Genomic DNA, 144,179 nt, shown 5'->3' with positions numbered 1-144,179 from the left:
TGTCCCCTTGGCAGAAAAACAGCCCCATAGCATGATGTTTCCACCCCCATGCTTCACAGTAGGTATGGTGTTCTTGGGATGCAACTCAGTATGCTTCTTCCTCCAAACACGTCGAGCTGAGTTTATACCAAAAAGTTCTACTTTGGTTTCATCTGACCACATGACATTCTCCCAATCCTCTGCTGTATCATCCATGTGCTCTCTGGCAAACTTCAGACGGGCCTGGACATGCACTGGCTTCAGCAGCGGAACACGTCTGGCACTGCGGGATTTGATTCCCTGCCGTTGTAGTGTGTTACTGATGGTGACCTTTGTTACTTTGGTCCCAGCTCTCTGCAGGTCATTCACCAGGTCCCCCCGTGTGCTTCTGGGATCTTTGCTCACCGTTCTCATGATCATTTTGACCCCACGGGATGAGATCTTGCGTGGAGCCCCAGATCGAGGGAGATTATCAGTGGTCTTGTATGTCTTCCATTTTCTGATGATTGCTCCCACAGTTGATTTTTTCACACCAAGCTGCTTGCCTATTGTAGATTCACTCTTCCCAGTCTGGTGCAGGTCTACAATACTTTTCCTGGTGTCCTTCGAAAGCTCTTTGGTCTTGGCCATGGCGGAGTTTGGAGTCTGACTGTTTGAGGCTGTGGACAGGTGTCTTTTATACAGATGATGAGTTCAAACAGGTGCCATTCATACAGGTAACGAGTGGGGGACAGAAAAGCTTCTTACAGAAGACGTTACAGGTCTGTGAGAGCCAGAGATTTTCCTTGTTTGAGGTGACCAAATACTTATTTTCCACCCTAATTTACGAATAAATTCTTTACAAATCCTACCATGTGGATTCATGGATATTTTTTTTCCACATTCTGTCTCTCACAGTTGAAGTGTACCTCTGGTGCAAATTACTGACCTCTGTCATCATTTTAAGTGGGGGAACTTGCACAATCGGTGGCTGACTAAATACTTTTTTGCCCCACTGTATACTTTGGATACATTAGTGACACTAGCTGTAATTTTTTACAATAAATGCCTATTAAGAAATTAATTGTTTTTATCCCTTAAATAAGCTACTGTCGTCACCACACCATGCAGGCAGGCAGCACAGATACCCAACGTCTTGAACACAATAACTCAAGAACAAGGTGTTGTAAGGTTTTTAAACTGATACCGTGGTTCAGGGAGTTGGGAAGCTCATCTTGGAACCACAACGTTGCTGGTTCAATCCCCAGCTCTGTCTGTCTTGGTCGTTGTGTCCTTGGGCAAGACACTTCACCTACTGGTGTTGGCCAGAGGGGCCGATGGTGTGATATGGCAGCCTTGCTTTTGTCAGTCTGCCCCAGGGCAGCTGTGGCTACAACTGTAGCTTGCCTCCACCAGTGTGTGAATGAATAGTGAAATTGTAAAGCACTTTGAGGGTCTCGATGAGCGCTATATAAATGCAATCCATTATTATTATTATAGGTGCTATTAGAAATCTCAGATGAGGTCAAATCTCAGTGACCATGAGGTCAATGTCAGAGGACAAGTTTTTCTGAAAATCTTGTGAATGATAACTGAAGAAGAAAATCACTTTGGATGTTCAAACTTAAACCATAGGTGCTTCTACTAGGGAGGCTGAGGGGTAGCACTGGTGGCCACCAGTAACAAGGCAGGAAGCTCGTATCTGATGCCAAAAACAATGAGTTTAATTAGCTTAAATGTAGTTGGAACTAATCATTTGTACCAAATACTTTTATACTTATCAAAAATAATTAATTAGAAAATGCCAATTATCTTCAATACTTGAGGAAAGTAAAGGCAAGTCACCATAAGCTGAAATAAAGCGGTGCAGGCGCTGGTTCTGAGGAGGGATATAATTATTTTACTCCCTGGTGTGGTGCTACAGGCCACATTAAGAGTACATGAAGTCTGAATGAATATGTCACGTGAGGAAGCATACAGCAAATGATGGTTAAAAGGGTCCATGCCCACACAGTGTTAATTTTCCCTTTTTACAAGCTTATTAGTGTGGCCCCCTACCTCACTGTCAGATTCTCAAGTGGCCCTTTTAATGTTTGGTCCACTGTTGGTTGTTGCTGTCACCATCCTTTGCAGCTGTTCATCTCTCCACATCTTCACCTCAGCTGCTCTGCCTTCCAGCATCACTGCACTGCTCAAGTGTGATGGAATACACAGTTCCTGTTACCTGTCAGTCTGAAAAATTAGGCTCCCCTCTGTCAGAGTCCAGTTACAGCGCCTCTCGCTTGTATCTGTCATTCATTTGCCCTCTGTGTTCTCCCCTCATGTTCCTCATGCTTCTCACACTTTGTTTTCCCCATTTTTTCTTTGCTTTTCTTTACTTTTTTGGATTTTTGGTTTCTTGTTTTGTGAATGCAACAGCCAAATCAATGTTCACTTCATGTTCACTGTGCCTACCTCTGTGTCTTTTCTCTTCTTTAACTCTAGATACATAGGTAGATGTTAAGATGCCGCGGCCACGTCCAGATGCCTTCCTGACCTCTCCGCACAGACTATGCACCTTTTTAGTTGTTTACTTATTTATTGCTTTGTCAGACACTCCAAAATCTTTTAGTTTTATTTAATTTAATTTATATAATGTATATAATATTACTGCTCATAATGTCCTCTTTGTATATATTGACTCACTGAATATAATGTTCTCTCTCTTTATGCACAGTTGAGGAGCATATCAGGTCACATTTCACTGCGTGTTGTACTTGTATAACTATGCACGTGACAAATAAACAATCTTGAATCTTGAATCTTGAATCTTGCTGCCAGTGACCCGTTCAACAACAAAACTTTGAAAGTCATCTTTAACCGGCTTTACAAAGGATTTAATGAAATTCCTCCTATCACCCCCAAATACCCTTGTGGAAAAAATGTAATGATACAAATCGACAGTATTTCCATTATTTAATGATTCTGTAATTTTCATGAAATGCTGGTACTCTTTAAAATAGTTCAGCTCAAGGGCAAAATGCTGACTTTGTAGTAGAAAAGGGTAGGGAAAAACATAACACTCATCACCTCACTTATCATTTCCAGCCAGAGGAGAGGATCTTTGCCAAACTGAGAAGTTCTTAATGCTGTCCTGAATGCAGGACACAACAGATGCAGACTGGCCAGGAGTAAATCCAAGCGAGTGTAACAAACACACAGAAGTTGCATTAAGGACTTTGTTGTAATTTAAAGACCTTACAATAATGCAGAGAAAACCTGAATAATCAGATGACCCCCTATGAGCAAATATTTGGCGACAGTGGGAAGGAAAAACTCACTTTTAACAGGAAGAAACCAGGCTCAGAGAGGAGTTGCTGCAACCAACTGGGGGTGATACGAAAAGAAGAGAGTAGAGGGAGACTGAGAAAAAAAATGTTACCAATGTCTTAGCTTCAGATAACTCTAAAGTACTTTGATGCTAAATATAATAACAGATAAAACTGTTACGAAGAAAGGTGGAAGGCACAACAACAATTTTGCTCTGGCTCATTACTGAGCCTCCTTTTGGTTTGAGTGTTCAGTAATGTGCAAATGAGCAACTGATTAATGACACAGGCCAGGACAGGAAGGCAGAATCAGATGGGAACACAGGTAAAAAAGGCAGCAAGAAATGACTAACCACAGTCATAGCACACAGTCTGGCACAGCAGTGAGCGTCCCTCTGTAGTAGAATACTGATTGCTGATGACAGCAGCTGGGTCAGCAGGTCATTGGGTCAGCTGTAGTTAATGGGAACATCTCAGTTCTCATAACAGCACCTACTTTCCCTCTCTTTTGTCTTTTTGTTTTAGTCTTAACCCCAATTTGCATGAGATTTATTTCTCTAGAGGGTATTTTAACATGACCTTTTCATGTCAGTGGTTATAATCCAGTCTGGAGTGCATGTTATTTTTCACCTTCTCTCCAGTAATTACTAAAGTGGGGATTTTCAGCAAACTTGCTGGTCCTGCAATTTAAATTGATCCCTCAGAGCCACGTCCTCCAGCCAGCATACAGAAAAGACCTTTTTAGGAATCGTCACTCAGCATCATGAGCTCATGTCCTGTTATGTCAGCATTACATTGGTACTGTTGTCTCTGTGGTCTGTTTTTGTCCTCGTGTGATTTTTTTTTCCAGCCATGTTAGCTTGATTATCTTCATGGTAAAAATGTGGTCACAAAACAGTACAGCATCCACGAATGCCTTGAAACATTTCATCAGCCAATGTGGCTCCACTCACTTGAGAAAGGAGCTTAGAAAGTGCTCCCAAATTGTTGAAGGCGGTGTGAGCATTGCATAGCAGGGCTGAGGGTGACAGTCGTAGGGTACAGGCCTGGTGTGAGTACACCAACAGAAAAACAACTGGTGTGATAAATCTTTATATGTTGGGTGGTGGTTGTCTTATTTTGTGTTGTAAACTAGTGCTGGTATGCACAAATGCACCAAGCTTGAACTTTTATTAACACTGGCAGTCATTACAGCAAAATCTTGGGCAGTGCCTAGCTTTCCCTGAGACATATCCCATAGTGCACCAGGGTGAGATCATCAGGACCAATCCGACTTTCCTTAAAGCAATGAGCTGCGTTCAGGAACAACATGTTAAATATATTATAGTTGTGTCCAGCCCTGAAGACATATCCAGGTTCTTTGGAATAGTTCAAAAACTATTATAAAGGAATTACTGTAAGACACAAAGCTTCATTTGGAGACATAAACAATTAAAAAGAAAATGAAATTTGTGACTTCTTTGTTGATATAAAAAAACATATTACTGCGGCGTTTTTTTATCTTACACAATATCGCAGATATTTTATATAGAAAAAGAGACTGGGTCTAAAAATAAGACCACTTTCAACGGTACTTAATTTAATAACTTCAATAACTAATTACTAATCACCATGTTTTGTTTTTCATCTTATTATAATGATTGTAGCATACTTGTGTTTCCTGTCTCCTCCTAGATGTGGTAATTAATCAAACTGCTTAGGGTACCAGGATTATCAACATTTACACTCAAAAAATATGCATGCCCGAATTAATATGATTCTATTTATATTTTTCACGTAATGTTTTTTTTTTATACACAAGTACAATTTGAAACGTTAAGTATAACGTAATGTACTCAGATTAAATTTACTGGAGTGGTAAACCTTTGGATCCTATATTTCAGTTGCATTTTACTCATAATTGCTGCTATATGTTTATGAAGTCAAAGAATCATTATTTAGGCACATTAGTTTTGGGGAATTATTTTTATAATACTCAAATCCTTAATAGTTATATATATTATGTGTAGTAGTTAACCTCAAAATGAATGGTAACATGTGCATTCCTGCGTTTCTGTGAATTGTCCTATTATAAATATTATGTAACCTAGGTTACATGTAGGTTCATATTATGTGTACATGTTTCTTGTTTATAAGTACATTTGACTAAACAGTCTATTGATAGTTTTCACTTGTGGTCAGAATACTGGGACACCTGGTGGAAAAACATTACTGCAGTTTTTTGCCCTGCATCCATCTTTTCAACGTCTTCGAGTTTAACATGGACGCATTAATCAGCATTTATTCGATACTAATGCAACCCAGGCTGTCAACAGTGGCTCATTTAAATTGTAGGAATTATTTACCTGACACTGGAAAAATACTCAGCTTCACTGTTATGGTGAGACATTAATGTGACAAACTAATACTACAGGAACTTTTCTGGCTCTACACTGTCAAAGTCCAAGTCAGAAAAATTTAAGATTTACATGTTTGTAATTAGTTTGCGCTAGCTATGTAGCACTAACCTTTAAGGATGAACAATTTCTTGTTCTTCACCACATTCAGAGATTTAAATAAAGCTGCTGAGGTAGAATATGGATCAGAATTCCCCCAAATCCATACTTTCTCTTTATATCTTTGTTTTTCCACCATGACAGATGATCCAAGTACTGTATTTCCCGGACTACAAAGCTTTAATCTACAATCCGGCAACAAATAAATTGCACTGCGAACAAAGTCTATCAACAAAGAAAACATTTTTGTTTCATACTTTTCCGTTATATTCCCTTACAAAGCTAGCTTTAACGCTTGGAGGGTTCCTTTGTTCTTGCCGTCGCCTCGACGCTTGACCCAGACTTTCGCTCTGTAGTTGCTTTTTAGCATAGTACTACAAAAAATTGTAAATATGATTGATAAACGTAAAGGTAACTGTATAAATGTGTTCAATGACTTTGTTACTTTTAATGATTGGAGCACCCGCTTCGATTTGCACTCAATTCAAACTTTACGTTGCACGCTCACCTAACTTTACGTTGCACGCTCACCTACCTTGCGTTTGCACCTTTTGTCCACAGGTAAACTGCGTTTTTGTTAACTGAAAACTGAGATTATTAAAGACGCCTGCCAGGGCGGATATTTTCGAAAACTCCGTTTTAGTATTTACGTGTGGACGAGGAAGACAGAGAAAACGCAGCGTCAAAGGTGTGCGCCTATTTTGACGCCACACTGTGCGCCAAGTTTTTGTCTTGGTGCCATGAATTCCTACAATGGCAGACTTAGACAAAATACAGTTAATTTTATTATCTTCAGTGTTTAAATGCTTACATATACACACGCAGTTGTATGTAAAAAAAAAAAAAAAAAAAAAGAGTATGTTTTATCGGGTTTGCTTGTAATTGTTGCCTATATACATTTTAAGCTATTATTTATTATTTAGTTCAATCAATAGATCAAGTTTTGTAGTGACTATAAAATATATTGTAATTATCTGTTTCCTGTTTATCCTAGACAGGGCAAAAAAAGGACTCCAAATTTAAAAAAAAGATAAAAATGAAAGACTGGTGCATTGTGCAGTTTAACACTGGTGGTACAGAAATAGTCCCTAGTTCATGGATAAATGGGGAGAAATTGTCATGGCCTCCATATCCTCCATGAGACACATTCAGGATCCACGCCGCAGTAAAGAGGAGAGTTCATCCTGGTGCAACATGGCTCACCTATGCACCAGTCCGACTTCTAATAAGCCATGGTGGGTATCATCTGGATTGGTGTTGTATAAATGTAACAATAACAAGTTTTTCGTGTCCTAATTTATGTCTGGCCATACATTGTGTTTGTACTTCCAGACACATTTCACGAAGCAGAACGCAGTCTTCAGAAATATCTAAGTGAACACTGTGATACGTTTGACCTTCAGTCCGAAGCTGAAACTCAGACCAGTCATAAAAGAAAGCACAAGTAAAACTTTTTTTATTTCACAAACATATCTTTGATTGCTAAGAATTTATGATCTTGTCTTTTATACATATCTGTGGTGCTTGCATACTGCAATATCACCACATAATATAGTCCAAAAAGTGGAAGCTTGTAAACTTTTTTATAAATGCAAAGCCGTGTACACTTGTGCACTTCAAAAATTCCTTGTATACTGTACCTTCTTGCACATCTCCGTTTCCTGTGTGTGTTGTTATAAATCAAACTGTAACTTTAGGAAATAATATTCCAAAAGCACATTTGTAATTACTTATGACCATTTTCAACTTTTTTTCTTTAGACCAAATCCCCTGTACACATATAGTGACTCAGAGGATTAACAGCCCACCAAAAAACGGTTTCCCCAGGCCCCTCGAGTGAAAATACCAGGTAATAAAATACTGTCTAGTGTCTTTGTACATATCTGTGTGTGACACAAGGAAACTTTTGACAAGTTGTCTGTATTCTTAAATACTTAAAAAAAATTATCTTTTTCTGTCAGACCTGACGAGAGCTGTTAACGAACTCCGTGAGGAGGTCAGAGCCATCCGCAATACCGGCTGCAATGAATAGGTAGATGCTGGGGTACTGCCTCTGGATTTGCCCTTGCACAACATTGAGGAGCTAAACAATGCAGAGGCAGCTCTTCAATCACAAGAGGCAAATAAGGCAATGGTAAGTATATAAAGGTTATGTACACTTTGTAACTATAAAGTGTAATAGCTGTCAGATGTGATTTAAATGTGTAAATGCCATTACAAACGAGCTGGCCTCGGTACTTGGGCAGGGAAAAAAACCAAGGACCAGACAAAGCAAAAAAGAGCATAAAGCTACAGCGCTCTGCAAATACATATTTGGTAAGTTTTACTGTTTTTTTGCTATATTACTTTGTCTTTCTTAATAACAAGACTTTCATGTCCGGTTAATCTGGAGATGGAGTCTTTGGTCTTTGGCTTGTTTAGTCCTCGGGCTGTAGTTTGTACAGCCCGAGGACCCCATGTTTATTTTGTTTTAAAGGATACATGGCACACCATGCTAAGACTTATCACTTTTTCCGCTCATAGCTCTTTGGGAATCAAATGCGGCAGTTTGCAGATTTACGCCTCTTGACTTTCATGTTTATCAGCCTAGGAGTTTACATACTTTCTCCCCGCTGAAGACAGTTAACAAGAGCTTATTCATGTGCTCTAATTCACTTTTTTTGTTTGTGTGTGTGTGTGTGTGTGTGTATTTTTGTCCTAGATGGCCTGCAGCAGTTAGGGGCAAACTCTATGTCTGAGTTAGTCTTTGCACAAGCAGTGCAGAAATGGCTCCGATACGCCCCAGATCGTTTGGGTGGTGCAGGACACACATCATGCATCCCCATCCCAGAGTAAAAAATTACAAACTTCTGTGAAACATATAAATGTAAATAGGAAACTGTCTTTTAATAAAGTATTTAGCAAACGAAACATGCCTATTGACCTTTTTTTTCTCTGTTACATCACATGCAATGCTTTCTTATTTTAGGATATTAATATCGACATGATACATTGTGAGACATTTGTTTTGTGTTTGTTTTTATAAAGGGTTTCCAATTTGAGGAATAAGTACAATTATGTGTTTAGGTGGTTTAAGTATTGATGGAAACATGCAGTAGTTTAGTATTGGTTAAAATACCTATAAAGAAAGGTAGATTTCCAGTCATGATTTAACTGTTTTAATAAAAAGCAACTGTGCGAAAGAGGTGGAAAATCAACACCATAGCTCAACAGTGTTTCAATATCAGAATCTGACATTGTTTCAATGTCAACAGTATTAGAAAATATAACGTTGAAGCAATGTCAGGTTTCAACATTGATTCAACATCAAAACCTGACGTTGTTTCAATGTTAAAAAAGGGTGCAAGAGTGACGTTAGGTCAACGTCACACTTCAACGTTGATTCAATGACATCGCCTGATATTGACTCAACATTGTTTCAATGTTTCCTTGCTATCTGGGAATCGTCTTACGATATGACAAAAATCATGGACAATCCATAGAAAAGCCGCACCTGACTAAAAGCCGCAGGGTTCAAAGCTTGTGCAAAAAGTAGCGGCTTATAGCCCGACAATTACGGTAGTCTTGGTTTGAAACAGGTGAAAACAACAACAAATTCAAATTCAACAACAAATTCAAATTTTATTTGTCACGTACACAGTCATACACAGTACGATATGTAGTGAAATGCTTGGACAACTGCTCGTGACCTAAAGAAAACAAAAAAGGAAAAGGCTATGAATAAGATAGGAAATAAATGTGAAAAATTAAAAAGGGTAAATTTAACTAGGAAGGAATAAAATATAAATTAAGGTTAAAAATGAAATAACTGTACAACACAAATTAGACAACAACACTGTTTTCCTGTACTACTAACCGTACACTATTGGCTATTTGTAAAACTGTACTACTGTTTTGTACATTTTATAAGAAGCATTTGTAATGGTGAAACTTATTTGTCTTATTTGTATTTTCTATAGATATGATGATATATTGTAACCTTTTATAGGACAACAATAAAGCGATGAAGCCATGATATAGTGATAGCTACAGTTCCTAGCATTGGAAATGTCCATGTAAACATTTCTAAAATGTTGGAGTAAGTCACTTCAAAAGTAATTACAGTATCTATGGCCACTGGGTCAGTTGGTAAAGGTTCAGGGAAGAAATTGAAAGAAATAACAAAGAAAAGATCATAGTTAGGGTTAATAGAAACTTTATACAATGTACATGCTATAAAAAAACATTTTCTTATTTATCAGGGTGTAGAATAAATCTCAGTCTAAAGGTGGTGTCACCAGCGTGCCACCATTTAAATTGAAAGTGGCTCACTACAGCACACAAGTATGTTCGTTAAACCAAATCATTTATACGAGCACCCAGCCCTCATTTTTCCACCACTTTTTGACCTGTTTGTATGCGTGTCTGCTCTAAATTCTCACCTGATTCATTGTTTTGATTCCCTTTTATTTATGATCCAATTATCTCTGCATCTCCAAGCAGCACACTGAGATACTGAACAAAGAGTCACCATGGCAACCTCTCTCTCTCTTCTATGAGAGTATGACATCAGCATTTACATATACAAAGTTTATATTATTTCAGTATTAAGATTTTGCTTAATGGTTTTCCTGCTTTTTGAGTTGTTTGTCATCTGATTGAACTTTTCTTTCATTCTTTGTATATCGAAAATTACAGCACATTGTGTCTGTGAGCGTGAGACATTGTTACGCTTTGTCAGTCAGCATGGGGGCCTGTTGGATTCTGCAGGGCGGTATTCACGTGGACAGTGCTGAAAAGGCACGGGGATGCAGTAATGCTATGAATTGTGGGTAAATAGGGAGTAATGATGGTTGGATTAATGTAATCGGTGGTAAGTCACAGCAGGGGCTCGGCAGGCAAGAAAGAAAGAGACTCAGTATGCCTCCGGACAGTGAAGTGAAAACCCAGCAGGAATCTAAAGAGACTGAAGGCCATTTAAATCAGGAGCTGCATTTTTTACTAAACAGAGGCCGATGATGGTGAAGGAGGCAGCTTGGTTGTTTGGTCAACAATTTGTCATCAATAGGAACTTTAAAAGTAACAATATTAAAATAACCAGATTTTATCAGTGGCTGTTTTCACGTGTAAATGTACTTGCAGTGACACACCAACTGTTCCTTTAATATTAGTGGCTGAAGATGAACTATGTCAGTCCACCAAAGTGAGACTAGCACTGATCAAAACAGTCTGGACTAAGGAGTCCAGAAATTGGCAGGCTTTGACACTGAATCTGCATTATGTGTTAGCTATGTGGGTAAAAGGGGGAGAAAAGCATGCAAAACAAAGACAGAAGTACTGACCGCACCTCCTCATCTTTGAATTTGGGTTTTTTCCACTCCTATTACCACAGGAGTGGTAATCAAACCAAATATATACATACACTCACTTAAACCTTTTAAAGTCAAATGCTTCAAAATGCTTTTGAATGCGTAATATGACAGTGGTATGGCTTATTACCTTGTTGTTAATGACGATGCCTGACTACAACTGGTAGTGTCTCTTTGTCAGCAGGTTATTTTGACACACTGACCAATACTCAGAACAGTGGAAAAGTTCAAGGAATTCAGTCAAGATCTAAGGAGAATTGAAGATTTACACAAGTTGGGAAGGTCTCTTGGAGCCATTTCACAACAACTGCAGATTCCAAGATCATCAGTTTGATCAACTGTACATAAGTACAAGTTAATTGGATGTGTCATTGCTTTACTGAGACCTGAAAGAAGACCCAGACTGTCACTGTCAGATTAGAAGAACCTGGTTAGGATGTTCAAGAACAACCCAGGAACCACCAAGGCCCAATCCTGTCATGTACTGGAAACTGGAATCTGTGTCACTGCCCACAGTGAAGCGAGTTTTACATGGACTGAGTGGGTCCATGAAAGAGTGCTGACCAAGAAAGAATCCCCAACACCTTCAAGCGTGACTGAAATTTGCAGTTGTTCTCATAGACAAGAGGGGTATAGGGCAGTCCATGGCTTGGAGGGTCAGGACTGTTTTGACAGCAAAAGGGGGACCAGCACAATATTAGGCAGGCAGTCATAATGTTATGCCTCATTGGTTTTTCTACTTATGCACACACGTACCTGATACATGAAAGTCAGGTTTGGTCAAATTAGTACTAATTTGTTTTCTGCTACTGAAATGAAAACTGTCATAGAAGATACTTGAGCAGGTGAGCTATTATGTTGATTCAGGGACTAAATCAGTCTCTGAATGTTTAATGTTGTAAAGCTTAAACATAAATGACGTTATAATTACATCCATAAAGTCTAAAGCCTATACATTGTGGATCAAAAATCTTTACCAGCTGTGGCAATAAAGAAACAGAAATGTTCTTGCACTGCTGGGTAGAGCTGAAATCAAAGTCAGCTAAAAGAAAATGACTAAAATGTCCTTATTTTTAGGGACACAGACACACATACACACACATACAGAGTTTGTGTTTGCCTGTGGGTTTGTGGATGTGGGCGTGAGAGATTCAGTTTAGCGAAGCAAGTTCTTTCTTTTTTCTTCTCGTGTTTATGAGTTGTTTTATTAAAGCACATGTCAGTCTGTCCTTCTCCTCCTCCTTCTCCTCCCACCTCGTCCTGCTCGGCGTTCTCTCTCCTCGGATAATAAAAAGTTGGGCTGTGTGAAGAGGAGGTCTCTCCGGGGAAGCGTGTTCAAATGAAGAGATGTTCTGATATAAAAATGTGATAATCAACACTTTAAAATGTCCTTGGGCTCCTTCCATCACAGTTCATGGTACACCATGTTTCAATTTTGATTCTGATATTAAAAATTTTAAATGAGTGTGTGTTGAAATAATGGAATTTCTAACAATAGTCTGGAGGCTCCACATGTACCTCAGATGCTAATGATTTTTATTTAACAGGTCGTTTAAAAGCAGGACAGGAATGATCAGAAAAACAGGTGTCATAGCCTCCAAAAACAGATTGAAGCTCAAAACCTTTTTTAGTTTGCTGAGAACCACTTTAGCTGAAGAACTTGTGGGAAAACAGTGGTGATGCCTGAACCATCAATTGATGTGTGGCCATGGAAGAAGGGAGCAGTGTGCACTGCGTGGCTGCAGTAGCCATGAGCAGATTATTGTGATTAATGAGCTGACTGATATAACTCATTAATCAGTACAGCAGACTGTTTGCAAGATAAGACAGGATGAACACAAAATGCTAAATATTAGTCTGCACTAAGAAACATTCAGACAAGGAAAAAACTGGCACCTACAAGTAGGAGAGTTTTACATGCGATGATTAGTTTCGACTTGTGCAATGCCAAATGTCTACAAAAATGTCTAAATTAACAATGCAGTTATAAAATTTGTTACATTTTGTTAAATTTTTGTGTCATAATATGCTGCATGTTTTCAGTAGGTAACAGAACTAATCTGCAGGCTGGTCAGTTGAGCACCTGAGCCCTAACTGCAGAGCTGTTCTGTTGGAATATATGTTGAATTTGTTTTAGCATGGTCTTGCTGAAATAAGAGCCTCTAACCTGGATAGCATCTAATGTTACTTAATAGTACATTGTGGCCAGAGGTTTGGATACACTCAGCATGTGTGCATGAATGTCATGGTAATTATTAGCTTTTAATCATTTCTTTGAATGAATGTTTTTCAAGGCTGGAATGATTGTACAACATGCATCTTAAAGTGTACATGAAATACCACATGTGGAAAATATTACTTATATATTACACAATGGAGCCCTACTCTAAAACCTGTCATAGATTTAACATTGTGAAGCTGAATTTAAGAAATAAGTGCTTATGGTTAAAATTCTAAGAGCATGTGTTGTGATATCTTGTACCAGTGCACATTGTGACATCACTGCTAATAAACAGGACCAATAACAAAATGGAAAACAAAGACTCTAAAACTGAAAAGCCAAGGGGGTGACTTTTTTGCTGCCCCTGGCTATAATAATGAGTTTAATGCTATAAAACCAAAGATTTACTCTTTACTTTTGCCGTTTCCAATGGTTCCCCATTGTTTGGCTAGCTGCACTACAACTGGAAAATCCATTTGTTAGCGGTAATTTTCAGGTTTGTAGACTAAGCGATGCAATCAGCTGGCAGAGCGGGTGTTCACAAGATGCGATCAGCACTACTTTATGGAACCCCCAGTGATCTTGGGGTTAAGTATTTCTTTTCAGAATCACACCCAAACAGTTTACAATATGCTGCATATAGTTTAAAACTTGCAACAGGTTGCTATCTGCACATCACAGCACAAAAATACTGACATTTCTTCCCAAAGCATGAAAGGGAATCCTACCATCCATCAGCATCTCTGCAGGTAAACACAAATTGGCACATTAAAGCAGTGGTCCTAGCCTGTTTTGGCGCACTAACATAAAAATGTTGTCGGAACCATACTGAATTTCGCCAGAGAAACACACACACACACACACACACACACACACACACACACACACACACACACACACACACACACACACACACACACACACACACACACACACACACACACATACAGTGGGGCAAAAAAGTATTTAGTCAGCCACCGATTGTGCAAGTTCCCCCACTTAAAATGATGACAGAGGTCAGTAATTTGCACCAGAGGTACACTTCAACTGTGAGAGACAGAATGTGAAAAAAAATCCATGAATCCACATGGTAGGATTTGTAAAGAATTTATTCGTAAATTAGGGTGGAAAATAAGTATTTGGTCACCTCAAACATGGAAAATCTCTGGCTCTCACAGACCTGTAACGTCTTCTGTGAGACGCTTTTCTGTCCCCCACTCGTCACCTGTATGAATGGCACCTGTTTGAACTCATCACCTGTATAAAAGACACCTGTCCACAGCCTCAAACAGTCAGACTCCAAACTCCGCCATGGCCAAGACCACAGAGCTTTCAAAGGACACCAGGAAAAGTATTGTAGACCTGCACCAGACTGGGAAGAGTGAATCTACAATAGGCAAGCAGCTTGGTGTGAAAAAATCAACTGTGGGAGCAATCATCAGAAAATGGAAGACATACAAGACCACTGATAATCTCCCTCCACGCAAGATCTCATCCCATGGGGTCAAAATGATCATGAGAACGGTGAGCAAAGATCGCAGAACCACACGGGGGGACCTGGTGAATGACCTGCAGAGAGCTGGGACCAAAGTAACAAAGGTCACCATCAGTAACACACTACAACGGCAGGGAATCAAATCCCGCAGTGCCAGACGTGTTCCGCTGCTGAAGCCAGTGCATGTCCAGGCCCGTCTGAAGTTTGCCAGAGAGCACATGGATGATACAGCAGAGGATTGGGAGAATGTCATGTGGTCAGATGAAACCAAAGTAGAACTTTTTGGTATAAACTCAACTCGTCGTGTTTGGAGGAAGAAGAATACTGAGTTGCATCCCAAGAACACCATACCTACTGTGAAGCATGGGGGTGGAAACATCATGCTATGGGGCTGTTTTTCTGCCAAGGGGACAGGACGACTGATCCGTGTTAAGGACAGAATGAATGGGGCCATGTATCGTGAGATTTTGAGCCAAAACCTCCTTCCATCAGTGAGAACTTTGAAGATGAAACGAGGCTGGGTCTTCCAACATGACAATGATCCAAAACACACCGCCCGGGCAACAAAGGAGTGGCTCCGTAAGAAGCATTTGAAAGTCCTGGAGTGGCCTAGCCAGTCTCCAGACCTCAACCCCATAGAAAATCTGTGGCGGGAGTTGAAAGTCCGTGTTGCTCGGCGACAGCCCCAAAACATCACTGCTCTCGAGAAGATCTGCATGGAGGAATGGGCCAAAATACCAGCTACTGTGTGTGCAAACCTGGTAAAGACCTATAGTAAACGTTTGACCTCTGTTATTGCCAACAAAGGTTATGTTACACAGTATTGAGTTGTATTTTTGTTATTGACCAAATACTTATTTTCCACCCTGATTTACGAATAAATTCTTTACAAATCCTACCATGTGGATTCATGGATTTTTTTTCACATTCTGTCTCTCACAGTTGAAGTGTACCTCTGGTGCAAATTACTGACCTCTGTCATCATTTTAAGTGGGGGAACTTGCACAATCGGTGACTGACTAAATACTTTTTTGCCCCACTGTATGGAGAGAGAGTATGCATTGTATGCAAACGGATAACTAATATTAAAATCTGTAACATAATGTATTGTTTGGAGTTTAGTCTGTTACTGTTACTACTTTTACCATTTCTTCTTGGAGCAACTGTAACGCACATAATTTCCTTAGGGAATAAAGTATTCTGATTCTGACTCTGATTGTTTCAGGATGACCTGCCATCTGCTTACCTGTATCTTTTGCTCGTTTCTCTTCCTCTTCTTTTCTATTTTTTCTAAACTGAGGACCTGATGGCTTTGAACTTTTCTTGTCCATCTTACATTGGTTTTAATTTTGCACTCCAGTATGAACACAAATCCCCCAACCCGAGGATCACCACAACATAACCTAATAGACCTACACCATAGTTCAAAGATTCACTTTGTCTAGGGTTTATTTCTGGGATTTCACACAACCCAGGATTCAAATCATGAATACATAATGGACTTGGATTTACATCATTATGAATGAAATGTGCTCTATTTGGAAGCAGCCGGCCCCCCTCCCCTTTCGACGGCTTGTGTGTGAGACTTTAAATCATCAAACTGTAAATTATAAATTTTAAATTGTTATTGATCCCTTTATCCCTGGTCCTAAAGTGTATATTTATTTTCTTACTCTTCTTATATTTATTGTTTGTTTTCTTGCACTGCTGTAACTGGAGCCTCGTCGTCTCGTCTCTCTATATACTGGACTGTATGTAGCGGAGATGACAATAAAGTTTACTTTGACTTCAGCATGTCCCCTTTTCGGGCTGTGCCCGGCCGTTCCCGGCCGGGCCCCATGGGCTAAGGCCCAGCCACCAGACGCTTGGTGCAGGGCCCCGGTAACCCTATCCCGGGCATAGTAAACTGTTCCCTCAATGTTTTCCTCATAAGGGTCTTCTGAATCGCTCTTTGTCTGGTCCCTCACCCCGGACCAATTTACCAGGGGGCAAAAGCCCCCGGACAACAAACCCCTCCACCACGATAAGGTAACGATTCACGGAAAAGTCTATGCCAGGGTGCTGGAAAGGAAAGGAAAATTTGTCCACTAGTTGAACCTCGGATACAGGAGGAACAATGTGGTTTTTGTCCTGGTCACGGAACACTGGACCAGCTCTTTATCCTCTCCAGGATACTTGAGGGCGCATGGGAGTTTGCCCAACCAGTCTACATGTGTTTTGTGGACTTGGAGAAGGCATTCGACCTTGGGGTGTCCTGTGGGAGGTGCTACAGGAGTATGGGGTGTCTGGCCCATTGCTACGGGCCATTCAATCCCTATACAACCGTTGCAAGAGCTTGGTTCGCATTGCCGGCAATAAGTTGGACTTGTTCCCGGTGGGTGATGGGCTCGGCCAGGGCTGCCCTTTGTCACAGGTTCTGTTCATAATTTTTATGGACAGGATTTCTAGGCGCAGCCAAGTGGCGGAGGGCTTTCACTTCGGTGGCCTCAGAATCTCATCTCTGCTTTTCGCAGATGATGTGGTTCTGTTGGCTTCATCGGGTGATGGCCTCCAGCTTGCACTGGAACGGTTCCACACTTGGCTGTGTGAAGCAGTGGGAATGAGGATCAGCACCTCCGAATCTGAGGCCATGGTTATCAGCCGGAAAAGGTTGGAGTGCATACTCCGGGTCGGGGATGAGTTCCTGCCCCAAGCATTTCACTACATATCGTACTGTGTATGACTGTGTACGTGACAAATAAAATTTGAATTTGAATTTGAAGTGGAGGAGTTCAAGTTTCTCGGCAGATCGACAGACGGATTGGTGCTGCGGCCGCAGTGATGTGGCGGCTGCACCGGTCCGTCATGATGAAGAGAGAGCTGAGCATAAAAGCGAAGCTCTCAATTTACCGGTCGATCTACGTCCCTATCCTCACCCATGGCCACGAGCTGTGGGCAGTGACCGAAAGAGCGAGATCACGGATACAAGCAGCGGAAACGAGCTCCCTCCGAAGGGTGGCTGGCCTCTCTCTTAGAGATAAGGTGAGAAGTTCAGCCATCCGGGAGGGGCTCAGACATCAAAAGGAACCAGCTGAGGTGGTTTGGGTATCTGACAAGGATGCCTCCTGGGTGCCTCCTGGGTGAGGTGTCCCACCGGGAGGAGGCCCCGGGGCAGACCCAGGACACGCTGGAGAGATTATATCTCTCGGCTGGCCTGGGAACGCCTTGGTGTTCCCCCGGATAAGATGGAGGAGGTGGCTGGGGAGAGGGAGGTCTGGGCTTCTCTGCTTAGGCTGCTGCCCCGACCCGGCCCCGGATAAAGCGGAAGAAGATGGATGGATGGAAAAGAAAGTCTTAACTATGATATAACTGGGGGTTAAACCAAGACACTGATGTCACATACTGTATTCAAAAGGTGGTTGCTACATATGGCCTAAAAAAAAAATAGCCAGCTTTACAATAATGTTAAATCTGTGACATTTTTAGATTTTTTAAAGGCTCCATGGTGTAAATTAGCCATCATATATTTATTGTTTCATGCCCACTTCAGTGACTTCAGTGACTGCACTGGGAATTCAAAGATGAACTAGTGTTCCTGAGCCATGTTGCATTTCTAACTACAGAATGTATTTAATGCATTGGTGCTGGAGTGTTCAGCAATCACAGCTGTTCAGTGTTGGTTATCACCCTTTTGCCCTCTACATACAGAGATTTCTTAGGACTCTATGAATTCTTTAAAGTTATTTACTGTGGATGACCAAATTGCAAAATTCATTGCAATTTTATATTGAGAAATATTAAGTTCAACTATTTGATTTAAGTGATTGCTCACAAACAAAACTCTACATACATTCAAAAACTCTCTAACAAGCTCTTTTTGTATCCAGTCATCTTCATTAACTTGTCCATGTGTCCAAGGATTTTTTAAGTATTATACAGATTTCTGAGTCTTCTATTTACTACACTATAGGCTACATTCTGACTTACATATTTTACATATTTTATTAGACACACACAGCCTTTTTTCCATTTACCTGAAAATGTTGACCTTGTCACTTTTGATCTTACAAGTCTGACCAAACCTTTAATTTTTTACTTTTGTATTAATTTTTTTACTAATTTTGAGCCTTTAACATTTTGATTATAATTTTGACACCAAAGTTTTTTGTTTTTTTTAAACATTTTATTCAACTTTGACTTGAAATCTGACTGAACTGGAAATATTTTGTTCACTCATACCTAACTTCTCTTTTTGTTTCCTTTTCAGTTCAAAGTACGACCATCAGTGAATGAATTAATGACAGTCAGGGATCAATCTGCCTTCCTTTGTGAGCAATGAAGGAGCTCAATCTGTCAGCCAGATGATGAACAACCACTCAGGAAAAATACTTTAAATTGAATAAGAAAACTGCAGAGGAAAGTGGCTGCAGCATCTAAACACTGTGAAGAATTGAAGGAAACCACACATGCAGATGATGATGATCAATAAACCTGCAGGGCCTGAAGGCTGAGGCAGAGATAAACTATAATCCCTGTTAGATCTCCTTGGGGAAATGGCAGTGATGGAAGGATCAGGAGGCGGTAAATGAGTGAAATGTTTGGGATCAATTTTGTGGTATCTTCTCCTGCCAACATTCCCTCTGGTTTATTTTGATATCTGCTGCTCTTGTTATATTGTTTACTCTGAAATCGCGGCCTCGGGGGAATCTTTGAAAGTACGCGAAAGATCCTCAAAGTCAATATTTAATCTAAAAAAAAAGCTAGATAAAGTTATAATCCTAGGTACAATACTGACTTGTGTGTGTTCAGTGAAGTCAAATTCATGAATTTTATTTGACACCTGGGATTGAAATGGAAACAAAAGAGCAATAAGTGGTTCAAACTAATGTCATTGGTGCAAAAGCTGTTAAAGTGCTGTTTGATTTGTTTAGCAGGCTCTTTTGAGCTAAGAAAAGAGCTAAGACGAAGTTGCCTGAAATAAAGAAAACAAGATGTAAAATAGTGTGAGGGGAGGAAAAAAAAAGTAAATCGAAAGACTGTAATTATACACATTTGATTACCAACTGTGTGGTTTCAGGATGTAATAGAGGCCTGTCACAGAGCGTAAGGAGAGGGGTAATCAGTGGACACAAAGTGCCACTGTGCCAGCGTTGGAAGAGTGACAGCAAAACTATGGATTTTAATGGGAGGGCCTCTAAACGTTGAAAGAATCAGGCCTTCCTAATGCATATTTTGTGTTTTACAGTTTCATTTGACATGTTTTTGCTGAAAACTACGATTTTCAGATAAAACAAGACGTCTGTCACTCCTTGAGTCATCAATCAGAAGTTTGTTATGAAATGTATCAAACCCCTCCTGGTTCCAACTTTTTGCCAATCCAAGTCCAGTTCTTTTCAAGTGTGACATCTTTTTAAAAACATGTCACACTTGTCTTTGGAACTTGTGTGCAGCATCTGCAAAGACTGATTGTCCTCATATGCTACAGGTGGAAGGGGAAAATAAAATTGAAGGTATAGTGTTGTTTGTTCTGTGTAGTCTTGTCATATTCTAATCATATTTCCTCATGGATAACGGTCTTCAACAGCTCAGTGAAGACCGCTTGGTGGGTGGCTTGGATGATAGACGGAGGAATGAAGGCCAATTTCAGTGTGGACTGAAGAGATTTATGCCAAGCGTTACACAGCCCCATTGCTGTCAAATGTTGTGAGTGAGATGAAACACATGCTAATATTAGTTCCCAAACACAGATTTTCATTGCCACTTGGACCGAATAAATCCTTGTGAATGTAGAACTAAGAGGGAAGTACACAGATGTGTGGATGTATGGTATGATCTTCTACCAACCTGATTTTTGACAGTCTGGGAGTAGACTCAAAGGGACTGACTATTCTCTTTGGACTTCACTTACATTCGCATAACCTCCTTGATTGAAAGTTTCAGTGAACTATTTTACAATAACCAGGAAAATTTGTTTTGTAATTTGTTGGATTAAGCAAAAAGACCTTATGAACTTTTAACAGTTCCCTTTTTGCTCTGTTCTGCTGGGTGCACTGACATCTATTCACTGGACTGCTTGGATACTCACAATGAAGTTCACATTGAGTTGATGAACAAAGGGAATCTTACCTAAGAGTCTTCTGATTGTTAAGATATTGTGTACAAATGTGTGGCATGGCGGTAGTGATTAGCTCTATCTGAGATTGAACCTTCGCTAGGCCTGTCTGTGTGGAGTTGGCATGTGACTTCCTGTTGAGCTCTCCCCTGACTATTCTCTTTTGCTTCCAGTTTTACATATATATGAATGTGTTACAAATTTTATATATTGTTGTTGTTATTAAGCAATTGGAAGCACCTGCTTAAAACGTATCAATGGACATTCAGACTTATCATCGTATAACTGAAGAAAACCTAAAAGTTCTGAAGTACTTCTTTCTTTCATTCATACTTCCTCTTTATTTGTCACGCAGAATGTCTATTACAGACCATATGCTATTATTTAACAGGCACCACAGTGAATATTTTATCTGATATGTAATCCTGTCTGACTGGGACTGAAAATATCTTTATTGTTACTATTATTATTTTTTATTAACTAAGATTTTGTTAAGAGACTAAAAAGCAAATGTTGAGAAATCATTTTCATCAGTCTCCTGCAGGGAAAGAATATTTACAGAAATGTTAACAGAAAAACAAACAAACAGAAAAAGCAAAAAACAGCTTGTTTGTGTCTCATCTCTGTCACAGTCTGTTCATCATGTGGGAGTGAGGAGGGATGGAAGGACACGAGCATGAACGGGGGAAAAACGAGAAGATCGATTTGGTAAAAATGGAAAGAGGCAAAGCAACCCTCACTCCAAAATTTGTCTAATATTAACACAGTGTTGTTCTTTCCCACATCTCTTTCTTTCTGTCTTTGTTTGACTTTTTTCCTGTGCTCTCTTAATCATCTTTGCTTCTTTTTCTCACCTCCTACTACTTTGATTTTGTTCTGTCTCCTTTCCTCCTCTTCTGTTTGTTTTTTTATGGGTGAAGTTTGCCTTTTTCCGAAACCTCTCTAGTTTCATCCATGCCTCATCTCTCTTCCTCCCTGCTCTGATTTGTAATTAATCCCCTCTTCTGCCTACGCCTATCTCCGGAGGGATTTGCGAGGAATCCTTTAATTACCCTGTGCTTACTAAAACCACTTAAAAACTAAACTTCTACAACCAATAACAACCTCTCCAATGGTGAACCTCAGAGGAAACGCCTAGAAGGACATTTAGATTTCTGCACTTTGGACACCAACTAGTACTTCTTCATCTCGATTAGCAGTCATTACTGTAGTTAATATTTGTAGGCTTCAAAGTTTGCCCAGGAAGTAAGGTATTACTTATGCTCTTAAAAATTCTTCTCTGTGGCTGACTCTGCCTCATCTCAGTGTTTTTGTAAGCCAGGGAGTGTTTGAATAATTTATGGCTCAACTGGAACAAGCCTAAAAAGAGGCTATAAGTATGTATTTAAAGGGTAATGATGTGTGTGCAGAACAGCAGGTGCACCAATCAGAGCAGTCATGCTGACTGACATTTCACGACTACTACTTGCACAAACAGAAGGGTGATAGATTGTGACCCTCCCAGAGGATTATGATATCACACCCTTTACAATCTCCTCAGCACTGATACACAACATCATTATCTGAGACTTCAGGGAAGCATGGCCTCGTGAGTGGGTGTTGGGGTGGAGATTGTGGGTAGCATATTAAAAAAAAATTGCCGTTGTAATTATTTCGTATAATTCATGTTGACTTTTGTGGATTTAAAAAAATCAATGATACGGACTTAATGGGATATCACTTTATTTTCTTTTTTCTATTCAGAGTTTGACCTCGCAGATGAGGTTCATTATTTTAGTGAGATGCCCACGACAGGGATTGAAGGTTCAAACAATCAATACATACAATTTCATAAATAAAATTATAATTGACTGATTATTTACACATGGCACGAAGATGAATCTGAAGATTTTTAAATAATCAAACAGCAAACAAGGAGATGTAATAAACTAAAAGCTTCACTTCATGGAGTGACTTCTGTGGTGCTTCCACCATCACCTACAGCCAAAGAAAATTTCAGCCCAAAAATCCTGACTTAAATCAGTGGTTGCGCCTCTAATTTCAGGCTTTTGCGTTTGTCTGTTAATTATTTAAAATGATTAAAAAAACAAAACAAAACCCTACAATACAGCTGATGTGAAGCAGACAACAATAAATAATGAATTTAAGGTCACACAAGTTAAAACATTCAGTATGATCTCATGGCTGTTTCTAATATCACCAATATTTCAAAATTGATCAATTTTAATATGATATTCGAAAAGTGCACAATTGGATGCATAAGAAGTACAATTTGAAAACATTTTAGTCTTTGGGCCCGTCAAAGTGAGATTTTTTTTCCCCCGTTGAATATTCTTTGTATGAAATAGCAGAAGACGTTAGTCCATATTGTCCATGTTTGATATATCAAAAAACAAAAAACAAACCAAAATCAGAACAAAAATAAAAAAGTGTGTTTGTGCATTTTCTACAAACTAAGTGACAATGTTGTCACAGTCCTGGGTCTCCTGACCCAGCGTTTTTAGTTCTTTGTGATTTTTGTATTATTGTACTTGTGTGTGATTTATTCTATGGCTTCTAGTTTTGATCCCTTGCCCTTCATGTCTCTCTGTGTCCCCTCTGTTCTGTGTAATTGTGTCTTTGCATGTTTGAGTTTCTTGTTTTCTGTCACTCTGCATTGTGCATTATGTTCTCATGGTTGGTTTTTTGTTACTCTCTCTAGTCTAGTCTCTTGTGTTCCCAGCTGAGTATTTCCCTGTGTATTTTGGTTCTTAGACCTCTGCCTTATGGTTTATGTCTCTGTATTTCTTAGTTGCTGTCTCCACTGTGTCAAGTTCGCGTCTCTGTGTGATACTTCCTGTTTTACTTTGATGGTCCGTGTCTCATGTGAATGCGTCCTGCTTTGCTTGTCTCGTCAGTCCTGATTTCTCCCAGCTGTGCCCTCCTTCTGTGTCTCATTCCCCTCGTTACTTCCCAGTGTATTTAAACCCTGTGTGTCTCTCTGAGTCAGTGTCGCGTCGTCCCTCTTGCTGTGTGGATCTCCCTGTGTGTCTCTCTGTGAGTTTTCCAAGTTCCCAGTTTAGATTAGTTTGTATGTTTTTTCCCTGCCAGCAAATAAAGCTGAGTTTTGAGTTCACCTCCCTGAGTCTGTGAGTCCTGCACTTTGGGTCCAACTCCTGCCTGCCGCACAGCGATTCATGACAAATGTAGCACAATTACACACATCTTGAGGCATTACTAATGTAACCATACTTTACATAATGTAATAATGTATCCTCTGAACTGAGAATCTGGGTCAATTATAGAGATCATCTTTCAGTAAATGATTACTACTGTGGACCTTTGCAACAACCTAAAGTGAAAAGTTAAAATTCAAACAAACACAGTTACTGTTTTCACGATACTTGAATTGTTTTAATGAAACAACACAAAGTTTCCACTTTCAAACCTCCTGTTTTTCTGTATGGGGTTTATGGTTTGTCTTTGTTCCCGGGTGGGATTCCTCCAGGTGCTTACGTTTCCTCCCACAGTCTAAAGACATGGTCATGGCTTAAGTGTTGAGTCTAAATTGTATTTTTTGTCTCGCCTTGTGTCAGACTGGTGACCTGTACAGGTTGTATCCTGTCTCTCGACTCAGGACATCTGGGACTGTTTGTTAGAAACTGAAAGTTTTAATTCCATTTTTCATGTGATTCATTTTGATTGATGTTGCAAACTGGGGAGAAAAAAGGAAAGCATTACAAAGAGCAGATTGTGTCATTCATGCTCGGATAGAAACACTTTTTAAAATTAGACGTACTTTGCCTGCATGTGTGTTTGAACTGCTCCTGGCTTGTACTATTTTAAACAGCAGAAGACAGATGGGGCAGAGATAAATTCTTCACAAAGACAAATTGGATGGTTGAACCGTACTTGCTGTGGGCGAATCAGATTAATACAATATGAGACACTCTCTCTCTCTCTCTCTCTCTCTCGCTCTCTCTCCGTTTGCAAATCAGAAGTTCCACCTTGCGCTCCAGTAGTGCTCCACATTTATTTCACTCTGAAATTGAATCATTAGTACTGAATCAAATGGAAGAGTAGCTTATTTTAGTAAAAGCATTGAAATTGAAGGAGTGGTGGAGCTCCCTCTGTGATCTCTGATTTGCCTGGCAGTAAAATGCTAAATTGGAAATGATCCTTTAATTTGAATAATGACTGCAGCTGTCTTAATTATAGTTGCAGCTGTTTGTACCATTTAAAAATTTATATGAAATCCAGAAAACAACAAATATAGAATTGATTCTTCATGTGTTTGGACAGTAATCAGCAACCAAGAAACTCCTATTGGCTCAAAAAGCACTGACTACAATTACAAAAGGCACATTTATGTGTAAACATGTGCTTTTATTTCTGAGCTGTAATGCCATCAGACAAAACCCCTTTTAAAACTATATATATATATATATATATATATATATATATATATATATATATATATATATATATATATATATATATATACCTATATAAATGGGATCTGTAGAATCAGACATGCAAGAAGAGGACAAAATAATAATATGGCTGCAATACTTTATTTGGACAGGGTGTTACACAGCAGTGATCCCAAGCACAGAGAAACACTCAGAGGCAGATGAAAAGTTGAACAAAGTCTGTACAGCTGGCGAGGAAACCTGCTTGTCTCTGAGAGAGACAAGCAGAGTTTAGAGGCTGTTGAGTATGCTGGCTTGACAGAGGTATGCAGGTTTAGCTGACAGGTTGCAGAGGACTGAGGATCAGAAGCAGCGCCAACAAAGCTGCACAGGAGTTGGAGAAGACGTCTACTGGTGGGTAAGGAATGAGCAGAGTTACCCAAAGCTGCACAGAAATACTAAAATGCTAGAAACATTGCAGCAGTGAGCTTTTGTGGAGTGTAGATTACAGCGGCATGGTTGGGGCAGAACTGTGTGTTTGCAGAGAGTGTTGTTATTGAAATGTGGTGCAGTTGGCAGGCTAAGCCCAAGATCTGACACCACTGCTGTAGTCAGATAGACAATGAGACACACACATACACAGAGGAGGAGGAAACCACGGTTGAAAAGTCCATTTTGTTAAGAAAGTCTTTAACTGAGTGAAGTTACCTTGAAATATCTGGCAGCCATAATAAGACATTCAAATCCTCTAAACACTACGGAAAGGTGCTTCAGTGCTTCCTGTATCACATCCTTCTGCACAGAAAGCACTGAAGCAATGTTCATTAAAGTAAAGGAGATACTGCAAAAACAAACAGTTAATGCAAATAACAAATAATCAACAAAACTGATAATTAATCATTGTGTAACCTAGTGCTCAACAATATTTTATTTCTTCAACAAAAAAAACATTAAAAAATGTTTTTATAGCTCAGGATTGTCAAACATATGTCCCAGGGGCCAGAATGTGTCCAGCAAAGACTCCAGTCCGGCCCACTGGACGGCCATTCATACATAATAATGGATTGGATTTATATAGCGCTTTTCAAGGCACCCAAAGCGCTTTACAATGCCACTATTCATTCACTCTCACACACTGGTGGAGGCAGCTACGGTTGTAGCCACAGCTGCCCTGGGGCAGACTGGCAGAAGCGAGGCTGCCATATCGCGCCATCGGCCCCTCTGGCCAACACCAGTAGGCGGTAGGGTAAAGTGTCTTGCCCAAGGACACAACGACCAGGACAGAGAGCCCAGGGATCAAACCGGTGACCTTCCGGTTACAGATACGCTTCCCAACCCCCTTAGCCATGGTCGCCCATACATTCACACACATTCGTTTAAACACCAAAGCAATTAGACAAAAAATAAACGTAAAAACAGTCCCTGTTTGTCCACTATCTACTATTAAAAGAGTTTAGAGGAGCGGTTCCCAACCCCTGGGCCACAGACCGGTACCAGTCTGTCAGTCGTTTGGTAGCGGGCCACGAGAGTTAAGGCTCGAGTGTGAAATTTATGTTTTTTTCAGGGTTTTTATAATTTAAAAAAAAAATCTTTTTTATCGTTAACTCGTTTCCCTGGGTCTTTTCCTGTGTATTATGAATACATTTTCTTTTTTTGATACCGGTACTGGTTTTATTTTGTTGTATTTATCTGCATCTGTGCTGCAAAAAAGGTTGGGGACCGCTGGTTTAGAGAATTTAGAGCAGTTTCAGTGTTCTGGTCCGAGCCACTTAAGTTCAAAGTGGGCTGCTTGTGGACGATGATGTAAAATGACTTTCACGTCTCTGCTCTAGCTCAAACCATGGCAACTAACATACTTTAAAAAAAGAATTCACAAGAAGAGAAACCTGTGTGTTTTGAAATTTAGAAGACAAGTTCTTTTTTTATTTTGTTTTTTGTTAAGTTTTTTCGTGTGAGCATCTCTCTGAGCTCTTACTCAAATATTTTTATGGTTCTGCCAGACTCAGTGAAAGTGTTTTTGTAGCCTCTGGTATTTTTTTATTAAAACAGTTTACCTTGGCAGGAGTTATATATGTTCAGATTAACCAACAAAAGTCTGTTAAACTGAGGAGGGTATACAGTAGTTTGAACTCCAGATCTGCTGGCTCCAATCCTCTAATGGGATCTCAGTTTCCAAATCTTCTTTCCATGTATTTGGCTTATGATGGGAAATGTCTGGTTGAGTACAAACTGTAAAAATCTGATATGATGCTCCTTTTAAACCAATCCCTTGAGAAGATTATTTTGGTAAGTATTTGTCTGTCCATTCATTCTCTTCCATATATCCTTATCAGGGTCGCAGGGGGAGCCTGTCCCAGCTACCACTGGGTGGGATCCTGGCGGAAACCTGGACAGGTTGTCAATCTGACGCAGGGTGGTGTTTTGACTATAAATATTTTTATTTGAGGTTCTGCCAGCCTTTCAGCACTCTTTCCCATTCTTAATGTTGTATTTAGTGGTGAGTCAGACTAAGTTTCGTCCCAGATCCAAAATTTGGAGACAAAGCGATTACGTACGATTATGTACGATGAACATGACACGTGAAACAAGCACAAATGTAGAACATAATGTCCCATTTGGAGGGAAAAGATGAAAAAGACAGGTCTTTTTCAAAAAGATATGGCTGTGAATAAGTGCGGTATGCATGATGCAAAGTTTCGTTCAGACAACTGAGGAAGCTTCGCCCCAGAAAGGCAGCAGGCCCAGACAAGGTGTGTCCGAGGATGCTAAAGGCGTGTGCTGCTGAACTTGGGGAGCCGCTACAACGAGTCTTCAACCTCAGTCTGCGACTGGGGAGAGTGCCCGCCCTATGGAAGACATCCTGCATCGTCCCGGTCCCCAAAAAGAACCGGCCCAATGAGCTGAATGACTTCCGACCGGTGGCACTGACGTCACATCTTATGAAGACTCTAGAGCGGCTCTTCCTCAACCTCCTCCGACCACAGGTACAACATGCCCAGGACCCGCTACAGTTCGCCTACAAGGCAGGTGTCGGAGTGGAGGATGCCATCCTGTACCTCCTACACAGAGCCCACTCACACCTGGATGGGGGAAAAGGCACGGTCAGGATCCTGTTTCTTGACTTTTCCAGTGCCTTTAATACCATCCGGCCCTGTATGCTTCAGGAAAAACTGAACAGGATGGAGGTGGACCCCTGCCTGGTGGCTTGGATCTCCGACTACCTCACCGACAGACCACAGTACGTCAGGCTGAAGGACATCACGTCTGACACAGTGGTCAGCAGCACAGGAGCACCACAGGGAACTGTGCTGTCCCCTCTTCTCTTCACCCTGTACACCTCTGACTTCTGCTACAACTCTGAATTATGCCACATTCAGAAGTTTGCAGACGACACGGCCATCATGGGGTGTATCTGGGATGATCAGGAAGAGGAGTACAGAAGTCTGGTGAGGAACTTTGTCGCATGGAGTCACACAAACCACCTGCAACTCAACACCTCAAAGACTAAGGAACTGGTTGTGGACTTCGGGAGGTCTAGAGCAGGTCCACTGCCGGTTCAGATAGAGGGGGAGGAGGTGGAGGTGGTCAACAAGTACAAGTACCTCGGGCTGTGGGTGGACAATAAACTGGACTGGTCATGCAACACAGAGCACCTGTATAAAAAAGCACAAAGCCGACTGTACTTCCTCAGGAGGCTGAGGTCTTTTAACATCTGCAGGAAGCTCCTGAGGATGTTTTGCCAGTCGGTGGTTGCTGGAATACTTTTCTATGCTGTGGTGTGCTGGGGGAGCAGCACAGCAAAGAAGGACTCATCCAGACTGGAGAAACTAATCAGGAAGGCTAGCTCTGTGGTCGGCATGAAGCTGGACACTCTGGTGACAGTGGCAGAGAAAAGGACATTAAAGAAACTGATGGACATTATGGACAATGCCAGGCATCCTCTGCACACGGCCATTAACAACCAGAAGAGTCTGTTCAGTGACAGGTTGCTTCTCCCCAAGACAAGAACTAACAGACTTAAAAACTCCTTTGTCCCACACGCCATCAGACTGTTTAACTCCTCTCTGGAGGGGAGAGGGAGGGGAAACAGGAAACAGGAGGACAAAGGAGGGGGGAACAACTAAGCTGTAGTGCCTCTTCACCTCACTGTGCAATACCTTTTGTGCAATACTTTTGTAAATAGTCAACAGTGCAATAGACAATACTTGAAATGTGAAATTCACTTGTATTTTTATTTTTTATTCCTATTTATTCTATTTATCCCCTTCGTATATTTTATTTATTGTCATGGTCTGGGTCTGATGACCCAGAGCTCATGTATTTCTTGTATATGTTTTTCCATATGTTATGGTGGTTTTCTCTCCCTTTTTGTCCTTTCTCCCTGGGTGCTCCCGGATGTTTTGGGGTCGCTGAGGGGACTGCGACCCGGAAGTGTTCCCGCACTGGGGACTGCCGCACCTGCCACCCATTAGTCCTCACCAGCTGCAGCTGATGGCTTCATGAGGGGCGCCTTATTTATAGATTAGTGTGTTGTGATCGGCTTCGCTACTAAAGGCTGCCTGCTGAGCTGTGTGTGTTTTTGTGTCACCAGGAGTCGGGAGTCAGGAACGTCGTCATGAGGGGAAATCACAGAGTGGAATCGGGTTTTTGGAGTTGTCACCTTTTCACTGCTATGGACACGTGCACTGTGTGGGATTCTTGGAGGAATCGCCACAGGAGTCACAGTGCTTGAATTGTATATAGTTGTCGTTTCTGTCCACTCGCCATAAATAAATCCACTGTCCTTCACTTGAGTCTCGCGTTTGGGCCCTACTTTCTCTACAACTCCACAGTCTGCCGTCGCAGCCCGTGACATTTATATTGTCTCTGTATTTATATATATGTGTGTGTGTGTGTGTGTGTGTGTGTATATATATATAATATTCTGTAACTCTGTAACTTCTGTCGGTGCTGTGCTTTTTTGGAAATCGAATTTCCCAGAGGAACCCACCCGAGGGATTAATAAAGTTCTATCTTATCTTATCTTATCTTAGATTGCCCCACTCATTACGCAGAAAATAGGGTACATACAGACATCTATACATAAGATAAGAGATAACTCTTTATTGTCATTGCACAGTCATACATGGTACAGTAGTACAATGAAATTGGAAAACTGTCCTACGTCGGCACTACATATAACACAACACGACACGATATGACACATCACAACGCAACACAGTATATTAACTTAGTATAAAAAAAGAAGAATAAGTGTATGTGTATTGCACACTAATTATTATTGCACCTTGTTATAAATATAAATATTATTATTGTTATTGTTTTAAACATTGTTACCTCCCCCCTAAAAAAGTCCAGGTAGGTAGCCAGTCAGGTCAGCTATTTACATTGATCAGGGCTATTGCCCTGTTGTAAAAGCTGTCCTTGAGTCTATTTGTTCGGGACCTCAGCAGCCTGAACCTCCTGCCAGACGGCAGCAGCTTAAACACCTGGTGTCCTGGGTGTGTGCAGTCCCGTAGGATGCCCTCTTGAGACAGCGAGTGCTGTACAGGTCCTTCAGGGAGGGAAGAGGATGTCCAATGATTTTTTGGGCCATATTGATGACCCTCTGGAGTGCCTTTCTCTGTGCTGTGGTGCAGCTGGAGAACCACACACCGATGCAATATGTCAGCACACTTTCAATGGAGCAGCGGTAGAAGACGGTCAGCAGCTCCTTCTTCAGGTCCATTTTTCTGAGGATTCTCAGAAAGTGGAGACGCTGTTGGGCCTTCTTTAAGACCGCAGAGGTGTTAGAGCTCCATTGGAGGTCTGTGTCTATGTGCACACCCAGAAACTTGAAACTGGAGACCCTTTCCACGCACTCCCCGTTGATGCTGACAGGCTGCAGCTCGGACTTCCTCCTTCTGAAGTCAACTACCAGTTCTTTTGTCTTGGTGGTATTGAGGTCCAGGTTGTTATCTACACACCAATCTGACAGCCTCTGAACTTCAGCTCTGTACGCAGTCTCATCTCCCCCAGAGATGAGCCCCACCACAGTGGTATCATCTGCAAACTTGATGACTGTGTTGTCTGGGTGGGAACTAACACAGTCATGTGTGTACAGAGTGTACAGTAGGGGACTCAGTACACAGCCTTGTGGAGAGCCGGTGTTGAGGCTGAGGGCTGAGGAAAGATGAGGCCCCACTCTAACTCTCTGTACACGGTCTGAGAGGAAGTCTCTGATCCAGCGGCAGGTGGTAGAAGGAAGTCCGATTTCCAGCAGTTTAACTATTAGTCTGTCCGGGAGTATCGTATTGAAAGCAGAGCTAAAGTCAACAAAGAGCAGCCTGGCGTAACGGCCCTGCACTTCCAGGTGAGAGATGGTGGTGTGGAGCGTTGTAGCGATGGCATCTTCAGTTGATCTCTTAGCTCTGTATGCGAACTGGAGCGGGTCGAGTGTGGGTGGCAAGCAGGACATGATGTGACGTCGGACCAGTTTCTCAAAGCACTTCATTATAACAGGTGTTAGAGCAACTGGTCGGTAGTCGTTGAGGCTGCTAATGTTAGTACGCTTTGGCAGTGGGACAATTGTGGCTGACTTTAGGCACGGCGGGATGCAGGACTGGGACAGTGAAGTGTTGAAGATCTTAGTGAAGACCCCAGCCAGCTGGTCTGCACACTCTTTTAGGACCTTTGTGGTTACCCCATCTGGTCCGGCGGCCTTCCTGGGGTTCACTGCCCTCAGTGTGCGCCTCACCTCATTTTCCTGCACTATGAGGCTTGGGCTGCTGCTGCTGTCCGATGTTTTTGCTGCTGCTGCCTCTGGTCCCTTCACCTCAAAGCGTGCGAAGAAGTGGTTCAGCTCCTCCGCAAGCTCAGTCAACGTGGTATTGCAAGGTTTGTAGTTAGTTAAGTGCTGAACTCCCTACCATACCTGTCGTGAGTTGTTGGTGCTGAAGTGGTCTTCGATCCTTCTCTTGTACGCTGCCTTGGCCTCTCTGATGCCTCTTTTCAACTCAGATCTGGCTGCACTGTACTGCATACTTTCACCGGATCTAAAAGTGGCGTCACGTTGCTTCAGCAGGACCTGGACCTCTTTAGTCATCCAGGGTTTCTGGTTGGAATACACCCGGAGACGTTTGTCCACAGTGACACTGTTGACACAGAAGTTAATATAGGAGAGCACTGATGTTGTGTGCTCTTCAAGGTCCTGATGTTCGAACACGCTCCAGCTGATGTGATGCACCTTCTGGCCAGGTTTTCACAGTTTTTGTGACTGGGGGGGCTCTTCTCCTAATGGGAGTGTATGCAGGGATCAGCAGCATGGACATGTGGTCTGACAAACCTAGATGTGGTAGAGGGGTTGCTCTGTAGCCTTTTTGGATGTTGCTGTAGGCTTTATCCAATGTGTTTTTCCCCCTCGTTGCACATTTAATATGCTGTTCAAATCTGGGGAATACTGACCTTAAATCAGCATGGTTGAAGTCCCCAGCTATAATGTGCACTGCGTTTGGATGGGAGTTCTGCTGGTTGCTTATTGTCTTGTGCAGCTCCTCCATGGCCGAGTTAGCATTAGCATCGGGTGGTACATACACGGCCGTTACCATGACAACAGTAAACTCGCGAGGTATGTAGATGGGTCTGCACTTCACAGTCAAATCCACACAATTCACATCCATACACTGTGATCATTATAATTAGGTGCTGAATTATATTATAATGAAGTCAAGGCAAGTGGATCTATTCAGAAGAAGCGATGTTCCAGCAGTGCAGATGACGGGTATTTGGTAAAATGAAACATCCTTGCTTTGCAGCCTTCATTTTGTTAGGAAGTCATTTAAATATGTGACACGGTTGCATTGTCTGGTCATTGTTATGTTACAGCCTGTTGCTTTATTTTATGATCTGAGATGCCATCAGACACAAATAGTGAAGACCAAAAAGTTTAATCACACAGATGATCAACTTAAATTACTAACAAAACCTGTTAATGCTAAGGAAGGATTATTTGTAGACTTTTGCTCAGGCCTGGTTTGTAAATTGGCAGTGTGCCCTAGCTCTTCTTGTAGGTCCAGGAGTCGCTAGTATCTGCTTGATTATAACTCCTCATCAAGCCTCCTCTGTCATCAATCTTCTTTCTTTTACAAGGGTTTTAGGAATTGAGGCTTAAAGGACACAGGAGACGAGGTGGCACCACAGAGAGAAATAAGGAAAACTATGATGTGAAGATACTGCTTTATTAGCGACCACACAATCCCAAAGACCTACATCGCACAAAAAGTGGCTTCCTACATGCCTTTAATTGTGGGAGTCACACTGAACACACTGCAGCATTTTAAATAGCCGCAGCTGCTTGGTTAACAGAAGAAGGACAGCAAAGAGCAGCGCTCTAAGGCTGCTACCGTACACAAGCAGCAGGACTCTGCTTACACTCAGCAAATATGAAAAGATTTCCTGGACAGATAGCTTAGCCTCAGCGGGAATACTGTTTACTGTTAACTAGAGGGATCAAGTCACTGCTAAAGTTTGAGAATTGTTTTATGTAAAACCAGAGCTTGACTTTTTTGTGGTAAGATTGGGGTAACCATGGTTACAGCTGTTACAGGTCCTTCAATGAGAAATATTTCTGACTTTGTTTTGTTAGATCTCTAACTGATCTAATTTATCTTCTCCAACGAAGCTGAAATTTCTGAAGCTGTTTTCTAATTTTGACTTTTTTCGGTTCAGTCGCCCTCTGAAGATAGATGGGAGACCCATAATTAAGAGAAAATTCAATATTTTGTGCTATTAACTCATGCGGATCCCCCTAGGCTGTCCCTGCTACTAATAAAAACTGACATTGGAAAAAAAACGAAAAAGTTAGTTCTACTTCCTGTGAAATGGTAAAAATGGCCTGCATTTGTATAGTGCTTTACTCAGTCCCTAAGGACCCCAAAGCGCTTTACACTACATTCACACATTGGCAATGGCAAGCTACGTTGTAGCCACAGCTGACCTGGGGCGCACTGACAGAGGCGAGGCTGTCGGACACTGGCGCCACCGGGCCCTCTGACCACCACCAGTAGGCAAACATGGGGTTAGTATCTTGCCCAAGGATATTTGGCATGCAGCCTGGGATCGAACCACCGACCTTCTGATTAGTGGCTGACCTGCTCTGCCACCTGAGCTACAGCCAATGAAATGATTTTTTTGATCAATTACTCAGCTGTTGATTATGAATATGGCTATTCATATATTTCTGTTGCTCGTACAGCCACCAAATAACTGAGTTCCTTCCCCAACAGGAAGCTTTTTTCTGCTGGTCTTGTTCTTGCGGTCACCACCCACAGTTAGACCCACAATAGGCTGGTATGGATGCACATCACTGCAGAAGGCCCTCCCCTCTCACTTGGTCATGTATTGGTAAAGTCAGTTATTTCAAATTTGAACCATAAAAACAAAACCAAAAGTTTTTGTTTTTGTTTTTTTTAATGTTTGAATAACATTAAAGTTTTTCTCTCACCAAGCTGTCGATCCATCCAAGATATATAAAAAACAAACAAGAGAGATGAAAGAAAAATGGCTGATTTATGGCTGATGCATCATACATTATTAATAACCCGCAAATATACTAGTTTTAGTTTAAAAAAAGAAGTGAAGCATGGAGGTTTGCAGAGTATTCCCTTTCCTGGGTTTTTATAGTAATCATGTTCCAGCATCACATGTAAACATGTTTTTTTTTTTTTTTTACCTTAGCCCCATTTCTTTCCTGACCCAGTTTATTCTGTGAATGTAAATGTGGAGCGTCTTTGGCTGTTGGTATGTGATGCTGTATCATATCGCAGCGAGCTGTGTCGGGGAGATGTGCTGTGAGGGTTTTTGGATTCAGAGTACAGGCAGCAAATGTTCAGAGGCACCAGGCTGTAGACCAGAACCAGGCCTCAGGACACCTGCTGCTTAAAGAAATAATCTTTATTAACTATTTCTGTGGTATTTATATGAAATACTTTTGTATTACTTCCTGTCAATGGCCACTGAGCCCGGGTGGGTCAAGCATAGGTAACAGATAGATGGATGGACTTGTTCCCACTTTATCTCACCCACTGAAGTCTTAAAGAAAAAAAATGACTCTCTGACATTATCTCCAATTATTCTCTTTACTTTGAATTAAAAACAAGAGCAAACAAACAAAATAGATCCATACAGTTGACATATTAAAGAAATGTGATTGTTACCGTCAAACATCGAATTCCAAAACTGACACTAGTTTATAAAACATAAAAACGTCTCAAAATCAGAGTTACATCTGGATCCAGGTTTGTCTGCATAAGTTTGTCGATGGTCTTTACATCACTGCAACAGTAACAGAATTACACAGACAGCAGCTACTTTAGTGACTCCAGATTTGAAAAAAGTCAAAACCAGGAGTGCTACCACAATGTGTAACACAACAGGCAAACAATATGGTCAAACCACAGAGTCCTTTACACACCATGGCTGCACTTACAAAAAATACAAAGACAGTTGATTCTGAAAACTTTGGCATTTTAGGAAAATTCTCTTTATATATATCCTGGCTTTTATTTTTGATACTTTTGTCCAAAATTCCTAAAACTTTATGAGGATTTTTGCAAAGTGAATGATCACAACATAGTCCAACAGCAGCCTGATCAATCTGACCAAATAAGTACGCAGAGAAAACTTTAATAACTATTATCACAAAATTAAATCCATTTTTTTTAATTTGGCCTGATAAAATAAATGACTGTTATATTCCACCTAGCCATCAACTCTGTGTATAGAGAGAGATGGACGATACGTGTTGCATGTATAAAACAATGAAATACAACAGAATACAAAATTATTCCTTCACATGAAATTAAAATGGAACAAAGAGAAAAGTTACTTAGTCAGTGGCTCTAGCCTTACTACACCTCTGCTTCGTTTCTTGTGCCTAAATCATCAACCAAACCTGCTAAACATAACCTAGTTAGAGATACTGTAGGAGGGACATAATTTTGTAAAATACTACCAAGTCTTTCCAAATTAAAATTACATTAAATCTTGTTAAAACAGGTTTTCACCAAAACAAAAGAAAAGAAAAGAAAATATTGAAATTATTACCCAACCTTTCTTTTTTAAACCATAATTAACATCTGAGTACCTACAGTTGATTTTGCACTCTAACCTTAGCAAATAAAAAGAAAACATAATTTCACAATGATTGGGATAGAATCCACAAAACAATTTAAATTAAGACCTGGGTTTAAAACAAACTGAATTTAGTCAGGAATTCATTGTTTCTGTATTATTGTTGGCTTAATTAGCCACTTAGCTATTCTCTCCCACGGGGCCCAAAACTGACAGTTCCAGAGCTCATACTTCTCTTATTTCATTACTGTTGTTTACAAGCAGCCTCGCTACTCTGATCCTAAATCTTTTATCGGTTCTCTTACATCTGCTGTTGGAAAAACAGGTGAGGCAAACAGTAACTAACCCGGCTACATCCTTTAGTAGAAAAATCATTTCCCTCTTTCAAACAGCAGACCTGACAGTCACTCTGTGTGATATGTAGAGCAACAGCTATCACATCTTTAACCTTTTTTTCTTTCTCTGAGCTCCCTTTAACTTTCTTGGTGGATGTGAAGAATTCTACATCAGTATGATATTGCCAGTTCTTCAGAATGGAATGACTTAGAGAAGAAAATTTAAATGAACCAACCAACAAACAAAACGTATTAGCTTGTAAAATTACAAGCCAATACCATTTTGTAACTTTCTATTACAGTCCACTTACAAAAGCCAAGCTAATATTTGGAGGAACTATTAATATTAAACTTTAATAAGTTCAGATACATTCAGCTTTTACTCCCACCTCTGCTTCGGGTTGCCTTTGCTTTCCAGCACTCTTGTTAACCCTGTTCTGCAGCATCTCCTGTTATTTGATTGGTCTCAACAATTTGTCTACAAGGAAAAAAGTTGTTGCTTATGAATGCTGATAACATCAATGTCTCATACAGGTCCCACAACGCTGAGCATGTTTAGCCTAATAACAAATTTATTGTTTCACTGTGGCTTTGTACCACAGAAAAACATCATCCAACACCATATTTCATTTTATTACAACGAAGTGAATTGTACATCTGTGCAGGGGCTTCTAAAAAAATTCAATATCCTCTGTCTTTATAGAGATTTAGTAATCTTTAAAATTAAATTTCAACCACTGAGTATAATGATGCTGTTTTCATATGAGCAGGTATTGATGGTTTTCTAACACTTTAAAAATCACTGGCTGTTTAGTCACAATGCAGAGCAGAACCAGAGAAGCTGTCTGATGCAGAAGATCTGCTCCACAAAGGGGTTAAAATAATGCTTTTCATATGAGGCATAGATAGGTGTCCACAAAACACCTGACATGTTAAACTGCAACTGATTCATTACTTTGATGATGACTTCTCAACTCCAAGGACTTAATTTTTGTTAAACAGCTGTTTTTTCAACATCCTCTCAGTGTATAAAACCACTGAAACAGCAATGTGTTAAAAAAGGTGCATTCTTTTTGCTCTCATTATTCATTGAATCTTTGCCATGACGATGCCATCTGTTTCATCTAGTCTAATTTAAATTGTTGAGTAGGTGTGTGTTTTAACTGCATAACATATGCAACACCATTTATTTAGTCAATGGAGCTTGCAAAGAAAAGCGTCTGGACTTCTTTAAGTTGCTTGAAGACGTTTCACTTCACATCCGAGAAGCTTCTTCAGTTCTAAGGTCAAATGGTGGAGAGTCCCAGATTTAAACCTAGTGGGAGTTTCCCCCCGCAGAGGGACAAAAGGACCCCCTGATGATCCTCTAATCGCCTGAGCCAAGGTGTGAAACTGGGTGTGGGTCCTAATCAGTCAGGGTTTCGGGTGAGCTCATAGTGAAACCTGGCCCCACCTTATCATGCGAATTCCATTTATTTACTTTCCTTTTGTCCTTTCCTTACACTTGGTTAGTGACTTTTGGTGGGATGTTGGGTGCAGTATTAAAAGACAGTGACTTACTTAAAGGTACCCTGCAAAGATTTTGGCTCATGGTAAAGTAATACATAACTATGTAATACGACACTGATGGTCGTGCTATCAGTGGGAGTTCCCATATTCTAGGTTTTTAACCAGTAGGTGAAATTATTTAGCTCTCACAGTGACTGCTGCTGAGGCTCATTGGGACCTGCACTAACTGAAAAGTTGGGTTCTGCTAATACTGTGTCATTCTGGCCTCTTTGAAACAAGCTCATAAACAGAGTGGGTTTGGTAAGAACTGCTGAACATAACTGGTGTTTGTTTTAAACACAACTCCACAGGGCACCTTAAACTGATTCCTTACTCCTTACATAGTGATGCTTGGTCAGAAACTTCTTCTACTCTAATTCTAATAGTGGGTGCACCATCTTATCTTCATTTTCAGTTGGATTTAAATGGACTAAACACCACAGGATTACTTTTACCTTCAGGCTCATTATTGCCTGATCCATACATTGATGGACTCCGGGTAAACCGTACCAGGTGGCACTTTGCAAAAGCAACATTAAAGGGATATCCAGGGTGTCAAAATCGGAATCCATGTGGTCCAGACCAAACATCACTATGTGATGAGTTAAGGGTGAGACAAGGTTGGTGTGTGCATTCATAGTGCAGACAGTGATTTTTTACAATTTTAGACCAAGCCCATGCAAGTGTCAGGCACTGAGACTGAGTCTGAAACGCCGCTCCAAATATTTCCTGGCAATAAATCCATGGTGCAAGCTCACCTTCATGCACTGTTCCAGCTACTTTCCTCCTTTCACATCCTTCTCCTCATATTAGCAAAAACAGTAAAAAACAAAAAACAAAACACACTAGATAGTATATAAGCATTTTTTTTTTTTTGGAAATGTCATCATAAAAATGCCAGTGTGCACGGATAGTTTGGCTTGAACATAATATAAACTATGACCTTTACAGTGGATACAACTGCACTTAAATACACTTTTTCCTGCCAATCAAATGTCTCCTACTCTGCTGTACTCATCCTGCACCATGTCAGCTTCAGTAATCATCCTCTCATTTGCATATAAAATCTATTTAACCTCAACAGTCATATACATTTATTCACAAATGTGCACAAAATACAAATATAGATTCATTTATGGATTCTCTCTAATTACTGAATGTCTGCCTCAGACATGTTCTTCCTTTTGTTGTTTTCAACATAAAATACAGAAGCAGCAGAAGTTTTTTTTTCATCCCCTTTTGACAGCTTCATCTGACCTCTGCAAGTGTCTGGAGTTCTGGTGTATTTAGGCTCGTCCTGGTTCTTCCTCCTCCCAACACTATCATCTGATAAGGTGGCAGGAAATCCAGTCTAATCCCCACTGATCCACCCAAAGGTATGATAGAAGGTAGACACCACATGACTGATGCCAGGGAGCTGGCAAAATGAAGGGGCAGCTGAGGTTAGAGCAGCTGAGCATCCATGGAAAATGTAGTTATGTGAACAATGTCTGACTTTTTCACCCTTGTTGTCCAAAGTGTTGTAACAAAATAGAACTGTTTTGTTGGGATGTGCCCAACTGTGTTTCACATCATCCACACGGACGGTACCGTCTTTTCATCTCTCTGATTTGGCTCTCAGACTGGAAGATAACGTTCAAAGATTGTTTGGTGAAAAAAAATTAATTGATATGTTTGTCAAGAGTAATTTTGTCTTTTGCGGCAGTGTACAAAAGATTCTGAAAGAGCAGCGAGCCTGAAGATGGGGATGATGATCTGTGATGCACATGCTTGTTTACAACATTTTTGAGGAGCAATCACAGACCTTGTTCACCTGATCTGTTGATGAAGCTGTGTGAATCTGAGGAAACTGTTGTGGAAATGTTGAGCATTTAAAGGCTTCTTCTGCTTTTTCAGTGACCTCTGTATTTCTGAACCCCTGACTTTGAGGCACATTGTCTTTGGCACTTAAAATCTCAGACCCTACACTGTAACCACAGAGGGGGGAAACTGAAATTGCTTGCACTGGATTGGCCTTTAACCAGGATTTTGTTTCAGTTTCTTACACACAGCTCTCGTCTTTGTCTCCCTGGCTTTTGTTCTGCCTGGATTTTTCCATCTCCTGCCCAGGAGAAGAGAACTCTTTTGCTCCACTGCTACAATGCGCCACTCCATTTCCTAACTTCCCGATGTCTCCCAAAGGTAGCTGGGTGGAGCTGTAAGCCAGTGGGGGGATGGTGTTCACCAGTATAAGCTGAAGAGGTTTCTTCTCTGGCTGGTACTGGCAGCGAACGTATCGCAGAAACGCGGCGCGGTACGTCTTATTGAATAACGTGTAGACCAGTGGGTTGACTGCAGAGGACAAGTAGCCTACCCAGACGAAAACATTCAGCAGACCTCCCATGACTCCCGGGTCACAAACGTCAGGTTCACACACCACCACCAGCACATTGGTGATGAAAAACGGGCACCACATAACCACAAAGAGAAAAAACACCACCCCAAGGACCTTTGAAGCCTTCTGCTCGTTGCTGATCGACTGCATGGTGCGGCGCCCAAAGAGAGAGCCAGATATGCTCCCGCGGGCACCACCCAGCCCGCCGGTGCTCCCTCTGCCTGTGGCGTCACGGCTTATCGATCGCCTGAGGAGTTTCTCGGAGGACAAAGATGTTTGTGGAAAGAAGCTCAAGGTGAAGGTAGTGCTCCATTTGGGCCGTGGGACCAGCTGGTCCAAGCAGAGGGTGGCTTCGTTCTGCAGGGCGTTGATGGTCAGGAAATAGGTGACGACCATGATGGTGAGGGGGATAAAGAAGGCCACGAAGGAGCCGACCAGCACGAAATTGTTATCTGTCAGCAGACAGCTGCCATCTTTGAAGACCTTGGAGTGGTCTCTGAGACCCAGCACAGGAATCGGCATTGAGATCCCTACAGAGAAAGACAACAGCAGAGACATGAGGAGAATATTACAATTAGATAACAACCTCTATGATTCATGTAGATATTAGTGTTTGTGTCTGTACCAGAGGAGATTAGGGTCGGCTGGTGAGAGGAAACCTGGCTTTGTGCAGCAGTGGATGGATTTTCACATGAGTTTAAGTTTTATAGTCATAAATCAAAACTATTATCGGAGCACACTGATTTGCAGGCTTTATCTGTGTAAACAAGCAAAACTTTTTTGGCATAGAGACGCTGAAAAAAGTTCACGTCCCACAGCCCACGGTTTCTATCACTCATTAACAATAAAACAAAGATCCAAGTTACTTAACCTCCTAAGACCCGAACTCTTTCATGGCATGCATTTTAATTTTTTCTTTGCTATTTGGGTTGATTGGGACCTGATGAATGTAAAAACAAAGAATTACCAGATTTTTTGTTTTATTACCTAATTTTTATTTCTGAGACAAATGAGATCCACATATGAGGACATTGGTTTTAAATCTTGATAGAACAGTGGCAGTATAATGTCCTGGTAAGTGGATATCAGGCCCTTGTAGAGAAAAATTAAGTATTTTCATCCAGACATCCAAAAATGTGATGTCCACATATGTGGACGCCAGGTCCTAGGAGGTTAAAGCTCAGCTTTTTTTTCCTTAAGAAAATGACATCCAACTTCACGTCATAGAACTACACCTGTGGTGGCTCCTTGTCTCACTCCAGGACCCTGCCCCACAGTTTGAAACCACTGATTTAGCAGAAGTACTGTATACACACAAACAGTGTGTACATATATTTCACATATATTAAATCAAAGGTTTATGTAGTCAAATAATTGTTTGTTAAGTAAAATATAGACTGAATGTATACCAATCAAACACACTTATTTGACCAGATTCCATTAACTTTAACATTTCACGTTGCAATTATGTAACAAAATTACATGGATTACATTTAAATGTAATCAAATTACTTTAAGTCAGATCTTTGAGCTTAAATATTTCTTTTGAGTGGAGCTCACCAGTCTGCTCTATTTCACCGCACGGACACAACAGTTGGACCGTATCTGTTCCCAAATAAAGGCGTCAAATTTTCCATTAAGTTTGCAGCTAAAACAATTTTTTCCATTTTTCTGTCTGTCACAGTGTGGGAGGAAAGTGCAGGTTTGCCTCCACCTTACTCCTGTGGGCTGAATCTGAGGTTTGACAGTGTTTCCTTCTCCCTCTGTGGCTGACAGTAGCAGTTCACCTTGCATACTTGCCCATTTTATTACCCGATATACATCGGCTTTAAAACGTTTAACGGTGAACTTCCTTTATTGTTTTGGGTTATTTGTTCTTTTTAATTGTCTGCAGGGGCTTTGGCAGTCACACGTTGTGATAAATGTAATAAGAAAATGTCTAAAAAAGGTTTTGGATGATACTAGCAGGAACTGGGTAGAAGGAGATATACTGAGCAATCTCCCACACGCCATGTTCTCATTACCGGCTCATAACAAATAGAAGGAAAGTGACAGAAAGAGACAGAGATAGAGCGGGGAGAGGAGGAGGGCGAGATGGTTGGAGATGGACGGGCGCAGCGAAGGTAGACTGAAATTGTTGCTGCACATTAGGAGCAGGAGGGTCAAAGATGGATAATTCTCATTAAGTTTGGCTGGTTTGACAGAAAACTGGTTTCGGTGCTTCACTGTGAAGCTTTGCAGCCCTCATAAAAGAGATATTTACTCCCATCCCAGTCGGCCTTCGTCTTGCTTTATTCTCAAGAGAAAGATGGTGCAGAAATGATCAGCCAGTTAATCAGTTTATTGACAACAGTCATGAATGTATAATTTTGAAACGTGAAACAGAAACACCATGACAACAGTGTTTCTGGAACATAGAGGAACATACAGCTGCCTGCTTCAGGGAGCGTGGGTGGGTGGACTGTCATCCTTCTACTTTAAAAGTATCGATGGTATTGTATTTAAAGCTGCAAATGCTGTAGTACAGTTTCAGAAGGTGCTCTGCATTACAAAACACAACAATGACAACAGCAAAATCAGTAAGATACATCATCTGGGAATTGTATTAAAGCAGTTGTAGTAACTTTGAGCTGTTGCTGGCTCTGTTGGTCCTCTAGAAAGCACAAAGGACTGTAAAAGATTTGGTGACAGTCCAAAGAGCTGTACATATTTCATGAGTGTTTATGTTTTATTTGTGTAAAATCTGAAATGAAAAAAAAAATCTGTTTTTACAGCTGCTTCAGATACTAAAGTTTGTTTGTTTTTTGACTGAACAGCTTTGAAGATCTTTGAAGAGTGTGCAGTCTAATAGGCAGCTTTAGAGGTTGTGATAACCTGAGCGTGATTATGATGATAATACAACAGGACGTTGTGCCTTTTTGCAGCCTTTTTGTCTCTTTCCACCTGGACTTTACTATGATGCTTTTGATTCCTTGTTTTGAACTTTTGAACTTGTTACAATGTAATGTTGAAATTCTTGCAACGTCACTAAAACAACACTAAAACACTAAAAACAAAAGCTGACCAGTTATTTGGAAATATACTGTGGTGTAGTATTATCATCAGTGACAACGATGAGGCCGCCTACAGGGAGGAGGTGGATCGTCTGGCTGAGTGGTGTGACAGAAACAACCTGCTGCTTAACACCGAGAAGACCAAGGAGCTCATCGTGGACTACAGGAGGAATGCTGACCCACATCCACCCATCCACATTAAGGGGACGGCTGTGGAACGTGTGAGCAGCTTCAAGTTCCTGGGAGTCCACATCTCCGAGGATCTCACCTGGACGACCAACTGCTCCAAGCTGGTCAAGAAGGCTCACCAGCGCCTCTTCTTCTTGAGGACTCTGAGGAAGAACCACCTGTCCTCAGACATCCTGGTGAACTTCTATCGTTGCCATAGTGAGAGAGCATCCTGACCAACTGTATAACAGTCTGGTACGGGAACTGCTCTGCCTCGGACCGGAAGGCGTTGCAGAGGGTCGTGAAAACTGCCCAGCGCATCGCCGGAGCACCACTTCCTGCCATAAAAGACATCTACAGGAAGCGGTGTCTGAAAAGGGCTGGGAAAATCATCAGAGACCCCAGTCACCCATCACATGGACTCTTCACCCTCCTGCCCTCTGGGAGGCGCTACAGGAGCCTCCGGACTAAGACCACCAGGTACCGGAACAGCTTCTTCCCCACAGCTGTCAGACTCCTGAACTCTGCCTCCTGACATCTGACCCACGTTAACACATGGACTGAACATACACACACCCACAATGGACAACTGTACCCTCAAACACACAATAATAACATGGACTGAACCACCACTCACAACCACTAGAACTTTATATAGCCTCTGTAGAAATTATCTACACCCTCACTTATCTTAACTGCACTACTGTATAGCTCTGTATAAATAATCATTCTGTACATATGATAATTTTTAACCCTACAACTGTTTACAACTTGCACAGTTCCCATTTCTGTATAACAGTATATCTCAGATTCTGTAAAGTTATTTATTTCATATTCTGTATAGTTTTTCATATTTATATCCTGTTCATAGCCTGTACATACCTATAGTTATAGAATATTCACAACATACTTCATACCGTGTACATTATAACATACCATAATAGACCCATTTCTGTAATATATTTACATATCTATATTATTGCTAATATATATTGTAATATACCTATATCACTAAAGCACTTCTGGATGGATGCAAACTGCATTTCGTTGCCCTGTACCTGTGCATGTGCAATGACAATAAAGTTGAATTCTATTCTATTCTATTCTATATAATCAAATAAAGTTACTCATGTCCAGGTATTAACAAATTAATACCCATTATCCGTTGCCTACTCCCATAAAAGTTTGGTTAATGAAAGTAAAGTAAGTAAGTAAATCTTGCTTCCATTATCTCACTTTTACTTCTCTACAAACATCTTAAAGTACGTTTAAAAAGAATGAAGACTATCTATATAAAATATGATATTGTTCTCTTAAAAGGAGTTTTGGACTCTCGTCATGTCTTATTGTGGTTGATTTTGATCTCTTTGCCATTTAATCTCTTCATATAATTTTTATGTAGTTTAGGTTGAGTTTGTCAGAGTCTTTAACTTTTGGTCATTTCTGGCATGTCTTATTGCTTGATTAACCTTCTAATGAGAAACATTAAAGATGGATTTTACCCAGAGCCGCCCTGACACTTTGGGCCCAAGACTCTTACGTAGCAGGCCTGACCCTCCGTGACAAATGCAAACTCAGACACGCTCACAATGTTTGATTGAGAGCTGAAGAGTGCTTTTAGACTCGAGGCTCACAGACAAGCATGATATGGCATCTGCTGTGCCGTTATTAAACTCCATGGTGATAACATTCGGGCTAAATGTCGATGTGCTATCAAGCTCCTCATTACAAAATTACGTTTTGTAGGTGAGTAGAGGCTGTCTGCTGTGGATATGTGGCTTTGTATGTTTTTAAAAAGCAGGTGATTAGGCACAGACGTATTTTTCATCATTACTGTGGAGCGGTTAGGCAGCTGACGGACTGAAGGTGTCAAAGAAAAAGAAACACTCAAAAACAGAGCTGGATTCAAAGAGAAAGGAAATATCATTAGTAACTTTAAATTGCTGTCTGCTTCATATCCAGCCGATCAAACGTTATTTGTCGAGGTGATGGTGATACAAGTCCCTGGATTAATTTTGTTCTTCAGATAAGTCCCTCAAGCATCCATCACACAGAATCACAGAAATCAAAAGCTAGTTGTTGTTTTTTGTGTTTTTTGGCCTCCTTCTCTTGTCCCTGATGGCAAACTCAACACTGAGGACATGAAACAAATCGGTCAGGAAATAATATATCAGAGGTGGAAAAGAAGATGAAAGACGATCAAGTGGGAGAAAACAGAGGGGAGGGAGACACAAAGGAGATGAAGAAGAAGAGAGAGATGATGGAGAATGCTTCAGTCTGGAAGTATAAATCAAGACATTTAGGAGAATCAGTGCAGCCTGAAATCTGATTGGAAAATGCTTCAAATAGCTGGTTTGTGCTTAGAACTCTGAAAGCAAAAAAACGATGACTATAAGCTTTTTATTGTACTGCATTCATCTGATAAAAGCAGTGATTTCTTTTAGTTCTCTGTACCTGCTTTAACTGCGAGGTGTGGAGGTGGAATGAGCTGTTAGATTAAGGAACAGGGGACTATTTTTCCTGCCAAGAAACAACTTTGCTTAGATGTGCATTAGAATTTATATGGGCCTACATAACTGATAAAAAGATTTTATAAGAAATTTGTCACTGGGGATTAGGAAACTGAGATCTGTAGAAATAGAAAGACACAAAGAAGCTTACAGGAAACTTGCTTGGGGCACTTTCTTACGTGTTGTTATATTGTATAATATCTGTTTGGTGCAAATACACACAAAAAAGGAAAAATCATCAATTTACCAACGAAGAAGAGGGATTTAGGAAGCAGCGTGAACAGACTGCAAATACAGAAAAGACAAAATAGCACAAAATTTAAAAAAAAAAAAAAATCAGTTTTTTCATTGCTTGAATTATTCCCATTAATAGCTGCTTACATAATATGAACATCATTATATGAATTAACAGATGCAGCCGCTTAAAATGGCTCATCCCTGACAGGACAATGATGGATGCCTGATGTAGTCCTGACCGATTACCGACTGATAGATGAGCGTAATATCAATTTAAAAACCACCACTAAATAACAGGAAGGAAAACCTTAATATTTATGGAAGTCACATAGTAGTAGACTGCATTTATTGTAAACAACAATTTAGGCTCAATAAAAAATGAAGTTCTACCAGTCTCAGAAATAAACTCCACATCTGGTTTGGGATCTATGAGGAGGCTTGTGTGCAAGAATATTATTTTTCTGTATTTAATTTACTTTTAAATTGTATCTATGAATGAGGAACTGTTTACTGGAAATAGTTTTGGTGATTTGCAGAGTAAAATGGTAAATGGCCTGTATTTGTATAGCACTTTTCTAATCCCTAAGGACCCCGAAGCGCTTTACACAACCAGTCATCCACCCATTCACACACTGGTGATGGCAAGCTACATTGTAGCCACAGCCACCCTGGGGCGCACTGACAGAGGCGAGTAAATGTCTGAATGGTCAAACTAACTGTAAAGTTTTATCCATTTGATTTAAGGGTTTTTTAAAAAAAAATATTTTAATGGGTGTAGAGGTTCACAATGAAAGCTATTGCAGAATGTGAAATTCATTTCAGTTTTATTTATATAGCATCAAATCAAAACTGTGGCCTCAATGCTTTATGTTATTAGGCAAAGACACCGTACAATAATACAGAGAAAATCATCTATAGCTGACAATCCAAGTCAAAGGTTTTTTGAAGAATGCGGCATTTCTTGGTTACACTCTGCAGTTGAGTGAAAGGGGTGTGTTTATAGTGGAAAGCAGATACGCCCCAAGGAATGAAGGGGAGAATCCCTGTTGGCTGACTGTTGGCTAACCTCTGGTTAAAGCCGGCAACTTTGAATGGCAGTATCTATTGTTGATGAGACGTCAAAAGGACCACAGATGAAACTACAGGAATACTACAATCAGAACTGAAAGAGCTGAAGAAATGTAGCAGATTTACAACCATTTAATAACTTGCATGCGTTTTATCTCTATTATTTGATACCAGATGTTCCACAAACTTGTGTTGTAGGATAATATATTTTGAATTATGATAGCATATTTATCTTCACTCAATGCTTGGGTAAATTTACAAGGATAAGCTCTAACTCCAGTCAACATGCAGCTGTTTTTGAAACACCTGCTTGTTCATCTAAGTAGGGAATCATAAGATAAGATAAGACTTTATTGATCCTACGATGTAGAAATTTTTGCATTGAAAAACAAATTAAGTGCAGTGCATACAATCCTGCAGATGCAGGTCAGGAGCTGCAGTCTATGTTCATATCATGAGAATGTAGAGAATGTGATCTGAGTGAACTCGGTGAATTTTCTACTGTTTTTGAGTGTTTACAAAGCAGTCCATAGAGCTGCAGTTCTACAGATGGAAAAAACTTTTGTTAGTTTTCTGTCTGGAGCTGAAAGAAAGGCTACTGTAGCACACATTCAGCCTCGAGGCAAATGGGCTACTAAGGAAGATATTGGGTTTCTCTTCTCTTGTGAAAATGATCAACCTTCAGAGAGCTGAATTCAAAGACACTCACACAACCTTTTTACTGCTGGTTTCTTTGATCTGTGAGTCTTGATTTGTTTGCCATAGAGGTTTGCAGATGTGTCGTCCGTTTGAGCTGTTTGTGTCTGTTTTTGGCTAAAGTGCTGCTATGAGATGATTCAAATGGAGAAAATCCAGTGCTCTGCTCTATCAGAGCCACTGAGGATATAGTGATGAATATGAAATCAGTGATTCATCACTGGTGATAGTCAAAGCCATGAGTAGTATCAGTAGTCATTACCACATGAGTACTCATGGGCCAGACCTCACCCATCTTTATACTTGACCTTAATTTTGGTCTGAAATACACAGTTAAAATAGATTTTGATCACACTATCCACAATAGAGTCAAAAGTACTTTAATGTGTAGTTTTACTGTAGGCATCTCATGAACATACACTCACACATTCAAATCAAAAGCACATGACATTTCTTTCCTTTGTTATTTTGGACTTCTTACGAAATTTTCTTCAGTTTGAGAAATTTCAAGAAAGTTGTGATCCTGAAGTTAACCCAGAACCAACTAGTTCAATAAATGCTGTTTCTGGGCCAAAGAAGAAGATCAGGTTCTCAATCATATAAAAGAGGAGTAGATAAAGTACAGTGGGGCAAAAAAGTATTTAGCCAGCCACCGATTGTGCAAGTTCCCCCACTTAAAATGATGACAGAGGTCAGTAATTTGCACCAGAGGTACACTTCAACTGTGAGAGACAGAATGTGAAAAAAAAAATCCATGAATTCACATGGTAGGATTTGTAAAGAATTTATTCGTAAATCAGGGTGGAAAATAAGTATTTGGTCAATAACAAAAAAACAACTCAATACTTTGTAACATAACCTTTGTTGGCAATAACAGAGGTCAAACGTTTACTATAGGTCTTTACCAGGTTTGCACACACAGTAGCTGGTATTTTGGCCCATTTCTCCATGCAGATCTTCTCGAGAGCAGTGATGTTTTGGGGCTGTCGCCGAGCAACACGGACTTTCAACTCCCGCCACAGATTTTCTATGGGGTTGAGGTCTGGAGACTGGCTAGGCCACTCCAGGACTTTCAAATGCTTCTTACGGAGCCACTCCTTTGTTGCCCGGGCGGTGTGTTTTGGATCATTGTCATGTTGGAAGACCCAGCCTCGTTTCATCTTCAAAGTTCTCACTGATGGAAGGAGGTTTTGGCTCAAAATCTCACGATACATGGCCCCATTCATTCTGTCCTTAACACGGATCAGTCGTCCTGTCCCCTTGGCAGAAAAACAGCCCCATAGCATGATGTTTCCACCCCCATGCTTCACAGTAGGTATGGTGTTCTTGGGATGCAACTCAGTATTCTTCTTCCTCCAAACACGACGAGTTGAGTTTAGACCAAAAAGTTCTACTTTGGTTTCATCTGACCACATGACATTCTCCCAATCCTCTGCTGTATCATCCATGTGCTCTGTGGCAAACTTCAGACGGGCCTGGACATGCACTGGCTTCAGCAGCGGAACACGTCTGGCACTGCGGGATTTGATTCCCTGCCGTTGTAGTGTGTTACTGATGGTGACCTTTGTTACTTTGGTCCCAGCTCTCTGCAGGTCATTCACCAGGTCCCCCCGTGTGGTTCTGGGATCTTTGCTCACCGTTCTCATGATCATTTTGACCCCACGGGATGAGATCTTGCGTGGAGCCCCAGATGGAGGGAGATTATCAGTGGTCTTGTATGTCTTCCATTTTCTGATGATTGCTCCCACAGTTGATTTTTTCACACCAAGCTGCTTGCCTATTGTAGATTCACTCTTCCCAATCTGGTGCAGGTCTACAATACTTTTCCTGGTGTCCTTCGAAAGCTCTTTGGTCTTGGCCATGGCGGAGTTTGGAGTCTGACTGTTTGAGGCTGTGGACAGGTGTCTTTTATACAAATGATGAGTTTAAACAGGTGCCATTCATACAGGTAACGAGTGGGGGACAGAAAAGCTTCTTACAGAAGACGTTACAGGTCTGTGAGAGCCAGAGATTTTCCTTGTTTGAGGTGACCAAATACTTATTTTCCACCCTAATTTACGAATAAATTCTTTACAAATCCTACCATGTGGATTCATGGATTTTTTTTTCACATTTTGTGTCTCACAGTTGAAGTGTACCTCTGGTGCAAATTACTGACCTCTGTCATCATTTTAAGTGGGGGAACTTGCACAATCGGTGGCTGACTAAATACTTTTTTGCCCCACTGTAGATTGTAAACCTATACAAATATAGATATTATCTTGAGACTGAAAAATAATGCAACCACAACCACATGAGGGTTTTTTTCTTCCTGCCAGCCGTCAGCTCTGTGTTGTAGCCAGCAGACTCTGTTAGTTAGATGAGGGTTTGTTCACATCACAGCAGCAGCTCTAGATGGATTAGAGTCTTATTTCCTGCTGTAAATATGTTGACATTCAGTACTGGAAGACACCAGGATGACAAGTGGCTACAAAATTGGCAAACATGTCGTGGTGACAAAGACTCTGGTCTTTGCTGTTGGCTTTAATTAGTCAATTTTTCACAAAGAGCTGGCAGCATCCAAGTCATGTTATTCTTCTGTTAAATCCATTTTAATTCTGACCTTTGAATGGGCCTGTTTTCTATCTTCATGCACGGGACTGTGCCATTCATGTCTCCAGACGTGAATGTTTATTTTGGATCTTTCTGCAGCGCCCTGGATCATAATCTCTTTTTAATGAAATTAATTTTACTATTGGTACAGTAAGCTGCAATATGACAAAGACAACAGTAAACTGTACTTAAAGGAAAAGTTGAAGGGTATGGAGGAAGTATACTGAGGCTTTTCCCTTTCAAACTGAGAATGAGATAAATGTCACTTATTTGAGCTTAGTGTAAGTCTAAGTTCTTGGGTAATGTTCTCATGAATGTTACAAAAACGAAAATTTGAAAATTCTATTGTTTTCTATTTAACAGATGAAAGGTTTTCAGGTTCTCCACAGTTCAGTGATTGCTTTGTCCCAGTTCTTTTGCAGCAGGTTTTGAAATTTGACAAAATTAACATGAGTAAAGCTCACTGATTAAACAAAGATGCATATGTCCTGTTTTGGTGAAATTATGCAAACTGTAGGCTCAGTTTTTTGTTCTTAGATAAAAAGAGAAGGACCCGGTGTGGTCTTCTGCTGTTGTGCATTGAGAGATGCTCTTCCAAACAACAAGTGGTTATTTGAATTACTTTTGCCTTCCTGTCAGCCCAAATTCTCCTCTGAGCTCTGGTAACAATAGGGCGTTTGTGCCAAGACAACTGCCTCTCACAGGATATTTTCTTTATTAGGCCAGTCTGTGTAAACCCTACGGATAATTGTGCAGGAAACTTTCAGTAGCTCAACAGTTTCTGAAACAATTTATGACATTCTTAAGTAACTCTGAATTCCACAATCAGAGTCACCTAAATCCCCTCCGTTCCCCTATTCTGATGCTCTGCCTGATCTTAACCATCTATATGCAATTAGTTTGTGCCAAGTTGCTGAGCACTTGGACACTAGCAACTGTTTATAAGTGATGTAAATGTTTTGCATTTAACTGTATGTTGTTTACTTGAAATGCAGTCTCTTCCGCTCACTCTGAAGCTTTCTGCCTCGTGATCATTTATTCACATAATATCAGGTAAGAGCCCCAGCAGGAGGTAAAGCAGCAAAAACAAAAGAAGACTTCAGTACTGAGTGACGCAGATGTCTTCTCTCTGACTTCACTGAGCGGAAAAGGGAAAACAAGCCTCTCAGGAAATGGTCTGTAATAAATGTGGTTTGTGTCAAAATATGTTTCCACCCCAGTGAATCAATATTTGTGGTGTTCATGCTTAACAGGCAATGCTAGAAATTCACGAGTCTTTAAAGTTGTTTGTCCCACACAAGCAGATGGAGTCTCACTTTTACGAATGTCTCACACATCAACTGCTGTTACAAGGAGATACATCTGGCCTGTTTCCAACATCCCTGTCTCACTTCTCATTTCTGTTTTGTCACCTAACACTTTTTTCTATACATTTCTCCTCTTTGATATAATCTCCACTTTCATTATAATAGCCATGTTACAGACTGTGGCACCTAAATTGTTTGTTATTGCACAAATCTTTTTGTAATTGCATTTTGTTAACTTTTGACTGTTTTTGTTTTATACCTTGTAAAGCACTTTGTGATCTTTTATCTAGAAATGTGCTATATAAATAAAATTTTACTTTTTACTTACTTACAAACAATGTGCTGATTGTTATGCAGTAGCTCATCTGCATAAGGTAACCTGCTTATACATCATATCAATACTCTTTCTATCCAGTTTTCAGGTGCATTTTGAGTTCAAACCCTGATGCTGAGATTCTGAAAGTATTTTCATTTCAAATTCTAATAATCTTTCAGGCTTGGTTAAATACAGTGTTTTGACAAAGTACAATGAAATCAGACTGAGTGAATATATTATGCTCGTGAACCATGTAAGTGACACATAAAGGGAAGCTTCCCCTTCTCCCTGGCAAGCTTAGCAGCTGACCTACATAGCCCATATTGCTTGGGTAGCCATTCACAGACAGAAAATGAAATGTTAGACAAACATAAATTAGAACACTAGGCACTTTGTTCTAAAAGGTTCTGATTCCACTTCAAGATACTCTCTGGTATAAATAGATAACTATGCACTCATAAAATAGAGCTTGAATAATTTTACCTTATATAAGGAATTTCCCAAGCAAAATATATGTAGCGCTGTACAAATGTTTTAAACCACCCCTGATTTAGGCCATGACTGAGTGTCCCACTGTGTGTTTTTCTAACCAGGTGATGCTTTTATTGGATTGGCAGCGCGTTTGGGATTATTGTCATGGTGAAAAATGAAGCCGATTCCAATCAGACACTTTGCAGACAGTATTGCATGGTGGATCTGGCAGTACTTCTCTGCACTTGTAATTCTATCAATTTTAACAAGATGTCCAACACCACTGGCTGAAAGTCAGTCCCAAATTATGACAGAGCTTCGAGGTGTTTTACAGATGGCTGTAGATGCTCAGTGTTGTACCTCTCTCCTCCCAGTGTTGGGAAGGTTACTTTTAAAATGTATTCCATTACAGATTACAGAATACATGCCCCAAAATGTATTCTGTAACGTATTCCGTTACGTTACTCGATGAAAGTAACGTAACGGAATACTTTGGATTACTTAATATGTTATCATGCTTTTTACAACAACGTGAATGTACTATTGCTGTGTGATTTATTACTATTACTGAAGGTCCGCGGCTCCGAACTGTAGTAAAGGGACCTCTGACTAATACGGCGGGGTCCCTATCGGCTCGTAGCCGAAAACTAGCTTTACTTTGTTGTGTGGGTCAACTTTACTTGCGAGAGACAGAGAGAGGCGTTGAAAGGCTGCTCCAACGGAACTTATTGTTTTTGGAGGAAAACACGAACACAGCCTACAGTCGAGTCTTAATAGCTTACTTACAACTGGGCTCATCAGGCACTCTTCTTGGCTGCAGTGGTTATTATTATATTTACATGCTTCCAGCTCCCGTTTCTGCTCGATGACAACTCGTACTTTTCCACTCGCCTTTTTCTCCCTTTTCGCGCTCACAGACACATAACATGTATGGCAGTCCATTCTCCCTGCAGCACGGACTATACTGCACATGATGCTACATTCTTTAGAGCTATGCTTGTAGCATTCTGCCTGTTAGCTTAGCACAACAACAACAAGAAAAAGGCGCTCTCTCACCCAGGAAACACGCAGAGAGAGAGCGTCACCCAGTAACCATGGCAACCGTAACGCTGCCGCCTGGAACAAAAGAACGTAGCTGTCAAACAAAACCCAAACAGTCCTGACCCGCGACAAAATGAAACAGGAAAGTACCGCAGTGTAATCCATTTATTTCAACAAAGTAACTGTATTCTAAATACCACCTTTTTAAACGGTAACTGTAACGGAATACAGTTACTCATATTTTGTATTTTAAATACGTAACGGCTCTACATGTATTCCGTTACTCCCCAACACTGTCTCCTCCTCTCTCCTCTGTACATAATACTGATGCATTTATTATTAAGGTTTTTTACATCAAGGAGGAACGATTATGTGGTGATTCAGTTTTAACATTAACTCTTCAAAAAAACTGTTCATGCCCAATTCAATGGCTGCTCTCAGGATTAAGTCAGCACAGCGACTTCACCACATGCAGAGGTCTGCGTCAAAATAACACATCTAAAAAATTTAAAAATTCAGGTCCTCATTTTTATAACAATGGCAACATTTATCTACAAGTTCTTATGATTTTTTCAGAGAACACTTGAAGGATGTTTATAATTTTTAGTTTATCATTTGCCGCATTCTAAAATCCTTTTCAGGGTGCTTTTGAGGCCTGTGTGTGTGTGGTTTGTGAGTGCAGCGTAACGCATCTGTAAAGAAATACATGAACATTTCAGTTATGTAACTCTAGAGATGTTCTCACTATCTCACACACTCGCACATCATCAGCATGCATTCATGCATGTCAGTGTGAGCATCTACACCCTCCTATCCTCCTCTGTGCAGGAATCTGTAAGTCCTGATGCTAGGTCCAATCAGATCAGACTATAACCTCAGCTCACTGCAGTAGCTTGAGCAGGTGTGAGTTAACAACAACCACAACACTCTGACAAGGAAGCCACCGGGCTCCGCTCTCCTCCTTTCTCAGACAAACTCAATCCCTAGGAGGCGCCGAGGCGGGGTAGTGTGCCACTGAGGCGTGTTCGGGGTGCTCCAATGTGCCTGAAGGCAGGACTGGCTGCCTGCCCCACTGACATCGCATTATTCAACTCATCGTGATGTTGACTCTGTGGATCCTCCGCTTAGTTGGTAGGTTTTAGCCCTGAGGTTTTTGCATGCATAGTGTATTACACATAAAAGTTCTAAGCACTTACAGGAGGCTTTCAAATATACTGCAGGGAACAGTTTCTATTTATCAAATAATACTTAAATGCTGTAATCTCTTTCCTCACATTTCCTCACATATGTTGGATTGCTGGCTGCACTTGTGTAATTAAACCGACTTGTTTAAACAATTTATAGAAATATTTTTAGTGCATTTCACATTTTGTCTTGCATACTGCCTGCTAGTCACGTGTCTGTGGCTTTTAGAGCAAACTTAATGCAAAGGCCGATTGTTTCCCTGCATCTCGACATTTTCACATACTGACCGATTCATCAGCAAGCAGCTTCGTTTTAGTTAACAAACTGAAAAGTTCATTGAAGATCAGGGAGTTGAGTTCTTAACCCAGTGTCAGTGCAGTTTAAAATGTTAATTAGAAAAACCATGTTGAAGAAAGAGTCAGTGCAATGTCAATGCAATGTAGTAAAGTTTTGAAAGAAAGACGAGAGTAACGAAGGAAGAAAATAAAACGAAAATGTCAGGTAGACTTGGGTCGGTCTCTTAAAAGGAACCAAGAACATCGAAACTGAGCGCTATTAAAGAGCACTGTGACGGAGTGACCCGTCTCAAGGCAGAGTCCGCTGAGTATGGCACCGCCACCATTAGATCGCCACCATTAGTTCGATTTGGCACCCGGGGCGGCGTATCTTTCTGACGACCGAGTAGAGGAATAAAAGGGGTGAGGAGCAAGTTGTGAGCCGCATCGGGGGTGGCTAGATTTTGGTTCCCACTTACTTGTTAAGGGCGTCGGTCGGGGAGACGTGCGGGGGGGATCGCCAATCGTGCAGGGTGACGCAAGCCGATGGTATGGGGGTGTGGGGTTTAAATAATGAGTTCACGTGTGTCTGGACCGTCATGAGAATGGCCTCATTACGTGGGCCGTTAATGTGTATATGAAGTCGGGTAGACTTCCGGGAAATAGTTGAGAGCCTGTATCAATGTATATGTTTTGTGAGTGTATAATGAAAAAGAAATTCTGGGGGAGGGAGACGGGGATTAAAGTTAGAATAAAGAATTGGTGGTGACGCCAAGGGGGAGGGGTTACGGGATATAAGAGACGGCGAGCCGGATATGAAGGGGAGTGTGTTGTAACATACAGGCTGTGTAGCGCGGATCTCAGTTTTATGTCTTTGTAACCATCTTTTTATGCACTGGGGAGGCCGTTTCAAATAAAGTATCCACACTAATACCTTACCGACTACGCCTGTGTTTGTCCGGGAGAGGTCTGGAAGGGGACCCCGTGACATATGGTGTCAGGAGTGGGATGGCTAGTCGGAAGAGGAAAACGCGCCTCCCAGCGAAGCGCACAGGGCTGCGGTCCCAGCAGCATGAGCTTCCGGGGGAGAAGACAGCAGAGGAGCTGGCGTGGGACACAGTGCCGGCGTCATCTTCTTCAGCAGAGGAGGAGGAGATTTCCGGCAGGATTGGTCCGGAGTTGCCTACAACCTCGACCGCAGCACGTGATGGAGAACTGATTGCGATGATGAGGGACTTCCTGGCGGGACAGCAAAGGAGAGAGACGGTGTTATTGGCAGAACTCAGGGGGCTGAGGACCGTTCCCTCTCCTAATGCGCTGTTGCCGGCGGATTCAGCTAGTCAGCAGAGCTCAGGGCAAGTGTTAGCGGGAGCTAGCACTACGGCCGCTACGGCTACACCGAGCACGGTAACAGCGAGTAGCCCCAGGATGGTGCTGCCTACCCCGGCCCGGCAGCGAGAATACCGGCCGTCGTTACTGGAGGAACCGGCTCGCCAGTCCCTGGCAACGACAAGCAGCCTCGACCAGACGGGCGGAGAGTGGAGGCGATCGGAGGGGCCAAAGATTCCACCGTACCAGATGGGGGAAGATATTGAGAACTATTTGTTGCGCTTTGAGCGAGTGGCCAGAACCTGGAGATGGCCGGAGAATGAATGGGCCTGTCGGCTAGTTCCGTTGCTAGCGGGGAAGGCGTTGGAGGCCTATACCGCAATGGATGAAGAAAGAGCCCACTGTTATGAGGATTTAAAAGCTGCCTTGTTAGTTAAATTTGACATTTCCCCGGAGACGTATCGGCAGCGGTTTCGCTCTAATATTATTCCACCTGGGGAGAGCCCCACCGAGACGTACTACCGGCTGAAAGGACTGTACCGGCGCTGGCTTCGACCAGAGCAGCATACGAAGGACGAGATGGGAGAAGCGATTATTTTGGAGCAGCTAATTCGAGTTCTTCCAGGGGAGGTGAGGACCTGGGTGAGGGAGCATGAGCCCGCGGACGGACTGGCCGCAGCCAAGTTGGTGACGCAGTATTTCAATGCGCGGAGAGGAGCGGCCCCGGTCCGCTCAGCTGGGACGCCACAGCGATCGTCCCCGCAATCCGCGGGTCTGCCGAAGCGGGAGAGTAACCCCGAGCCATCCGGGGCCCCCAAGGTATCCACTCTACGAGGAGCGGGTAAGGACTTTCTTTGTTATTACTGCCAGCAGCCAGGCCATAAAGCCTCGGTGTGCCCCATCCGGAAGGCCAAAGTCACTGGGGCCTGCTATGCACCTCGGCTGGAGGCGGAACCAACAAAGGTCCAGCCAGCTGAGGGGCAACGCTATAAAACTGTAAGGGTAAATGGGCAGCAGGTTACTGCTTTGCTGGACACTGGTAGTTTTATGTCATTAATTAAGCAAAGCTTGGTACCAGTGAACTGTGTGGACTATAGTCGACAAGAAGAAGTGTTATGTGTGCATGGTGACAAACATCCCTACCCAAAGGTGGAAATAACAGTGACTATTAATGACCAGCCATATTTATTGTCTGTTGGGGTGGTACAGAATTTGCCGGTAGAGGTTATTCTGGGGATGGATGTGCCTGTGCTTATGGATTTGTTGCAAGAAAAAGAAGAGCGGGACACAGAGACAAAAGGGAGGGAAACGGGGAATGTTCAAATGAAGGTGTTAGGCCCAGTGGTCACTAGGGCCCAGGCGAAGGCGGGATGCCAACCCCTGCCAGACTTGGACAGTAGTCTGTGCGAGGGTGGCACGAAAGGGCCGAGAAAATCTCGTCGCCAACGCCGCTTTGAGAAGCAGCTATGGTCCCAGGGACCGGGCAATAAGAACATGAAATGGGATGTACCTGAAAATATTTCTGTGTTGCAAAGGGAGGATGAGACGTTGGAAGTGTTGTTTGCTAATGTGCCTGAAGGGGGAACAGGGAAATGGGGAGGAAAAGAGAAGTTTGTGGTTGAGAAAAATGTGTTGTATGCAGTTGATGGGGACCACCAGCGGCTTGTGATCCCTGCTAGTTGTAGACCTCTCATTCTGCATTTAGCTCATACCCTCCCCTGGGCAGGCCATTTGGGTCGCCAAAAAACCTATTTACGGGTTAGTACGCGTTTCTTTTGGCCGTCAATGTATACGGATGTACAGAAGTACTGTCGTGCATGCCCTGTGTGTCAGAAAACTTGCCCAGCGCGCAAATCGGATCGGGCTCTGCTACAACCCTTGCCGGTCATCTCTATCCCCTTCCGTAGGGTAGCTATGGACATTGTGGGTCCGTTAGTAAAAAGTGGTCGGGGTTATCAGTACATATTGGTGGTGTGTGATTACGCGACCCGTTTCCCAGAGGCGTTTCCGTTGCGAGCGATCACAGCCCCTAATGTTCTGCGCGCACTGATACAGTTGTTTTCTCGGGTGGGGATACCTGATGAGATTTTGACCGACCAAGGGACTAACTTTACGTCGAAGTTAATGCAGCTCTTCCACACTCAGTTAGGCGTTTCGGCCATCAAGACGTCACCGTACCATCCACAGACAGATGGGTTGGTGGAGAGGTTTAATCAGACTCTCAAACGGATGTTACAGAAGTTTGTGTCAGACACGGGAAAAGATTGGGACCAGTGGTTACCCTTTCTTTTGTTCGCGTATAGAGAGGTTCCACAGGCGTCCACGGGGTTCTCCCCCTTTGAGTTACTGTATGGGTGGGAGGTACAGGGGCCGCTTGATCTCGTTCGAAAGGGGTGGGAGTCTTCGACCGTGGCTCCAAATGAGAAAGGGGTGGTGCAGTTTGTGCTGGAGATGAGAGAGCGGTTGGAGCGGTACCAGGCCGAGGCCGAAGCCAATCTGCGGGATGCTCAACGAAGCCAGAAGATCTGGTATGACCAACAGGCCCGGCAACGTGAGTTTCAGCCCGGACAAAAGGTGCTGTTACTTCTCCCTTCTTCCAACAGTAAACTGCTGGCGAAATGGCAAGGGCCCTATATCGTGCTTCGCCGAATGGGACCAGTGACGTATGAGATCCATCATCCGGGAAAAAAGAAACCGAAACAAACCTACCATGTGAACCTCCTGAAGGAATGGGTGGAGCAGCCCCGTCCGGCTCCGAGGGAGGCACTGATGGCCAGGGTGGTGCACGGAGGAGGACAGAGTGAACCTGAGCAGGCTACGGATTCAAGGTCTCCGGTATTGACTCATCTGACCTCACAGCAGGCTGCGGAGCTACTGAAAATTCTGCAGGAGACGCCTTCGCTGTGTTCCGTTAACCCAGGTCGGACTACCTTGGTTGAACACGTGATCCGGCTAAAAGAGGGACAGCCCATCCGGCAACGGCCCTATCGGGTTCCGCAACACTTGGTGGAGAAGCTGCGACAGGAGGTGGAGAAGATGCTGGAGCTTGGAGTGATCGAGCCGTCCTGCTCCGAATGGTGCAGCCCGGTGGTCATTATCTTCAAAAAGGATGGCTCTTTACGCATCTGCATCGACTTTCGAAAGCTAAATGCCATCTCCGAGTTTGATGCGTACCCCATGCCGCGAATTGAGGATTTACTGGAGAAGATTGGGGCTGCCCAGTATATCACCACTTTGGACTTGTGCAAAGGCTACTGGCAGGTGCCACTGGAGGAGACGTCGAGGCCGTACACTGCTTTCAGGACCCCTGCCGGGCTCTTCCAGTTTACCGTGATGCCCTTTGGCCTACATGGGGCACCGGCTACCTTCCAAAGGCTGATGGACAAGTTGTTACAGGGCTGTGACGGTTATAGCGCCGCCTACCTGGATGATGTCGTCATCTTCAGCCACACGTGGGAGGAGCATATGCAGCATTTGTCGGAGGTCTTGGGAAGAATTCATAAGGCCGGGCTGACTCTGAACCCCTCGAAGTGTGAATGGGCGCGGCAGGAGACTCGCTACTTGGGTTACCAGGTGGGACGAGGAGAGGTGCGACCGCAGCTGGATAAGGTGGAAGCTATCCAGAATTGTCCTCGGCCTCGCACCAAGAAGGAGGTGCGGGCTTTCCTGGGACTGGTTGGTTGGTACCGAAGGTTTGTGCCCCAGTTTGCAACAATGGCGGCGCCGCTGACGACATTACTGGGGAAGAACCAACGAAATCCGGTCATATGGACCGCAGCATGTGAACAGGCGTTCCAGGGACTGAAAACATGCCTGTGTTCGACCCCCGTGCTCTGGAGTCCGGACTTTAAGAAGCAGTTTTTGGTCCAGGTGGATGCCTCCAAGAGCGGCCTGGGAGCCGTGTTGGTTCAAGGGGACCCGGGCGAGGAGCACCCGATCCTATATCTGAGCCGCAAGCTGCTGCCGCGGGAGACCAATTACTCGACGGTGGAGAAGGAGGCTCTGGCGATTAAGTGGGCGCTGGAGAAACTCCGGTATTACTTACTGGGAAGAGAGTTTGTGTTGGAGACTGATCATCGGGCGCTTACCTGGATCCAGTCCATGAAGGATCATAATAGCCGACTTACACGCTGGTACCTCTCACTGCAACCTTTCAGGTTCGCCATCCGGCACAGACCAGGTACACTCAATGTGGTGGCGGATTACCTCTCTAGGTTGCCGCACATCGCCAACCTCCGGGGGGAAGGGGATGATGTGACGGAGTGACCCGTCTCAAGGCAGAGTCCGCTGAGTATGGCACCGCCACCATTAGATCGCCACCATTAGTTCGATTTGGCACCCGGGGCGGCGTATCTTTCTGACGACCGAGTAGAGGAATAAAAGGGGTGAGGAGCAAGTTGTGAGCCGCATCGGGGGTGGCTAGATTTTGGTTCCCACTTACTTGTTAAGGGCGTCGGTCGGGGAGACGTGCGGGGGGATCGCCAATCGTGCAGGGTGACGCAAGCCGATGGTATGGGGGTGTGGGGTTTAAATAATGAGTTCACGTGTGTCTGGACCGTCATGAGAATGGCCTCATTACGTGGGCCGTTAATGTGTATATGAAGTCGGGTAGACTTCCGGGAAATAGTTGAGAGCCTGTATCAATGTATATGTTTTGTGAGTGTATAATGAAAAAGAAATTCTGGGGGAGGGAGACGGGGATTAAAGTTAGAATAAAGAATTGGTGGTGACGCCAAGGGGGAGGGGTTACGGGATATAAGAGACGGCGAGCCGGATATGAAGGGGAGTGTGTTGTAACATACAGGCTGTGTAGCGCGGATCTCAGTTTTATGTCTTTGTAACCATCTTTTTATGCACTGGGGAGGCCGTTTCAAATAAAGTATCCACACTAATACCTTACCGACTACGCCTGTGTTTGTCCGGGAGAGGTCTGGAAGGGGACCCCGTGACAAGCACACTGCTGGTTTTATCCATTATATGCAGCGGTGCACTTTACCAGCACGTCACCACTCAGCAATTTAAAAAAATACCTTTAGCTTTTAGACTGATGTCGAACCTTCCAGTCAGCCAAATTTTTCAATATTTTTTCCCCTTTGTTTTACATTTTACAGTGTGGAAGAATAATGAAGACCAAAATAAGAAAAAAAAAAGAAATAACTCCAACACATCTGGAAAGTTTTTAACAACTTTGAAAGTTTAAAGTGCAGTTGCAAAGACCATCAAACACTGTGATGAAACTCTCACATGAGGATGGCCCCAAGAAAGAGCAAGAGTTCCCTCTGCTGCAGGGGATTAATGCTTCCCAGAGTCCCAGGAGCAGATTATATTAACTATTTAGAGACATTAACCTGTTAACATCCACGTTCTATGGACTTTCCAGGAACGTGTTCTAGCTCCTGTAATGATTCTTGATTAGCATGTGCTGAAAATGCAGCTTTGGCATAATTCCTCTTAGAGTCCTGTAGGTAACCTGATGGGTGTCCATTAATACTCTCAATTGCTTTGTCAACAAGGAGCGAAGGAGAGAGCCCTCCAACCACAGGGCAAACAAAGAGACGTAGAGCCACAAACTCTCCCATCTACACCCTTCAGGCTTGCTTTTGGACTGTTGGACTGTTGAGATAAACTTTGAATATACTATATTTATTGGAGATAATGTATTGGAATTTCAGGAGCAGGACCACGCCTCCAAACACGCTCCTTCGGGTTGTCATCTAAATAGGTTCCCCCACCCTCCCTCCCTCCTTGTTCTCTATTCTTTAACTTCTTCACTTCTATTTAGTACACGGGGATCTGCCAGGCCCAGGAACCATCACCAGTCTCCTTCGATGCCTTCCCCAAACCGCAGCTCAATTCATGTCAAAGCATTCACTTTTACCTACTAAAACGCTGTCAAACCTAAAATAAGGACGTGGGCCCAGCTAGTGAAATTACACTCTGGTGCTACCAACACAATGGGTAGTTATTCCTGTTATACTTTGAGGTCTGCTGCCTGGGGTGCATGGCATATTGTAAGTCTTGTTTTGAGTCTGTGCATTCACAAAAAACAGGAAGGCACTCAAACGTTGGCGTGGACTCTTGCGCTCATGGTCTGATGATGAACTTTATGTTAGTTGGACCGAAGCAGACCTTAGCATGTGGACAAAAGTATAATTAAAGCTTTAGCCAGTGCACCTGGGGGGCACCAACACGGGAAAAGGAGAAAAGTCCACACAAAAAGACCCCGGGTGACCAGTAAATTTAACCCATGCAACAGTGCTAACCACCATCATGCTCACTGGTGGATGTTAAGATATTAAGTAAGAGGTAAACTGTTTTAGCCAGGAAATACAACTAATGGAAATAACCAGCGGCCTGAAGAGATGTGAGGTGATAGTTTAAATGAGGATGTTTGGAAAGACAAGTTTGTTCTCCAGCTAAAACTAATCACGGGCAGAACTGTTCCTGCATGCGTGAAATAACCGAGAGTAATGAAGAAAAGTTCTCAGCCGAACGTTAACCAGTGCAGGTTGCATCACCAAAACAAACTTTAATGTCTGTGAGTCATGTAGCCCCTCAAGGCTGGAGGACAGAAAACATGTCTCCTGTCAGAAACCAAGCACAAGAGACGCTTTCGGGAAACAGTGTGGAAATGAAACTGAGCAGGACAGGTGAAATGATCAAAATCAGAAAAAAGCTCCTGGGCACAGATGTGAAAAAGCCCTCCCACTCTCCCCTCATAGACACGAGACACTGAGATGTGTTGTGAATCTCTTTGTGGCTGATTTGTCACTCATTCTTTCATTTTGATTGATCTCTCTGGTCATTTTGCACATATTTGTTTTCATTCTTTTCCCCTTTTCCTGGTCGTGTCGAGTCTCTCAGTCATGTCTTTTTGTGGTTACTTTACATCTGTGTGTATTATCCTTTTAGCTTTCAGTTTAACCTCTTTCTCGTTAGTAGTGGCTCTTTCTTTGAACCCCTTTCTGATTTTTCAGGGTGATTTTAAAGTCATTCTCTATGCGTTTCTGTTGAGTTCACACCTCAGTTTTTTGGTTACATTTGTTTTTAGTTGTTTGTGTGTCTGTGGTCTTTTTTGCATCTTGTGTTCACACTGTATCTGTTTTGTAAATTGTATCTGTTTTGTAAATATATCTGTCCATTTTAAGTAGATTTAGTCCTTTATTTAGGTTTTTTCTGCTGTAATGTTTCACTTAAATTGTCATTTTATGGTATTTTTCTGCATGCATGTTCATACAGTGATGTCGCACACACACAGTCACACAACAAAGAATGTGAATATGTGGACAAAGTCTTCATTAGTGGACAATCAGGTGTGCCTCCTTAGCAACATTTGTACACTGCTTCTTTGTTTTACTTTTTTTTTTTTAAATAGCAGAATTTCTTTTTAGCAATTAGGCTTTTTTTCTTCTTCTTTGGTTGGTTTTGTGTTTTTGCATTATTTGGCATTTGTTATTACTGAGTTACATTGTGCTACTAAATTACACTGACAATGTGTAGGCTTAAGAAAAATGAATAATATACACAAAATAACTACTGGAGAGATGCAGCACAGGAAGAAGAGTGGGCCATCCACTAATTAACCGGTCAACATCTACTTAGCTTTTCCTTTTCAAACCGAGCTACTGAGCTTCAGTCAGCTGATTTTAATTAATGTGCAGCGAGGTGAAAACTGGTGGTGCATCTACAATTTCTGAGTAGTGGAGATATGAACATTTATTTTATTTTTATTGCAATAAAACACACACATGCGCTCAGTCAATCAGCTCACACTAATGGCTGATTGTAAGCAGAGTCATGTGTGGTATCAGATTAGAAAAGGACATCAGTGGTATTGCACATCACTACCATTAAATGTATAACAGCACACTTATAGCAGTCAAACTTAACTCCACCTGAAACTGGATCTTATGGAAATTACGTACCTGCGTCAGTTTATTTGGACTATACAGTAAATGATGAGTGAATCTTAGCTTTCGTGCTGTGGAGCTGGGCTAGGATGGAAGGCTAAATTATTAGTCAGCTACTGTTGCATGAGTCAGTCATTAGCAGCCACGGTGCAGAAGGACAGAGTTAATGAAGTGGAGCCAACAGGATGCAAACTTGGAACTCAGGGTCATTCGGGAGTTCGGAGGCATTAGGGGAGGCTGACAGCTCTAAATAAATCAGTGTCTTTGCTTTTGGTCAATAAAGTTTGGAGACAATATAATGACTGGACAAAATGTTATTTGGTTTAATGGACAAAGCATTTGGAGGGAAGTTATCTCTTGTTTCAGTTTTCCAATAAATAAATGTTTTTTTATGGTTGTTTTTGCTTCTTTAATTCTTTTCTCCACCCCACCTCCTTCATCAAATGTGAAGGCTGCTATTGAATTCATTCATTCACAATCATTTCTTTGAACTGTTTAATTTGACTCATTATGATGGTCCTGTCATAGCAACAGACTTTGTCAATTTATTATAATTTCAGCGCTGAATTGTGTATTTCTCAACAACACACTGTAACAATATTAAATTGTTGTAATCCACCTTTTCCCGTCTTACAGCTCTTATTGCCTCCTCAGCCATCAAAGGAAGGACGTTCACTCCTTTGAACTCCTTTCTCATTTTTTCTTTATCTGTAAATGTTGTGAGGCCTTTAAGACCTTTAGATTTGCTATTATACAAACAACTGTGGCTAGTTTCTTCCACCGAAATAAATCACTTCTTGAATTTGATTGCAACTACTTGACCAACAATGAATCAAACTTCAAGGAAGGTTCTTTTATAGATGAGCATAAAGGTGTACAGATTCCCTTTAGATCGCTTCGCTAGCCTTGAAACAAATATCTGGACACCTAAGCCTTATTTGAAAATGTACAAATGTCAAATCAAATGTATTTGAATAAAAGGCAGCAAAAAGTTACAAAAAGGAAGTTTGTCAGATTTTAAATCACACTCAACAGTAGCTTTTAGGATCACAGTTACAGTTTTGTTTTATCCTTTAGCTAGCAGGAGTGCTTTTATCACCTGGGCCTGGAAGCATCAGTACCCTTCAGTTCATCCGCACTACAGCATCAAGAAACTGACGTCTTTCATCATAGAATCCCATAGGATGCTTTTATGATGCTTTGGCTTGCATGCACTTTTCTTTTAACGTCTCTCCACTGATTTGTCTTCGTGTTTAGGTTTAGGTCATGACACAATCATCGGCTTGTGCCTGTTGAGTTAGTGCTTATCATTTACTTTGTATATCTTCACCTTTTTTTCCCCGAAGTTCCAGAGTCCAAATTTGTGGCCTCTCCAAGCTGCATGTTTAACCATCCAGAGCAGCATCTTTGAAATCATCTGAAAGACCTGATTAATTCATATTAAGGCTGTTAAGGAGTTAACTATTAAGGAGTTAACTACAGGAAATGTCTTTATGTCTTTTAATGCCAAATGTCTTTTAGACACCATGCCAGTTAAAGTGTTCAAGGATACTGAAGCACTAATTAACACACCTACATTAGATCTGACCTTTATTGAATGGCTATGCACCAGTCTTTTTAAGCTGCTGATTGAAGTTGATTAGAAACCCTTCTACTGATCCAGGCGATGTAACAAACTGCAGACCTGGGACCAAACTAGCGTTCATAATCCTTCAAACTATGTAACTATGTTTTTATTTGAAAGATTCACAGAAACAGCACTGGGGAAAGTCTACTGGTGGTGGTGGTCAGAGGGCCCGGTGGCGCCTGTGTCCGGCAGCCTCGCCTCTGTCAGTGCACCCCAGGGCAGCTGTGGCTACAATGTAGCTTGCTATCGCCAGTGTGTGAATGTGTGTGTGAATGGGTGAATGACTGAATGTAGTGTGAAGCGCTTTGGGGTCCTATGGACTAGAAAAGCGCTATACAAATGCAGGCCATTTACCTTTACCTCTACCATTAGAAAGTCTAATGTCTTTCACGCTGATGCTTGTATTGTGCTTATTTGAGGCTGAGATGCTTCATTAAAGCTCATCGAGATCTTTCCTCTTACCTTTTTTTGTTTAACTGTGTGTTGAAGATTGGACTGATGTGTTTGTATGTCACATTTCTTTGTGGATGTTGTGTTTACTGACAGTAGTATTTTGAGGAAAAAAGATCTTATCAGTGATTTTTGCTGCATCTGTCACAGCTACAAGGTCAGAAAATGGTCAGAGCTAACCTGACAGTTTCTCCAGTTGATGAAATATTAAAATTATATTGTCTAAATCGTCCCTGTATTTAAAGAACATAATGTGTGAGTAATTTCCATTTTCATAACTAACATAGAAGCACAAGAGGGTAACACAGGTCGGACATTATTTTCTTTTAACTAAGCACCATGCTGATTTCTAATCTTGATTTTTAGACTTAATCATTATTACATTCACAATCAGAATTTCTTTCAGGGAAAACTTTTTTCACTGGTTTGTTTCGGTGTTGCAGTTCTTACCCTCCCTAAAGGTCCAAACTCACTCACGGATTAATTTGGCTGCAGCCAACATAATGAATTTATTATAATTGAGTTCATTTAGTAAACAAGGTCAATGAGATGCAAACGTTGCAAAAGGTTTCTGTAAGTAACTCTGTGAAAACGTCACTAACTCTTTGGGATCTTCTGGTTCTTCTTGTTCTGATCACCCCAAAGTATTGGCAATCAGTAGGACTGGCACTGAGCAGTGCTGATTTTCTAACCCTGGAATATTTCTAACATTTTGAGTTATTTTCCAGTGTTAGAAAATCAGCACTGCTCAGTGTTAGCCATTGTTAATCTTCAAAACTGACTAGGTTACTTTTAAACATATAACACTGTCAAAAGTGTTAATTTAACACTCAACAGTGTTGTATTTAACACTCAGAGGTGTGGACCCATATAGACACTCTCCAGTGTTAAATTAACACTGGAGATTTTGCTGTGAGGGACAGAAAAACTGAAGCAGAAAAAGTGCAAACTTCACCAACATCTGATGATATTTTTGCACACTGCCAGTTACATGCAATCACGTGAAGCTGAGATCTTTGATTTCATCTTTAATGTTTCTTGTTTTTCTTAGTAAATAATTAAAGCTAATATGCACTCCCATCCAACCACCACTATGGTTGCAGGTCTTTGACTACGGTCCCATCATTACATTTCCTGCTCATCTATGTCCATTGAACTGAACAGCTGGAGACCAGCCAGACTAGCAGAAACCAATTATCAAGACTTGATTGTTCCCCGTCCTTTCCAAAAAATTATATGAAGCCATAAACGTCTTGTGGAAAATTGCATCTTATGAGGAGCTGGCTGCAATGCTTTTGATGAATAGGATTGTACTCTTTTTATTCCTCTTCACTATATTCTCTCTTAGGTAACTTCGGTTTAACTGTTTATGAACTCAGAGAACTTTAATTTCTGCTGTTTTATCCAAGTAAATCATAGCAAAAAGAATCCTGGCCTTTATTAGAGATCCGATATTTACAAAGAGCACATGTCAAATAAAATACAGCACTGATGTACTGCCTCAACCCTTGTGTCAAATCAAACACCAAATTGTCCTCTAAGTTTAGTTTACATGATGAGTTCAACAGTAAATTATTGAAAAATTAGCAAATATTTGAGTGAATATTTAATTTTTTATGTAAATCTGGTGAAGACAGTGTTGTTAATATATAGTATAGTCACATGATAAAGAAATCACATATTTTCTAGACTTATGGGCAGCAACAGTTGCTTCTCTAAGGTTGGTGATGTATTTCCTCTTTGACATTGTTTTAACAGCGAAAACTATATTTTTATAGATGTGCTCATATTTGCTGATGATCAGTTAATCCAGTAATTTGATTAGCAGGACATGGCTGCTACTTACCTTGTTATTTCCTGTGGAAGTAGTAAGGATGGAATTCGTTTTTCAAACATTGCTTCTGCATTTTGACTTCATTTTTGGTCAATAAAAAAAGACCTTCTTGCTTTGCTGTTCATTTTTATGTAAGTAGTTTTAAGACCTGCTAAATATACGGTCATTTTTATGATGCTCTTGCACATAACATCTTAGAATTAAGAGAGGCAACATTTTACATGTACATGGCTACATTTTTACAGAGACTTCTTTTAATTTCAGCAGCATAAACAATAAAGTAAAAGAATCCTGAACTGAAATAATAGATGTAAAATATGTAGACCAAGGCTTCTGCGAGTGATTTAGGTTTGGTGTAGTTCCACTGTTTTAAAACCTCAGTGTACTGACTTATTCCCATTACTGTTTCGACAGTGTGGCTGGGAAACTTTGGGGGAAATGGCTCTTAGCCTCAAGAAGCACATTATCCTCATTTCACCTTTTCTATACTTTAATGAAGTCAATAAAAGTGACTCCTTGTATGAATGCTGCTTTAGGCAAGCCACACAAGACTGCTAGCCCACAGTCTATGAAAACAGAATAAGATACAAAGTGAACTTAAATGTTCAATTAATTGCCTTTGAAATCAAGCACAAAGCAGAGGTTTCAAAAACCCTCTCTCGCTCTGACAGGAGCCGGGCCTGAATCCTCTGTAGATACTGGTAAGGACCACACCTTGATGACCTAGTAGATGGCTATATACATGGTTAGACCCCAGTCATATAAAGAGGCCAACTACCAGTTGGAAAGGAAAAGTGTAAATTCTACAATGCAAGTAGTTGCTGTCAGTCCCTAATGAGAAACTGGTTACAAAGAAATACACAGTGTTGCATTGACAACCTCTTTGCAATCAATTTGGTCTGTAGCAGGTTGCCGTGGTTGCCAGTAGTTTTTGTGTTTCCCTGCAAACACTAACAAACTACCCAAGAGCTGTACTGAAACTGTGAAATGTGTGATGTAAATCAGAAACCATATGCCTTCAAAGTAAAAGATGTTCCTTTGCAAATGAGTTAATTGCAGACAAAATGTTTACTTGTAAACAGTCTCTCTTTCTTTATTGCATCACAGATTTTTTTTTAAGTTTCACTACAACTCAAAGAATGATTGGCAAGTGCATCTTTCATGCAAACTGAGAGTGAAAACTGCAATGTGCCAGCAACCAAAGCAACCATAAAGGGATGTTGGGTGCTTTCTGCTTTTCTTTAAACTTAGCAAGAGCCAGGAGCACCCAGCAGCTCCTCTTCAGGGAATACACATTTTTCTCTAGCAACTGGAGGCTGTCAGGGGGTCACATAGGCCTGTGTGACTGAGGCCTTATTGTACCTGGCAAGCTAGCATTACCCAGAATGATGTTTGGCAGCTTAAATTTACAAATTGGCAATCTTTAAATAATCTGTGTTTCACTAATTGTTGTGTCCCACAAGGTTTGCTCTTTGAGTTACTTATGGATTGTTAACTGGTGTCTTAACTCTATCACATACTTAGGACCATGAGTAAGAAGGGTCGCCTCTCTGTAAATGAGAAAATTTGAGCATCACGACCTTAAAGATCCGCTTAACATCTTTTCAGGTCTTAAGTACACATAAACAAACGTGATCCAAGATCTTTTCACATGACATGTCTTTTGTTTTGAATTTTATGCCGTGCTGCCATTTTTTACAGATTTTGCATTTCTCTGTCTGATGCTTAATACCTACAGTACAAGACAAGTTTTTCTATAAGAAACCTAAAAAAATAAACTATGGACACCTCCGGGTTTTGTTGACTTGCTTGAAAATGAGAGCCATAAAATCATAATGTAAGCATTATGACATGAAGGCTTTTTATTCACCGGGGAATAATCAATACTGGAGGAAATTAAAGGCTTTTCAAGCAGTGTTTCAGAAGAATGTGCTTTGATTTTTTGTGGTATTATTTGATTCATAACACTTTTCTGAACCATTTTATTTTTTGGTTAGATTTCAAAGTTGTATTCTCCCTGTTTTAAATCAATGTGAAGTGCAATATCCATTCTTGATCCACCTGCACTTCCAACATTTCTTGTCCATTCTCATTGCTTGTCGTAGCTTCTTCTGCCAAGACTCAAAATGTCCCACACTGTCATCCCATCATATCCTTGTTGCTCTGTTCACTGACATACTGCATGCTGCTACCAGTTGGTGTTTTCTCTCTGTTAGTGTTGAAGGCATCTCAAATTCAATCTAATGCAGCATTTTTGGCCTGTGAAGACTTCAGTATCCCACAATTTACTGACAGATATATAGACCGTAGATAGTTGGTGTTTAGGTCTGCATGTGTGTACTTACCCACTGAAATGGTCCACACTGCCATGATCTTGATGCGGGCCTTGGTGTGAGAATTGAAGCGGCTGTGGTGGATTGGGTTGCGTATGGCAATGTATCTATCCAGAGAAATGGCACAAAGGTGCATGATGGATGCTGTGGAGAACAGGACGTCCAGATAGATCCAGATGGGGCAAAGATCAGAGGGCAGGGGCCAACCGTAATCTGCAGAAGGGCAGAGAGTACATATTTGTTGAATCTGTGAAAATAGCTTTACCTGGATGAACAATGGTGCTTTAGTCTCAGTGTTCCGGATGATATCTTCCAAAAGGCAATTTCACTGCATTGTATCAACAGTGATGCATTTTAGTGCTGTGTGGTGTCAACATTACATCTTCTGCTACTTGACTGATAAATATCTTTCTTCAATTATTTAAAACTGCATTTTTCAGGTTTTCCCCGAAGTTAAGCTTTATTTACACCTGACTGATATTCACAGACTTAAAATTAAAATTCAGTAGAGACCATTTATTGAGAACATGCCACTTAAAAACGTGTTTCAAAATCACTCAGAAATGGTACTTTTTCAAATACTGATGTTTTTAAGCAACTTTCATTTAAAATCACTCTTGATCTTAACTGTCAGCGCTTGACCAATGAGGTGAATCCATGAATGAGTTTGGGTGCACAAAATTTGGAATTAACAAAATCACAGAGGAGAAAAACACTGTGCGAGCTGCTGAAAATGTTGAAAAATCTCTGCATAGCATTGTTTCTGGCAGGCCGTAGCCTGAAGCTTAGCCAGCAATCTTTGCAGATCAGTTGTTTTCAAAATCATCAGCTGATTGCTCTGCGGATACTCAGATGAACATCCTATTGGCAAATCTCACAAATCTCACAACCTGCTTCAGCCTGCATACAGTGGGAGCTGTCACTGTATGCAGGCTCATGCTCCTTCACAAAGCCACCTCCACCCTCATTTCTTCCATATCATGCTATTCATGTTCTTTCTCACTTAATTAAAGTCATGTCATTGTTACTGATAAGACAAATCTGCAGCTGCTCTCGCTGCCTTTTGACTTTGCACATTTGTGAGTGGCAGGCCAGGAAGGTCTCAGAACAGAGTCCCACTTCCAAACATAAATTATTGTCACTGAATAATAATCTTATTTTATTTACTCTGAAAGGTCCTCAGAGAACTGACATTAGAAGAGATCATGATATGAAATTAAACTATTTTTCTTGGATTATTATCAAACAAGAATCCAGGTTTAATTTTGTTATAAAATGTGTCTGAGCAGCAGTACAAAGTAACACTCAATAGAATGCTTATCCTTTTTCACAAAGACCATTGAAATTCCCACAAGAGCTTGCATTTAAGCTAGTGGAACAAAGCCTAACCTGGTCATGACCTCACTGTTTTACTTCTTCATGGCTCAATCCAGTTTAGAAATGTAGGTAGTTTAAACCTCAACTGCTGCATTGGAATCTTAAGAATAATATAGTATTGTAGTATGTGTAAAATGACCTCATGCTTGGGTATTTTTTTAGCAAGAAATATGCCCACAAGATACCTTAAAAGGTGGTATTTGTGCTTCTTGTTGATATATTTAATTTGCTGTCCCAAGTGAAGTAATGTTAATGCTTTACCAGTATGCTGCTTTGAAGAATTAGCTGAGCCTCAAAGTGAACGGTATGTTTGCATTCTCGTCTTTGCAAGCTTTATGTACTGTTTGAAAGAATCAGACCGAGGATAAAGGAGGCATTAAAATTTGTTTCCTACTGTATCATACAGGACTCAGAGACATGGGTGAGGAAATGGATTTTCTGCTTTTTAACACAGATTGGAGCCTGCTGATGTGGCTCGGGCATCTACACGGAAAGTATGGAACCATGGTGCATAACTGCAAGAACAAGAAAAAGCAGGAGGCATGACACCACAGAAGATGAAACATGAGGACTAACTGGAAAAATACTGTTACGGGGGTGATGAGTAAGAGAACCCAGACGCGGATCGCTCGTTAAGATTGAACAGTGTCTTTATTTACAGTGAAGCAAATCCAAAGTAATCCATAGTGCTAAGTCCCTTCCGTGCTCCCCTCGTGTGTCCATACGACTTTCGTGAACAGTGACGTCTCTCCTCTCGTATCTCCGTCTCACTCGTAGCCTGGAAAAAAGGCAAACAGATGCGGTTAGCCTCCCTCCGCTATCAAACGTTTGTCTAACACTCGCTGAATTCGAGTCACTACCCGGCTTGGTGGAATACTCCAGCGCTGTCTGTCACTCAGCCACACCATTAAATAGTTCTGTCACAATGGTGGATGATTGGCAGCAGCTGACGAGGAATCAGTTGCAGGTGGGACCACTCAGAGTGGCGGAACTTCCGGGTCGGACATCTCCCGTTGCTACGCAACCGCGTAACAACTACAACGGAGACAAAAACAGAGCGGGAGAACAAACACACACACACAGGTCGCCGGTCGGGGCACCGTCGAACCTGACAGTACCCCCCCTCTAATGGGAGCCTCCCGGCGACCCAGCAAACTTATCAGGGTGCCTGCGGCGGAAGTCTCTCACCATGGCAGCATCGAGAACCGCGGACCGCGGCACCCAAGAACGCTCTTCCGGACCGTACCCCTCCCAGTCCACCAAAAACTGAAAGCCCCTACCGCGGCGCCGGGCATCCAATATCCGTGATACGGAATACGCCGGCGAGCCGTCGATAATCCGGGCGGGTGGTGGGGGCCCGGAGGGCGGGCACAAAGGGCTGGTCCGGACAGGCCTCACCTGGGACACATGAAAGACATTGTAAATTCTCATGGAACGGGGAAGAGACAAACGTACAGTCACAGGATTCAACACGGCCAGGATGGGGAAGGGCCCGATAAAGCGTGGAGCCAGTTTCCTAGACTCGACCCTCAGAGGAACATATTTCGCAGACAGCCATACCTGTTGCCCGACCTGGTATGCAGGGGCCGGAGCACGGCGGCGATCCGCAAGTCTCTTGTTCTGCTCAGCGGTCCTCAAGAGGGCGGTCCGGGTGGCGCGCCATGCCCGCTGGCAGCACCGCAGGTGGTGCTGGACTGAAGGAACCGACAATTCCCCCTCCGACACAGAGAGAAGCGGGGGCTGATACCCCAGGGAGGCCTCAAACGGGGAAACCCTAGTAGCCGCCGACGTGCTAGCATTATGGGCATATTCGACCCACGCCAGTTGATCGCTCCATGATGACTGGTTCGAAGAGACCACACGACACAGCATCGCTTCGAGCTCTTGATTAGCCCGTTCCGCTTGCCCATTGGTTTGAGGGTGGAAGCCGGACGACAAGCTGGCCTGGGCCCCCAGTTCCTTACAAAACTCCTTCCACACTCGTGACGTGAATTGGGGACCCCGATCGGACACGATATCTTGGGGAACCCCATGGAGACGGAACACCTGCTGCGTGAGAATCTTGGCAGTATCCAGGGCCGAAGGGAGTTTCGGCAGAGCAACGAAATGAACAGCCTTTGAGAAGCGATCGATCACGGTCAAGATGACTGTGTGACCCGAGGAGGGGGGAAGACCGGTAACAAAGTCCAGTGCAATATGAGACCACGGGCGGCTGGGCACAGGCAACGGACGAAGGAGGCCAGCAGGGGGTGAACAGGAGACCTTGTTTCGGGCACAAACGGGGCAAGCGGCCACATACTCCCGAGCGTCCTTCCCTAGAGTCGGCCACCAAAACAAACGTTGCAGAAAGGCGATAGTGCGGTTTTTACCCGGGTGGCAGGCAAACTTGGCCGTATGGACCCAGTGAAGGACCTTACTTCGGACCGCCGCGGGAACAAACATCCTCCCATTGGGCCCAGTGCCCGGATCAGGTTCCGACCGCTGGGCAGCCTTAATAACCCGCTCTATGTCCCAGGTCAGAGCCCCCACGAAGCACGAGGATGGCAGAATGGGTCTCTCCTTCTCGTCTGGGTCGAGATCCGGGGAAAATTGGCGCGATAAAGCATCTGCTTTAAGATTGCGGGAGCCAGGTCTGTAAGAGATGGTCAAGTTAAACCGAGTGAAAAACAGAGCCCACCTGGCCTGCCGGGCATTCAGTCTTTTGGCCGCTTGGAGGTAGGTCAAGTTCTTGTGGTCTGTCCAGATAACCACCGGATGTTCGCTGCCTTCGAGCCAATGTCGCCACTCTTCAAGCGCCAACTTAATGGCGAGGAGCTCCCGGTCTCCAATGTCGTAATTGCACTCTGCAGGAGATAAGCGACGTGAGAAAAAGGCACATGGGTGTAATTTTGCATTCACTCGTTGGGATAGTATTGCCCCCACACCTGCGTCTGAAGCATCCACCTCCACAAAAAAAGGTTGACTGATGTCTGCCTGTACCAACACCGGAGCTGAGGAAAAGAGGTGCTTGAGTCTCACAAAAGCCCGTTCAGCGCCGGGAGACCACTGGAATGGCTGCTTAGGAGAGGTTAGGTTGGTGAGAGGCAGGGCGACCTGACTGAAATTGCGGATAAACCGTTGATAGAAGTTGGCAAATCCCAGAAACTTCTGCAGCTGCTTACGGTTCTTGGGTTCAGGCCATTCCACCACTGCCCTCACTTTGGCCGGATCTGCCCGCAGCCGTCCCTCCTCGATGATGAACCCCAAAAAGGAGACTGTCTGCACGTGAAACTCACACTTCTCTGCCTTTACAAACAGCCGGTTCTCCAACACGCGCTGCAACACCATTCTCACGTGCTTGACATGGTCAGCTGGGTTCCGAGAAAACACAAGGATGTCGTCTAGATAAACGAAAACACAATGATTAATGAAGTCCCGTAAAACATCATTTATCATGGCTTGGAAGACCGCCGGAGCATTCGTGAGCCCGAAAGGCATCACCAAATATTCAAAGTGCCCACGATGCGTGTTGAACGCCGTCTTCCACTCATCCCCCTGGCGGATTCTCACCAGATGATAAGCACTGCGGAGGTCCAGTTTAGAAAAGATGGCAGCCCCCTGAAGGAGTTCAAAAGCAGAGGTGAGTAAAGGAAGCGGGTATTTGTTCTTAATGGTTATCTTGTTAAGACCTCAAAAGTCAATGCAGGGGCGGAGCGTTTTGTCTTTCTTCTCAACGAAGAAGCCTGCCGCGAGAGGAGAGGTGGACTGCCGGATTATCCCGGCCGCCAGCGAGTCGGTGATGTAGCCCTCCATTACCTCTCGCTCTGATTTCGAAATACTGTATAGACGGCTTGTGGGCAAGGGAGCGCCGGGTAGCAAGTCTATCCCACAATCGTACGGACGATGGGGGGGAAGAGACTGGGCCTTTTCTTTACTGAACACCTGGGCTAGGTCGTGATATTCAGCTGGAACTGCAGTCAAATCGGGAGGAGCGTCAGGTGAAGATGGGCTAGTGGACGTCTGGCTAACTGTAGCAGAACGTAAACACTGTTCATGACACTTAGGACTCCACCCAGTTATCCTGCTGTTCTCCCAATCGATCTGCGGGTTATGGCGTTCGAGCCAGGGGTAGCCCAAAACTAGCGGAGTGTGAGGAGCCTTGAACAGAAACAGGCTGATTTGTTCAACATGGTTTCCGGAAAGAGAAAGAGTCAAATCAGTAGTGCGATGGGTTATACTGGCCAAGGGGGCACCATTCAGCGCCGCCACCTGGAGGACCTCAGGTAAGGGTTCAACAGGTATGCCCAACGTCTGGGCCAGGGCTTCGTCAATAAAACTTTGTTCGGCCCCCGAATCGATTAAAGCACTACATGGGTGAATACAGGACTGGAAAATCAATTTGGCAGGACAGCTGAGGTGGGGCAAGATGTTTGCGGTAACGCCCGTCAGTATGCCCACGGCTACTGACGAGCAGCGTCTTTTCCCGACTCTGGGCATTTATCAGAAAAGTGTCCTCTCTTTCCGCAAGTGAAACACTCACCCCCCTGAGGTCTTCTCCGTCGGGCCACAGACCTAAAGCTGGCTCGACCGATCTGCATGGGCTGCTCCTCCTCCAACGGCTGTTCCTCCCACTCCCGTCTCCACTCGAGAGAGGGCCCTGCCGAGGTTTTGCTGCCGCCCGCTGGTCGCCGTCCAAACTCATGCCTATGCTCATCCAACTGAATGCACACATTCACCAAAGCACTGAGCGACTTAGGCAGTTCTCTTGAGGCCAACTCACGTTTTAGATTTTCGTTCAGGCCATTTATGAAAGCCCCTCGTAGTGCATTTTCTTGCCAGCCGGTCTCCTCGGCCAAAATCCAGAAGTCAATCGAGAAGTCCGCTACACTCCTCCATCCTTGTTTCAGGGAAAACATGCGATGTGTTGCGCTGTCGGCGCTGGAGCCTTTGTCAAAAACACAACGAAATTTGCACAAAAAATCTTCATAAGAGATAGCAGGTTGCATGCTTACCACGGCCTGGGCCCATTATAAAGCGCGTCCAGTCATTGATTCCACCATTAACCCCACCTTGGCTCCATCTGAGAAATAAGACCGAGGCTGTTCTCTAAAAATGAACGAACATTGTGTTAAGAACCCGCGGCTCTTATCCAGATCCCCACTAAACTTCTCAGGGGCCGGCAGCGGGTGCTCGCTCTGCAGTGTGGGAGGGGAAGGAGGCAGAGGAGAAGCCGCGGCTGTGCTGAGAGACGGCCCGGGCGACGGAGCATCAGCTGCAGCCCCAGGGGGAGTTAGCAAAATCCCTTTTAATTCAGCAACCAGCTGCCGTAACACAGTTTGTTCTTCAACAACATGTTTCATCATTTTTTCATGGCGTTCCAACATCTCACCTTGAATCGAGAGTTCTCGCAGAACCGGAGCGGCATCCGCTGGGTTCATGTAAGTGGCTGGAGTATTCTGTTACGGGAGTGATGAGTAAGAGAACCCAGACGCGGATCGCTCGTTAAGATTGAACAGTGTCTTTATTTACAGTGAAGCAAATCCAAAGTAATCCATAGTGCTAAGTCCCTTCCGTGCTCCCCTCGTGTGTCCATACGACTTTCGTAAACAGTGACGTCTCTCCTCTCGTATCTCCGTCTCACTCGTAGCCTGGAAAAAAGGCAAACAGATGCGGTTAGCCTCCCTCCGCTATCAAACGTTTGTCTAACACTCGCTGAATTCGAGTCACTACCCGGCTTGGTGGAATACTCCAGCACTGTCTGTCACTCAGCCACACCATTAAATAGTTCTGTCACAATGGTGGATGATTGGCAGCAGCTGGCGAGGAATCAGTTGCAGGTGGGACCACTCAGAGTGGCGGAACTTCCGGGTCGGACATCTCCCGTTGCTACGCAACCGCGTAACAACTACAACGGAGACAAAAACAGAGCGGGAGAACAAACACACACACACAGGTCGCCGGTCGGGGCACCGTCGAACCTGACAAATACAGTCACTATACCTCATGTACTGAAAGTATGTCTATGTCCCTCAAAACTTAGCAATGTATTTCATAGTTCACATAAAAGCAGAGAAGTCTCTCTTCTCCTTTTATATCTCCAGGAAATTTTCCCATGAAGGGAGGTGGCTTCATGATAACCAGTGGCTAATTTCGTAGGTTTTTGCAGCTGGTCTTTCTAATATGAATAGTAATGATACACAGGGACAATATTTGTTTTTGTTCTAGACTGCATATTTGATTTAATTTAACTTGTGTCTGTGATAAAGAACATTAGCTGTGCTGTAGTGGTGGTTTTCATGGACTTGTGTGTTGTTAGCCTCTAAAAAGCTGATCACACAGTCACTGCAGAGTGATAAATGGAATGAGTCATACAGATGGAACAAGGCCGAAGGCTTTTAGACCCGCCTCAAACTGAGAATGTGCTCCAGATACATCCACCACTGACTAAACTGCAGGTGCACAGGCTGGAAATATATGTTTCTACACACATGCACGTATCTTCAAATTACACACACACAACCACAGCATGTCTCCCTCATGGCTGTCGTGCTGCTCCTGCAGCAGTCATTTCTAAATATAGCCCTCTAAATTGGTCCTGAAACTACTCAGCTGCTGATGTAAATTATATTATATTATGAATATTATCACGAATGGAAGCAGATATGCTTTTTATGTTCTATAGATCAAGGTTAGTTTATTTATAGAGGTTGTTTCTGCACAGGGCAGTTCAAACTGCATAACACAGAAACAGAGCAGTGAAAATCAAAACTATAAAATCAAAATGGAATGAAATGAGAAATAGTGAAAAACTAAAAACAAATAAAAGCCTCACATTTTGACTGCAGAAAATTTTTTATTTACAAAGCAAATTCAGCAGTACCTATTTTTTTTAATTTTTTTATTAATCCTTTATTTATCCAGGTAAAAAATCTCATTGAGATTAAAAATCTCATTTCCAAGAGAGAAATTCTATTACATGGCAGACACGGAAAGTAAAAAAAACAAAACAGCGAAGATTACTATTGAGTCTTTGTCATTGAAAGGGTTAAAAAACTGAAATTGCAAACGTTATCATAATTCTTTATCACTGGCCACTTTGGGGGTGTCACCCCAAGCAGCTCGCTAGTTCCATTGCACCAATCCCAATACATCAGGAGATGTCTATAAATCGATAAATGGCATCTGTAGATGAAAATGTGGTAATGTCCCATTCAATAAACACTTTTCGAAGAGATCTCAACAATTTTTGAATGGTACTCACTCTTGTGTCTTTAGTGATTAGCTAGGTTAGCTTCTGCTAGCTTAGATCAATACTCTTGCACCATTAGCAGCAGCACTTTCCTGCTCAGTTTGTCAAATGTTTATTCACTCTTTGCCCTCTTTTAGCATTAATGGCACTTAAAATAAATGTTATTGGGTTGCTTTGGAGATCAGACTAATTTATTTGGATAACTTAATCCACACCATAAACCCCCCTTAAACAACCCTGTAGATAGCCAGGCCCAAGTAGCCTGCGGGAACAAAGGTAGCTAGTCCTGGTATATTACCCCAGAAGCTGGGAAATCTGGCCAGCTGTGTGGCTATGATGAGCAAGCACCCAGTACTCCACCAAGCCCCTTTCCCCACAGAGCAACATACCTCTCAAATGGTCAAAGGAGCTTGCAAAGAAAAGCGTCTGGACTTCTTTAAGTTGCTTGAAGACGTTTCACCTCTCATCCGAGAAGCTTCTTCAGTTCTAAGGTCAAATGGGACTCTCCACCATTTGACCTTAGAACTGAAGAAGCTTCTTGGAAGAGAGGTGAAACGTCTTCAAGCAACTTAAAGAAGTCCAGACGCTTTTCTTTGCAAGCTCCTTTGACTACAACGACCTGGATGACTGAGAACCTTCAAAGACACATCTCTCAAATAAAAAAAACAAACAAACTCTGGTTATTGGCAAGACCAATCTTAGATTTACGAAGCTAAATATTCCAGTGACTTTAGCTGATAGCATTCCAGGCACCAAAGCAAGTGACACTGAAAGGAATTTGACACGCTGGCTATGGATAAACGTGGTTTCTTGCGTACAACATAGTGTATAACCAGATGTTTACTCTAGATGGCATAAACTTGCTCTCCAGTAACACTGTGACAAATCTTGGGCTCATTCTTGACCAAAATATATCCTAATATGATATTGTGCAATATCTCTAAAATTAGAAAAAATATTTTCAGAGTTACACTGAAAAACTAAAACTACTGCATTTTTTTACTCCTAGCCTGGATTATTTCATTATTATCAGGTTGTAAAAGTTGTTTAAAAAGATTTTGTCGATCCAGAGCACTCCAGTAAGAATGCTGACAGAGAATAGAACAAGCAACCATATTTCTCCCATAATGCCTTCTCATTGTTGGTTCCTGTTAAATGAAGAACTGAATTCAATATCCTTCTCCTCAACTTCTCCTTCTCATGTTAAAGACATCATAGAACCATATTATCACAATAGGAGTTTTAATAAACTGAATGTGGGTGAAAGGGCCCTCTTCTGTGGAACTACAACGACACCGTCTCTAGTTTTAAGATTAGGCTTGAAACTTTCCGTTTTGACGAAGCTTATAAGGCTGAATCTAATTACTCTGAATCCTCCCTTAGTTAAGTTGCCATAGCCCTAGGATCCTGGGGGCCTCCCATGATAAGTGTTTCCTCTTAATTCACTTCTTTTTCACTCTGTGTTTACACCCCAGTATTGCATTTAACCATTGCTGATTCTTCTCATGTGTGCCTTTTGTCCTGTCTTGCTCTGCCTAAACCTCAACCACTCACGGCAGATGGCTGCCCCTCTGTGAACCATGAGATTTCTTCCTGTTAAATGTGAGTTTTTCTTTCCCACTGTTGCCAAGTGCTTGCTTAAAACTGATTTTCACAGCTAAATTGCTGACATTATGGTGAGTTTCAGTCCTCACAAAATGTAATCCTCCATGCATCTGCAGCCAGGCCCCCTCCTACTCTTTGTAAAGACCATAAGAAAAGCAAGAATAAATGCATCTACCATGTCTGCTTTTTTAAGAGATGTCAACAATGGCACTGAGGATTTGATGCAGATCTTTAAGGACAATTGGGACCTTAATTTTGCATAATCATGAAAAACGGAATGAATGTACGCATACAGAAACCAGCCCTTGATTGAATAAATCAGCTCATCCATGTGAATTTAACATCAGCCCATATAGAATATGTAGACAAAAAGTCCCTGTCAGTATCTGGGAGATTTTTTGTGGCCAAGTTGTCACCACCTCCCCCAGGATCTCATCCCAAGGGTGTTGACAAAAATAGATCCATAGCTGAGGGGATTAGAGCCAGATCATCGTGAGCACCATCATATTCCAGATCATGGTGGAGTGTTTACGCACCCTCCTCCTCATCACCTCCATTCTCTGTTGTTCCCACCATGCGACAGGTGAGAGACAACCTGATCCAGGCTTTTATTATTTGGAAGGAGATGACTCATCCACGTTGCTCGATGTCGCCATGGTCACCGCCAGACTCTCTTCTACCGCCTTCTCCTCACCGTCATCATCACTTCATCACTTCACTACTTTCCTCTTTTCCCGTAGATTTTTTTATTTTAATCGCGCTGCTTATGTCATCGTCTCTGTCTGATGGTCATGTTGAACAGTTATTTCTGTCCTCTGTCTGCCTATATGTCCTTTTCTGTCTCTCTGACCTTGTTTTACATTTGTGAATCTCTTTTGCGCTCTCCTTCTCTCTCTCTCTCAATCAGGCCCATTATACTCCAGCACTGATCACAAACCGTTTTCTTTTCTCTCTTTTATGGCCTGCACTTGTGCTGTCCTGTGTTTCAGGTGGGCAGATTCTGCATTTTATCAGATGAGATTTTAAATAAATGAAAACAATTTCCAAATTAGATTTAAAGAGCAAGCTAATGAGGCAACACGACAACATGAGAAGTTAGCAGCTTCCCAAAAGCTTTCAACTTTGTCCTCTGAATACCATAAATGCTTGAAGTTACTGATATTATCAGTACTAATATTGAATGTGTATAATTCATGCTGTATTAGATTTGAGGAGAACTCTCAGGGGTTTTACAGCCTTGTGTCTTATTCAGTTTTAGTGTCTATTTATTTTCCTACTCGTGGCAACTGTATGAAAATGATTTTGCATGAATTTTGATCAATGAAATTCTAATAACCACTGGATAATAGTTGTCCTATTGTCCCAGTGTTAGGTTACTGATGGCCAATAACATTGCATTTCTCACTTTAAGCCTAAACAAATCTTCTGTCTAACTGACTAATTAACCAACATACACTAAGTGGATATCAATTGAATGGTTAGAAGTTGTGAAATATTTCTTAATAGCACTTGCTGGTTAGTTGCTTATTTACCTTAGACCTACAGTTCAATTATATGTTCTAGTTTTAAAAAATATATCTTATCTGTCTCTCCTGTACTTTTTATACAATTTTTCCCATACACAGTTAAGGAAATGATATAAACAAATGTCTCTGCAAATGCACAGGCGCAACAGTTCAGACTGGCCCACCTTTTAAGGAGGTGACGGGGCACCTACAGACCTACACTGTGTTGCCAAAAGTATTCCCTCAAACACCCAAATTATTTAATTCATACAAAAGAATGGGTCACTCTCAGGGGCTCAGTCAATTCCTGTGTGGTGTCGTAATAGGATGCCACCTGTGTAAATAGTCCAGTCATGAAATTTCCTCGCCTTTCTACAGTCAGCTGTTGGTGGTATTCTAACAAAGTGGAAGTGATAAGCAACTCAGCCATTAAGTGGTAGACCACGTACAATAACAGAGCCATACCAGTAGATACTTGGGGCCATAATGCACAGAGATTGTCAATTTTCTGCATAGCCAGTCGTTACAGACCTCCAAACTTCACGTGGCCTTCAGATTAGCTCAAGAACAGTGCATAGTGTGCGTCATAGAATGAGTTTCCATGCCTGAGCAGCAGCATCCAAATGTTATATCAAAGACATGGATGAGTGAGTTTGATGTGGAAGAACTTCAACCCAACAGAACAACTTTGGGATGTATTAGAATGAAGACTGCGAGCCAGGCATCTCGTCCAACATCAGTACCTGACCTCACAAATACACTTCTGGAAGAATTTTAAAAAGTTTACATAAACACATCGGTAAACCTCATAGGAAGCTTATTGAAACCTGTGTATTAAGAATGTGATCTCACTCAAGTCCATATGTGTGTGAAGCCAGACGAGCAAATGCTTTTGGCAATATAGTATATATACATATGTATGCTGCGATTGTTATGATATATTTAATTTACTATAGTAATAACAGATAATAATTCCTAAACCAAATTCCTTTTGGTTATTATATACAGTTTTCCAAATCAGGATTAGTCAAAAAATAAAAATAAAAATAAATGAATGGCATGTAAAGAAAACAAGATACTAAATGAAAAGCTGTAAGCTTTTAATGTAAACATATATTCCAATAGACCTACCGTCTTCATGTTATCATTCATTAAAAACTTCAGTTTCTGCTGAATGTATTCCCTTTGTGTCTAATGTCCTGGTCCTGGAGAATTTGGATTTTTTTCTCATCTCCAGGCCGAACGATCAGGTGATCAAATTATTTTCAACACCCTGTTATTTCAGCCTGTCGCTTTTTTTCAGCCCATTAGAATAGCACATCTTCCCAAATTGTACGTCAGTTATTGATCCAGTGTCATTTGTTTTGTATTTAGCAGGTCTGCATTTTTCACATTGCTTTGCTTTGCCAATTCAAAACATTAACCATGCACACTGAAAAATTAAATTTGGCTTAAGGGTGTGTTTCAGTGTGATTCCAAGCTTTTACATGGGAAGAGTTGGAAACCAGTTACGTCACCCCAGGACACCTTGTGTTCCTATCAGATGCTGGAGGCTCTGACAAAACGTCCCTAAAAGGCCCTTACTTGGCCCTTGGCACCCAAGTAATGAACATCAGCTTGAAATAAGTCAGTGTGGAGACCTGCTGTCATTCTACACAGCTGGTATACACAGCTTTCATTTTGATGAGACAGAGCTCTGTTTTTTTAAACACATTACCTATACAGAGATATGAAAAAGGCCTCTATCATGTCTTGTTTTCACAAGGTGAATCTTTCCCGTATTGCAGAACATTTGTGTGGCTGAATAAGCAAACAGTGTTTCCTAATAACTTAATTTGATGATTCATTGAACATTTAGTGAACTGTTTTTTAATTTCTGAATGAGATAATGAAACTTTAAATGGCAGCTGTGCTGAAATACACTCAGTGGGTAATAAGGGCAAGTTTCATTCAAATTAATAGTTTTTCTGATGACCAAGCGGTTTTTCTTGTCAGGTGCACATATATGTCCATAAGATGAGCTGAATTAAAGGGTTGCATACACTGAAGAAAAACCTGCATTAACACTGGATCTTATGTTTAAACAAGGATGTTGTGCTGTGGCTTATCCTCCATTCTCACTTTCCCACAGAGCAACACAAAGACAATCCCCCTCAGGGATCTACAAAGTATCACATTATTACTGGCTCCATAACTTCTGATAGCAATGACCTGGAACCACATTGAATTATCCCTCTCTGAGAGACTTCCCCACATGTACCTAAAAAAACGAGGATAAGTTAAAAAAAAAATCTCTTAGGACCCACCAAGATGCAGCTGTTTGCTCCCCCTCCTGCTGATGCACAGAGAGCTGTCCTCATGAAACTGCTGCTGTCGCGTTATACCCAACATGTTCCGGCATTGTCACCTCACCCTTCTTTTTCTCAAAGAGCCACCAGTAGTTTGATGTTGCTGTTTCCCCAGCTTGTAAAGCCTCAACAGCTTCAGAGGTGTCAGACCGCAGGAGACTGTGACATTATTTCTCAGTGCCTGACACCAATTAGACCCAGTCAGCTCTGTACCATGGTTCAATCAGTGGGAAAACAATGGATTTTCTGCCTGTTCAGGTGACACAGCACAGTTCAAAGACCAAAGAACCGTTGTGTTCTTCGGGCTTTGTCATCCCCAGTTTCCTATAGAATAAAACATGTTGTTCATCTTGTAAATTACGATCCCCTGTTGGAGTCACAAAGTGGGATAAAACAGGGTGTGTTTTGGGGAAAGCCTACTTGGCTCTCTAAAAACCATAGTACCATATCAATGTGCAGCGTCCACTGCTCAGATTCACTGTTTGTTTGTAACTTCAGGCTTGCAGCACAATAACTTTGTGACAATCCTGAAAAAGAGGGGGGAGGGCTGTAGGGATCATGGGAAATTGGAAAATCATCGCAATTTTTAAGGACACACAAGACTAGGCTGAGATATGTCAAGTTTTCAGCTAAGAGTTCTTTGAGAATGGCTTGTTGGTGCAAAAATACAGTGTTATCAATGTCAAACATTCATTATCGTTGGCAATCTTTTGTTGATTAGACTACAGAAATTGGAACAAGTGATGTCTTTTTTGACATGCTGCTTGTAACAAAGTGCCTAAAGATGTAATTTAAACATGGTTCCTTGTTCACCTGTCTGTTACGTGCAGACAAAAAAAGGTCAGGTAGAAGGACTGAATGGAAAATAAGTGAAAAAGCAGCCAATGTCCAAAGACAAAGGTTCAGAAACCCTGGATATCTATCACTTAAGAGCACGTAAAAAAAATAAATAGAAGAAAGTCTGTCTGCTTGGAAATATAAAGAGATGGTGTTGGCCTGAAACTTTTGCATGTACAGAACTGCATCTTTCAAAAAAGATCCTCCAGCTCAGAGTTAGGGCACATACCACATGGGTTCAAACGCATCCGGCAGTGAGTCTCCAGTTTAATTGTGGGACCTTGCCCCTTATCTTTCCTCATATTTCCTGCCTTTCTCTGCTGTGACCACCAAAAAACCCACAGTGTAATGAGATTTATGACAGAAATATCAGCAAGTCTTTGTTTTACTTTGATGAAAGCTTTTGTGACACATTTACTGTGGTTACAGGGTGAGACCGTGGAGCTGGAGAGCCAGCAGGTATAGTGGGATGAGTTGGGGTGTTTTCATTGTGAAACCATTAGGGTGAACAGTGGGTCAGGCTTTTAAATCTTCTTTGGGGTTTTGATGTGGTTTGTCTGGAGAGCTGAACAGCAGGAGAACCGAGCGCAAAGTATTGATTTGCCGATGGACACAGACGTAAATAGATTGGATCACTTCAGTCGTCTCTCAGGGAGGTTAAATCTGGGTGACTGCGCTGCGTGAATCCTTCAGACCGTTAAGCACAGCGCACGGTTTAATGTGACATAACCTACAGTTAAGCTGTCAAGCTGGAGGTCTTCAGCAGGTCGGAGCCCTGAGGAAGAACAACAAACATAAGTGAAAGATTTTATTTTTCATTTTTTTTTAGCTCTGTGTTAACTGCAGGTCTCAGATGTTTCTGGAGGGTTTATTTGTGTGTTTCGTTATGAGGTTTTTGTTTAAGTGCACTGCTCGAGTTACAGGAAGTTTTACGAGTAACATCTGCCAACTGCTGGTTAACAGATGCCTTTTTCATACACACACAAAAGCTGAACTCATGCATTTTTAAGCTTGTTAAATTTTAGACTTGAATGACAAAACAAAAATGATGGAGACTGACTCATAGCTCGCAGCAGTGTAATCTTCATGGGAATAAATCCACCAGGAAAGAATATTAAAAGTGAAAATGGGAAACCAGAAGATAAATTATTAAACATTTGATCCTTCACTGTCCTAAATGAAATAATCAAGCCGATATTTAATAATTTATTGCTTCCTCTGCCACTTAAACATGCCCTTCTGTGTCTGCTAGTGTGATTCTGACGTTATGTGGAAACTCGCCCCATAGCACGCACTAATCCCACTGTTGGCAGACATGCTTTTATTTTAGAAAAAGTTTAAAGATGCACTGATGTGTGTCTCTGTAACTGTAACTGTGAGATATGAAGCTTGCAGGTTGATGTGCACCAGGATGTGGGACATTTGCTTGCTTCTCCCCAGACATTTCTATTTATTTCAGTTTAGTTTTATTTATATAGCGCCAGCTCACAGCAGTGACCCCATGGTGTGTTATATTGTAAGGCAATTTGAGTTTTAAGATTGTAGTCAGGGTACAAAAGTCTGCACAATACAGCACCACAAATGGATGGGGCTCAGCAGGTAGAGCAGGTCATCTACTAATCAGAAGGTTGATGGTTGATTCCCTGGTTGCTCCAGATGTGTTCGATGAAGCGAGAATGTTAGATAGAAAGCACTTACATGTAGGAGGAAAAAAGTGCTTGTAAGAAAGTGACATGCTGTATAAAGTGCCTCGAGTTCTCACGTCGGTTTGAAAAGCGTTATTTAAGAACCATTACATTTACTATCACAGGTCCTGGCTACTTGAGGAGATTACAATCATATTTGTTTGGGTCAAGTATGATCTAGTATGGACTCGAGCCTCTGGGGTACCAAAAAAAGATAAATATGGAAATAGTTTTTTGCGTGTGAAATTTAGAATCGCTATTTTCTTTCTTCCATGTTCTGATTCACGGTTCAGTTCAGCATTAGGGTAGAAAAGATCATTTCTGGCAGTGATGTTTTATAGACCTTAATAGAATTAACAGTAATAATATAACAGAAAATAGGGCAAAAACATGGTAAGTCCACTTTAGGTCAACATTTTCCCCCAGACTTTTTTTTACTGCTTTAGAGGACGCACCGCCTTAAAAGTCACCAGCAAAGGCCTCAGTTCACAGTTAAGCACTGCAGATGAAGTCTTCAGAAGTTCTAGTACTTGAGAAAGTACTGGTTGTACTAGTTGTGTTCTTGGGTCAAATGGTCTCAAATGGGCCTGATTTTGAGCACTATTATCTCACTAGACAGGGACATTATTTTATTACCATTATGTTACATGCACATTTATTATTTACATGCTATTATTCCACCCCTCTTCTTTACCTCTTCAGTTTCCTATTAAATGATCAAATGGGTATACAGAATGGACAGATAATGGATAGTCCATCCTGACACTGTTGCTGTTAGAGTTTTGTGTCTGTAAGGGTCTTTTTGAGTTGACTCCATTATAGATGGGGTTAAATTGTATTCAGAAGTCTTCGTGACAGATCTGGCTGTCCTCACATCATTCTCCTTTGAAAGGTATCATTCTGTTCAGGCAGATCAGATTTTTGGAATTCAAATGCAAATTACATGAAAAAAACTGCAGCACTTTTATCTAACCTTGCAATATGTGGCTACTTATACAGTATATATGCATTTCTAACTCAGTTACTAAGTTTTGAATCTAAACCCTGGCTAGAAAATGAATGAATCCGAAGCACTCAGAACGCAATGGAGCCAGATACTGAAGCTTAGAGATTTGTGATGTAACTCATAAAACTGGATCAGTGCAGATGAAGAAAAGAGACAAACACGCTTTCAGACTTTCTCTATGCAGAGCCAACATTTGCAAACAGATGCAGATTTTTAAAGTAAAGACAAAGAAGAGGCTTGGAGTGGCAGGGTGCAAGGTTGTCTGGGTTTTGATTCGAAAAGGATCGCAGATGAGAAGAAACAGAACATTGTCATCATTAAGAGGGTGGGATTTCATCTCAACAACGAGAGCAAACAGCGAAGAACAGTGCAAAGGCTCAGTCAAGACCTTGTTCTTGGCCAGGTTTGTGTGCTTTCAAAAGCGAAGCAATATGAAAATAATTGATAGAAGAAGAGCGACAGGAAATGGAGAGCGGGAAAATGAGCTCCCACAAGGGCAGAGTTGCAAACAGAAAGGTTGATTTGATGAAAGAAGAGCAGAGAGAAAAGACAGATACAGAAATCTGCTGAAAAGAAAGAGGAGGAGAGGAAGGAGGAGAGTTTGTGCAGGAAAGATGAAGACAGATGATCACGTACAAACACACTCAGCATGAATTCTTCACACTGACTCATGTTCTCTCTCTCTCTCTCTCTCTCTCTCTCACACACACACACACACACACACACACACACACACACACACACACACACACACACACACACAGTCTTTGATTTTAGAAAACTTCACACTGATCTACATTAATTTCCTGAAGACTTAAACCTAACGATGTTAGTAAAGAGTTAAAGATACAGTCAGTAAAGTTTTGAGGCTATTGTAAATGCGCAAATGATTAAATTCTCATGAATGTATGACTAATCTTTTAAAAATATATAGGACAGGGCACCAGTTTGTGAAAACTGCCATGTTCCCCCACCATATTTCAGTATAGTGGAACATCTCCCTTTTGACTAATAGAGTTTTCCATAAGTGGCCAGAAACTGGCTGTAGCATCAATATCGCATCTAATTAACGTTACTTAACAAAATACAGTGGGGCAAAAAAGTATTTAGTCAGCCACCGATTGTGCAAGTTCCCCCACTTAAAATGATGACAGAGGTCAGTAATTTGCACCAGAGGTACACTTCAACTGTGAGAGACAGAATGTGAAAAAAAAAAATCCATGAATTCACCTGGTAGGATTTGTAAAGAATTTATTCGTAAATCAGGGTGGAAAATAAGTATTTGGTCAATAACAAAAATACAACTCAATACTTTGTAACATAACCTTTTGTTGGCAATAACAGAGGTCAAACGTTTACTATAGGTCTTTACCAGGTTTGCACACACAGTAGCTGGTATTTTGGCCCATTCCTCCATGCAGATCTTCTCGAGAGCAGTGATGTTTTGGGGCTGTCGCCGAGCAACACGGACTTTCAACTCCCGCCACAGATTTTCTATGGGGTTGAGGTCTGGAGACTGGCTAGGCCACTCCAGGACTTTCAAATGCTTCTTACGGAGCCACTCCTTTGTTGCCCGGGCGGTGTGTTTTGGATCATTGTCATGTTGGAAGACCCAGCCTCGTTTCATCTTCAAAGTTCTCACTGATGGAAGGAGGTTTTGGCTCAAAATCTCACGATACATGGCCCCATTCATTCTGTCCTTAACACGGATCAGTCGTCCTGTCCCCTTGGCAGAAAAACAGCCCCATAGCATGATGTTTCCACCCCCATGCTTCACAGTAGGTATGGTGTTCTTGGGATGCAACTCAGTATTCTTCTTCCTCCAAACACGACGAGTTGAGTTTATACCAAAAAGTTCTACTTTGGTTTCATCTGACCACATGACATTCTCCCAATCCTCTGCTGTATCATTCATGTGCTCTCTGGCAAACTTCAGACGGGCCTGGACATGCACTGGCTTCAGCAGCGGAACACGTCTGGCAGGGCGACCGTGGCTCAGGGGGTTGGGAATCGCATCTGTAACCGGAAGGTCGCTGGTTCGATCCCTGGGCTCTCTGTCCTGGTCATTGTGTCCTTGGGCAAGACACTTTACCCTACTTGCCTACTGGTGATGGCCAGAGGGGCCGATGGTGCGATATGGCAGCCTCGCTTCTGTCAGTCTGCCCCAGGGCAGCTGTGGCTACAACTGTAGCTGCCTCCACCAGTGTATGAATGTGAGAGTGAATGAATAGTGGCATTGTAAAGCGCTTTGGGTGCCTTGAAAAGCGCTATATAAATCCAATCCATTATTATTATTATTACTGTGGGATTTGATTCCCTGCCGTTGTAGTGTGTTACTGATGGTGACCTTTGTTACTTTGGTCCCAGCTCTCTGCAGGTCATTCACCAGGTCCCCCCGTGTGGTTCTGGGATCTTTGCTCACCGTTCTCATGATCATTTTGACCCCACGGGATGAGATCTTGCGTGGAGCCCCAGATGGAGGGAGATTATCAGTGGTCTTGGATGTCTTCCATTTTCTGATGATTGCTCCCACAGTTGATTTTTTCACACCAAGCTGCTTGCCTATTGTAGATTCACTCTTCCCAGTCTGGTGCAGGTCTACAATACTTTTCCTGGTGTCCTTCGAAAGCTCTTTGGTCTTGGCCATGGCGGAGTTTGGAGTCTGACTGTTTGAGGCTGTGGACAGGTGTCTTTTATACAGATGATGAGTTCAAACAGGTGCCATTCATACAGGTAACGAGTGGGGGACAGAAAAGCTTCTTACAGAAGACGTTACAGGTCTGTGAGAGCCAGAGATTTTCCTTGTTTGAGGTGACCAAATACTTATTTTCCACCCTGATTTACGAATAAATTCTTTACAAATCCTACCATGTGGATTCATGGATTTTTTTTTCACATTCTGTCTCTCACAGTTGAAGTGTACCTCTGGTGCAAATTACTGACCTCTGTCATCATTTTAAGTGGGGGAACTTGCACAATCGGTGGCTGACTAAATACTGTTTTGCCCCACTGTAACATGTAAGACAAGGTAGCAAAACAGACAGCTTCACTTTTCTGTGACTGCTGCAACTCAAGTTAGACTGAGTCACTCACACACATGCTAGAAAAGCTAATGGGGACTTCATTTTTAATCTAATAGCTGCTTTTAATGCTGCTGCTCCTCTTTTATCTGCTTTCAGAGTGTTTCATCTGCTTAGTGTGCCTGTGCCCTGTACATCGACTAACAGTTTGGTTCTCTGTTTTAGGCCTAACAGGTTGGTGACCCCCTGGCAATCTCCCATCATTAGGGTAAAAAAGTGCATTCCTTAAGCAATTGGTCAGTGGTTGCTGAAGTTGGCTGGTTGTTTTGTTGAAACTGGTCACAAAAGACGGTACTGCCCTGTCCATTTTGTGATTGCTTTGGTTGCTAGCTGACTGCTACAGTCTGCTGTAGTTTAGAAGATGCTGACTTGACTGCAAACAGTTGTCATTAACTCTCTGAGCAGCAGTGAAACCTGAAAAAGTGCAACACAAACTGAAAGCAGGGAGTGGAAGTTGTATCTTACTTCTGCAAACATTTCAAAAGGAAAAACTTTTACTTTGAAGGTGAACAGTCTGTTTCCAGTTTCTCTGCAGCCTGCATGTGTTTGCAGACAAGTCATCGTCTTCCATACAGGGAACCTGTGACCAGTGTTGGGGAGTAACGGAATACATGTACCGCCGTTACGTATTTAAAATACAAAATATGAGTAACTGAATTCCGTTACAGTTACCGTTTAAAAAGGTGGTATTCAGAATACAGTTACTTTGTTGAAATAAATGGATTACACTGCGGTACTTTCCTGTTTCATTTTGTCGCTGTTAGGGAAAATGTTCTAAAACACTTCTTCAGTAAAGACTCAGAGAAGAGAAACACACAGAAGTTCTTGCTAGCAAGGGCAGTCTCCACACTAAGAGACTCCAGTGAGAGAACTGCCCTGGTCTTTATTTATACTCTTGAGCGTATGTGTGTGTGTATGGTGTGTGTGTGTGTGTGTGTGTGTGTGTGTGTGTGTGTGTGTGTGTGTGTGTGTGTGTGTGTGTGTGTGTGTGTGTCACTGCTGATCAAAAGGGTCATATAACATACAAACACAAAAGGTACATCCTTGGTCATAAAGAGGGTAGTCTCCCCCACCCTAGATGGCACGGTGAGGAAGTCCAGCAGTTAAAGCACTTAGACTAAAACAGACATAGCTACGTTAAAACAATAAAACAAGGTGCGACCTCTCCCACGCTCCCAGGATGTGGGGGGTGAACCAAGCCTGCAGCCTGCTAGAGATCACACATCTTGTCACTACACAATTGATTATATGCCTCTAAGTATACATGGTTAAACATTTCCTAATACAAATAACTACAAACAGCATCCTACCATAAGCAAACTTATATCACTAAAAGATTATACTGACTACTAAATACAATTTTCCATTGACAGTCGCGGGTCAGGACTGTTTGGGTTTTGTTTGACAGCTACGTTCTTTTGTTCCAGGCGGCAGCGTTACGGTTGCCATGGTTACAGGGCGACGCTCTCTCTCTCTGCGACTGTGTGTTTCCTGGGTGAGAGAGCGCCTTTTCGTTGTTGTTGTTGTGCTAAGCTAACAGGCAGAATGCTACAAGCATAGCTCTAAAGAATGTAGCATCATGAGCAGTGTAGTCCGTGCTGCAGGGAGAATGGACTGCCATACACGTTATGTGTCTGTGAGCGCGAGGAGGGAGAAAAAGGGGAGTGGAAAGGTACGAGTTGTCGTCGAGGAAAAACGGGAGCTGGAAGCATGTAAATATAATAATAACCACTGCAGCCAAGAAGAGTGCCTGATGAGCCCAGATGTAAGTAAGCTATTAAGACTCGACTGTACACCGTGTTCGTGTTTTCCTCCGAAACAATAAGTTCCGGTGGAGCAGCCTTTCAACACCTCTCTCTGTCTCTCGCAAGAAAAGTTGACCCACACAACAAAGTAAAGCTATTTTTCGGCTACGAGCCGACAGGGACCCCGCCGTATTAGTCAGAGGTCCCTTTACTACAGTTCGGAGTCGCGGACACAGCAATAGTACATTCACGTTGTTGTAAAAAGCATGATAATATATTAAGTAATCCAAAGTATTCAGAATACGTTACTGTCATTGAGTAACGTAACGGAATACGTTACAGAATACATTTTGGGGCATGTATTCTGTAATGGAATACATTTTAAAAGTAACCTTCCCAACACTGCCTGTGACCAACCAAAGTAATCACAGAGCACTACATACTACTTTGTGAACAATTTCCTGTTAGCAGCTGCCACCACCCTTCAACTTATCACAGACAACCTTTTCTGGCTGCCGATTGGCAGGTGGTAACTGACCGGTCAATAGGCCTGTTTTAATGATGCTTTGGCAAAGAACTTCAAAGCAGCTAGCGACATCCAAACCTGTTGCAAATGGTCTTGGAATACCCATTTTTCATGACCAGTGGTTGACATATTCAGTTTATTTCAATTGTATTTTTATAGCTCTATATCACAACAACAGTCACTTCAGGGCTTTTTATACTGTAAGGTAAAGACCCTACAGTAATACAAAGAAACCCAAACACTCAAACCTCTACGAGGAAGTTCATATGGCTGCCATTGGTGTCTAGGCTTGTGACCTGGACCTTCTGCAGTGAACTGCCCCGCTGTCAGAACTCTTGATCCATGCAACAGTTGATTATCACAATTAGAACATATATAAAAATCTATTAATGTGACAGGCTTTGAGTTCATGTCCTGACAGGTTACATTTTCACAGGCAAATTCAGACACAGGTCTTGCAACATTGAAGAATTTGCAACTCGCCATCCATGCCAAGTAAAGTGACCATGTCCTTCCAATAGAACAGCTTTTAATGTCTAAAAACCAACAATATATTCTTTCTCAAACTAGAAAAGAACTCTCACGTGTTGTTTATTAGTGACAAACATGCTGTCAACACTGAAATGTTTAATGCCAAACCTAGGGAAGCATCAACACAATGGTTAAAGGTTAAGTATCATTTCCTTGGGCACTGGAGGGGTTTAACATCAACAGTTGAAATGTATACTCTCCTGGAAAATGTGAAGAGAATTATAATGGTAATCATGTTAAATTCCCAAATTGGGACTATACACCATTAATTCGGGGTTTCTACTCAGCCCTCCCGCTGCCTTGAGGTCTAAAGAGCTGTATATTCAGATGCTGCTTTTTATTCCAGAAATCAGGGTGGAAAATGCTCAGCTGCAAATGAAATTGTTCCCCCAGAGAACCACAGCACCCAGCGGAGCTGAGAGAAAGCCTCAGCCAGTAATTATTCCAGTGCTCCATCTAAAGCATGTTTGTGGTGATAAAATAAGTTGATTGTGCTAGTTTTGAAGAGCAGAATGACAGCACGGGAGATGAAACGTGAGGAAAGCCAGCAGCTGAACAACAGAGAGCAGAGACACTAGTGAAGCATGCGGAGAAAGAGGCAGGAGGTTTGCATGGAGGCACAGAAAAGGAGTCAAAACTCAAATAACATAATGATGACAAGAGCCACGAAAAGGAAGAGACAATGTTGAACAAAAATGAAGTGAGTGAGGCATGAGACCGAAAGGATCAGAAGCAGAGAGATGGAAATGCTCACAACTGTATAAATAGAAATAAAGCACAAAATTAGCTACACTTGTAGTAAAAGACGGTGAACCACCTGAGATTTCTATTTTTTCGACTGAGGTCTTAAATTTTATTTTCATTACTGACTTATTACTGGTTTTACTCCTGTATCAGATTGTCACTCACAGAGGTGGGACCAAGTCATTGTTTTGCAAGTCTCAAGTAAGTCTCAAGTCTTTATCCTCAAGTCTCAAGTCAAGTCTCAAGTAATGTCAGGCAAGTCAGAGTCGAGTCTCAAGTCACTGGTGTAAAAGTCCGAGTCAAGTCACAAGTCTGAAACTTTGAATTTCAAGTCCTTTCGAGTCTTTAAAAAAAAAACAACGAAAAAATAATGTTGCAGTTATATGCTAAATGTAAATATTAGACCATGTAGTTTTTAAATCTGTGTTTTTCTCAACACATGACAAAATAGTGAACTTAGAAAATATACACAAATTGTGAAATTGCACCTCTTTAAAATGCAGCTCAATTAAACCTAGCTCCAAGAATAATTTTCACCGACAGTTCTGAGATAAGCTGCATGTTATTCTTGGATGCGGTTGTAGGACTGGCTTTAAAATCGCATGACAAAAATATCATACATATTAAAAAAAACTGCATCACCAACGTAGCCTGGACAACATTTGCTAGTTAGATGAAGTCAGCTATCTCATCGTAGCATATTTATATGCATATTTATAATCATACGGTTCTTGGAGTGAGCGCATACACTCATGAAGTTTAGTAACTTCAGGTCACTGCAACAAGCCCAGGTACAGTTTACCGACGGATGGGTGCAGGACCTTGAAATGCACTGTGTAGAACGAAAGACCATCGTACATATCATAAGTTTACCAGTCTCACAAATTGTCGTCATAAATACACATTCCTTAACCGTTTATTAATAGGACCTTTGAGCTCAACGGTAATTAATTAGTAGTGGAAATAATTTCTGGTACCCATCACAGAAATGTAGCAGTGACAATAATATTGTATGCTGTAATCGTACTGGGCAATTAGTGATACAAAAAACCTGTTTTATCCTGTGAATAAAAGTATATGTTTTTGTTAATGTACCATAATAACAGAAGCGAAACGCAATATTGTGTCAGGACAATTCACTATTTATGCACAATAAATAAAGGAGCATAGCGCGACAATTTCTGTTCTTGCTTGTAACCTATATCACCAATTATGTTATGAAAATGACGTATTAACTACTAAAAAACACTGACCTTCGTGTAAATGCTTGGAGCAGACTAACCTGTGAGCTGGAGTGTTCTGGGACGTTATATTTGATCTTTGAATGGCTGCAATCCAGGCCATCCGTCGCATCTTTGTTACTTCGGAAACATGAACAATTTCTCTTCAACGACGTAATCCGATAACAACCGATCTCTTTACCCGTCGGCTTCCCGTGGCTGTCATGCGACCGGCTATTGCAGTTAATAATACAACAGCTTCTTGACATTTTTGTGTTTCTTTTTATCGCTGTGTAACTGATTTTAATTGAAAGCCTGCGTGCGCTAGTACCGCTTGCCACGAGTTCCCAGAATCCTTTGCGGTTCTACCCCTGAATGACGTCACATTTTCAATCTCTATATAATATGCATGTTAAATTTTATATTTGGGGTAAAATATCAAGTCTTTTCAAGTAAACCGGTTCAAGTCCAATTCAAGTCCCAAGTCATTGGTGTAAAAGTCCAAGTCAAGTCACAAGTCTTAGAACATTTTTTCAAGTCAAGTCTAAAGTCATAAAATTAATGACTCGAGTCTGACTCGAGTCCAAGTCATGTGACTCGAGTCCACACCTCTGGTCACTCAAGTCCTAAAAGTAGAAGAAGAGCCCCCAGGTAAATACTACATAACAAAAAGGGGCAAATATGTACAAATATCAAGAACAACACTTGTTACGTTCCCCTGAGGGGACTAGGCGGTGAGGGGGAAGTAACAGTATCCCAGATATATATAAATCTTATAAAGTTTGTATCTGTCTTGTGTGTGTATCTGTCTTGTGTGAAACTTGTATGAAAAGCATACAAGAGTGAAAACAGATATAAGAGCCCTTGAAACTTGTATGTTTTGGATACTTACTAAAACAATATATGAAAGTGGCCACTTTCATGAGTAAATCATATAAGCCTTCTATGATTCACTGTATGAAGTAAGTAGCCATATCTTATGTAAGTCTTTTATAAATTTTTACTATTTATTATCCATATGGGATTTTTCAATTCAACAGGGATCTATGTCACAAAGACATGAAGAGGAGCTGAAGGTCCCTACACGGAGCAACCAGAAGAAGAAGAAGAGGAGGAGTAGGAGGAGGAGGGCTCTACATCTGAACTTTCATAGTATGTTCCAAGAAGCGAGTCATGGAAAGAAAATTGAAAAAATAATATTCAGAAAAAACATAAAGAGTGCAAGAGAGATTCCAGAGGACCTAAAAACTGGTTGTTAATGTGTATGTGTTAGTCCCCATAGGGAAATAGTTCCTCTGCATTTAACCCATTCACCCAGTGAAGCAGTGGGCAGCCACCAATGCAGCGCCCGGGGAGCAGTGTGTAGGGACGGTACCTTGCTCAGGGGTACCTCAGGGTAGCCGTTCAGTGGAGTTGAACCCCCGACCTTCCGATCATGGGGCCACCACTCTACCTACTGAGCTATCCCTGCCCACTGATAATGCATGTGAGATTAAAAAATATTAACTAGACTTAGAAAATATTAACTTGACATATGAAGGAAACTGAACACCAGTAGTGATCAGCCAACAAAGATCAGCTGCCTGGGCTCAAAACAACTCAGGATCAGGGGTATTGTGATAAATAAAAGCGTTACGAAAGAATGTCATCAAATTCACGATGTTTCTTTTTTTTCCTTTCCTTTTTAACGTACGTACATACACACCAGATGTACTACAAAAAAGAAAATGGAGTTGACATCGAGCAATGATGAGTCAGTGCTGATGTTTAAGAAGAAGTTAAAGAAATGGAGATTCTGAGTTCATCCAATTCTCAACAGAAGGCAGCAGCAGGGAGAGTTTCATGGTTTGATCCAGTAGTTGAAGTTGTGTCATGACTGCTTTCATGCAGATTTCAGGATGTCGGTGATGATTACGACAGTTAGGACATCTGAGGAAGCAGAGAAATTATTTCAGAGAGGTGAGTGACCAAGGGGCATCGCCTAGAATCAGTATTGTGTCTAGAATGAATGAATGTTTACAATGTTTTGATAGTATCGTCACTAAATGACCCTGTGATTGGTCAGATCTGTTTATCTGCATAATTTTTTTTTTAAAACAAGATTAAATCTGAAAAATAAATGTTGCAAAGTCATCCTGTGAAATTACGCAGTGTGAACGGCTGCATTAAGAACAGGTGAGTCGAGAAATATTTTTAATACACAAAATGCATTCACACCAATTTTACGCGTCTGGGCCCTGTTTCAGAAAGCCGGTTTAGTGCAAACTCTGAGTAACTATACCCTGAGTTAACGAAAACTCTGGGTTTTCGGTTTCACAAAGCGAGTTTAGATTAATTCTGAGTGAGTTACTATGACGACACACTCCGTGAAGCTAACCTGCCCCCTAGCAGGTTTACTTCAACTAACCCTGACCTTCTCCGCCTCTTTGTCAGAAACCTGACTGTAGGAAGTGTCAGACATGGCGTGTCCCTTCCTTGAAGAGCCAGTAGATGTTGAAGCCCAAATTCTCCGCAGAGCTCTCCGGAGAGTGATTAGAGCGCGTTTGGACATTTTATCATTTCCTGATGATTTCCTGTGTGAACGTTACCGTTTTTCAGCACAATCTACAATTTATTTGAATAACATCCTCAGGCCTAATATTGCTCATGTGACACATCGTGGACATTCTCTCAGTTCTGTACATATTATTTGTATTGCACTTCGGTTTTTTTGCAAACGGGAGCTTTCTGTATAATATTGGTGACGCTGAGCACGTTTCCAAGGCTACCGTCTGTCGGGCAGTCAGGAATGTTACAGTTGCACTGAAACGTCTCCTGTACTCGTTTGTGGTGTTCCCCGGTCATAGACCCACAAGATTCATCAAAGAGGGATGCCACAAAATTGCAGGTATCAGGATGAACGAAACTTAAGTCATGATGTGGTGATACTTGAACTACTACTTAAATTTTACATTTATTCTCACGGTTCCCAGGCGTGATTGGCTGTATAGATGGCACTCACATTCCAATCATTGCTCCTTCAGTAAATGAAGGAGACTATGTGAACAGGAAGTCTTTCCACAGCATTAATGTACAGGTACATAGTTCCCTGTAGCATTTCAAACTAACAAATTATTTCATCATAGTAATGGATGCTAATTTGTGTTCTCTGCACTGTGAAGATCATATGTGATGCTGCCAACATTATCACAAATGTGGAAGCCAAGTGGCCAGGCTCTGTGAGTGGTGGTGGTGGAGGACCCCCACCTGTTTTTCGGGCCTCCGCTTTTTTTCTAGTGGCCATAACGGGTCACATATGAGCATACAGAGAAAGCAAATATGTACTTGTAATGTGCTCAGATAATTTCAATAAGTGCTTACAGAAAGAAAATTAATGTAGCCTCTAACTGCAATTGATTTACATCGGACAAACAGACCAAGCACTATGGCTCATAATACAATTACACCTTACCTGTTTGGACTATATTTTTATATTTCATTTTTACTTGCTGCCAGGAACGTTTGGGGCCTGTTGGGTTGCACCTGCGCTCACATCACATCACAAAATAAAATGTATAAAATAAAAAATAAAATAAAATATAATAAAATAACGTGTTAAATGGGTGGAAATCCCTAGATCAATGTTTAAATTAACACTCACGCATTGACTCTGTCGGCTATGTTTTGCCATGCATGCTCCCTTTCTTTTGCAGCTGAGGCTGTGTTACTTTTTTTCTGCAAAATTTGCATGTTATCGGCATATACTGCCATCAGAATTTCGGCCTCAAGCGCTGTAAAATACATTGACCGCGCCTTCTTTCCCTCCGTCTCCATGGTGATTCGCTTAATCTGTGCTCCACTAATCAGGGCTTTATGTATCCTCGTGCGCGCGCTTAATTTGGGGTTAAAGCAACTCCGCGTTGATTGAACTAATTGTTATCAGCCTTTCTGAAACCGAATATTCCGAGTTGGACAGTTCGGGGTTACTCAACCCTGAGTATCGTTTTTCATTCTGAGTTTTCTAAACCGGCTTCCTGAAATAGGGCCCTGGTATGTAAAGGCCTTAACTTCACACTGAACCGTGTTCACAAGTCCTCTAAGTTGTGTTTGCATGGTAGGGATACAAATGTGAAAATGCTGCTGTATAAAAAAAGCAAAATAAAGGCAATTTATTGGAACAGTCTAGTTAAAACCTCAAAAAAGAAAATCAAGACAATGTTTGTACATATTCTTGTTGTTTGTATATATAGCTTGTATTCGTTTATGTCCTTTAGCTTTTTAAGTTTTTTGGTTAATAGAGTCACCAGATGAAATTGTGTTGTATCTTTCTACAATGACAAATGAAGCATCTTAAATATAAACCTTAAATGTGAGGAAACCACCAGTTCTGGATGGAGGGATTGCCTGAAGCCTCCCCAAGCTAATACCTACAACTGGCTGTCAGTTACTGAGAGCCCCTGCTTGCATTTGCTGCTCCGTAAGGCGATAACAACAAAGTGATCAGATATATAAGATCATGTAAAAAAATTTCCCTCATTAAAAAGATGATCAGGTTCAATATTTTCATTTCGTTTGGATTACTGGGTTCCTTTTTCTACTTTGAAAAGCTCTGTGATAATAACATGATGTTATGCAAGTAGGTCATATTTATGCAAAAATATAGAAAACTCCAGCTGGCTGACTTTTTTCTGCAGCTATACCATAAGCTGCTAGAATCAGCAACATATTCATCTGCAGGTGACTCTGAGAGGATTGTTAATCATGGAAGCAGCAGGAGTCATGGAGACAACTACCTGTATTATCAAACTCTAAATCGTCAAACAAGGAGACAAAAAACAAGAAAAAGTGGGAAAAATCATTAATAAACAAACCTGAGATGGTGCAGCAGGTGAGAATCAAGGATTATGGGTTCCAGCAGCTCAAACTTTGTGTGACTCAGTGTATGATCAAAAAAAGGGAAGCTGAGAACAAAGCAAGGCAAACATCATGATATCATGCAAAATGTGGTGGTGGTATTCTTTTTTTGTGTGTTCATCACTGGCTGAAAAATATTCATCACGCTCTGTTAAATCCATAGACAGCATCATTATTCCCACTAGTATAAACAAAACTCCAAGATGTGAAAGCTCTCAAAATGAAAGTGCTGATTGCACTGGAAGTTACTCATTTAAACCTTTTCACATTACGTCTTTCACACGCTCTCCTTTCACTAAGGTTCAAGAGTATAATAGAATACAAGGAGAGTGTATGTATTATAGAAAATATACAGTAGCTTGGTTTTTACCATTTTATGTCTCAGTTAGAAAATGAAGGACTTCTTGAATTAATAGTACCTCTGCAGAACTTTCAGAGAGAGGTTCATAGTGTTTCCTCACCGTGAAAAACAGATATTGGAAAATGGGTCAAATGGTATTTAGGACCATCCCATACTTGGGTCACTACAGCATTAGAATCAGACTGAGTGTGGAAATAGACCATAACATTGAAGAAAAAGCCAGAACAAACAAAATTGTGCCTTGAGTCATCGTTGAAAGTGAAAGGTTGCCACTGGCAATCAAAAACAGCCAGAGCTGGTCAGGCTAATCACTGCTGTGCTGCTCCTTTACAATATGAATCCCACAGTACATCCAGATGAGGCTGTCAGGCTTTTGTCACTTCTTCATTGTGTTTTCCTTTCATTTTCCTCAGTGATGGGTGTTGATGGTGTTTTCATTTCTGTGACCCGGCATTTTCGCTTGTCAGCTCAACTTTTTATCTATTTTCTTTTCTTTCGCGTGAAGCTGCTGGAAAATCTCTTTGTGCCCAAAGCACAATATGTATTTCCTTGCTCTCGACCTCAGCAGCTGTGACAGTGCACCATCGATTGACACTCGTGGGATGTGTTGTAGCTGAATGCTAATGAATTCCAGTATGCAAATTTCTTTAAAGCAAAGCAGTGCTGCTGCAATAAAACACCCTTGATTTTGGGAAAGTGCTGGCTGAACATCTCGCACAGCTTTTTCAAAGTTGACTTTAACAAACTGCAGTGGTGCAAATCTCAGTTAATTCTGTAATACTGAACTTGTTCCACGGTAGCTGTTTGACTGTAGATAAGTTGTCTTAAACCAAGGATCAAATCCCCATACATTTGTTCAGACTAATCAGCTGTTAGAAGTTAAAATATTTTTATATAGGGATATTTACATTATTTATATCAAGCATAAATCAAAGAAGGATAGTGTGAACTGCTGTATTCACTTTACCCTGCAGCAGACTGGCAAACTGTCTAAAGTGTGCAGTGTTTCTTGCCCTGTGACTGCTGGGAAAGGCTCCAGCCCTGCTGCAACCCTCATTGTGAGCAGAAGATGGATGGTGGGTGGATTCTGATGACAGCTAGGTGTTTTATTGGGTGTATCAAAACCTACATTCTGCCTGGTTCTGGATAGTATTTGATGTGCTCCTTCTGCTCCCTCAGGGGCTGAAGAGCTGTACATTCAGCAAATATAGAGACACAAAATACAGAAAAAGCAAGTTATCAAAGTCCTTCATGTCTTGTAACTTGTTAGCTATCTTGGTAACAGCTCTGGGCAGTTATGGTTGCAGTTCATAAATAAATAAATGTTGATAGACACCATAAATTTCATTTCCGGAACATAAAAAAAGTTTTAAAAGTGAAAAATATGTGTTCATCACAGCAAATCAGATAAAATGTTGTGACTATTTCATAACTTTCATTAGACCGATGCACAAGGGGATCTTGATATTTTTATCAGGTTTCATACTTGTGGTATCAGTGTCATGTCAGTAAAGCAAAAGGTGGTCAAACCACCTATAATGATATTTTGAAATGTATACGTATTTTTTCAGTCATATTATTAAACTGCTGCCCCTCCTGAGCCTGGATCTGTCAAAGGTTTCTTCCTGCTCAAACGAAGGTTTTCCTTCCCACTGTTGCCAAGTCCTTACTCATAGGGGGTTTTCTAATTGTAGGCTTTTCTCTGTATTATTGTAGGGTTATAATATAAAGCTCCCTGAGGCACCTGTTGTTTTTATTTGGTGCTACATAAATAAAATTGAATGGAACATTATCATTTGTAATTAATTAATTAAATATTTTAAGTTTTTAATTTGAAATGAATGTAAAAGAGAAGTCTGTTCATAAGTGGTCTCAGGCTTTTGTACTCCACTGTATGTTAAAGAGATTTATCCTTCACACATATTGAACACTGTCCTTCGTAAAATGGTTGAACTACTTCGCTCGTTTTTACTGCCTTTTGATATCTGAGGAACTGAATTGTGTTGCAGGAGCTGACATTAATGCATCACACCAGCTGTCTGTGTTTCAGCATGCAGACAGGAGGTCAGTGTGAATATGAAGTCAGGAGAGACTGAAGAGGTCAGCGGGAGGGTTCTCTCTGACTTACAGCTTGAGATAAAACCAGTTCCTGAATACTAAACACAAGGTCTCATGAGAAAGTGGCATGATTTAATAGATGAAGGACAAACTGAGAACAATTGTGTTTGAGGTGACTGAACAAATCTAGAAAGGCAGCAAGACACACCCATACTTTCCTGGTAATTGAAGAAAATCACAAGAAACTGAGGCAGCACTACATCTCCATCACATTAAGCTTTCAAACTTTCTGCTTCACTTTATCAAATAAGAGCACCTACACACTGATCACCAAAGCTGTGACAGAACTTAGTAGGCATAAGCTTAAGAAATGAATCAGGACTGAATGGATTCATGATCTCTAAGTCATTGAGAGAAAGGTTTTCCTTTTTAGCATGTACTATATTTCCTCAACTCCTGTCCCAAAACTATTTTGGAAGTTCTCATTCCCCGTTCTCAGATTTGACTCCATTGGTGATAAGGTACAGATTTTAGGAGTTCAAATATTTTATTTTTTTTAACTTACTTTTGAAGAGTGAAATGGTTAATCATGGCTGCACAGGAACAAGCTCTGAGCACAAGATGCATAGAGTTCGGGGTCTACCACACCAGGTGTAAAGATGCCCCTGAGACAGTCCAGCACATAACAGCAGTGGCAGTGCAGGGCATACATGGAACGCCATAAATAAGTGGTCGCCATTCTATACAGAAACATCTGTGCCGAGTATGGCCTGGAAATCCTGAGGTCAAAATGGGACCCTAGGATGGTCAAGAATGACTGAGCTAAGATCCTGTGGGACTTCCAGATACAGAAAGACAAAATGGTGAAGGCTAACCAGCCAAACATAGTGGTGGTAGACAAGCAGAGCCGGGCACCCGTAATGATAGACGTAGCAATACAGAATGACACAACATGAGGAGGAAAGAACATGAGAAGCTAGAGAAGTACCAATGGAGGGTGGAGACAACAGTAACGCATTTCTTGAGCAGTCAGCTGAATGAGAAGAACAAAACCTGGGTAATGACCACCTTGCTGTTTTATTTGCACTGTATATGTTGCCACCGGTGTCGATTTTCTCGCGGTACAACCTTTCATTTCACTGTTTTGCAGATGACTTGCAGATCTTTAATAGCAGGGACCGACTCACTTCAGCTGTTATTACGCTACCTTGTTGACGTTAAATAGTGGATGTCTTTATATATTTTTTAAATTAAATGAAAACAAAACAGAAGTTGTCATTTTTGGGAACTTCGTTAATAAACACACTGACACCTCCGGGCCCCTTATCTCCCGATTGTAAGTCAAATGTTAAATCCTCAGTGTGTACCTTGATGGTTCCTTCAAACTGTGTAGGCAGGTGAACGTATTAGTCAAATCCAGCTTTTTTCATTTAAGATAGCTTGCCAAGGTTAAGCCATACCATCCAGCTAATGTCTTTGAACGTGTTATTCATCTGTTCATTACTCGCAGACTCGACTACTGCAATTCTCTGTACTTTGGTTTGGACCAGGCCTCTCTTCATCATCTCCAGTTGGTCCAAAATGCAGCTGCTCGTTTACTAACCGGCACTAAACGGAAGTCAGAGCTATGTCAAAACTATCCTTAACTATTCCACGGACTAAACTTAAGTCTCGTGGTGACAAAGCCTTCTCTATGGCAGGTCCAGACTCTGGAACAGTCTTCCTCTTAATATTAGATCTGCACAAACAATTGAACATTTTAAATTGTTACTGAAGACACATTTTTGCGGTTTGGCTTTTAACACACTTTGACCCAAACATTTTGGTTTTAACTGCTTTAGTTGTTGTTGACTCATTTTATTGACTTATTTGTTTTTCTATATTTCGGAAGGTCTGGATGGGCCTGGGCCCCCTTTCCCTGGCGGGTCGCGGAGTATGGGGGTGCCTACTGGGGTCAGCGGGGGAGCTGGCCCCAGGGAGGGGTCACTTGCCCCTCCCTTCCTTCCCTCCCCATCTCCAGCTGCCTCCCTCTTCCCGCTCCACCACAACCACCCACACATGCAGGGCCTTGGAGTAAAGGTGTGTCACCAGGGTGCAGGGGAGGCTACTCCCCCCGTCCCCTTCTGGCTGCCTGTGTCTCAATTTTATCTCACAACTTAGACATTCACATTACTCACACTCTCATTACACATTCATATAGGATCTTGGGGGTGGGCACGCTACACGGAATCCAAAAGACCATCAGGGTGTACAACCTCACCCCTGGCGTCGTTGCCCACCTCTCAATTTTAAATACACGTAGACATTGAGGGCTAGCAGGAGGGGCTATGCGCTTACCTGCTGCTCTCTGGCAGGTAGCTCCATGCCCTCCTGGGTTTTAAATGCAACTTAGAACACACATGCATCAACACTACAATGAGCGGGTCGAGGGAGGTTTGGAGTCTTCTCTCATCCCCGTTCACTGCGGCCTGCTGGAGTGGGGGGCTAGGAGGAGGAGTTGGCCGTCCGACTGGGGTCTGGAATGTGGGGCCTCCCTGCTGCTGCGTACAGCGTCTCTTTATGTCTGTCTCCACGTTGGTTGAGTGTGGAGTGAGTGCATATGAGAGCATGAGGGTGGGAATGGATGTTTGTATCTGTGCGTGCCTGTATTTCTGTGTCTATATGTCAGGTTGGGTGTCAGGCGCCACCTCTCTGGGGACATCTTAGGCCCTCCAAGGTTTGGAGGCCTATCTCCCCCTACCAACACTTCCCCTGCCGGTGGCGGACTCCCTCAGACATCGGTGCGTTGGTGGTTCTTTGTGTCCGGGGATGGGCGTCCAGGTACACACCGGCTCACTCCTTGGCAGCCGCTTATCGGGGCCTGGAGCCTGGGGCTCGCTCGGAGGTGGAGTGCCCCCGGCCTCTCGGCCTGGGGCTCGGTCACTCAGGCACAGCTGGCTGCCGGCGGAGCTCACGGGCGCGTAACTGCAACCCCCCCTGGCTTCTGCTCCGCGGCTGCTGAGTGACCCCTCATCTGGGACTCTCCTCAGCTCTTTCTGGGACAGTGGCGCGGCTGCCCCGCTGTTGGTCTTCCTTGGTCTCTTGTGTTCTGGGGGCCTCTGGATGTCTGGAGTTTTGATCTCCTCCACACCTGCTTCACGCCCTGGAGGACGGGGCTTTGGCCCCCCCACACCCTCTAGCAGATCATTACATGAAGGAACCTTTTAAAAACAAACGCGTCCATGCTCACAGGTGTACACACGGGTGCTCACACACACAAACTACACCCTTTTTGGCTCCTACCTCAAAGCACACTGTGTGCTGTCGATCTTACGTGCTGCACAATAATGTTTAACATTTAGTATTTACTGTTACATTCCCATAGATCATCGTGATGTTGTTTATTCTATTACTCTCGTTTTTTTCTGCTTGTTTTCTTTTTTCTTTCTCAGCAGGTGATCCAGGTGATTGATATATGCATTTTTTTTCTCTGCTTATTCTGTTGGTTTTTGTTTTTTGCCCTTCTCCCCCGTCCCTCTTCTCAGCTGTTTCTCTTTCCCTCTTTCTTTCTCCCCTTCTTTCCCCCAGTCAAGTCTGTCCCGTATTCAGTAAGTGAAAATAAAATAAACAATAAAAGGTGAATCAAATGGACCATTATGGCAAGGCTGGGATGGTCAATTTGGTAAAGTAAATCCGTTGGGCATCTTTCTTTGCCTTTAGACAATAATTCTGATGGCAAAAGAGCCAAACGGGACAGGAAAAAAAATTGTTTGTAGCTGGATTAAAACTGTCATTTATTAAAATGTGTTGAAATAGTAAAAACGTTGAAATTCATATTAAAATGTAAAATAATAATGGCTAAAGCATTTGGAAAAAAAATGGAATTTGCATTATATATGGTTCATTTTTACAAGTGACCTGTTTTACTGAGAGCTGATTGTAAGAGGAAGTGAATGTGGTTGTGTTGTAGCAGGATTGAGAGAAGTTGCGACAGAAAATACAAGAAGTTTGTGCGAGTGTGCATGTATGAACTGGACTATCTGCCTGAGAGAGGCTGGGGACATTTCTGCTCCAAATCCACGGTGCAGCTGCTCCTTTTTGTTTTAGCATCAACAGTCTGCTCCGTCATGCAGATGTTTTGCATTCCTTCACACTTAACTGTTTCTGTATAGAAAACATGCCCTCCACCCTCTGAAAACACGGGACTACAGAGCCTATAGAAGCAGTATAACAACAACATTTAAATGAGTCTTGTTTTTGACATTGAAAAGACATCCACAACGACCACATTTGGATTATAAATAGCTCGTACATGGAGGTCCTACAGACATCAACACTGGACATTCAGTAGAAGTAGAAAAAAAGAAGCACCATGGCGTTACAAAACAACCCTTTCAGTGGACCAAAACTGTCCCGAAATTACTAAATTGATTAAAATGTCACTCATACTGAGGCATTTCCAAGCCAGACAAGTAGGGCTGCTCGATTATGGCAAAAATGATAATCACGATTATTTTCACTGAAATTGAGATCTCGATTATTTGACGATATTTATTTAACCCTTTAAGACCTACCATAGAACCAAGTCCGCCAGAGCTTATATTATTTTTTTTACATGTTGTAGTGCCATTTTTGGGAGCATTTCAAGTTGCTATACATCAATACAACTGTTATAGCCCATATTTTAATAATATGTATGCATTAAGTCCATAGTAATTACATTAATTGCAAAAAAGTGCAATAAACTACAAAAAAATTGAAAATCGTTTTTGCTTTTTTTTTACATATATTTCTACTTGGGGAAATTTAAGAGGCTTATCCCTCAAAACTTTAAATACAAAAAAGTTGCAAAAAATAGTTTACAACAACAGGAAATTTATTTTGAGTGTCTTCACAGTTTGATTTTGGAGATACAGCAATTTTTATATACTGCAGGAAAAACAAATCCTATGATGCAAATTTGCAAAGAAAACAGCACGTGCATCAAAATAAACTATTTCCAGCAGTGCAATTCGTGTTCTAAGCATCCCAGAAACTATTCAGAAAAGTCAAACATGACTTATAAAAACACCAGTATAGGCTTTTAAGGCCTACAAGTAAAAAACTACATTTTCCGTGAAAATGATGTCACTTCCGGTTTCGGACAGGAAATGGCGGACATGCGATAGTTCGAGTTGACATCTTTTTCAATGTGGGAAGTGTTATGAACAGATGATCGGATCGGCAAAGCGTGTTTCTGGAATATTATGTTTTTGTTGCTGCAAGCGCTTTTTATGCAATTTTTGCAAAGCTTTATGTGGAAGGAAACCGTGACCGAGGACAAGCTGATAGCATAAGATGTAAGTACAACTCCTCCGGTTTCATATGCAAAACAAATTATTGCGCTAGCTTACACGGTTCCGGTTCTACAGGGATTTAAAGGGTTAACAATAAAAATGTATTGAATAATGACTTTAAAAAATAATATAAAATAGTGTGCAAATACTGATAACAGTGCAAATGTTTTCAATATAAAAAATAAATAAAAAATGTAAACATCTATGTTTAGTGAACCTTGCAGTGTTGCTCTGTGGTGCAGCTATGACACCATAGCAAAGTTTACACACTATGTCTACTTGATCCACGTCTGACTCCGCAAACCCATAATGTTTCCACACCACTGAAGTTTTTTTTACCTCTCTTTTCAACCAACGGCAGTCACTCTCCTCTCCAAATAACTTCTGCTTAGCTTTCCGAGCTTCCCTCGGGTCCTCTTAATTGTTGTGAGGTGTGTTCAAATGCAGAGAGGTGCGCTCGATTTGTCACACGGAGCAGCGTGAGAGTAAAGCACGAGGGAGGGGCTAATAATCGGCTCAGTCATTTTTAATAATCGTTGAAAGCCCAGATCGTAATCGTGATTAAAATTCGATTAATTGAGCAGCCCTACAGACAAGAGATTTAAACTCCTGTGTGCGCTTCCACTTGGTTAAATATATCACACACACAAAAACCCCTCCTAGGATGCATGCAGGACATAGCTTCGACAGATGCTTAACCTACCTCAAGAGACTCCTTACAATGTGTATGACTGTGTGTCTACACTGAAGCCCTTCTGAAAGACTGAACTCATCTTATCTTTAAAGCTGACCACAGGAAGCTCATTTTTGTTCTTCAAGACTTATTTTATCAATCACTACCCGCATCAACTTACTTACTGCTCAGCTCTCTCTTTACCATAACATCACTGTAGAGCAGGGGTGTCAAACTCATTTTACATTCCAGACCAGTGAAACTCCTGTCAGTGTAAAGAAGTTACATATTTAACTGTTTTTGTACAGCATAATGAAAAACTGTTGTGACAAAGAAATCCGTCAGTACAACTCTTTGGACTAAATTATAAGTATAATATATATATATATATATATATATATATATACACATTTATAATAATTATATTAGGACTGCAGTAGAAAAAAAATGAAATTTCTATAGTAGAAAGTAAAAATCAGAAACTTTTCTGTCATTTGCTTAGTTATTTTGTGTAGTATGAACGACCATAAAGGAGGTTTTTATTAGTATGTAAAGCTGTAAAACGAATGAAATTTTTTTCCAAATTTTGTACTTGCGCTTGTTTGTGGTGAGCAGCAGATCAAACAAGTTAATAATAATAATAATTGTTATTATTATATCAGTGTTATTTCAGTATTTAGTGTTTTCATAAAAGCCTTATTTTTGTGCACTTACTAGGGAGAACATACATCAGGTTTAAGGCCTGGACAAGTTAGAAACCTTTTGTCCTCCACAATGGAAAATGGCTGAAAATAAAAACAGATATCACTTTAGCCAGCTCCTAATTTTATAATTTGGTATCCAGTCTGTTTTTGCATGTGATTGGCCGCATAGTGTGCCCATCAAAATAAAGTCCCACCCCTGCCTGCATGGATTCTCGGAAGGACTGAAGATTTGACTCCAACATACCAATGGGCCATTAATTATTGATGTATGAAATTATCTCATAGTCTGGATATAATTGTATCATGGGCAGTGGGCCATAAGTTTGACACCCCTGCCGTAGAGATTGTAAAAATTCATCCGTCAATCTCCTGCTCCAGTCTGCCCCAAGTACAGTTCAAAAGATTTCTGTCAAAACACCATAAAGTATCCAGCAGCCTCACCTGGAGCATGATTCCTAGGCCGTTGCACTGCATAGTTTCACAAAATAAATTTAAAAAGAAAATCTGATTTAGTTTTTTTCTCTTTCCTTCTGTTAATCATGAGTATTCAGGAAACACAGCTTTATGATAAAGACAGCATGTTTACAGTTTTCAAAACAAGAGCAGTGACAAATGATCTGTCCCTATACTGATGAACTAGCTCCTTGAATATGTGTTTTTTTTAACATAATTTCCAGTGGATGTGTTTGGAAGCTACATACAGCAGACATACAGTGATTAGTCATGTGTCAAACACTTGCAATTTAGTATTTTGTCCCTTCTTTTGCTCTGTATTTGAAGTTCAAGCTTCTCGTGTTCAAAGTTCACTGTGCACTCTCTCGGTGTTAATGTAATTGCACAAATAACAGCTCTGATCACTGTAATCAGTAAACAGTGATCTGTCAGTGCAGCCACAACAAAGACGTGGTAGCAACTCTACAATGAGAGCTGCGAGCTTCTGTGATTAACGTTTTCCACCCACAATGACCTTAATGTACACGTTCAACAGCAGAGTGGAACTTTATGGTAGCACGCACTGAAACCTGAGGCAAAAACAATAAATCTGTGAAATTAAGTGAAAATATTTCAAATTAGGATCAGGAGAGTAACTCAATGAATGGCCTTGCAGTCTATATAGACCAGAGCCGACATGCATGTGTGGTTTCATCTTGTCGCACTAAAGAGTTCCCCTCTAAGACAACATGCACAAAATTTTAAATGATCCTAAACTCAGCAATACTCTGTGACTGTTAATCAGGTGTGTGAGAGAAAGGAAGTTGATTCACCGGCTAATTCACACACTAATCATCGGATGAACTGGACTTCTTTTCCCTTTTGCTTCCACACCTTTGTTCTAGTCTCTGAGACATTCTGACAGCACATAATCTGCTCCTTTGATTACATTATACTGCCTTGATAAAAGGCCGAGTCATTTGTCTGTCAAGGAGCTGTCTCATCTAATCACATCAGTTTCCTCTGGCTTTGTTGAGTGTAGACAAACGAGCCAAAAGACAATTTCAAAGTCGCTTAAGTCTAAAGATGCTCAAAAACATATCTTTATTACTCTGGTGTTCAAAAGAACCGGGGACTCGATGACTCAGAAGTGACCACAGCAATGCTCGTTATTCTGAGTGCAACCAAAGCATACGTGGGCTACTAAATGCCCATTATCAAACCAATCTTTCAATAAGCCTGAACATAGAAAATGTTGCCTTTTTACCTCCCCCCCTCCCTCCAGCACTACAAAAAAAAATTGTCTAAACACAGCCAAAGTCCTACCTTTGTTAAAAAAAATCTTCAAATTTGCCATTAAAATTCTGTGACTTTTATTTGAGGTTGACAGAAACAGTACTCGCTCTCTTTCTAGCAACAATACCTGCAGCATGCAGGGACATGTCTACATTCATTTAAAGCCTTCAGTTATTAATTAATGTATATGCTTAGATTATCATTACAGAGTTTAAATATATTGATGCATTTTATTCTCTTGTCAAAGATAAGCTCTAGGTCCATATAATAGCTTAAAGCTGACTTTTTCTTTTTGGGCTGGTCAAAATATGCAAAGTGCCCCACAACCACCATTTCCATTGTTTGATTGTTGGAGTTTTTTCTGTATTATTTTAACATCGTCGACTTACAATATAAAGTGCCGTGAGGTAACTCGTGTAGTGATTTGGCGGCATATGAATTTTATTGAAGTTTCCAACTACAGTAAAATTTTAAGTTCATATTCTATCCATGCAATTTCTTGTGCTTATCCAGTCCAGTCCAAAAAGTATGATACCGACTGGAGAGATGCCAGTCTATCACAGAAAAACACACAACCATTCATGCTCACATTCACACCTACTGCCAATTTAGAATCGGCGATTTACCCTATGCACGTTTTTGGACTGAGGAATCTGAGTTCATGTCCATGCTGACACAAGAAGAAGCAAACTCCACACAGCTGGACCGTGGACTTGAATCCAGGAGCGTCTTGCAGTGAAACAGTCCAAACTACTGCAGTACTGTAAGGCCCCATGTTTAGATATTGTTTAAAATCAGTCAGTAAGTGAAGCACACTGAAAAATTCTAGCAGTTTTAAGAAAACAAAAACAGGTTTACTAAAAATTTGTCATGTTCTTGTTACTTAAAGAAATATAACGTTAAACATACATCTGAAATGTATCTATCACGGTATACACATGATTATGTCATTTTTGATGTGCTGCTCAAAAACCTGCAGTTATATATGGACAGGTCTTTTGTGTGGGCTATAATCAAGGATTTTTTTAAAATATATTTTTGTTCTTTCTATGTGTGTCTGACGACTAACAACTGCATTTCCACTCAGCAACACGATGGGCTTTACAATCACCCATGGTAACGGCATCGACATGAGATGTGTGCGCACAGCCCTCATCCCTGCGTCCATGAGTCACACAGCTGCAGTGGCCATGTAACTTCTGTTCTCTTTCTAAAAAAACGGATTCACATACATTTACAGTATATAGACTTGTGTAATATGTGTAAGTTGGAGAGTGAGAAAAGAAAGAGCGTGAGATTAACATTTGTACCTGTAAACCAAAAATGTCGATAGTGATTGATATCAGGTAACCTGAAAGAAAAAGTCAGACAGTTATCGCAAGCTGACGATGGCCTCTGACAAAGGCCTGTGGTCCTTCTTGTTTGTTTGCATGTGTGCCTTTTTTGTTTCGTTGTTGACATCTGTGGCAACCTCATAGCACAGAAACTGTCCTTCTAAGAGTCTTTAATGCCTTGCTTTTAAGTTTTGTTGCCAGTAATTCTGCTGTCCTCGTGGTCTTGGACCTGACTGCAACATTTGACAATATAGATCAGAGCTTGTCTCTGTCACAGCTTGAATTGAATGTAGATATTAAAGGTACAGCTTTTAAATAGTTCCAGTTGTATTTGTCAGATGGGAATTTCTCTGTCCATTTAGGGTAGTATTTGTCATCTGTTTCTTGTGGGGTACCTCATGGTTCTCTTTTGGGTCCTGTTCCTTGTTCTTTTTGTAGAGTTCCATTAGGGTCCATTTCTTATTTTTGTTGTTTTTTTGGATGACCTACAGATATATTTGCCCTGACAAAGCAGCATCCATGTTTCTATTCAGGTACTGGTGACTTGTCTTAGAGACATACTTAGAGATGTCATGATTGTAGATATAAACGACTTCAGTCTGAACAAAAGTAAGACAGAAATTATTGGGCAACCCAGCCTGTTAGCAGTGTTGGGGAGTAACGGAATACATGTACCTCCGTTACGTATTTAAAATACAAAATATGAGTAACTGTATTCCGTTACAGTTACCGTTTAAAAAGGTGGTATTCAGAATACAGTTACTTTGTTGAAATAAATGGATTACACGGCGGTACTTTCCTCTTTCATTTTGTCGCGGGTCAGGACTGTTTGGGTTTTGTTTGACAGCTACGTTCTGTTGTTCCAGGCGGCAGCGTTACGGTTGCCATGGTTACAGGGCGACGCTCTCTCTCTCTCTCTCTCTGCGACTGTGTGTTTCCTGGGCGAGAGAGCGCCTTTTCGTTGTTGTTGTTGTTGTGCTAAGCTAACAGGCAGAATGCTACAAGCATAGCTCTAAAGAATGTAGCATCATGGGCAGTGTAGTCCGTGTTGCAGGGAGAATGGACTGCCATACACGTTATAGGTCTGTGAGCGCAAGGAGGGAGAAAAAGGGGAGTGGAAAGGTACGAGTTGTCATCGAGGAAAAACGGGAGCTGGAAGCATGTAAATATAATAATAACCACTTCAGCCAAGAAGAGTGCCTGACGAGCCCAGTTGTAAGTAAGCTATTAAGACTCGACTGTACACCGTGTTCGTGTTTTCCTCCGAAAACAATAAGTTCCGTTGGAGCAGTCTTTCAACGCCTCTCTCTGTCTCTCGCAAGAAAAGTTGACATAGACAACAAAGTAAAGCTAGTTTTCGGCTACGAGCCCAACACGGAACCTGACGTATTAGCCAGAGGTCCCTTTACTACAGTTCGGAGTCGCGGACCTTCAGTAATAGTAATAAATCACACAGCAATAGTACATTCATGTTGTTGTAAAAAGCATGATAATATATTAAGTAATCCAAAGTATTCAGAATACGTTACTGTCATTGAGTAACGTAACGGAATACGTTACAGAATACATTTTGGGGCATGTATTCTGTAATCTGTAATGGAATACATTTTAAAAGTAACCTTCCCAACACTGCCTGTTAGATTGGCATGACAGAGTCATTGGTCTGTTACTATCATCCAGTTACAAGGAACCTTGGTGTGACTCTTGAAAAACAGATTAGCTCTGTATATGTTGGCTCTGATCAGTCATTACTTTTTTGACTGCAAACTGTTCAAAGTGCAGCAGCTCGCCTTTTGACAGGAAAGAAACAGCATGGTCTCATTGCACCCATATTGACCTCCTTATACTGGCTTCCAGTCCACTTCAGGATCCAGTTTAAAATTGTGTTACTTGTTCTTAAATGTCTCAGTGGTGTGCTTGCTCTCAGGTTAAATTGAGCAGACTTCTCTGTCTTTAACATGCAGTCTTATTTATTTTATTTGCATTGTACTGTATGTAATATTATTTGGTGTCTGTTATGTACAACCTGAACAGCACTTTGGTCAGCACCTGACATTGTTTAGAATTGTGCTGTAGAAATAAAAATTTGACTTGACTTAACCTCTGCTTTACGTCAACGATTAGTTAAGATTCCACTAGAAGGGATGAAATATTAGCAGATTTCAAATAGCAGGGCTACTGCCGCATATTTTTGTGAAGAGTTTAAATTGAAACATTCTTGATGATTTCTTTTCCTTTTTTTTGCATCATTTTATGCAAACATTAAATATGACTTCTTTGAAGAGCTTCTTTTGTGAAACTGGTTTGAAGACATTTTGCTCTAAACGTTTAGGCCCCTTGAGGAGTTGCTAGGTAGGCCCATTCAATACTTCCCTCGTGTTGGAAATTATCTCCGTTTATGAATGGGCTCTGACAACACACCTTGCCATGCTTTATTACTGTCAACACACAGTTAATTAGCTAGTGACTAGCTTGCGAGCAAACAAGATAAAGCATGTAAATAAACCAACGGGACCCCCACCGCGATTTATTTAATCCTCATCGACCACCTTCCTGTGTGTGTCTGAGTTTATCTGCATTTGTGTGTTTCTGTTGCTGCAGGGAACTTTGTCAGCATCTTAATTGTCTTTTCTGTCGAACTGTTCAGAGCAAAAGAGTAAAGAATTAAACAGACATTTAATTAGCTGGGACAGACTCTGTTTTGCACATGAAAAGCTTTTGCAATGAGCACATGGTGAGATCAGACAGAGTGGACATGTACACAGTTAAACACTACCACATGAAAACAGAGGTAAATCAAAAAAGGGATAATTACCATTCAAACATCCTGTTTCATTAAACTGATAATAACAGAAAATAAATTTCAAACTCTCAATGGTTAACTCATGGTACATGGCTACATTGAAAAGCAGTGTTTCATGAGGCTGAACTTGATTAAATCTTTCAGAAGTGATCTCATTTCCACACACGTGGATGACGGCTTGTGAAACCTCAGGACACAGATCCCTGAGTGTCCAGGTTTCATTCTTTTCATTTTCTTACTCTAACAAAGAATGGCATTTAAAGTCCATCCATCCAACTAGGCCAAACTCAGGGTGACATCAGGATAAGCCCCCTGCCCCCACTGCGCAGGACACTGAAGCCAGATGGGATATAATCCCTCTAGTATGTTCTGGTTATGCCTCAGGGTCTCTGCCCACATTGATGTGACCAGCAAACAGGCCCCAACATGCTGATAATAGCATTATAATAGCATTACTCCAAGTTTCATCTAACATCACACTTAGATTAGTAAAACACATCCACATCTATAGAAAAGCCTCTGTCTAGTTTGCTTAGCATTTGGCAATTTTGCTACAAAATTATGCAACCAAATTATGACCAAATGCACTGCTGCCATTAAGAAATGTGTTTGTATGCTGGATATATTTAATGCTTGCAGATATTAGCTAAATACTTGTAAATTGCTTCAGTGTGGTCAGATGTTCTGAAGTTGGATGCAGACATTAATCTGTGTCAACGGAGTACAAATTTTTCAAACCTTGTGAAGCTAATTATTAAGTTACCAAATCCAGACTATGGTCTTCCTTCTAATCATGTTCTTCCTGTTAATCATCTGCCTTTTTGGTTTGTTCCCTACTTTACTTTGATAGTTGTTTTCCTTATGTGATTTGTTTTCTTGTTTTTAATTCCTGTCTCCCTTCATTTTTCTCTGATTGTCCTCACCCATGTATGATTACTTTCACGTTTCCATTTCTTATCCCCAATCAGCCACCCGTATATATACTATGAACACTTGTGTTGTGCTGCTCTGTTGTCCAGAAGATACCGTAGCTCCTCATGTTTGTGTTTAATTGTCAACATAAGCCACAATGAAAGTTTTCTTTATGTCAAGATCACCCACATTCCACATATTTACCTCAACAGACTAAACAGTAGAGTTTTGTGTTGGACACACTCTTAGGAGACCATTCCTGATGTTGTTGTGATGCTGGTTATTTTAAACGGTTTCAGTGTTTGAATTGTGAGGCTTTGTGCTCTAAAGCAAAGCTGATCCCAGTCAATATAGCAGTAATTTTCTCAAGGCCTATATTCAGGTGTTACAAAAATGTGGGGGGTTTTCAATAGGCAGCGAATCTTAGAAAATAAGAATCAATACTACTGTTATCTGAATGGATTTTTCCATCCACAGTTTAGACCAGCTAACACATCCATAAGCTCCAAGATGCAACATTGTCTAATGCAACATCATGAAAGCAGTAACAGTTTCCAGTGGATGTGAGCATGAATACTTCTAAAGAAATTATATGAGCAGTGAATGCTTTTATTTAATACACATTACATCAGCTGAAGACTCAGCCCTCATGCACCATATGACATAATACTTAACTTCTTAATGAAAAACTGTTAATAATGAACAGTGAGGCTTTAGCTTCAGTACCAATAACAGCGGAAAAGATGTTTTTAAGTCAATGAAGGAAATTATGTCTGTGTTGGAGACTGAGCTTTTTCACAATACAATGTAAAGCAGTAAGTGAGTGCAAAAATACATATAGAATTGGTAAAAGTATATTTGTATAAAAATATAGTTTCAATATATACGTTCAAAATACAATTTGAAGTTATTTAAAGGAAGAGTAAGGTGAAGGGATAAAGAGGGCAGCTTTGGCAGATGCAACACTGTTGTTTTCATATTTCAGTAGAATCTGTCATGGTCCTGGGTCAAGCGACCCAGCATTTGAGTTTCATGTATCTTTTGTATTCATTTGCACCTAGCTTAGTTCACCTAGTTAATTTCTAGATTGCAGTTTAGTTTTGTTCCTTAGTTGTTTATGTCATCTCCCCCTGTACTAAGTCTCCCTGGTTCATGTGTCATGTCTGCGTGGTTATGTTTAGTTCTTGTCATGTCTAATCTCCATGTTTCCCGTTTTACTTTGAAAGTCTGTATTCATTGTCAGCGTATTCAGTTTCACTTCTCCTGTCCTGTCGTTAGGTTCATGTGTGTCAGCTGTGCTCCCATGTGTGGCCACTTCCCCTGATCATCCCTCATGTGTATTTAGTCTCTGTGTTTCATGCAGTCTGTGTCGCGTCGTCTGTGTTCCCACCCTCCATGTTGTCACAGCCAGTCTTAGTATTCATAGTTATGGTTTCCTGTGTCTTCATAGTTTTTCCTAGTTTTACTTTCCCAGTTTAGTCATAGTTTAGTTTGTCACTGCGTTTCTGCCTTGTCTGCACTCCTTGTCACCAGCCACAATAAAGGCTCGCTTTCAGTTAAGTTTACTCCAGTCTACTCTCGTGTGTTCACACCTGGGTCCACCACACACACCACCGCACGGTCTGCCTCCGCAGATCGTGACAGAATCAACAACAAGACAGAAATTTAGGTCAACATATGCATATATGTGTCTGAGTTATAGATTGTGTCACTTACCTGTTATAGAGCACATGTACGCTATAACAGGTATGTGACATAACAGCACTGAGATGGCTACACGTGTGAGAAGGCAGCTGATGAGTTTCATCTTCAGTGGACTTGGAAAGAAACGTGAGTTTTCCTCCCCTGAGAAACGAACGTGCTCAGTCCAAATTACAACATTCTGCCTCAGTGTGTCATCATAAGCCCTAATTACTCAACATTAATTATATGCTGCTCTCAGGACTCAGGAGAAAAGTGTTTAGAAGTGAACGTCCACAACTATCGACTAGCTTAAATAAGAGTGTTTGATTCTCTCTTGATTATTTTGCAATAAGTTGCAATAATGTAAGGTTTGGTTCACGACTTTAAAAGACGTGCCTTTTTTTGAATATCTGTTGTTATAGAGATTATCATTGAAATTAAAAGGTAGTATAGACACTGGAATCAGTTCACAAGACACTTTCACTTATGTTGCAATATTGACAAAATTAGCATTTTTTTGAGGTAATTAATGTTGTCACCTCACAGGAAGAATGTGACATTGCTAATCACTGTGGCTGGCCAGTGAATCCACCGGCCAGCCGGGACCTTTCTTTGCGGAGTTTGCGTGTTCTCTCTGTGCCTGCATCGCCTCTACCTGGGTACTCAGAGTTTCTCCCAAAGACCTGTTTCTTAGGCCCGATTGATTCCAAATTGGCTCTCGTGTGATTGGGAATAGTTGTCTGTCTCTCTGTGTCAGTCCTGCAGTGCAACCCCAATTTGCACATCTCATAAACTCATAATTTATTCACAATAGAACTAGATATGGACCGATCCGATATTACGTATCGGTCCGATACTGACCTAAATTACTGGATCGGATATCGGAGAAAAATAAAAAATGTAATCCGATCCATTAAATATCACAAAAGCACCTCACAAAACTTGCAACACGCCGTAACTTGCCTCAGAACGTTAGCACGTCGGAGCAGTATGCATCACGTGATAGAGCGGCTGTGGCATGCGGGACCTGTCGGTGGTCTGGATAGCATTTGGAGCTTCGCTAGCAACCCGGCATTTCATCTCCGACAAAGTTATCCCGAGAGAAGTAAAGCAAGTCTGTAAGTCCATCTCTGAATGTTTGTAAAGCATTCCTGCATTAAGCTTAACAAGCGACTGCCTCTTCTTGCTGCTACTTCAATCATGAAACTGATCAATGATCAGCTGATCGGCTTTTCTGTCACGACTCCGTCTCTCTTGTTTGTTTTTGGTCCACTTTGCACCAGAAAGAGGAAACCAGTGGATCAACAACAGCAGCACGTTTAAGCTTGATCAGCTGTTGTTAGAATTTATTTAATATTACTTTCTACTCGAGGATCTTTTTCTACGTAGCTGACGCTGGTAACTGTGCAGGGGCGCATCTAGCAACATTTAGCCAGGGGGGCCGATAGGGCATTAACAGGGAGAAGGGGGCACAAAGACATACTTTTCTTTCTTATTCTCATTTAAAATGTCTAGCTTTTAATAAATAATTATCTGACACCCAAAGTTTTAATTTGATGTAAAATGAATAGAAGTCAATTACTGTATACAGTGACTATTAAGTCTAATATATATACCCTAGTAAGCTATAGTACTTTTTCCTTTGGGAAGGTACCATCTGTGCAGTCTGCAGTTCTGTTGAAGAAAGATGTTGAATCTATTTAATATTTCTTGAAAAATAATTGATTTCTGTGCATTTTTTTTTCACACTGCATCAAATTAAGGTTGATTACGTTGATTAAGCATCATGAGGTGGAGCGTGAGGGGTGGTTCCCTATTTTTTATTTATTTATTTTTATTGTTGCTGGGAGTTGGAACCCTATTAGTTAGGTTGCTTAATATTTACGCTAAGTACTCTTTAAAATACCAGAATAGGGAGGATGGTGTAGGTTTAAGTTTATTAGATTGATCAGTATTGCTGAACTATGAAATTTTTTTTTTTTTTTTTGCATACAGGTATAACAGAATAGCTTTAGTGTAGTTGTTGTTTTAAACTTGAGTATGAACTTATATAAAATGCAGCAAGATATTTAAAAAAAACTGTTTTGTTGATTAAAAAACACTATATCGGATTCATATCGGCAAATATCCAAATTTATGATATCGGTATCGGTATCGGACATAAAAAAGTGGTATCGTGCCATCTCTAAATAGAACATAGCTAATGTATGAAATGTTTAGGATGTGAAAATTTGTCATTTTAACAATACTGCTCAGTAGTCCTGGTTTTTCTTTGGCATTTATTTCATTTTATAATGTCAATTGTTTTCAGTTGGTAAAAAGTCTGCACTGCAATCAGGGCTGGCTCTTCTATTATGAAGCCACACTGTTGTAATAGATGCAGTATGCAGTTTAGCATTGTCTTGCTGAAATATGCAAGGGCTTCCCTGACAAAGGTGTCATCTAGATTTGAGCACATGTTGCTCTAAAACCTGTACATACAGTACCTTTCAGCACTGATGGTGACTTTTCAGAAGCGCAAGCTGCCAATTCCATAGTCACTGGTGTACCCACATACAATAAGAGATGCAGGTTTTGAACTGAGCGTTGACAACAAGCTTGATGGCCTTTTTCGTTTAGAGAATGCGGTGTCCATTTTTTCCCTAAAAACATTTTAAAATTTTAATTCATCTGACCACAGAACAGTTTTCCACTTTGCCTCAGTTCACTTTAAATGAGCTGTGGCAATTAAAAGATGACAGCTTATTCTGTATCATGTTTACATGTGGTGTTTTCTTCATTTGATAGAGGTTTAACCTGCATTTGTGGCTAGCATAGCACTATGCTCATAGTGATTTCTGGTATTCCTGAGCCCATGCATTGATTTCAATGACAGAATTATGTCTATTTTTAATGTAGTGCCACCTGAGAGCCTAAAAATCAAATGTATTCAACAGTGATTCCCAGTCTTATCCCCACGCACAAAGATTTCTCCAGATTTTGACAATGTACTAAATCTGAGATATTCAAAGTCTTCACAAAATGTTATATTGAGTAACATTATTCTAACGTTATTCCACTAATTTTTTTTTCTTTTGCATTTTTGTGTTGGGGTTTTTTTGCAGAAAAACCTCTGTCTTTCTAAGTTGCTTTTTGTAAATCAGTAAAACTAACTATCCATCCATCCATCTTCTTCCTCTTTATCCGGGGCCAGGTCGCGGGGGCAGCAGCCTAAGCAGAGAAGCCCAGACCTCCCTTTCCCCAGCCACCTCCTCTAGCTTATCCGGGGGAACACCAAGGTGTTCCCAGTCCAGCCGAGAGATATAATCTCTCCAGCGTGTCCTGGGTCTGCCCCGGGGCCTCCTCCCGGTGGGACATGCCCGGAACACCTTACCCAGGAGGCATCCTTGTCAGATGCGCGAACCACCTCAGCTGGCTCCTTTCGCTGTGGAAGAGCCCATCCTGGATGGCTGAACTTCTCACCCTATCTCTTAAGGAGAGGCCAGCCACCCTTCGGAGGAAGCTCATTTCCGCTGCTTGTATCCGCAATCTCGTTCTTTCGTCACTATCCACAGCTCGTGGCCATGGGTGAGGGTAGGGATGTAGATCGACCATTAAATTGAGAGCTTCGCTTTTATACTCAGCTCTCTCTTCACCACGACGGACTGGTGCAGCACCAATCCGTCTGTTGATCTCCGGCTCCCTTCTCCCATCACTCGCGAACAAGACCCCGAGATACTTGAACTCCTCGACTTGGGGCAGGAACTCATCCCCGACCCGGAGTGGGCACTCCACCCTTTTCCGGCTGAGAACCATGGCCTCAGATTTGGAGGTGCTGGTCCTCATTCCCGCTGCTTCACACTCGGCTGCGAACCATTCCAGTGCGAGCTGGAGGCCATCACCTGATGAAGCCAACAGAACCACATCATCCACAAAAAGCAGAGACGAGATTCTGAGGCCACCGAGGAGAAAGCCACTTGGCTGCGCCTGGAAATCCTGTCCATAAAAATTATGAACAGAATCGGTGACAAAGGGCAGCCCTGGCGGAGCCCATCACCCACCAGGAACAAGTCCGACTTATTAATGCGAACCAAGCACTTGCAACGGTTGTATAGGGATCAAATGGCCCGTAGTGATGGGCCAGACACCCCATACTCCTGTAGCACCTCCCACAGGACACCACGAGGGACACGGTCCAATGCCTTCTCCAAGTCCACAAAACACATGTAGACTGGTTGGGCAAACTCCCATGCACCCTCAAGTATCCTCGAGAGGATAAAGAGCTGGTCCAATGTTCCGCGACCAGGACGAAAACCACATTAATAATAATAGTAATAATACATTTTATTTATAGGTGCCTTTCAGACCCTCAAGGTCACCTTACAGTAACACGTAAACAATATCATAAAAAACATAAGAAAAATGCATATATAGCAAACATGGTAGATAAAATTTAGACATAAACAGTCATAAAAGTATAAAAGCAAATATAAAAACTGAGCAAGGTAAAAATGCAATTCTAAATAGATGAGTTTTGAGTAGTGATTTAAAAGTGGTGAGACAGTGTGTGGTCCATAGAGCAAGTGGAAGTGCATTCCAAAGTCTTGGGGCAGAACAACTAAAGGCTCTGAGTCCTATGGTAGTCAGGCGAGCAGGTGGAACTGACATAAGGGAAGCTGAGGAAGAGTGGAGTGTACGAAGGGGTGAGTATGTATGGAGAAGATCGGATAGATATGGAGGAGCAAGGTTATGAAGCGCTTTGAAAGTGAGAAGCAGGATCTTGAAATTGACACGGAGGTGAATTGGGAGCCAGTGGAGCTTTTTAAGAACAGGTGTTATATGTTCAGTGGCTCTAGTTCTGGAAATAATATGAGCAGCTGTATTTTTAACCAACTGCAATTCATGGAGGGATTTATGAGGTAGACCATAGAGAAGAGAATTACAGTAATCCAGACGAGATGTGACAAGAGCATTGACAAGTATGGCGGTACTATGTGGTGTGAGGGAGGGACGAAGACGGTTAATATTACGGAGATGAAAGTAGGGAATTGTTCCTCCTGTATTCGAGGTTTGGCTAGCGGACGAACTCTCCTTTCCAGCGCCCTGGCATAGACTTTCCCAGGGAGACTGAGTGTGATCCCCCTGTAGTTGGAACAAACCCTCCGGTCCCCCTTTTTAAAAATGGGGACCTCCACCCCAGTCTGCCAGTCCAGGGGTACTGCCCCTGATCTCCATGCAAAATTGTAGAGGCGTGTCAACCAGCACAGCCCTACAACGTCCAGAGCCTTCAGGAACTCGGGGCGGACCTCATCCACACCAGGGGCTCTGCCACCAAGGAGTTATTTAACAGCCTCAGTGACCTCGCCCCCGGAAAATGGCGGGTCATCCCCCTCATCCTCAGACTCTGCTTCCTTCTCGGTAGACATGTCAGTGGGATTAAGGAAGTCCTCGAAGTATTCCTTCCACTACTCGACCATTTTCTCAGTTGAAGTCAGCAGCGCTCCGCCAGCACTGTACACAGTGCAGGTAGAGCACCGCTTTGCCCTCCTGAGACGCCTGACGGTTTGCGGCAAACCGTAACATTTAACTAGCTAGTTTTACTAACTAGTAATTTTTACTAGTTAAATGTTACATTTAACTAGTTAGTTTTATTAACTAGTTAAATGTTACTTTAGCTTTCTCTTTTTAGCATCACTCACTTTTCCAACCTGTGCTGCTTCTGTCCCAACATTTTTAGAGATGGATGGACATTTTATTCTTGCATTTGAACATTTTATACAAGTTTAGAGTGTTTTTGTTTGTTTTTCCTGAAACCTTTTTTGACATTTTTAATTAATAATAAAATCATTTTTGTTTGTTAGCCTATATATTTGAATGCATCTCAGAAATTTGGCTTGGTGGAGAGATTATTTTTCATGTAGAATAAAATTTGAAATTGAGCTAATTTTGCTAAACATACTCTGTCTCTCTTTCTTCGTGACTTTGTTTATGGCACTTGCAGACTGCTCTGCTCACTCGGCTTATGTTCTTATACAGTATTTTTAGAGCTTCTTTTATGTTCTACCATCATTATTCTGGTGACTGTTGGAACATATGATCCACGGCAGATTCTCGTGTTAACAGACAATGAAGCGTTATCTCATCTCTTTTGGCAGAATTTTGCCTCCGGGTTTTCTATGTAAATAAAGTGTGTTATATAAGATATCAGCCATTGTATTTGCCCTAAATGACTTCAGAGGCTGCATTCATCTCATGCCCCCTCTCCTCTCATCTCGCTATACAGTATCTCTGTTTATCTGTTAACCTATTCACTACCCTCCACCCATGATCATATTTTTGTTTTTGTTTTTCACATCTTTACCTTTTGCCCTGTGGTTTCACATCTGGGAAGCAGAACCTTATAATGGGTCTGCCCTTTTGTTTGCATCTGTTTCACTTTATTCCATCTGGTCATGCGAGCGAGCAGGAGAAGGAGGATGTTGGATGATTTGAATGCTTGCCTGCTGCTCTGTTTTTGTTCAGGCTGCTTTGTGCTTCGCTCTACGGCTCAGAGACACAAAAAGAAAAATCTCCTCCATCTCGAGCAGTTGAGCACAAATGGATGAGCGCAACAGAGGATATTTTCCACATGGGACGTTGTATCTCAGCTGACTTTCAGTCACATTCTGCTTACATCCCTTCCTTATCCCCACTTCTATCAAGAGAGGAATTAGAGAGTATTTTTGCGTAGCCTCATCAATCAATGCTACCACAAAACCAGCGTCTGAAGACTTTTTAGCTGTTGTATAAGACTTGTTACACCCGCCCTACTTTGCAGTGTAAAATGTGAGCTCAGGATATTAAAGCTCAAACTGTGTCCACAGCCTGTCAGAAGTCCTTATCTCTAAAAGGAAAGAACCCCAGAGCACCATAAAACAGAATTTCCTAAGCCATGTTTGATCTGCTTAACCTTTTCTGCCTTTTGTTCTTAGGTGGTTTTTATTTGGTCTCGGCACTTAAGAAGTTGACATAAAGGGATGCTGGAAGATGCTGTAGTGCTATACATTCATATCTTTTGAGAAATTCCTTTAAAAAGGCATTTGAATTAGTTTTCTATATGAAGGCTTTATGTTGAAGGTTCACTTCTGCACCGCCACCTACAAGACTGCAATTTGTAAAAGAAGGTTACCCATATGGAAAAGATATACCGTATTTCCCGGACTACAGAGCGCACCTGAATATTAGCCGCACAAGCTAAAATCAGGGGAAAATCCTGTTTTGTACATACATTAGCTGCACCTGACCAAAAGCCGCAGGTGTTTCAATGTTGACTTATCATATGTAAGAGAATATGCACAAAGGGAATTGTCAGGAAAGAGATGGCTGTTTGGAGACATCACTTTTATTAATATTTTGAAAAACAAGTTATGGGTACATATTTGCATAACTTTTTAGGTATATGTACAAGTAGCGGTAATTACAATTACGAAACATGTACTGTGCTTCATAAATGAGTAACAAATGTAGTACATAACAATAACCTACAGCACACCAGAAAATAGATTCGGACTACCTTTTAGACTCAGGTGCAGTGACACGGCTTTAACAAGAAGAAAAGTCAGTCATTCAACACCATCTTCCTGCGCACTAAAACCACCAAAGTCCTCTCCTCCAGTGTCGGATACGAACAGGCTCAGGATGGCTACAGTACGTCATCCACTCTCAGCTTCTTTCATTCGTTGTCACTTACAAAACCAAAGAAATCCTCGTTGTCAGTGTCGAACACCCTCAGAAGGGCCGTGGCGGTGTCCTCCTCTCCATAATGCAGCAGTCCAGCCCTTCGAAATCCGTTGGTGATCATGGATGTTTTCACACTTTTCCACGCTGTCAGAATCCAATGGTGGAGTTGAGCATAACTTGCTTTTCGCAAGTTTATTGCTGCTCGTCATCCACGCCTCCCACTGAACGCATAGCGTTAATTTGAAGTTTGTTTTTCGCGCTCCTTGTACAGCACTATGTTGCCTGGCGGATGGACACGTGATCAACATACCACTCTTGAACCCCGATACTGTGTGTCTGATCACATGCCCTTCCGCCAGGCAACGTAGTGCCGTACAACAGCGGAACAAACAAAACAAATCGTCTTACGATATGACAAAAATCATGGACAATCCATAGAAAAGCCGCACCTGACTAAAAGCCGCAGGGTTCAAAGCTTGTGCAAAAAGTAGCGGCTTATAGCCCGACATTTACGGTATATAAATCTTATAAAGTTTGTATCTGTCTTGTGTGAAACTTGTATGAAAAGCATATAAGAATGAAAACAGATATAAGATCCCTTGAAAAATTATATAATGAAACTTGTATGTTTTGGATACTTACTAAAACAATGTATGAAAGTAATGAGAAAGTGGCCACTTTCATGAGTAAATCACATATAAGTTTTTACTATTTCTTTTCCATATGGGTACATACATCTAAGTCCGCTTGTCTGCAGATATCTGACCAAAAGAGAAAAGTTTACTTGACAAGAGAAATTCACAAATGCTGTGTTTACTTGTTGTTATCAGTACTGTAGTTGTGTGATGATTTGCAGCTGAATTATTACGGCTTTTCAGAGATATCTGTCCATATATTCCTGCCTGCTCTGCTTTTGACCTACCACCTCTTCTCACAAAGACTGGCGCATGTCTACTACTATTTTTCAAATGCCTCTTCTGAAATTTTTGGCTAATGTTTGTGCATGGTCTTAAAGTGTAGCGATATGAATACAAGGGCTACAAGTGGTGTGTTAAAGCAGTTATTTAGCATTTATTAAGAAATATATGTTTTGTATCTTGTGTATGCAGCTTCAGCAGGCACAAGGTCCAACAAGTAACTGCGCAAGCAGCAGAAATAACATATAGCAAATTAGCATTAAGTTGTTAATTGTGCAGCTAGAATAATTTCCTCTTACCTGCCTCACTAAAGACTCAACTCTTTCCAGACTTGGCAGCAGATTGTCATTGGAACTGCTCCTTTTTACAGACTGGTAAGTGCACACACATAACTGGGTATTGGGATAACAACCACTGGTAATCTTTAATCCATGTTCTTGATTTGCTTTATGAAATGTTTTCATTGTGTTCTTTCTCATGATTAGTGGATAGTTAGCCACACAGTAAAACTGAGACATGTTCCTGCACGCTAATAAACCATTCTTTTTGCTACCTTGTCTTACATGTTACAGTGGGGCAAAAAAGTATTTAGTCAGCCACCGATTGTGCAAGTTCCCCCACTTAAAATGATGACAGAGGTCAGTAATTTGCACCAGAGGTACACTTCAACTGTGAGAGACAGAATGTGAAAAAAAAATCCATGAATCCACATGGTAGGATTTGTAAAGAATTTATTCATAAATCAGGGTGGAAAATAAGTATTTGGTCACCTCGAACAAGGAAAATCTCTGGCTCTCACAGACCTGTAACGTCTTCCGTAAGAAGCTTTTCTGTCCCCCACTCGTTACCTGTATGAATGGCACCTCTTTGAACTCATCATCTGTATAAAAGACACCTGTCCACAGCCTCAAACAGTCAGACTCCAAACGCCGCCATGGCCAAGACCAAAGAGCTTTCGAAGGACACCAGGAAAAGTATTGTAGACCTGCACCAGACTGGGAAGAGTGAATCTACAATAGGCAAGCAGCTTGGTGTGAAAAAATCAACTGTGGGGAGCAATCATCAGAAAATGGAAGACATACAAGACCACTGATAATCTCCCTCGATCTGGGGCTCCACGCAAGATCTCATCCCGTGGGGTCAAAATGATCATGAGAACGGTGAGCAAAGATCCCAGAACCACACGGGGGGACCTGGTGAATGACCTGCAGAGAGCTGGGACCAAAGTAACAAAGGTCACCATCAGTAACACACTACAACGGCAGGGAATCAAATCCCGCAGTGCCAGACGTGTTCCGCTGCTGAAGCCAGTGCATGTCCAGGCCCGTCTGAAGTTTGCCAGAGAGCACATGGATGATACAGCAGAGGATTGGGAGAATGTCATGTGGTCAGATGAAACCAAAGTAGAACTTTTTGGTATAAACTCAACTCGTCGTGTTTGGAGGAAGAAGAATACTGAGTTGCATCCCAAGAACACCATACCTACTGTGAAGCATGGGGGTGGAAACATCATGCTATGGGGCTGTTTTTCTGCCAAGGGGACAGGACGACTGATCCGTGTTAAGGACAGAATGCATGGGGCCATGTATCGTGAGATTTTGAGCCAAAACCTCCTTCCATCAGTGAGAACTTTGAAGATGAAACGAGGCTGGGTCTTCCAACATGACAATGATCCAAAACACACCGCCCGGGCAACAAAGGAGTGGCTCCGTAAGAAGCATTTGAAAGTCCTGGAGTGGCCTAGCCAGTCTCCAGACCTCAACCCCATAGAAAATCTGTGGCGGGAGTTGAAAGTCCGTGTTGCTCGGCGACAGCCCCAAAACATCACTGCTCTCGAGAAGATCTGCATGGAGGAATGGGCCAAAATACCAGCTACTGTGTGTGCAAACCTGGTAAAGACCTATAGTAAACGTTTGACCTCTGTTATTGCCAACAAAGGTTATGTTACAAAGTATTGAGTTGTATTTTTGTTATTGACCAAATACTTATTTTCCAACCTGATTTACGAATAAATTCTTTACAAATCCTACCATGTGGATTCATGGATTTTTTTTTTTCACATTCTGTCTCTCACAGTTGAAGTGTACCTCTGGTGCAAATTACTGACCTCTGTCATCATTTTAGGGGGGGGGGAACTTGCACAATCGGTGGCTGACTAAATACTATTTTGCCCCACTGTACTTTATCTATCGCTTGCTCATTTTTCTTGTACACCTGTATTCCATTCTGTTCTTTTGTCCAGTACATGTTTAGATTATCGCTAGACAACATCTTTATGAGATATTTAGGGCGGAGAGCAATAACCTCAGTTTTGTCTGAATTTAGAAGCAGGAAATTAGAGGAAGTCCAGGACTTTATGTCTTTAAAACATTCTTGCAGTTTAACTAATTGATTTGCATCATCTAGCGTCATGGATAAATAAAGCTGGGTATCGTCTGCATAGCAGATTTCTTTTTATATAGCAAGGGTATTTTATAATTGTATGTATAATGGATAATGTGTTGATGTGATCATGTTGGTTGTAGCTGTTAACTTTATTTGTATTTGGACTTTCAGTGTAGTGTAGTGATTTACACATGTGCCAGGTTTGAGCCCATGAGGAGACACAAATCTCTTCAGGGTTGTGTGAGCTGGTTGCACCGAAAGAAAATATTTATAATGAGAGGCTGGGATAAGCATATTTTTAGGGCATTTGTGCCTAAAAAGTGAGTAAAACAAAGATGGTGAATTAGCTAAGCAATTAATCAAGTAATCTTTGGTTGGCATAAAATGATGGATTATGAGGGCAACACAACACTTCCCTTAGAGATTAATCTGGACCAATGTGATTTTTATTTTATTTTAAGTGTCATAGTTACAATGTTGTTCTTTATGTCACTTGAACATTACATAAACGTAATAAACAATGCATCCTTTAGAGGCCTCTATTATGATTTAGAATTTTTAGAATATAACAGTGCTCAATTTTTACACTTGGGGACCATTTGATTCTGAATGTGTGGGGGCCGGGATGGTGTAGAACCCAGCTGCACTTGCAGTGTTATTTCAGTAGATGGTACAAAACCTGATGAGGTGAAAGAACAAACAGCCCGGCCTGTAATGACTTCAGCTGTATTCTCATCTGTTGCTTGATAAGGCTGTTTACTGCATGAATCATGAACTCACTCTGCTGAAGTATAAAACAATGAACCGAACAAAAATATGGAGGCTGCTGAAATAATATCACACAATCAAGACCGAAAACATAGGCAAGAAAGACAATAGCCATAAGTGTTCCCTGAATGGGAATCATTACAAATCACAATATTATCACTATGCTGCTGTAAAGACATGCACTATTCTAGTTACACCCTTTCCGGTAGCTAATAAATGTAACATCCAATTGGGTCTGGCTCACAGTCTGTGTTTTAGTACATCCCAGAGGAGCTGGACAGGGTTAAGTTCAAGGTTCTGGGAAAACTATGAATTTTTATAAGGTTTGTGTTCTTTAAACACAGGAACAACTCTTCTACAATTTATTGCAGAAGAGTGAATGCCCAGTCAAATGGTTCAAATCTGCATGGACTAAAAAGTCTGTAAACTGGTTTATAGCCAAGAAAAAAAACCTGCATTATGTTCATTAATGTGCTTGTCCAAACATCTAATCTTCTGTTATTAACCACAGTAGCAGAGAAAAAAAGGAAAATTCTATGTTCTATGTCATTTTTTTCAAAAATATTATGCATCAAAGGCTCATTCTTTACTTAGGCCTGTTTTTAAGCTAGCTGTTTTCTAGCTGTATTCCTACGGATTTCTACGAATCTGAAGTACTTTAAACCTGCATTCTTTCTAATGGCACACAGGGGGCGCCATTAGACCATAAGAGTCATTGTGAAAATGGACACCAGCTTCATTTCACTGGGATTGCAGACAACACTTTGCTCATGAGTTTATTATTTGAGTCACACGTTTCAAGTCTTATTTTACATTTTGGAATTCATTTGAGTCAGAAAGAAAGAAAAGAACCACAACAGTACCATTGGTACTGTTTCAATGTGAAGTACCCCATGATTTCTCTGTCAATGCTCAGCTCGAGGCTTCAAAGCAGGACTTAATTAAGACCTAAAGATTGGGTCGCTATCAGAAAAGAAAGCTAGTCCAGGTTCCAGATCTTGCAGCTCCTCCTTGGGGATCCTGGGAAATGCCAGGCTGGATGAATTATATTATCTCTTTATCCCACTCGGGATCTACTCCTGGGTCTCCAACCGCATCCTTCCAATCTAAAGAAGCATGAGCTTGACTCTAAACTTAATGTATGAGCTTTTCACCTTGTCTTGAAGGGTGAATCGAGACATCCTAAAGAAGAAACTCATTTCTTGTATTCACACTCTCATTCCTTTAGTTTGCTCCTCAAAGTTCATGAACACAGGGGAGCATTGGAAAGAAGATCAAAGATTTGCCTTTGCCTCTGCTTCCTGTTCAACATTCTGCTAGCTTTCCCACATTACCATGAAAGCAAATCTACCTGGAGAATTTCACGCTCCATTCTCACTTGCATTGCACATGCTTTGTAGCTAACCTTTTATTTATTTATTTATTTATTTATATGTTTACTTGCAATTCTTAAGCGTGGTTTTATTTTTGTATTGTTACCTCCCTGTCCTTCATAATCAGCATATTTAGCTGTATCAGAATCAGTATATAATAACACCCCTAATAGTTAGCATGAGTGGGAATGGTTAATACATATTAACAAAAAAATAAATAAATAAAAATATTAGTGACATTTGATATTACATCAGACTTCTATTACCAAAACTAGACAGTAAATAAAAAAAGAATTCCCTTTTTTAGCTTTATAGTTTTTCCTTCATTGAATTATGTAACATGCACAAGATCTGGAGTCAGTGCTTGGTTTGGCAGAGAATCACAGGGGAATCCACAGGAGAAACACAGCCTAATCTTTTAAGTAAATCTCATTCTACACAGCTGCCCATCCAAGACAAGCGGGCAAAATCCAGTGGCTTTGATACAGAAGTGCTTGTTTTTCTTTCTACCAGAGACCTTCTAAGAGGTAAACTTTTTAAATCAGAAACACAGGAAACAAACACTGCAAGTGATGAATGAATAGCGGCGTTAAAGTCTGCAAAGCAAGAGGAAAGACATCAACAAGCCCAAAAGCCCAGTGGGAGGGAGGGATGAGAGGGAGAAAATGAGCATTTGAAGCTAAAATGTAAAAAAAAATTTTTAAAAATCTATATGATATTAAATTATCCAGACAGCAGAGGTTGGACTGAGACAGGAGCAGGAGCAGAAGTTGGCAAACTGGAGTACCTGGCAAGCATTCATTGACTTGAAGCTGGAAAATTCTGTTCCCACAGAGCCTGTTTTTCACTATTGTCTCTATTTACCAAATGACCAGTGACTAGTGTTTTAGCACCAACAAGCACTGATTACCAACCAACTGAATTGGAAAGAAGGCTGGCCTTTTATGCTAAGAAGAGACACTGCTTCCATTTGAGAAGTTGTTTGAGTGTGTGGACAGCTTTGTTAGTCCACACTGAACAGAAACACACCTAAATCATTTAAACACACATGCTTCTACAGACAACATCTTTTGATATCAGTCAGCACAGGCTGATTGACGAATGATATGTACTTGCCCTGGGGTGATCAGTTTGTTCCATAAATTCTGATTTATTATGAGGTAGGAAACAGTATATGGGAAATGTGATATAAAAATGAAGACAGAGAATACAGAGAAAGCAATCATTTGAAAATCTCATAAACCCAGATTTTATTCACAATAGAACCTAGAAAGCATATCGGATGTCTAAAATGAGACATTTCACTATTTCATAAAAAAATATTACCAACATGCAGTAACAAAAGGCTGGAAAATAAGAATTGTTAAAATGTAACATTTTGCAAATAATACATTCACTGGCGACATGTGAGTAACATGATTGGATATTAAAAAAAATAGCATCTTAGAGAGGTAGCGTTTCAGAATAATGTTGCTCAACATAAAATCCTAAAACTTCGAATATCATATACATAATATCATCTAATACTGACAAAGCCAAGAAACAGTATTGGATGCCTGTGATCTTTAGGCACTCAGAAGGCAGTTGATTAAAAACAGGTATGATTCTGTCATTGAAATCCCTGCGTGGGCTCAGTTCACTGTGCTGTCCACAAATGCAGGTTACAGTTCTGAAGAAGAAGCCATACCGGAACATAATCCAGAAATGCTGCTTTCCTGTCTGGGCCAAAGCTCATTTAAAATGGACTGAAGCAAAATGGAAAACTGTTCTGTGGACGGACGATTGAACGTGGAAAACTTCACTGAGTGCATCTTCCAGACTAAAGAAGAGAAGGGATATCCAACTTATTATCAGCCTGCATCTCTGATGGCATGGCAGTGCATCATCAGTGCCTATAGAACTGGCAGCTTATACATCTGATAAAAGGTTTATTCAGGTTTTAGAGCAACAAGTGCTCCCATATAGATCCTACCTCAGGAAAAAGCCTTGCCCATTTCAGCAAGACAGCAGCAAACTGCAGATTGTATTCACAGATAAATAAGACCCAGGACTGCTGAGCAGCTAGAATCCTGTCGGATAAGAACAGGACAATATTTCTCTCCCAGAAGTTTGGCAGCTGCTCTCCTCAATCCCCAGATGTTACCTCTTTCTTTATTGTTTATAAATTTTCTTTGTTCTATAGTAAATAAAACTAGCATCAATGGGATTTGCAAATCATTGCATTCTGTTTTTATTTATTACACTGAATCTCTTCTTTTTGGAATTTGGGTCAAAGGCAAGAGTGAATGCCAGATGGTATGGCTAATTCCTCCTTTGCAGGATTTAGAACCAGGAGAAGTTAAACTAAGTTTTCTAAAAGTCCATCAGGAATGGATTTAAGTTCAGCATGAGAGGTTGATCCAGGGCTGCAGCCCAATTTAACTCTTAGCAAGCTCATAATTATTTTGATTTTAGCTTAGTATACAATACAACTAATAATTTCACAAATCAAGCCTATCCTTACCTCTGGCAGTCCATATAGTGACACTCAGCCACAATCCCAGGAGATCAGCTGATCTCAATGCCAACCTGAATCAGCTGATACTCAATGAATGCACTATTTGTGGTGCCTACTCTTCTGCACATCTGCAAACCACTTTGGAACCTACCTTCACCACAGCTCCTCTGTTCATGCTGTATTTGACTTAGTGAATGTCATATCTGTGGTCTTGCTGCTTGCTCAGGTGCCAGAACAGAGCCATACCACCAAAAACACATGACTTCAGATGTAAACCATAATCTTTACTTTCAATAAACTGTTCACGAATCAAATCTTAATGATATCAGACTGATGGTATGCTTCATGTTGTCTCCATGTGCAACTGCCTTGCACAGTTATATCTCTATCCTAATCCTCTGAATGATGTTGTATAACTTGTGTTTTGACCACAACAGCAGGACCACAGTATGTAATCCATTTACTGCAGTCCAAATACATGTTTCATAATAATGCTTTACATGTGAGGCAATGTTACAGATAATGACAAAGCTTTGGTTTTACTCAGCCAAAAGTAATTATTTAATTTCCCTACTAACCATTCACCTTCTGTATTAGAAACTTTTTCCCTATCTTCTTCCTGATGCCGTCTGTCCTTTTTCCTTTATTTACGAATGTCACAGCAGATGATGTCGGTGGCACTTAATAATGATTATGGAAATGCATGAAGACACCCTTATTGAATGTCAATGGAAAACCAACATTTAGGTATTTGTGTAATGACAGCAGCCATTGAATGCTGTTTAATGAATGAATTCGTGAGTCCTGTGAGAACTTTCCCATAAAGCCTAGTTTCTTCAGGAAAGCCTTGTTTCCCTTCTCTACAGGGTAGTTACTAAGTAGTCTTTCATTATTTGAATATGGCAAACAGCCACTGAGTTCTTTCTGGGGAAGTCACAACAAGTAATTTAACTGTTAGTTAATGAATGAGGGATTGTGGTTTGTGCCACACAAAACTGACTTTTTTGTCTTTGTTTTACAGAAGTAAGGCTACCTCATGATGCATTGTTAAAGTATTTCAAAATTTGGGCCATGGTAACTCATCATTATCTGTAGTTCCCTGCAATTTTGTGTTGTTCAGGAACCACTTAATATGAATTCATTAATTATCAGGTTGTTTCGTATTCATTCGTCATGTGTTTCTTAGTAACTGCTCATTTTTTCCGTATCATGTTTTCAAATTCCTGGCACACACAGTCTCAAAACATAATGAAATATGGATATAAGCTCTGAAGATTCAAGTATATGGCAGCATGCTGGAGAAATTAATGCAGTTTGTAGAATAACAGCTAGAAACTGACGCTGATTAGTATTTAGATCTTTATAATCTATCCAGTAGCTGTCAAGAGATCTCAGTCTGGACATAACGACAGACTGCAATCATGTCCCTACTTAAAGTATACGTGGTCAAACAACTCTAGTTATGCTCTTTTTGCAACTCCAAGTGATGTCAAAATGAGAAAGTAATGTGACTTCTAACGAACCCACATTAGGTCTCGGAGGAATTGCACTTTACTGCTGCTAACTGAGCACACTGGCCTTCGAACACAATGGCCAAAGAATAACATGACAACTACTTCTATTTATATAAGTTCCTTGTCTAGTGTTCAGGCTTGCCAATTAGTCAAGTTTCTCTCTCGAGGATGCTGCCAGTTCTGTGCTTCCTAAACTTTTAACACTTGGTCACTTTGAAATATTGACATTTTCCAATGGCAAGTTTTCCAATGCTTCTTTTTGTAGTGAAGAACAGCAAAAGAGTTCCAATGTAGTCTAACAAACCACACTTTCACCTTCACTTTGAAATAAAGTTATATTACAAAACACAGTCAATCTCTGAAGGGAGAGTAAACATAGTCCCTGAATGTCTCCAAAGAAATCTCTAAAACTTGGTGGAGACATCTGTTAAAAGGAAACAACAGTTATTTTTCTGTTTTAGGTGATGTATGACTGTACATCTTCAACTATCATGGGTGCAAATTCTAGTCAAGTGAAACCCAAGTTATTCAAGCTCTTTAAAGCATTAAAGAGGAGTGTCAGGAGGGTTTTATAAGGTGTGAGAGCACTTCAGTCTGTCAAGTATATTTTGACAGCTCATCTCCAGGGACCGTGTGACAAAAACAAGGCATGGAAGAGGGGAGAAGCAAACCAGCACTGCACAGTAAGAACTGTATTTGCCCCCTGTGGTTTTATGTAAAATGGATGAGAAACAAGCTCTGTGTCCACAGTTTTCACACAGCCACAATGTTATGTTAATCCTCAATTTCCCAAGACACTTGGGGTGTTTGTTTTAGCCAAATAGATTTGTAGAGCAAAACTGGATCTCTAAATCATCACCTGGCCACTTGCCAACATGACCAGACAAGACAGGCACACCAGCCAAAGCCACAAAGTATTAGCATTTGGCTGGTAAGCTGATATGCACGTGGCATGTTTAACATACTCCCTAATAAGATATATGGCCATGCTTCCTGTCTGAGTAATATAACCGTATATTTGAAGAGAAACCTGACTGCTTCAGCAAGGCTCATTCAAGGAATGCAATTTCAAAACAGTGTAAAAAGTGAAGAAACGTATTTTTGCTCCACAAAGCTTCCGGAGGCCTTTTTTTAAAGACAAAGCATTTTCATGTTGGGTACATCCGATTCTCCCAAAATCAAGGCAAATAACAGCTATGCTGGCATCTCTGTGAGACACCATGCTATGAGTGTCAACACATATACAGTCACAGTGTGAGCATGCCTAGGCTGCCATGGACTGAGTCCCTGAGCACAGACAAGAAAAAGGCCCAACTCCTCTATGCAGCAGGACAGCAGGATTAAAAAAAACGAAAATAAAACAATGGAGAGTGGTTTAAAGAGAGCTTTAGTCTCTTTGTAGTTACGGTCCAGCTCGCTCTGTCTCATATGCTTCTATGGTTGCATTATCCCTGCTGTAGTCAATTTAAATGTTGCTGTTTTGTGTCTTTGTACTTGTCATGTTACATCTCTTTGTAGTGGTTTTTTACCTCTGTAATCACTTTTGTTTATGTGTCTTTTGACGTATCTCTCTGTAGTCATGTTGACTTTTTATTGCTATTATGCATCGTTCTGAAGTATTTAAGTGTCTAATTGTTGTCATTTTCTGTCTCATAGTAGCTGACTTGGCCAGTATACTATTTACCATGCTTACCATCTTAGGCCACTGTCACACAGGCCTAGGGACCAATTGGTGAACCCTGGTAACTTTATTCCCCAGTTGGCTACAAATCGTTGGTGGAAGTCAATATGAAGTGATTGCTAAAGCCACATTTGCACAGCCCTAGACACTGGTCAGTGATATCTTGGTAACTACCAGCCACTAGAGCAAAGTACAATGTCCTCAACCACTACGCTAGGGGTTGTGAATGGTTGCTGGCAGTTGCAAGCAAGAAATTGGTTGTAACGAGGTATACAGTGCTGTATCAAAAACTTCCTTCCCTTTGTGTCTGGTTGTCACAGTAATCTATAGTTTGCATGGAAGATCCTGAATACCTGCCAAAAGGTAGTAAGCTGTAACTTGCTGCAACTTTATCGGTGAATGTTCGCCATCTCCATTTGTATTCCACTTACTCAAGTTTTAGCACATCTCGGAGAATAAATGTAGAGTATTCAAGGAGAAATTCATTTCTTTCCCAGTGTATGTATAGAAAACCTCCGCACCTTCTCAGATTGTAGAGTGAAATTCAGGTGGAGCAGGTGCTAGCTAGATGAGTTTTCTGCAACACATCTAATTGATGAAAGGTCTAACTTGCCAAAAGTAATTAAGTAGCCCACATTTTTAACTTGAGCTGGCTTCTTTCACTTCTACACTTTCTCTAATTAATTGCACCGTTTTAGCTGTTAGAAGTTTATGACTCAGCACAGGAGGTTTGGCTGGAATGGTAATTTGGCACTTGCGCAATAAATTTTTGCCCAAGGGCCTCTCAACTGGTTCAGCTTTATCAGTGATCTCACTTATTATTATGAATAAAATGTGGGCTCTCCTAGCTTCATTACTGACCCCATTACAAATATAATCTTGACAAGTTCAGCAGCACAAACTCATCCGTGACCTCGTTAATAACCATCCATAACCTCGCCACTTGATTTCGCCTATAATCTTCTTTTTGACATCAATAATAACCTCTTAAAATCTCACTCATGGTCACTATCACATTTCATAAGATCACTTGTAATATCATCATTATGCCTTCTCACCCTGAAACAAAGCTGCGTTTGCTCAGTGAATCGGTAAACAAATCACAATCACTGCAACGGTGTAACAACATGAGAAAATAATTGCTTTGTGTGTGTTTGTTTTGCATCAGTGTGGCTAATGAGTTCCTTTGTCTTCTCATTAAAGACCAGGGAAGGCGAGTAATAGGCACTGGAGGTCGTTCTTTTGGAAGCACTCTTCCTTTTGACTAATTTGCTGCACTTCTTCTCACGCAAATGAATTTGCTACTTAGGGCTTAAAGCTTCTTATGTGAGCAGCAGCTCGTGACATTTACAGAGACACGGGGAAGCTCAAGGAAGATGAGAATGGATCAGCAGGAAATGGGCAACAGTGAAGGACGGTGCAAGGTGGGTGTATGTGTGTATGTCTTGGAGAGGTTATCTGGGTATGGTGGGACAGTGAGAGGCAAATCAACAAAGAAAATGAAGGAGGGTAGAGGAAACTCAGCTTCCTGCGGCATTAATCAGCAGCACATGAAACACCAGAAATGACAGCAGAGCTTACATACAATGGAGAGAGAGGCCATCTCTACTTACCCCAAATATGAAAGCTTGATTGGGCCATTGGACTTCTTTTTTTGTGATAATCATCCCTCCCTCATCCTTTATGTGGTCTCCATTTTTCTTTAAAGGCACTTCTAGAGACACCCAGAGGCTGTGCTAAATGGCAGTCTCTGAATTCTGAATAACTTCATTTTGGGTTATGAGACAATAGGAGCTGGGAGTACACAACAGGCATGCAGCCACTGTGAGTTTCACTGTGGTCATTTCACATCTCGACATCTTTATTTGGCTGTGCCACAGTGATTTGGTGCTATATTAATAAAGCTGAACTGAATTAAATTGAACTGAATCTGACCTAATAGTACTATGGCTTTATGTGATTGCTGGTAGTATATACATTGTTCAGGCACAAAATTATAACCACCTGCCTAATATTGTGTTGGTCCCCATGTTGCTTGTTCCATTGAAAACGTGAGTTGGGGCCTCCAAGGATCGGAATTATTTGTCAAGCACACCCCACAGATGCTTAAATTAGATTTGAGATCTCAAATGGATGGTGGTGGATGTCAAATAACATCCACACGGATGGAAGTACCCAAGGTTTCCCAGTAGAGCATTGCCCAAAGCCTCACACTGCCTCCACCTGCTTTCTTTCGTCCCATAGTACATAATGGTGCCAGGTGTCCTCCAAATAAGTGATGCGCATGCACCCAGCCTTCCATATGATATAAAGGAAAACGAAGATGCTCTGACCCAGTCATCTAACTGTCACAATGTGGCCTATTTCTCCTGCTTCTAACACATCACCCCTCACCATCAATGTTCACTTATCTCAGCCACTAACAGGTGCCATGGTGAAGAGATAATAAGTCAGTGATTAACATGTTATACCTGATTTAAAGAAAACAACTTTCTGTTTCCAGAACAGTTTTAAAGTAACAAATAAGTAAAGGAGTCTGAAGAAAAGCTTTGGGAACGATTACTGAAGCTCACTCTTCAGTAATCATTGCAGCTTTGTAGCAGCTAAGATTTGTTCAGTTCTTGTTTGGGAGGATTTTTGCCTTTTCTTCCTTCCTGCAAAAGATTTGTAGTTCTTTTAAATTTCTTGGTGGCTTTGCATGTGCAGCTGTCTTGAAATAAAGCCCCAGATTTCTAAAATTTTGATCAGGGTGACTATGAGGGCCATAGTAAAACCTTCAGCTTCCACCTATGGATTATAGAAAATATTTTAATTTAATCTTTAGTTTTATTTATTATTTATTTTACTGTTCACTGATATTTAATGCAATTCATTCTTGCTCACTCATAGTGTTACTGGTTGGAACAGATATATAAGTGTGACTGATCAGCCCTATATTTAACAATTCTGCATTGTTTTTCCCCCACATTTTTCTCATGGCTTTCAGTAAGTTCTCTTTTAACTATATTAGTCTACAATACTTGTTTCCAAAATGCATCTTCAAGCAACTTAAAGAAGTCCAGACACAGGATTTTCTTTCCAAGCTCAGACCAGCTACATCTTTGTTTTGTTCTTATAGCATTCTCTTGGAAAATGGGGATCTGTTAGATTTGAAAACTGCAATACTTTCCTGATGACTACTGTGTGACCAAGCACAACAAGTAAATCTGACACAACTTGGTAATAGTTGGTCATTTCTATTAAAGAGTCCCCCAAACTTCTGAATCACATTCTTCGTATTTACTGTCACTCTCCCTTTTTTTTCTAAAAAAAAAAGAAAGTTTTTAATCTATAACTTTATGCCTTTTAAAGATCACTTCATGCTATGTTCATCACAGTAACAGAAATCTGAAGACGTCCAAACTTTTGCATGCTACCGTATTTTTGTGAAACAGTGATTTGAAGGACTGCAGTAACTTGGTCTCTGCACCACCTCTGTGTGCCCCTTTCTTGTCGTGCTGAAGTAGCACTTGGAGTAAACACTTCACTCACAACAACAGCACCAAACACCTCCATCACTGCTGCTCTCCATCTGTCCTCAAGCCACAGCCATGCATGAATTCTAACATGCACAGACTGGGATTGCCTCATAAGACATATTTTCAAGAGCAGTTCTCTAAAAACCAAATATACGTTTTTCAAAATGCAAAGAAAAACGTCAGATTTAATGTGATTTCTTCACTTCCTGCTCTCACCAATGTCTCAGAAATGATTTGCAGTTGAACAAAGCTTTACACATGCAGGCAGGTGGAGTTTGTTTAGTCATTAGTCATGTAACCATTCATTCTTTGAGGAGAAAAAAAGCCCACATCAACAACAACAAAGCACTGTGCCTGCTGGACTCGAGTCAGCAACACACCAAATGTCAACTTAATGAAGCCCGATATGAGTGTCACTCAATGCTTACCATAGAGAATGGTCACCATGGAAACCGGCATGACCAAGATGCCGAGAAGCATGTCAGCTACTGCCAGTGACATCAAGAAATAGTTTGTGGCGTTCTGCAGCTTCTTCTCCAGGGAGACGGCCAAGATCACCAGGATGTTGCCCATGACCGTGACAGCGATGACCACTAAAATCAGCAGGGCTGCCCAGTTTTTCTGCATCAGCTGCTCCAAGGGAGGACACTGAGACCCGTAGACTCCCACCACGTTATGGTGAGACCAGTTCCCCAGCTGTGCGTCATTGCCATTATGAACCACGTTGTTCCTCTGGCAGCCCAGGTTTGTGGCATTGCTGCTTTGGAGGCCACCTTCCTCGCGTGGAGGCCAGGGGTTAGACCCCAGAGTGGTAACGGCTGTGACAGTGTTAGAGATCAACTCTGACACATTGCCACCATGCAGGTTCATGGTGTCAGCTCGATAAATGCTCAGGACCGCTGCCTGGAAAGTGGGTCAGAGTGGCGGAGAAAAGAGGAAAGTCTGTTCATCGCTCACTTGTTTTCCATTCCCGTTGCTCTGAATATTATAAATACAACACCGTTCATCACTCGAGCAATTAACCTGTAATTCAATATGGTTTACCACTTCTTTGCTCCATCATGTCAAATAAAAAAAAAGAAGAAAAGTCCCCGGATTGACTGTCAGAGGATCAAAAAATCATCTCCACAACGGGGAAACAAAAATAGCATTCTGCTGAATTCAGCGCAACCAGAAGAGCAGCTGTTTGATCTCACAGGACAATGCCAAACGCTTAAAAATGATATCTCGCTTGGTTAATAACCTCACTGTGCCAACAGTCCGTCATCTGGCTCTGTGAAAACAAAGAAACAAAAGTATTCCGTTGCCCAAAATATCCCAAACAGAACAGAGTTGTTTTAGGTCCCATGTCTTCAGTGATTTAGGAAAGAAAAAATCTCTTCTGATTATAGAATCCACTCAAAGCTGGCGCGATGGCAGTTGCAGGTTTCTCCTCCTTGGAGTTTGAAGTCAAGGCTGTGTTCATGTTAAAAATATCAGGTCCATGTGAAGTCGGGAATGTTACAAATCAGAATTTCATGGCCTGGTTGAAGCAGTTATTCAGTAACTTTGTTTCTTTTCAGTCAGTCTTTAATGTATGATCTTTAAGGAGTATGAGAACACAAACAAATAAAAAAAATCCTCTAGCCTTGAAATGGTCATTCTTAAACAGTATAATGACACACTGGTGTTATCAGTTTTACACAAACCCTGACTTACGTGTGAATGTTCAGAATTTGTTTATCCTAGCTGACACTCCTGCACAGATGTCATTATGCTGTACGTGCGTGTTTCCTAATGTGTGTGGAAATCTTCAAGCGTCCTCGCTCTCTCGTCTCAACTCATCCCTGCACCTGTGAGAGTGCGTCGGCAGCCGACAGACATGGATGATGAACATGATGATATCTGACATGTGTGAGTATGTGTCACTAACTTTCCAGTCTCCTTCCTTCACTCGCATTTCTTGACTCATAGTAAGAAAGTATTCCTTGTTCACTGTAACTAAGAACAATGTCAGACCTCCAGAGAATTAAATATTCCTTACATTTTTCCTCCTTGTACTTGCATAAGCCCTCAGTGGAAAATGTCAGTCACTCTTCAAATCCTTCATGAATAAACACAGATCTCCTTCCTTCACAGACCTTGATCATTCATTCTGCACATTTCCATATCTTGTCACTTTCCAAAAAGGAAAAAAAACTAAAAAAGAAGCAGAAGGAAGAGAAGGAGGAGGAGGAAAGCAAACTTCTTCTCTCTCTCCCATCAGCAGACTGAAGAGGCTCCGTGTGTTTTCAGCTTTCCAGGAGAGTGCCATTAAGTTGTTGAGTCGTCTTCTGTGGTGAACAGGAGCTGAATGCTATTCTGCTTCTACTCGCTCACGCTGCTTCTCACATGCAGCCTGTCTCTCCCTCCCTCTCTCTCTGCAGCTCTCTCACTTGGATCTCCTGCTCTCGCTCTCTCCCTTTCTCTCCCTTTTTACCCAGGGTCTCTCCCCCGCATACCATTTTGGTATGCTCCCTCTCTCGGTCTCTCTCTCTCTTTCTCAAGCGTTCTCTTCTATTTATTGTGCCGCTTTCTCTTTCCTCTTCTTATTCCTGAATCTGGAAGTCCTGTTGTCCCTCCTTCAGTCGCTCTCTCACACTCTCTCTGTGTTTCTCTCACTCAAGTTAAACCTGCATCTCTCTCAATTCACTTTACTAGCATTACCATATTCAGCAATATGCCAAAGCCCTCTCTCTCATATATATATATATATATATATGTATATATATATATGTATATATATATATAGATAGATAGATAGATAGATAGATAGATAGATAGATAGATAGATAGATAGATAGATAGATAGATAGATAGATAGATAGATAGAT

The 144,179-nt window shown here is 41.4% G+C and overlaps 1 protein-coding gene across 1 annotated transcript; it reads right to left on the bottom strand.

Annotated features, from left to right (window-relative positions):
* Window positions 1-38,191: 38,191 nt before the first annotated feature.
* On the bottom strand, window positions 38,192-143,744 carry htr2aa (5-hydroxytryptamine (serotonin) receptor 2A, genome duplicate a). The gene is made up of 3 exons (XM_026144172.1): window positions 141,756-143,744; window positions 71,088-71,288; window positions 38,192-41,203 (listed from the first exon to the last, which is right to left on the bottom strand). Exons 1-3 carry the CDS (start codon window positions 142,195-142,197, stop codon window positions 40,341-40,343), a joined length of 1,506 nt encoding a protein of 501 aa, XP_025999957.1. The 5' UTR covers window positions 142,198-143,744; the 3' UTR covers window positions 38,192-40,340.
* Between the last annotated feature and the right edge of the window lie 435 nt (window positions 143,745-144,179).

This window comes from Astatotilapia calliptera, chromosome 16, assembly GCF_900246225.1.
Source record: "Astatotilapia calliptera chromosome 16, fAstCal1.2, whole genome shotgun sequence".
Lineage (NCBI taxonomy): Eukaryota > Metazoa > Chordata > Actinopteri > Cichliformes > Cichlidae > Astatotilapia > Astatotilapia calliptera.
Note: the sequence above shows the minus strand (reverse complement) of the source record. Positions and strands in the feature narration are given on the sequence as shown.

Coding starts and splice junctions, on each gene's coding strand:
- htr2aa (XM_026144172.1), bottom strand. CDS start 142,197: ATGAACCTGCATGGTGGCAATGTGTCAGAGTTGATCTCTAACACTGTC. Junction 71,289..141,755: donor CATGGTGACCATTCTCTATG/GTAAGCATTGAG, acceptor GCCCTTCTGCAG/ATTACGGTTGGCCCCTGCCC. Junction 41,204..71,087: donor AGTGTGGACCATTTCAGTGG/GTAAGTACACAC, acceptor CTTTCTCTGTAG/GGATCTCAATGCCGATTCCT.